Consider the following 144,179-nt stretch of genomic DNA (forward strand, 5'->3'; position numbering starts at 1 on the left):
AACTGAAGACTGGAGAGATTAAGGAATTTGTCCAAGTTTAAAGTCAATAAAAATTAAAGCAAGAGCTAAATATTAGTTTATATTTAACCAAAGCCTTTTTTTTTTTTTAAAGAGATTGTATTTTCTTTATTGGACTTTCTGAGTCTGAAAGGCAAGGATATGATTAGCAGGTGGTGAATTCTAAGAAAGAATCTATCAATGTGTTTTATTTGTGGAAAGAATGGGAACTCTGTGCTGTATTTTGTTCTCAGTGTACTTTGAGACATTAGGTTATAAACTCATGAACAATCTGTAACTCATTTTGATGAAATATGAAAGTTAATTTAGATCTTTTCTTTGGAAGATTCATTGTAACCATAGATAAATTATTTCATTTACCTTTGTCTTAATTAAAGGACAAATGAATCTAGGTCAAAAGCTATAAGAAAGTAGGGCTAGGAACAGTTTATTTATTTATTTATTTATTTATTTTTAGATGAAGTCTCCCTGTCACCCAGGCTGGAGTGCAGTGGTACTATCTCTGCTCACTGCAACCTCCGCTTCCCGGGTTCAAGCAATTCCCATGCCTCAGCCTCCTGAGTAGCTGGGATTACAGGTACACTTGTCACCATCCCCAGCTAATTTTTATATTATTAATAGAGATGGGTTTCACCATGCTGGCCAGGCTGGTCTTGAACTCCTGACCTCAAGTGATTCACCCGCCTTGGCTTCCAAAAGTTCTGGGATTATAGGCATGAGCCACTGCTCTCAGCTTTAGAAACAGTTTTAAATTGCTTTAGGATGCTTTTGAGTATTAATGCCAGTAAAGCAATGAGGAAGACATTTGTCACTTAGTCTACACAGCATTTGAGCTATTTTCCACGGAAAGAGGTTTCTCCTTTTGAGTGGTATAGAGATTATCTCTCTAACAAAAGCTGAGATTGCTAAATATTCATTTTCCCTTGTAGCTCTACTATGTGAAAGACTTTGAAAGAGCCAAAAGAAGTAATAATGAATTCTTTCTCATCACAGTTACAGTAGATGTGCTTGTAACGTCAAGTTCACGGTACAGAATGGGTGTCAAGTCTGGTGGCGTTCACAGCTGCAATAAAATTTTATTCCTGGTAGAGAATTTGCAGCACTGAAAGTTGTAGTATTTAGTGTTTGGTGGTGAGGGTGATGGTATTCTTACCAGTCCAGGCCTGGTAAGGATATCAAATTAAATACATAATATGCTTTACCAGGGAGAATATTTTTATAATACAGATTCCTGACTTATAATGGTTTGACTCAAAATTTTTCAACTTTACAATATGTTTATCTTGATATAACCCCATTGTAAGTGGAGAAACATCTGTATAAATAAAAAATAATTGCTTTCTGGACTACATAAATGATTTCTATATGTCAAGAGGAAAAATACTAACAGCCCACCAGCAAAATGGGCAAACAATGTATACATGTAATTTTCAGTAGATGAAACCTGAGTAACACATAAGCCTATTAAAATTATAACAATAATGACAGTATCTTTCATATCCTTCATATTAGCAAATATTGTATAGTGTCAAGTATCTAAATTTTGTAACATTGTAGGAAATGAATTCAGTGAAACATCACCCTTGAGAGTATAAATTGTCATAACACAATTGGAGAGCCATTAATGAATACCTCATAAAACTGAAGGTGGGCACTTCCTACATTCATTGAGTGCATCTACTCTAATTTTGTTTATCCAAGAGGGTCTCAGATATTGCAAAAGGAGACATCCACAAGAATGTTTAGGTGCTTTTGCAATAGTAATAAACGGAAAGCGTCTAGCTATCCATTAGTCTACGAACGTATTAACTGTGGTTCGTCTTCACAATGGAAAACTTTACATAAAATAAAACAAATTAAATCAATCTATGTGCATTCAGCATGGATACATACCCAAACATATTGTTTTATTTTTAAGCAAGTTGCAAAAGGTTTGGTGCAACACATTTATATACACAGATATATGCATAATTTAAAAATATTCCAAACAATAGTATAAGTTGTTTATAGATTGATTTATATCCAGTTAACAACACTCCAATTTCAGAATACTGGCTACTTTTGGGGAGGGAAGGAGGGAATCATGGGGGAAATATGGATTTATTCTTAAAAATGAACAGAGAAGAAATTGAAGAAATATGAAAAATGTTCATATCTGTTTAAACGTGATTGTAGGTGCACAGATGTCTGTTATAGTACTTTTGATGTTTAAAACATTTCAAAATTGAAAATTAAGGAAAAACTGTTTTAAGTACTTGAGCTAAAATGAATCTGTGATGTTAAACTCATTATCAACATGACTCGAAAGGCCTTCTATTCCTAGACAGTTAGAAACTAATTCTGATGTTTTTATTTTTATCATTATTCTCTACTTAAAAAAGCACATTTATTATATATATGGTGATTAAAAATATATTTAAGTTTATTATGTATAAAAATAAATATGTAGAGGTAACATCCATATGACATATACACACATATATATTTACTGTTTCTGATGTTTGCTTGTTTTAGATAGTAGACAGAGTTAAGAATTTTTTAAAGACATTTGGGTTTGGATTTTGGTACTTAATCTCTTTAAGACTTAGCTCTACTTTATTCCTCCCAAATTTTTTTCCAACCTAATTTAAGATACACTTTTTAGCTGTTGCTTAAGTCACTGGAGGCTTAGTGTAAATAGTATAAAATTTGAATACCATTAACTATTTATTTAGAAGTTTATAAGAATTAAATAATATCATATATGTAAAAATTCTTTGTAAACTTTAAAAAGCTATATTTAAGATAGATATTGGCATTTCTTTAATTTCTGCTTTCAGTGCCCCAGACTAACAACCAAGAGATTAATACATATTTCTGTATTATTCAATGAGTGCCTAATGTACAAAGTACAAAATTCATTGCTGTCATTTTATCAAGATGAAATAAAGTAGACATTACTCAATATTTTTGTCTGTGGAAAGTCATGCTTGTGATCCCAAATGGGGAACTGGCTTGTGTGATTCTTTTTGTTTTTTTGCCCTCTAGAAAGAACCCATGGACTTTTTGAAGGCAAAATAAACCTCAGATTCTGCTTTGGTAACATACATTCCTAAAATGGACTGATTTCCTAGCAAACTCCAGGATTGAGAAAAAAAGTTATTTGACATTTCTGAATCGTATAATAGTATCATAGTAGTATTTCTTTTAGTGTGGGTCTTTTGGTGACAAATTCTCTTAGTTTTATTTTGCTTTCATTTTTGGAGGATCATTTTGCTAAATAATAAATTCTAGGTTAGCATGTTTTTCTTTCAGCATTAATGATGCCATTTCATTATCTTCAACATTCAGTAGTGTCATTGAAAAGTTAGCTGCTAGTCTTACTGTTGCTCCTCTGGAGATAGAGTGTCTTTTTTTCTCTGATTGATTTAAAGATGTTTATCTGTCTTAAGGTTTTCAGCAATTTGGCTATCATTGGCTTAGTTTGTTTTTCTTTGTACTTATAGTGCCAGAGGCTTGCTGAGCTTCTTGAATTTGTGTGTTGCTGTCTTTTACTGGCTTTGGAAAATGTCTTGGCTATTATCTCTTCAAATACAGGTTGTCTAAATTTATTTATTTCCGCTCCTTCTTGATTTTAGTTTACTTTAGTTTTAGTATATTAGCTTTTGACCGTGTTTCACGTGTCTTACACACTCTTTCTACCCGCACTCCGCCATGCTTCAGGTTGCATATTTTCTATTGATCTGTCTTTGAATTTATTAAACTGTCTTTTTCTGTGTTTAATTTTCTGTTAAGCACTTCTGCTCAGTTCTTGATTTCAAATAGTATATTTTTCAAATCCTGAACGTCCATTTGATGTTATTCTGTTAGAGATGGTTCTTCCCTTACTTTGTTAGGCGGATAATGGGAGAAACTGATTATCTCAATCTAATCCACTATTCATCTGGGTTGGGTTTGGGTTGCAATTTTAGGAAGATTCAGCCAACTTGTGGTTTGACTGTGTTCCTTGGGATGTTTCCCTCCCAGGATTGTGACTGATAGCCTGGTGAGTCTCCATCTTTTCAGCCCTGAAAACCTAGGAGATTGAGTTCTACCTTTCAGGGTTTTTTGGGTGTAATTCATTCCCAGTCACTTCAAAATCAGGCAAAGGTATTGAGGGGGAAACCAATGGAGTGTTTCAAGCAGGGCCCCTCTCCCTAGTGGACTTGTCTTCTCAGTACCATGAGACTGTGGGAAGCTTTGTTTCCAGCCTAGAACACCAGGCTCCTCTGCCACTCCAGAACTAAAGAATATCCCTTAAGGAAAATCATATGAATTCTGAGTTATTCTAGTTTCTAATACATCATTCCAGTCCATGTGAACTTCAGAGACTCCACTGATGTCCTTTCCTCAGTAGAATCCCTTCTACCCAATTGAAGCTGGATTCTCAGCACGCTCTGATTATCAGCAGACCCCATCCCCCCAGAAACAAAACATCTGAAGATTATCAGTTTACCTAGAAAGCACTAGCATTTTAATCTTCATAGTCCTCTTTACTCCCATAGCTCTCTAATGTGTTTAATAACAGAATTATTGCAATTTATCCATTTTTTTTCTACCTGCTACAGTGGGACCTACCGCAGTGGGACTGGCACCACCTACTACATTCTCCTCAGAAGTGGACATCCCATGGCGTAGTTTTGGATTATGTTTCTGGAAGCTTAGACTCAAGTCTGGTTCCATAGCCTTCTTGGTGTGTCTTTAAGCCACACACAAAATCTTTTTGTAATTCTCACCCCGACCTTATTTAGGTAAAAGGAGCTTCTATTGTTTATAACAAAGAAACTTGACTATGCAGTAGAGGTTGAGGATGGTGAAAAAAATTGCTGAGCAAATCATTGGTTCATAGGAAGACTGAGGTTGGGATAAAAAGGACACAGTGTGTGGAGGCATTTCAGGGCTAGAGGCAAAGAAAATTTCCATGATTATCAGCAGCACATATGAGCTTAGCTGTAAACAGACCAAGTGGGAGAAGTCACATCTCTGTGGACACTATGTTAGGTTATGCAGTGACCAGGCAGACGTATTTGCCACAGCATCAGTATCTGCAGATGCAGCGAGAAAAGAGGTCAATGCTGTAACCAAATGGGATGAGTCACCACAACCAGAGGAAATCATTAGGGCCAGACACTTCCTGCCCTTTGCTATTTGGAAATTTAGGTTTATCTTGTACCCAGAGGCCATGTTGGGAAGGAGTTGGAGAGAAAGTGAAAATCTGAAAGTGAGTAATTATTCTAAGTAGACTCTTTCCAAATAAAGCCACTAGGATACATTTAGTTGGCGAACTTGAGAGCCAAGATGAGGTAAGTAATTTAAAACACAGAAAATCACATTTCTGCATGTCTGAGTATATAGACGGTAGATTTCAACCCCTTGACAATACATGGTGAGACAGTCCAATGTTCATGTAGAAAATAATTTTTTCCTTTGGCTGTGGTTGATGAAAACTGAAAATCCAGCTCAAAGTCATCAAAAATGTATGTAATCTTATACATTTTATTAATAAAAATTTCTCTCTCTCTCTTTTTTTTTTTTTTTGCCAAGTTGCATTTTCTTCTGGATAATAGTGTACACAAAATATTTGTTTACTGTGAATTAAAGGATTACAAAAGGCATTCTAAAGCCTACAGTTTGAATACTTGCTGCTTTCTGTCATTAAAAAAATGAGCTTGGAATTTCTTTTTCTGTCCCACCTTCAAATATAGCTGATGTAGAAGGGAGAAGATAATCTCAATGCTTTAGATTTGAATTTGAATTTAAAAACAAAGAAGACAGATAAGAGAAAGCAATAACAAAATGTTACTTACCTATTTATCAAAAAAGATGTCTACATAATAGACTAAATAAAAATATCAAAGCTCTTTGATTTGAGCTCTTAAAGTTCCAGAGAATAGAGAAACTTAGTTTCCCTCAGAGAATGCAGGTTTATTCTAAATGTAACTTGTTTATTGAATGGCTTGGACCCAGTGGTGTACAGTAGTAAAGGACTCCCTCACCCTCCTCGCCCTCAGCTGACTTCAAAAATGCTCTACCACTCTCTCCTCCCTGCCCTAGGTTGACAGCTCAGGAAGATCCCAGAACCTTTTAGTATTTTTCAGCTCTGAGAATTTTATTTTCAAGTAATATACTGGAAGTCCAGTAGACTACACTGAACTTTTAATCTCATACCTAATTCAAAGATACTTCCTCTCTGCACAACGCTCCAACTCCTACTCTTGCCCACTCAGATCTGTGGCTCAACGACAGGCAGTAAATGGTTTCTTCATGTGCCCCTTCTTCCTCCCACTCCATCTTGTGGTTTGTCCAGGGTGTAGGAAAGGAGAATGGAGATTAGGGGGGAAAGGATGACGCCTGGTATTTTGCTGGAGCTCTTTCTTTGGTTTGCACTGGCTGAACATCAAGCCTTTCTTTGTGGCAGTGAAATGGCGTTGCTGTCTGGCATAATACCTGGGATTCATTGCCTCATGCCGGGAAAATCAAGGACAGGGATACATGTGGAGTGAGGTTAAAAGTGGAGGTTTAATAGGCAAAAGAGAGAAAGAACAGTTCTCTTTCCTGCTAGAAAGAGGGGCCTCTGAGTGGGACTTCTGGTCATCAGTGGAGTGCACAAGGTTTTATAGACAAGCTTGAGGAGGTGGTGTCTGATTTACATAGGGCTCAAAGATTGGTTGGACCAGGTGTGATGTTTACATAGGGGGTGGGTAAGCTGGCCGCCCCACCCTTATTATGCAAGTGAAGTCTTTGCCTGACTGGAGGCCATGTTGTTTGTTCCCCACTGCACTTGGGGTTGGCAAGAAAAAGGGAAGATGAAGCTACCATTTTGAACATGCCTAGTTCCTTTCCCTCTTGTCCCAGATGCTGGCATTCACCCGTGCAAGCTTCCAGTTTGCTTATCTATGTTTGCAGCTCGATTTTGCAGGCAGCTTAGTGTTAGAAAGAAATTATGTTGGGTCTACTATTTATTAAAAGGGAAACCTTACCAAGGACTTCCTTACCCTCACTCTCTGCCTAAATGATTTCTTTTTAACTCCTGTATCAGCAGGTGCTTCTTAGATACCTGTTTCCACACTCATCTCCACACTCTACCAGTCCGTGACGCAGATAGTGCCACTTACAACTAAAATATTGTAATGTCTTTTCAGAATCTGTCACATTCAATATCTCTTTAGTGTTTTGCAGTGGAATTCTGTCTTGACAGTTCACCTTTCTTCAACAAGGTCCCTCACAAAGATACTTGGGTTACCTTGGGAGGTATCCACTTGCTTTTCATCTTTGAGGAAGAAGGAGCTATTTAGAAATCTGGGGAGGCACTTTAGCATAATAGGGGTTTTTGAAGTAGATTTAAATAAGAACACATCAAGATTCCACATTAATTTTTGTGGGAATGAGAAACAAGTCCCCTTTAGGTCTTCCCACTTACTTTTCAGTTCTAAGATAAAATGATTTCTGTCACTCTATGTCTTTAGTTTAAAAACATATATATTCCTAAAGGGATACAAGAGAATAACAGAAAATTTCTCTAAAATCTAAAAGTATGACAGGTAGCCTGAGTTTTTTTGGAGTTGTGGAAGGAGTAAGTCTCAAGTCTCAACCCAAGAAATATTTGACATATGTACATAAATTTAAAGTATTCCCACTTAATATTTTTGTTTCTCCATTCATTTTTAGACCCTGAAAAATGATAATAGGTAATACATGGGTTTTAAGTAAAGTTAAATTTACTAAATGAGAGTTACACTCCAGTCACTTTTGTTTCCTTTGGAAAATGTTTTCTTTTTACCATTTTTTTTCCTTCATTCCATATATTTTGCCACAAAGCACTTTTGCACATTTCTTTCCTAGAAAATGATGCTGTATAGGTTAAATCTGAAAGAGTAGAGTCTATTATTCTCAGCTTTGAACAAATTCCATGGATCAGACTTTCCTGTGGTAAAGCCAGATAGAAGTACAGAGCAATTAAATGAGAGAAACGAGAAACACAGAACTCGACCATGTGCGTGGTGTTTCTGCTTCCTTGCAGGAATTTATTTAAGTGGTTGATAACTGGGTTTTGGAAAGAAAGTCTTCTGCAGCATAAAATGCACTTATCATTCATGTCTCACGGGGCATATTTACTTGGGTGAAAAATTCTTTTGAGTAATTCTGACTTTCTAGACTAAAACAATTAAAATTAAAATAAATGCATCAACATCTCTCTTGATTTTAAAAACCTATGCTCAGTTTTACAGGTTTTGGAAGCATATGTGTGTGTGTGTTTACAGATGTATCTACATATGCACATATAGTACATATTTTTATGTATGCTATACTTCATCATTCAATATGTTTGCATGTGAACATTTATGTGTGTAATAAACTCAAACTAGAAGGATATTTTGATATCTGTGAAAAGAAACAGTAATTTACAATATTTTATAGCCTTATTTTCTTGAAAGAAAATATTGTATAGCCTTATTTCTTTAAATTAAAGCTTTCTTATTACTAAACCTAGTATCTCCCCTACTTTGAATACCTAATCAAGGCTATTTTCATTATGAAAATACTAATTATAGTTCAGATTATTGAATACTTTCTATATGCTAGGAATTGTTCATAGCAATTTATGTATATAGTAATTTAATCTTGACAATAACATTATAAAATAGACACTAATATTATCTGCTTTCTCAGATGAGGAAAATGAGGCATAGAGAAAATTTCACAGGGTCACAGAGTTAATATGTGACTGAGCCTAGATTGGAACCAGGCCACAGGTCTCTTAATTCAGTGTCCTTAACTAGTGCAATACACTGAAGTTGTAAAATGGGAAATGGACAGCAAAAACATCTTGATCAATCAGAGTCAACAAAAATGGACAGATTCACATTAGGTTTTTAGTATTGATTTCTACTCATTTTCATTGGAATTGGCATTTTGATTGCTTCTTGTTATGATGACTTTGAAAGGAGCACACAACATAAAATGAAAAACTGAAAGGTCACTGTCTAGAGCAGGGATTGACAAAGGCTTGTTCTGGGACTGCTAGCACCCTAGCACCACTTATTAAAAACAGTTTTTTTTTTTTTTTGAGTCTTGCACTGTCACCCAGGCTGGAGTGCAGTGGCATGATCTCAACTCACTGCAACCTCTGCCTCCTAGGTGAAAGCAATTCTGCCTCAGCCTCCCAAGTAGCTAGGATTACAGGCATGTGCCATCATGTTGGCTAGTTTTTGTATTTTTAGTTGAGATGGGGTTTCACCATGTTGGCCAGGCTGGTATCAAATGCCTTGGCCCCCCAAAGTGCTGGGAATATAGGTGTGAGCCACCATGCCTGGCGTAAAAACATTTCTTATCTGTACCCATAAAGATTCTGTTTCAGTGGGTTTGGGATGGAATTTAGAAATCTATGTTTAAAATCTCCCTTGGAGGTCTGGGTGTGATTTAGATAAGAGAATTCCAATCCAACCCTTTTTAGAGCTGTTACATTGTTATTGTTTTAGTTTACTGAACTCTATGTTATTAAATTGTAATCTAAAGTCTTTAATTTTAATCCATCTCTTTATATGAATTTCAAGTTTAACTAAAGAGATTAATGCTTGAATATTTTCTATGAAGCGACCAATATAGCGTTTCCCCAGCCAAATCTATGGTTTAATGTGAATGTACTACTGTATTTCCTTCATTCAATGCTGCGTTTGTTTTCTTTGCATTCTTATGTTTCTGAAAGTACATAGCTGATGGAGTTGAAGGTTATACATAAATCTCCCTCTATTTTCATTATTATTAGATTGATCGTGCTTTTGACCTGAGGAAATGGAATCCTTCTACCTCTTTGTGCCCTGCATTTTCTCCAGTGAAATATAGAAACTCTGCATGAGACTTGGGTTGTGGGGCAGAGTCACAGGAACTGGGGTTGGTGTGGTTACAGGGATTACAGGGACTCTTGAAGCCTTCAAAGACCATGGTCTAAGAGGCTGAATCTGCCAGACAACGACAGCTCACACCTGTAATCTCGGCACTTTGGGAGACTGAGGTAGGATCACCTGAGGTCAGGAGTTTGAGACCAGCCTGACCAATATGGTAAAACCCCTTCTCTACTAAAAATACAAAAATTAGGTTGAGCATGGTGGCTCACGCCTGTAATCCCAGCACTTTGGGAGGCTGAGGTGGGCAGATCACTTGAGGTCAGGTGTTCAAGACCAGCCCGCCCAAAATGGTGAAACCCTGTCTCCACCTAAAGACACAATTAGCCAGGTGTGGTGGTGGGCGCCTGTAATCCCAGCTATTAGGGAGGCTGAGGCAGGAGAATCACTTGAACCTGGGAGGTGGAGGTTGCAGTGAGCCAAGATCGCACCACTTCACTCTAGCCTGGGCAACAGTGCCAGACTCTATCTAAAAAAAAAAAAAAATTAGCTGAGCATGGTGGTGTGCTACTGGGGAGGCTGAGACAGGAGAATCACTTGAACTTGGAAGGTGAAGGTTGCAGTGAGTCGAGATCGCGCCACTGCACTCCAGGCTGGGTGACAAAGACTCTGTCTCAAAAAAGAAACAAAAGAAAAGAAAAAAAAAGAAGCTGAATCTAGGGGGCAGGAGTGAATTCCAAGGCAGGTAGATAACCAACTAAGTCATCACTCCAAATGGAAAATCTAGGTAAGAGGGAATAGGAAGGAAACGGGTAGAAAATACCAAGTGTAGAGAAGAGCCTGAGATTACAATAATTTGCTGAGTAGTTTACGATCATTGAAGGTACATTTTACTGGTACTCACAGCCTTAGCTCTAGATGAAAAGAGGGTCCTGATGTGCTTCAGAACTCCATCTAGAAGGTTGTATTTACATAGATGGAAGCAATGAATTGAGATAAACTGTACTGATACGAATTACTCATCTCCTCTTTATCTGCTGCATATAGAAATCATCCATTTACTGTTAAAAGTATAATTGAACATGATAGCTCAACTTCATGTATGCATACATATTTATACATTGCTCCTGCTTCCCAGCAATAGAGGAGTCAAAAGGTAGATGATGATAAGTGAATTCTGAGCCACAGAAATGTGTTTTCTTTGTCTACTATTATTCTATTGTTGCAAGTAATTTTCAAATTGCAAGTTGCTGGGCATGGCCCCTGGAATAGACAGTATTTAGTGTTTCCAAGTTGAGAGAGAGGACAAATTCTCTCTCCATCATCTCATTTTCTTTTCTTTTTTTGTAGAACTTGGCTACACACATCAGTGCTGCCTGACCTTTTATAGAATATTTAGCAGATTACATAGCATTTGAGAATTGTGCTTACTCTGAGAGAATAAAAGTGATTTGGAACTAATTCACTGATCTAAAGTGAACACATATGGAGGAAGACCCAGCTGATATTTATGCCTGCAATGGGAGAAACATATAATTTTTACAAGCCTAGATAAATAAATTGTAGCAAGATTTTGATTTTTACACAGGAGACTTAAGAAATAGGATGACCTATTCTATTGAATCGTATATCAGGATTGTTTTTTACTTCTTTGACTGTAATTCATTAGAATTTTAGGGAAAAATTTGAGACTAAAATAAGTAATTAAAAGTCTTGAATTTCCTTAAGACTCTGTTAAAGAAAAACTAATATTTTTGTCCAATTTTTGTATTTTGTGTATTTGCATTTGTGCTTATTTTTTATTCAGTACAGAAGGAAATAACATATTTTTTATTAGTTATGGTTATTGAAAGACCTGACATTTCTATGTAACATTTCAGTTATAATAATTGTTAATGTCACTAATGAACTCAAATATTATTTTTAAAACAACCACTTAAACCATGTATATGTTTAGAAGTTTCCCAGACATAAAACATATAGGAATGCAATGCTTTTTGTATCAACTTTTCTTAAAGTTTGTTAACTCCGTCTCTTTAGAACATAAAGTGGCTCACTAAATACATTTAAAATCAAATTTATCATCACCTGGTATGAACAGAGTAGACAAAAAGAGTTGCTAAATTTGTTAACTGTGTCAATCAATAAGACATTTGACTTTAACATACATGGGATTACAGAATACATTCTTTAGTGAAGTTATTCAGATTTCAATAACTTATTTGACTGTTTTCTATGAAGAATATTTGAATACTGAGTAAAGGCTGTAAGTGGTAGCTATAGCTCCTTAAAAACTAAGTATACTTCTCTTTATTAGATTTATTGATTTTATTTTTAATAGACTTTTTAAAAGGGCTTTTTTTGTTGTTTGTTTGTTTTTGAGGTGGAGTCTTGCTCTATTGTCCAGGCTGGTATGCAGTGACACAATCTCAGCTCACTGTAACCTCCACTTCCTGGGTTCAAGCGATTCTCCTGCCTCAGTCTCCCAAGTAGCTGGGATTACAGGCACGCACTACCATGCCTGACTGATTTTTTTTGTGTTTTTAGTAAAGACGAGTTTTCACCATATTGGCCAGGCTGGTCTTGAACTCCTGACCTTGTGATCTGCCCACCTCAGCCTCCCAAAGTGATGAGATTACAGGCATGAGCCACCATGCCCGGCCTAAAAGGACTGTTTTTAAAGAATGATTTTAGGTTCACAGCAAAACTGAGAGTAAGATGCAAAGGTTTTCCATGTACTCCTTTCCCCAACGCATGCATAGCCTTCCCCATCATCATCACTCCCCACCAGAGTGGTACGTTTGTTACAAGTGATGAGCCTATATTGACGCATCATCATCCACAGTGCATAGCTTACATTAGGGTTCATTCTTAGTATTGTACTTTCTATGGATTTGGGTAAATGTATAATGACATGTATCTAACATTATAGTATCATATAGAGTAGTTTCATTGCCCTAAAACTCCTCTGTGCTCTGCCTATTCATCTTTCCTTCTCTCCTAATCCCTGGCTACCACTGGCTTTTCACTGATTTCATAGTTTTGCCTTTTTCACAGTTATATATTTAGAATCACACAATATATAGCCTTTTCAGATTGACTTCTTTCACTTAGTAATATGCATTTAAGATTCTTCCATGTTTTTTCATGGCTTGATAGCTCATTTCTTTTTAGCGTTTAGCAGTATTTCATTGTCTAGATGTACCACAGTTTATTTATCCATTCACCTACTAAAGACATCTTGGTTGCTTATAAGTTTGGCAGTTATGAATAATGCTACTGTAAACATCCATGTTCTGGTTTTAGTTTGGGGAAAGGTGTTTAACTTTTTGGATAAACATTGAAGGGTTCAATTGCTGTTTTGCATAATTAAGTGTATGTTTAGTTTTATAAGAAAACACCAGCTAGGTGTGGTGGCTCACCCCTGTAATCCTAGCACTTTGGGAAGCCAAGTCAGGTGGATTGCCAGAGCTCTAAAGTTTGAGACCAGACTGGGCAACATGGTGAAATCCTGTATCTACTAAAATACAAAAAATTAGCCAGGTGTGGTGACATGCACCTATAGTCCCAGCTACTTGGAAAACTGAGGCAGGAGAATTGCTTGAACCTGGGAGGCAGAGTTTGCAGTGAGCCAAGATCACACCACTGCACTCCAACCTGGGAGACAGAGCAAGACTCCATCTCAAAAAAAAAAAAGAAAAAGAAAACACTAAACTATCTTTCAAAATGGCTGTATCATTTTGCATTCCCACCAGCAATGGAGGAGAGTTCCTGCTGATCCACATTCTTGTTAGCATTTTGATGATGTCAGTGTTCTGGATTTTGGTTATTCTAATAGGTGTGAATTGATATCCCATAGTTGTTTTAATTTGCATTTCCCTGATAGTATGGAGCATCTTTTCATATGCCGATTTGCCATCTGTGTATGTTTTTTGGTGAGTCTGTCAAAATCTTTGGCCAATTTTAAATTCAGGTTTGTTTTCTAATTGTTAAGCTTTAAAAGTTCTTTGTGGAGTTTTGATAACATCCCCTTATCAGATGCATCTTTTGCAAGTATTTTCTCCCAGTTTGTGACTTGTCTTCTCATTCTCTTGACATTATCTTTTACAAAGCAGAAAATTAATTTTAAGGAAGTACAGTTTTTTTTTTTTTTTTTATTGCATTTTAGGTTTTGGGGTACATGTGAAAAACATGCAAGGTTGTTGCATAGGTGCATACGTGGCAGTGTGATTTGCTGCCTTCCTCCCCTTCACCTATATCTGGCATTTCTCCCCATGCTATCCCTCCCCAACTCCCCACCCCCCCCCCGCTGTCCTCCCCACTCCCCCACAACAGACCCCCGTGTATAGTGCTCCCCTCCCTGTGTCCATGTGTTCTCCTTGTTCAACACCCGCCTATGAGTGAGAACATGTGGTGTTTGATTTTGTGTTCTTGTGTCAGTTTGCTGAGAATGATGGTTTCCAGGTTCATCCATGTCCCTACAAAGGACGTGAACTCCTCGTTTTTAATGGCTGCATAGTATTCCATGGTGTATATGTGCCACATTTTTCCTGTCCAGTCTATCATCGATGGGCATTTGGGTTGGTTCCAGGTCTTTGCTATTGTAAACTGTGCTGCTATGAACATTCGTGTGCATGTGTCCTTATAGTAGAACGATTTATAATCCTTTGGATATATGCCCAGTAATGGGATTGCTGGGTCAAATGGAATTTCTATTTCTAGGTCCTTGAGGAATCGCCACACTGTTTTCCACAATGGTTTATCAATTATTTCTTGCATAGGCCATGCCTTTGGTGTATCTAGACCCAAGGTCATATAGCCTTCTCCTATTATTTTCTGGAAGTTTTATAGTTTTGTAGTTTTGTAATTTACACTTAGATCTATAATTGATTTGGAGTTAATTTTGTGAAGGATGTAATATCTATGCCTTTTTTTCAGTTTTTTTTTTTTTGCATGTTGTTGTCTAGCTGTTTCAGCATCATTTGTGGAAAAGATGATCTTTGTTGAATTCTATATTCTTTGCTCTTTTGTGAAAGATCAATTGACTGTATTTATGAGAGTCTATTTCTGGGCTGTTGATTCTGCTCCATTGATTTATTTGTCTGTTCTTCTGCCATTACCACACCATTTTGATTACTGTCACTTTATAATGAATTTCAAAGTTGGGTAGTGTCAGACTTTCAACTTTGTTCTTCTCATTCAATAATGTGTTAGCTATTTGGGTCTTTGCCTTTCCTTGTAAACTTTAGAATCATGTCAATATCCACAAAATAACTACTGATATTTTGATTGGGATTAACTGTGACATCTTGCCAATAGTGAATCTTCCTATCCATGAACATGAAATATTGCTCCCTTTATTCTTTTGATTTTTTTCCATCAGTTTTGTAATTTTCCTCACATTGATCTTATACATATTTTGTTATATTTATGCATATATATTTCATTTTTGGGCTGCTAATGTAAATGGTATTGTGTTTTTAATTTCAAATTCCACTTGCTCATTGCCGGTATATGTAAAAACAACTGATTCTTGTATATTAATTTTGTATCCTGTAAGTTTGTTATAATTTATTAGTTACAGGAGATTTACATTGATTCATTCAGATTTTTAAATCATTTATGAACAAAGACAGTTTTTTTTTCCTTTTCCATCTGTATACTTTTTATTTCCTTTTTATGTTTTATTGCATTAGCTAGGACTTACAATATAATGTTGAGTAGCGGTGATGAGAAGGTACATTTTTGCCTGTTCATAATCTTTTGTGGGAAAGATTTTAGTTTCTCACTGTTCAGCATCATGTTAGCTGTAGAATTTTGTAGATGTTCTTTATCAAGTCAAGAAAGTTCCCCTCTATACCTAGTTTACTGAAAATTTATATCATGAATGGATGCTGGATTTTTTCAAATGCTTTTTTTTTTTGCATCTATTGTTACAGGTATGTGATTTTTATTCTTCAGCTTGTGAAGTGAGGGATTACATTAATTTATTTTTGATTGTTGAGCCAGCTCTGCATACGTGGGATAAATTCCACTTTGTTATAGTATGTAATTCTTTGTGCACATTGTTGGATACTATTTGCTAAAATTCTGCTAAGGACTTTTGCACCTAAGTTCATATGAGATATTGGTCTATAGTTTTCTTTTCTTGTAATGTCTTTGGTTTTGGTAATAGGATAATGCTGATCACATGGAAAAAGTTAGGAAGAAATTCCTCTGCTTCTATCTTCTGAAAAGAGATTGCGTTTTCCTTAAATGTTTGGTAGATTTTAGCAGTGAGCCCATCTAGTCCTCCTAGTTTCTGTTTAGAAAGGATATTAATTATTGTTTTAATTTCTTTAATAGATATAGGCCTATTCAGATTATCTATTTCTTTTTGTGTGAGTTTTGTAAGATTGTGTCTTTCAAGGAATTGCTGCATTTTGTTTAAGTTGTACATTTTGTGGGCATAGAATTGTTCATAGTCTTTTTGTTAACTGTGAGCCAAAGCTTTCTTTGTCCATTTCTTGGATCTGAAGTACTTTTCAATATCATCCTTGGCCTGAGCTTCTTTGCCATAGTCCTTAAATACTACACAACTGCAACCAATCACTTTCCAGGTGTTCTCCCTGTCAGTTTTGCAGAGGACAACCCATGTTCTTAGTTTCTTGTCATCAGCCTTAATTAGGTTGATTTGGTGTTCAGCAGAAAGGACATCCACCAACTTGACATACATAGGCTCATTGCAGTTGGATGCAAGCACACAAAGAGAGGCTTGATGCTTGACTAAGGCTTTGGCAGCTTTGTGAATTCCATGTTCTTGGCTCCTGTAGATGAAGACAGTCTTCATCACTTTTTGTAAAGCAGTATGAATGTCCATTATACCGTTAGCAACAATGCCTTCCTCAACCATGGTAGTGGGTTATGGATGAAGCCAAACACCGAATGCACCTGAGCCTCCACTTCTGCAAAATTTAGCTATGGCAGGTAAAGATCTATAGTATTTCTTGATGATCCTTTTTAATGTTAATAAAATATGTGGAGATGTCCCTTCTTTCATTTAGGATATTAGTAATTTATCCTTTTTTAAAATATTTGTTATGGTAGCTGGAACTTAATGATTTTTTTGATCATTTTAGAGAATCAGCTTTAGATTTTGTTGAGTTTTTCTATTGATTTCTTTTTCTAAATTTTATTGATTTCTACTCTAATTTTTGTTATTTTGTTTCTTGTGCACACAGTTTTAGTTTAATTTTTCTAGTTTCCTAGGTTGGAAGCTTAGATGACTGCTTTTAGATTTTTTCTTCTTTTCTAATATATGCATTCAGTGATATACATTTCTCTCTAAGCTCTGCTTTTGCAGCATCCCACAAATTTTGATAAGTGGTTTCTTCATTTGGTGCCAAATTTTTTAAAAGTTTGTTTTGAAATTTCTTTTTCACTTATGTATTATTTAGAAGTGTGTTGTTTAATCTACACATATTCTGGGACTTTTCAGCTATCTTTCTGTTAGTGATTTGTAGTTTAGTTCCATTATGGTCTGAGAGCAGACATTGTAGTATTTATATTATTTTACATTTGCTAAGGTTTGTTTTTTGGACCAGAATTTGGTCTATCTTGGTGAATAGTTCATGTGAGCTTGAGAAGAGTATATATTCTGCTATTGCTTCAAGTAGTCTGTGAAAGTCCTTTTTTATCCAGTTGATTGATGGTGGTGTTGAATTCAACTATGCCCTTACTAATTTTCTGCCTGCTGGATCTGTCTATTTCTAAAATAAATGTTGAAGTCTCTACTATAATAAATTTATTAATTTTTCTTCGCAGCTCTATCAATTTTTGACTCCTTTATTTTGACACTTTATTGTTAGATGCACACATATTAAAGATTGTTTTATCTTCTTGGAGAATTGACACCTTTACATTGTGCAGTGCTCCTCTTTAACCCTGATAACTTTCCTTGCTCTGCAGTTCTATCTAAAATTAACAAAGGTACTCCTGCCTTCTTTTGATTGTGTTTGCATGGTATATCTTTTCCCATCCATTTACTTTCTATCTATGTTTGCATTTATATTTAAGGTGGTTTCTTGTAGACAACATATAATTGAGTCTTGTTTTTTGATCTACTCTGACAATCTCTGTCTTTTAATGGGTGCATTTAGAACAATGACATTCAAAGTGATTACTGATATAGTTAGATTAATATCTACTGTATCTGTTACTATTTTCTATTTATTGCTCTTGTCCTTTGTTCCTATTTTGCCTTCCATTCTTTTTCTGCATTTTAAAGTTTTAATTATTTCATATGATTTTTTTTCCTCCTTTTTTAGTATATGAGTTTTACTACTTAAAAAAAAAATATGTTTGGCCAGGCGCGGTGGCTTGTGCCTGTAATCCCAGCAGTTTGGAAGGCCGAGGCAGGTGGATCACCTGAGATTGGGAGTTTGAGACCAGCCTGACTGACCTGGAGAAACCCTGTATCTACTAAAAATACAATATTAGCCGGGCGTGGTGGTACATGCCTGTAATCCCAGCTACTTGGGAGGCATAGGCAGGAGAATTGCTTGAACCTGGGAGGCTGAGGTTATGGTGAGCCAAGATCACGCCATTGCACTCCAGCCTGGGCAACAAGAGTGAAATTCTGTCTCAAAATATATACATATATATATTTATTGATTCTTCTAGATTTTGCAATATAAATTTACAAATAATCCAATTCTACTTTCAAATAACACTATACTATGAGCATATGAGTGTTATACCTTATAATAGTGATACTCACATTCTCACAGGTAGTGAAAATACCAAATAATAACAAAATAATTTTAATTCCTCCCTGTCTTTTTTCATGTCATTGTTGTTATTAGTTTTGCTTATATGTAAGCATATGTTGCACATAATGGTTGTAGAAGTCAAGGGAGAGCTTTCCCCTTAGCCCTCTGAGAAATATACTCACAAAAGGCAGATAAATTGGAGAAAAGGCATATACGTTTATTTAACATGTATACATGGGGAAAATCACAGAGTGATTACTTACCCCTCAATAAGATGAAAGAAGCTTATATAGCATCCTGGCAAAACAATTATGGGAGGAGGGAGAACTGTCTGTTGAGGGACAATATTGTCTGTTGAAGGACAATAAAGGAATAAGAGAGAGAATGAATGGATCCAGGAACAGAGATTAACTTGTAAAGGGTCTATTCAGATGTGGCTACATTTTTGGTATTACAGGGAGGGGAAGAAAAAGCAATTTTTGTTTGGGTCGGTCTGGATCTTAGGCACATAAAGGTTTTGAGAGACAGTACTAGGGAGAAGGTCAGAGGGACTTTGAGGCTTATTCTTCAGTTTAGCCTGTTAATGTGCCATATTTAGGGGTATCAGCTGCTGAGCCCCAACAGCATATATAACTAAATATATTGTTGCTGTTGTTATTTTGAACAAATTGTTATGTTAGACCAATTGAGTAAGAAAAGAGAGAAATTTTAATTTTATCTTCATTTATATTTTTTTCTCCAGTGCTCTTCCTTTCTTTATGTAGGTTCAAGTTTCTGACCTATGTTATTTCCCTTCTCTCTGAAGGACTTTTAGCATTTCTTGCAGGGCAGGTCTACTGGCAGCAAATTTCCTCAACTTTTTGTTTGAGAAAGTTTTTATTTCTCTTTCACTTTTGAAGGACATTTTTACAGGTACAGAATTTTAGTTTGGTGTTCTATTTCTCTCAACACTGTAAGCATGTCACTGTACTCTCTTCTTGCTTGCATGGGTACTAAGGGAGAAAGATAAAATTTTTTGTTCCTTGCTAGGAAAGATACATATTTTTTCCTCTGGGTTCTTTCAAGTTTTTTTTCTTTATCTTTGATTTTCAGTAGTGTGAAAATAATATTCCTAAGTGTATTTTTTTAATGGAGGTGGAGGTCATTTATTCTGCTTGGTGTTCTCTCAGCTTCCTGGATCTGTGGTTTGATGTCTCACATTAATCTGGCAGAAATTTCCAGTCATTATTACTTCAAATATTTATTTTGTCTCTTTCTCTGTTCTCCCTCTGGTATTCCCATTACACATATGTTATACCTTTTTTAGTTGCCCTACCATTCTTCTATTGTCTGTTGTTTTTTTCCTGTATTTAAATTATTTATTTTCTTTTCAGTTTTAAGATTTCTATTGCTTTATCCTCAAGCTCAGAGAGTCTCAACAATGACTAGTCTACTAATAAGCCCACCAAAAACACTCTTCATTTCTTTCACGGTGTTTGTTATTTCTAGAATTTTTTTGTTTATTATTGGAATTTCTCTCTGCATACATTACCCATCTTTATTTGCGTGTGGTCTACTTTATCCGTTAGAGCTCTTTGCACATTAGTAATAGTTGTTTCAAATTCTCCATTTGATAGTTTCTGCCATATCTGAGTTCTGATGCTTTTTCTGTTTTTCTTGTTGTGGTTTTTGCCTTTTAGTATCTTTTGTAATTTTTTTCTTCATAGCAGAACCTGGTATACTGGGTAAAAGTAACTGCTGTACACATGTCTTTAGTAATGTGGCAGTGAGGTATTTAGGGGGTGATGGGCAGGAAGCATTCTATGGCTCTATGATTATGTCTCTGTCATTCAGAGAGCATGTGCCTTTGGAAAATGAAGTTCACATGTGCCTCTCACTGGCCCCCTTCCCGCTTAGGTAGGACAGAATGGCTTAAATGAGTTGGAGTTGGGTATTTCCTTATGCCCAGGTCAGTCAGGCTCTGATAAAATCCTAGCAGGTTAGGCTCTGTTTAACTAGTTTCTCCTGAGGGTTTCATTAAGAATGGCAGAATACTCTGGGATATTTCAAAATGGTTTATTTCCCTTCCTCCGGCCAGAAGCATGATGGAAGTTTTCTCCAATATTTACTGTAAGAACCAAGTGAAGCTTCTGGAGGTAAAAAGTCAGAAAAATGTGGGGCCTCCCTCTCATTGGATCTCCTGGAGGTTTTTTTTTAACCCTCAGACTTGCCTACACTGAGCCTTCAACAATTTGTCAGTAACAATTCAGATATTCCTACCCTGGCATAATTTCCCATGAAGGTTTCATCTTGTGGGTTTCTGTTCTGGCAAGTTGTGATTCTCTGTATTAAGTCTGTTGATTTCTCCAATTGGAGGGAAGCAGTTTGTTCTGTGACCTTAGTTGTCTTGTGGATCTAAGAAAAGTCGTTTTTCAGTTTGTTCATCTTTTTACTTGTTGAAAGAATGGAGTGGAGACAGTCAAGCTTCTTACAAGGCTGACCAGAAACTGGAAGTGAATTTATTTAGTTCATTCTAATGTTTGGCATTTCAAATAATACTCTTAGTTTCCATAAATGTGGAGAGATAGTAGCCTATGACTCAGAGGTTTGTGAGAATTTGGAAGGGAAAAGCCAGTAAATTTTTTTGGAATCGATTAACTGTGTCCACAGAAGTAGTAGCAGCTCTCTTAGCAGGCTGATTTTGTAATGTGATTCTGGGAGTTATTTCTAAGATGCAGAACTGTAATGATTCTACTTCTTGTATCATGGAAGAAGAGATCAAAATGCATTAGGATGTGGACTATAGTTATCCTGATTATCAGTATGATACAGGAATGCTGCTTCTGAATGTGGATGGCTAGGGATGTGCCAAAAACCCAGAAGGTCTGTAGAGTTACTAGAGTGTACCACCATGTCTAGTTATAAAAGCAAGTGAGCAATTATTAGACAGGATTACCAAAAATTAATAGTTCTCAGAAAATAAAATTTGCATCACCTCATAAGCAAGGAATACTAGCTGACTGTAGTGTCCTCAGGTTTTAGAATTATTTTCTATAATTAGATTTTTAAAAATATCCTGTGAGAGGATATTCCTATTAATAAATGGATTTAGTACTTTAAATATTAATTATATTATGTGATATTTGATTTTGCTTTATTGACCTTATTTCAATTTATAATCAATAACCTTATTTGATTTTCTTGTTCGTATCTTATTTTCCTTTCTTTTTCTCCTTTCCTAACATCTATTTGCTTCATTAAATTTTCTTTATTTTCCCTATATCTTTGCTAAGTTTTGAAATTGCTCATTCCATTTCTTTTTTTTAAATTGGTCGCCTAGAACATTTTAGTGCATGAGGTTGACTTTACATATTTTTATGATTTTACCTAATAGAAAAGACTTTAGCATGCCCTAAGTTTCTCCAGACTTCACATTTTGTGTTATTTTTGTACAGTATTTTAGTTCCAAAATGTTAAAAGAAATGTATCAGTTTTCTTGAGTTTTAGTTTTGAAATCTAGTTTGTAATTTTTTTTTTTTTTTGGAAATAGTCTTCCTCTGTCACACAGGCTGGAGTGCAGTGGTGTGATCTCAACTTACTGCAACCTCTGTCTCCCGGATTCAAGCAATTGTCCTGCCTCAGCCTCCTGAGTAGCTAGGATTACAGGTGTGTGCCACCATGCCCAGCTAATTTTTTGTATTTTTAGCAGAGACAGTGTTTCACCATGTTGGCTAGGCTGGTCTTGATCTCCTGACCTCAGAAGATCCGTCCACCTCAGACTCCCAAAGTGCTGGGATTACAGGCATGAGCCACCATGCCTGGCCCACTAAGAACTATATGTTGAGATGAATTCTGCATCAACCTAGATTCCTGTAATATTTTATTAGCAAATTTCCCCTACTGACTCATACTGAATGTATAATGTTGGTAAAAGACAAATTTTTATTTGGTTAGCTGTTAAGATTTGGGGGCTGTTTGTTATTGCACATTACCTTGTCTATCCATCTGATACTAAAATTAATTCCTGAGAGTGTGCTGTTACTGCATCAAAAAAAATTGGGCAACATCGTCATAGTAGTCAGTTATTGGGCAGCAAGAAAACTGTTATTGGAGGCTGGGAAAATAGTAATCTATGTTTTACTGATGTGAAAAATTTGACAAAACTGTACTTTGGTAATTGTAGCTCTAGGAAAAGAGGGAGAAAAATGAAATGTTGGTTCTTTGTGTTGTTTGATATTGGCTGCTTTTGTCAAGAAATAACGTATGTTAAAAAATGAATCAGCTAATATTTGAGCAGAAGCAAAGGGGGATTGAGAGAGTCCATAAATTCATGGCTTATTTTTGATTTTTATATAAGTGAAATTATACAGTATGTATTTTGTGTTTGTCTTCCTTTGTTCAATATTATGTTTGAGATTCATTTATCTTGTTCTGTGTAACTGCACTGATTTAGTTTTACTAACATATATCATTTAATTATATGAGTATATCTCAATGTTTTATCCACTCTACTCTCAATGGACATTTATGCTGTTTTATAGTTTTGACTACTGTAAATAATGTCATTAAGAACCTTTCTGTCCATGTCTTGTAGTGCGTATATGCACACATTTCTATGGGACAGCTATCTAGGAATAGAATTATTGGGTCACAAAATGTGTGCATTTGCAATGCCAATCTATTTTCCAAAATGTTTATATCAGTCTATACTTCCATTAGCATTGTATGTAAGTTCTACTTACTTTACATCTTTGTCAACATTGACTTGTTAGCCTTTTAAATATCTTTGTGTTTAGTGGATGTGTGAAGGCTTATGGCTTAGTTTGAATTTTCTTGATTAATAATAAAATTGACCCCCTCTTCCCATGTTTGCTGGCTTGAATTATGTCTGTTGTGAAGTACCTGATCAATACTTTTTTTTTCCTAGAATCTTCTTGCATTCTTTGGCTTGTGGTGCCACATTATTTTGGCCTCTGCTTCTGTTGTTGTATCTCTGATACTGACCTTCCTGTCTACTTCTTATACCTCTTTTGATAACAACATTGGCCCACCTGGATAATTCAGGATAATCTACCCATGTCAAGATGTTTAACTTAATTCCATTGGTGAAGTTTCTCTTGCTATAGAAGGTATAATAGTTACAGAATCTGGGGATTTGAACATCTTTGGGGGGCACTATTCAGCTATATTCTTCATGGCTTATTCACCTTGCTATATGCTCAAGAAAGCTAGATTCTTGCCACTAACAGTGAATAAAATTAAAAGTCTATTGTCAATAATTAAAAAATATTTTTTTCTGTATTATCCTTAAAACTAACATTTGCTTAAATTGTATTGCCAAAATATTTTTTATTATCTCTCTGAACAATGATCAGTGAGTGATCTTAATTTCTGGACCATCTAGGTCAATAAAACTTAAGAGGTAATGGAAATTTTAGTCTGTTTGGAATAATCTGCACTTTTACAGGTTTCTGTTCATTGTTCAAAATGTTCTGGGTGTAGTACCATTATAATAATCATTATAATTATTTCCTGGAACCTTTAGTACTTTTGTGTCGAAAGCAATTGATTGCTAATAAATGAGGCTCCACAGTATTATCAATCCATTTTGTCCTTTCATTTGAGCATCAAAACACGACTGCATTTCATATGCTTCCTAATGGTTAAAAAGAGAACTCTTACCTTTTTGGTTTAGGAGTATGTCTTAATTCATTCAGACTGCTGTAATAAAATACCTTAGATTGGATAAATAAAAACAGAAATTTACTTCTCACATTTCTTAAGGCTAAAAGGGGAGTTTATTGGCTCACATGACTTCACTAAATATTCCAGAGAAGCAAGTGCTTCAGGAGCAGTTTGATCAAGGGGTTGACATGCTATCAGCAGGACTGACTTCTATCTCTTTAGTCTGTTTTTCTTCATAGTGGTTTCATTCTACCTTCATATGGTGTCAGTATGACTTTCTGCAGCTTTAAACCTATGGTCACCTATGTTTACTCCAAAGGAAAAGAGTATATCTCTTTCAGGTAGTTTCTGTACAAACCCTAGGATTTACTGTAAATTGAACCAATTTGGATGACATGTTCATGCCTATCTTTGACATGCCCTGACTTGATCATGAGGCTAGAGGGACTGCCCCAACTTGGATTACATGATCCATCCCCAGAGCCTGGGTAAGACCCTTGAACCACAAGTACCAGAAGTGGTAAAGGATTTAGGATATTATAAGCTAAAGAAGGGAGCTGGGTTCTGAGTGATACAAAAATGTCCATTCTTGAGTCACGTATGTTTTTGAGACAATGTCATCTTATCCTTAGTTTACCCTATTCAACAGAGATAGCTTGTATGGAAGAAACTTTGTCCTTTTGTTTTAAAATATTCTTCTACCTCCCTTTGTTTATCTGAAGCTCATAATTATAACATGATGTATGTCTTTCCTTTCTTTCTGGCAACAGTTTTGTCTCCATCTGTTTTTTATTGAATGATGTATGGGAAAGCCACATTTTCCTAGCTAGGAAAGCTTGGTAAGCTATTCTCAATGTCTCTGTGCATTCCGTTTAACACATACCTATTTTTAGCTTTCTGGGAAGATTTAGGCATGTGATTGTAGCCAGTATTAGCTTTTTAAATTTTTTCTTAGATAATTTAAAGCTGCATTTATCCCTGAACACTTTTCCATGGCTACTTAGGATATTGTTCTAAGTATGTAAAACTTTAGCTCATGTAGATGTGCTTTTAAACATTTTATGGACATTAACATGGGTGCATATGTATTTTTCTCTAGCTAAATTCATTTGTATTTACTTATTTTGATACTCACATTAAATGCAGAGAAGGAAAACTTAAATAACATGTTTTCTTTTCTGAATAAGGTTGAAAGCCAATCATAGATAACCTCCTAAGTTTCAAAGTATCAGTACTACCAGAGAAAAAGAAAAAAAAAATTCTCTTTTAAAGCTTATTAAAAGTATTATATGGCATACCATTATACTCTACAGTTTGAAGTGATAAAGCTGAATAATTCTATTTTAGAAGAAAGCACTAGAATCTTTAATCTTCATCACAGTTCATTGTTACTCTTTGCAAACTTCACTGGAAGAGAATAAGATAATTAGATAATCACTGGTGTATGGTTTTTCTGTTAGATTTTAAAATCCTTATAGAAGAAAGTTTTGTCATTTTGTTTTTGGATAGGTTTGTATTTTGATTTGGTAGTCTCACTCAGTAATTGATGCTTTTGTGTTTACATTAAGTATTTGTGAATAAATGCATAAATAGCTCAACTGACCACAATAATCTCCTTTTTAATAAAAATATAACCTTTTTTTTGCTTTTTTACTTCATTGAGTTGCTTTCACTCAATTGTCTTTCCAAGATCCAAAACTAATAAAGAAGGTCCTTTGATTCACTTTGCTTTTGCTATCCTATGGTTGCAAAACAGCAATAAGTAAGTGGCATCTGCCTGGGTAATGTATGATGTGGATAGGAGACAGCAGCTGAGATAAAAACTCTCCTTAGTCCCCCTTCCACTACTCTGTGAGATTCTTTAGCAATTTGGTAAGAAAAAACAATTGGAAAGCTTCTCATGAACCTTCCTTACCTAAACTCACTATGTATAAAAATCAGGTGTTGAAATGTGCTTCTGTACTACTAGATTTTATATATTTTCCTTAAAGCCTGGATCCATCAATTACTATCATGAAGCCTTGCAGAATTATATAATTTTTTTGTCTTAATTTTTCTCATCTCTAATATTGGGATTAAAATATTGTACCTATTAGGGCTCTGGTTGGGATTAAAGGAGTTATACATGTATGATATTTAGAAGAGTGTTTGGTACATAGTAAGCACTCTGTAAAGGTTAATTATTATTATGGAATGGAGTACACCTTGGCAGTTAAGAGCTAAGGCTCTGAAGTCAAACTTGCTTGATTTCAGACTATTTCTGCCCTTAAGCAAACTAGTTAATCTCCCTGAGCCATAATTCCCTCAATTGGAAAATTGGTATAATAATGGTATCAAAGCCATAAGGTTGTTTATGAGAATTTAAATAAGATAATATACACAAGACTCTTAGAATAGTACTTGACACATGCAATCACTGCACAAATGTAAGCTATTATTATCATTAACAGCATCTGTGTTGGATTATAAACTCCACAAGAGCGCATGCAAGACATTTACTTAATTTAATTGGTGTAGATTCTAAAAGAGAAACTCCTATGAATACATTCTTCCAAATAATTAGATTTAAAATTTGGATTAGCTGTACTTTTCTTTTTTACTTCACTACCCACTATTATGTTAGTGGTTGAATACCACTAACAAATATAAGTAAACACACATATACTAAATATGAAACAGTTAAATAACAAAGCCCTGTGTTAAACAGAAGGCTCAACTCCTAGAGAAAATGGATCCAGAGACATTAAGCATTTCTTTCAAGAGATAGTTTATTCACTTAAGAATCACTCCTTCTGCATAGCATACCCCAGAAGATGTTCACAAACATTCAGAGTTTCTGTTGGGCAGCCCCAACTACTATAGTTTCTAGGTTGTGCATATTGGTGCAAAAGTATCTAGAAAAATAAAAAGAAATGTTACTTTAAAAGTGGTAGAAATACATTGATAAACTATGTATAGATGAGGCACTAAACCCTTACTCTGTTCATTAAACTTTGAGCAATTACAGACAATAATATTTATTATTTGTTACTATTATTTTTTGCAATTGTTGTATCAGCACTAGCATCAGGAAAATGACCTGCATGGTGGGAATTAGCCTAAAGAAAACAAAACCCCCCAGCACCAAAAAGTTAATGCAGGCTGGAACCCCCTGGAATTACCTAAGGAGAACAAGATCAAGACCGGGGGAGTAATATGACCCAAGTCATTCATGACCAAAAGCTTCATAATCTCCAGTGGGTACTTACCAATCCCAGGTGCTGTGCCAAGTGCTTTAGATATATTATTTTATGTAATCTTCCCTGCAACCCTTTAGATGCTATTGCTGGCAGTCCCATTTTGTAGCTGAATAATTTTTTTTAAGGTTAGGAATGGTAGAACTGGGGTGAAAATCCAGGCATTCTGAGTCCAGGGTCCATTTTTTAACCATTGCTACATATTCCACATCATTCCATTATAGAAAAGAACTTTACATTATTTTTAAAAAACATTCTGTAGTTACAGTCTCGTGCTATTGTTTGAATATTTGTCCCCTCCAAAACACGTGTTGAAACTTAATCCCCAATGTGGAGTATGGAAAAGTGGGGTCTTAAGAGATTCCGAGTTCATGAATAAATTATTTATTAATTTATGTATTAATGGATGAATGAGTTATTATGTGAGTGGGACTGGTGAAGAAGAAGAGAAAGAGAGATCTGAGCCAGCACGCTCAGCCTCCTCACTATGTGATGCCTTGCACCGCTTTGGGACTGCAGCGTCTTCACCATAAAGAAGGCCCTACAAGAAGTGGCCTCTCAACCTTTGACTTCTCAGCCTCCATCACTGTAAGAAATAAGTTCCTTTCTTTATAAATTACACAGTTTCAAGTATTATATAATAAGCAACAGACAACAAACTAAGACACTTTGCTTAAGTTTTTAATCAACCACTTTGAATTAACTTTACAACGTAGGTTAAATTCTTAAATCCTTCTGTGGTTGTTATAAAATGCTGAGTTAAAAACATTGATACCCAAGTGAAGAGGGAGGACCAGCAACACTGTCAGCTTGAGGTTGTGGTCCTGTTTAGGGTAAACAATGGACTGATGAACTAGCTGGGGATTTAACAAGGATTTGCAGTGAGTGAAACAGTCATAGTGGGCATGATAAGCTCTTCACATATCCCAGATTGACTAAAGGCTGTGTGGATGTGCAGCAGAGACAGAAATGGGCTCAAGCCACCCATAAATTCCTGGCTGACAGGCCTTAAACACACACATAGAGAAGACTCAAAAGATTTTGATGGGAAGTAAAAGCTGAGGAAGACTTGAAAATGGCATGTACTTTGAATCTGTTCTCCAGGCCACACACAGATCCATCAGCAGAGTGGAAGCCTTGCTGGCCTGAGGTTTTTGAGCACAACCTGTGAAAAATCTTTGCATGAACACTAAGCTATATAAATATATCAGTGATTTCTGGAAAACAAGGGTTGGCCATAAAAGCAAAAAAAAAAAAAAAAAAATGAGCAGAGACGTTATGACTGAGACATATTTCCCAGATTTAGTCCAAATTAGTTATTAAACAATCAGCAACATAACAATAACCTTCAGAGAATAAATAAAAATCTAGAGTTTCTACAATATATTATTTAAAATGTCCATTATTAAATTAAAAATTACCAGATATGCAAGAAAACAAGTGTGACCTATCCCCAGGAAAAAAGCAGTTAATTGAAAATCTCTGGATTTCTCCAGATTTTAGCTAAGGAAGACTTTAAAGCAAGTATGATGACAATATTCAAATATGTAAACAAAATCATGCTTATAGAATGAAATTAATGTATGATGATGATGACTCAATAAACAAAAAATATGAGGACATAGAAATTATGTTAAAGAATAGAAATCTTGGAGATGAGAAGTACAATAGGTGAAATGAAAATTTTACTAAAGGCAGTTCATAGAAGATTTAACACGTCAGAAGATAATTTAATTGAAGTTATCCAATCTGAAAAACAGAGAAAGAAATAATTGAAGAAAGTGAACAGAGCCTAAGAAAACAGTGGGGCAACATAAAGTACACATATGAAGAGAATCATAGAGAGGTGATAAAGAGACAGTAATAATATTTCAAAAAACAATAGCAGAAGAAGGAAATGAAAAATAAAAAATGATGGAGATAATTGTCCACAGAAATGTCTCATAAAAAATACTAAATAAATTTTTTTCTTTTTATTTTACTTTTCAGCTCCACGATTTCCTTTTTATAATTAAAGAAAATCTTTTAGTCTGAAAGAAAGTGACACCAAACAGTGACCACCAGAGAAATCCACCAGGAAAATTAGAAGTGAATGGTAGTTATATGGATAAATATAAAAGCTTCTAATAATATTCTATTAATATTTTTACTCATTTCTTTTTTGAATTCCTTTAAAAACATGATTGCACAAACACTAATTATAACACTGTATTACTTAATAGAGTTTATAACATATATGGAGATAATATATATAAAAATATTAGCACAAAGGCGGGGAGAAGAAAAGGAGATCTATTGGAGCAAAGGTTCTATATTTTACCAGAATTAAGTCAGTATTATTTTGAAGGAAATTATGATAAGTTAAAATGCATTTTGTAATTGCTGGAGCAACCACTAAGAAAATAGCTAAAAATATAGTTAAAATAAAGCAGAGGAATTAAAATGGTTATACATACACAAGCACACACATATACACATATATACATGTGTATATACATTTAATTTTGTGAAATTTGTCTAATTTTGTGAAAGTGTGTGTGTGTGTTTATATATATGTATACTCTCTATAAATTAGGCACTAAATGAACAATATTGAATAAAAAAGACACAAGACATATAGAAATCAAATAGAAAAATGCAGGCATAAATCCAAACACACTAATAATTATATTAAATGTTAATGGACCAAACACATTACTTAAGAAACAAAGATTGTCGGGTTGTATAAAAATACAAGACACAAGCTGTATGTAAGAGACACATCTTGGATTCAAAGACATGAATATATTGGAAGTAAAAGGATGAAAAAAGATATATCAGGCATAAAGTAATCATAAGAGAGATGGTGGTTATATCAATGTCAGATAAAACAGACTTTACAATAAGAAATTTTACTGAAGACAAGGAAGGACATTGTGTAATTATGAAAGGCAAAATACAATTATGAAGGTATAACCATTATAAATGTATATATAACTAATAACACAGCCATGCTTGAAACAAAATGTGAGAAAATTAAGAAGAGAAAAAGGTAATTTAAGAACAATGATTGGAGATTTAATTACTTTTTGTCCTCAAAAACTAATAGACCAACTAGACAGAAAATTAGCAAGGTTAAAAAAGGCTTGAACAACATTTTCAAGCAACTCAATCTAACTGATGTACATACTGAGTAACTACAGAATACACATTCTTTTCAGGTGTACATATAAAATTCTTCAGGATTGGCCATATTCTGGGCCACAAAAAAAGGCTCAATTTAAAAACTATTGAAATCATAAGTATGTTCTCTGACCACTGCAGAATTTGATTACACCTCTACAACAACAACAAAAATCAGGGAAACTCATACACATATTTCAAAATTAAACACTCCACTTCTATTTAACCCTTTGGGTGAAAGAAGAAATAAAAATGGAAATTCAAAAGTATTTTTAAGTGAATGGAAACAAAAATTTAAAATATCAAAGTTTAATTAAAGCAATGTTTAGACCAAGAGGGCTTAACACAGTTTATAAAATCTGCAGTCACAATCTGAAAGCTTTCAGCTTGTTCATGAAGTGTGTGTGGTTTAAACATTAGTGGCAGGATTTTCTGTTTAAATCACGACTTTATAATGCTTTGAGTGGGTGAATGCATTGGTGTCATAACATTTAAATAGATTGTCTATGCTAGTATCATCCTTTAAAGACAAAAATCTAAGAAACGTGTGCTTTCCCCAAAATATCTTTAAACTTCAGTGTTTAATCCCAAGTTTCAACAGGCAAATATTTTAAAAACTATGAGGTATTGAAATAAAACCAGAAATTCTGCAGTATTAATGAGTTATGATGAATGTAAGATTGATTGCTGTATAATAATTAATTTGTAAATTAATTTATTAACAATTATTGCTCTATAACAATTAATTTATAAATTTTTTTCGACAGTTCAGTCTGAAGGTAACACATCTTTGCAGATGTTGTTTTCAGAAAAAGATTAAATAGAAGACACTGCTGAATGTTTATTTGATCTATTTTTTTTTTTTTTTTTTGAGACAGAGTCTCACTCTGTCGCCAGGCTGGAGTGCAGTGGCTCCATCTCGGCTCACTGCAACCTCTGCCTCCTGGGTTCAAGCAATTCTCCTGCCTCAGCCTCCCAAGTAGCTGCACGCGCTACCATGCCCAGCTAATTTTTTGTATTTTTTTTTAGTAGAGACGGGGTTTTACCATGTTGGCCAGGATGGTCTCGATCTCTTGACCTCATAATTCGCCCACCTTGGCCTCCCAAAGTGTTGGGATTACAGGCGTCGGCCACAGCGCCCGGCCTATTTGATCTATTTATTTGGAATGTTTCAGAATTTAAATGTTAAGTGCTTAGAAAAGAGGTTATAAATTAGGAAGTCACCTATAAATTAGAGAGTAGTCTTGGCCAAATGCCTAGTTTTTGCTTAAATATATTTCTTTTTAGTCAGTTTCTTCTATGAATAATTTCTTCTTTATATAATTGTAATCATGTTACACAAGTGTTAAATAGCTTTCTTCAATTAATGATGATTTATTTTATGTTATTACATAGACTTCTTAAGCCATTGTGTAAAATAGTGGTATAATGATTGGGAGTAGGTTCCATAGTTTACTTAACTATTCCTGTACTGCTGATCATTTAGACAGTTTTCAGACTTCTACAGATATATACATTAGCCTTTGCTGGTATTAACATTATTTCATCAAGTTAAACTTTAGTTGTGGATACTTTATCACTTTGATACACGTTGCCAAACTTTCCACAAGTTAGTATTTTACATCAGCTTATTTTGTTGTTTGTTGTTTATGTCCTGTGACTGTTGAATGTTTCTTGTCTTAACATTTCTCTCATTAATTTGTAGATCACTAACATGAATAAACTGTTAAAGCCTTGGTATAAAAACATTTCATAATCTGTTCTTTAGCAGATAATTTTTATTTTGCTGATACAGGCTCACTTTTTTGTCTAGTCAAATCTTTAAATTATTTTTATTTTTCTAGGTTTTAAATATCAATTTTGTGAAAACTCCTTATAAAGAGTTGATAACTATTGTATCCTCTTTTAAATTTTCTATGTTTTGTTTTGGAACTTATTCTATTTTATTGGATGACATTGAGTTGAAGAAATAAATTGTTTTTTCATAAAATTACTCATAAATCATTCCAAGGCCATTTGCTTCATAATTTTTTCTTCTCTGTGAATTCTGATCACACTTCTATCATTTGCAAAGCGTTTACATGTAACAAAACTTGTTTCTGATCTATTTATAATTTTGTATTAACATGTCTGTTTATTCTTGCATTAGTACAAAAATATTTCTGAAGTCCATTTGGGAAAACAAATAGGTAAAAACAGCAGGGGGACAAAAACCCCTAGAAGCTGTGTTTACGTGACTTTCCACTCATTTTCTGTCCATGCCTAGAACACTGCTCTGCATTTGACAGACACTGAGTAAAGATTAGTTGCTAACTGAAAGAATGAAAAATAAGTTCAATAGTTGAGACCAACTTAGCATGCTTTTGAACTTTTAAGAATGGATATTCTTCAGTAATATTTTCTCAATATTTCTCTCATTTGCTTTATTAATAACCTAAAACTAGAGATTGAATATTGATGAGGATCTGGATGATGACTGTATAAGTTCATATTCATATTGCTATAAAGTACTACCTGAGACTGGGTAATTTATCAAGAAAAGAGGATTAATTGACTCACAGTTCTGCAGTCTTAACAGGAAGCATGACTGTGAGGCCTCAGGAAACTTATAATCATGGTAGAAGGCAAAGAGGAAGCAAGTATGTCTTACTGTGGTGGAGGAGGAGGATAAAGAGAGAGAGAGAGAGAGAGAAGGGGGAGGTGCCACAAACTTTTAAATGGTGAGATCTTTTGAGAACTCACTCACTATTATATGAACAGCAAGAAGAAAACCTGCTGCCATGATCCTATCACCTTCCACCAGGCCCCTCCTCCAATTCAATATGAGATTTGGGTGGGGACACAAATCCAAACCATATCAATGGCAATCTGGGATTACTGGCTGACAGTGGATTTCTGGTGGACAGGGACAAATTGTTCACCTTGTTGCATGACTTGAGTTTAACCTGGATTCTTACCTAATGGAAAGCCTTTTGGTGAAAGGCCATTTTAGCTTTACAAAGAGGTATGGATGGTAGGAATAGCAGAAATTATGGTATACTCATCTGCAAAAGTTTTTATGAACTTTCCCAAATAATGTTTTATAGAACACTACCAGTGGTATATATTCCATTTCCAGTAGCATTTGTGGTATCTAAAAATGGGACAAATGCATAGTTATATTAAGAAATTTAAACAGCAGAAAATATGGGTCAAGGCCATGCACAGTGGCTCATGCTTGTAATCTCAGCACTTTGGAAGGCTGAGGAGGATGAATCATCTGAGGTCAAGAGTTCAAGACTAGCTTGCTAACATGGTGGAACCCTGTCTCTATTAAAAAAAAAGTACAAAAATTAACTGAGCCTGGTGGCATGCACCTGTAATCCCAGCTACTTGGGCGGTGGAGGCACGAGAATCACTTGAACCTGGGAGGTGGAGGTTGCAGTGAGCTGAGATTGCACCACTGCATTCCAGTCTGGGTGACAGAGCAAGACTCCATCTCAAAAGAAAAAAAAAGAAAATATGGGTCAAATATAAATCTATGCTAAGAACCGTAAATGAAAATCACATACTACAAAATTATCTCATATTAAGTAGATAGGCAAATTTATGGATAACTTTCAGCAGCTGTAAACAAATAATAATTCCTTTTAGCAATATATAAAATTTGTAATTGTTTCTGGTTGTAACTATGACCTCACATTTTTCATTTTTGGGAATGTCTTTGTCTGTTTGTGTTGCTATAAAAGAATACCAGAGGCTGGGTAATTTATTAAGAAAAGAAGTTTATTTGGCTCATGGTTCTGCAGGTTGTACAGGAAGCATGCTGCTGGTATCTGTGTCTGGTGAGGGCCCAGGAAGCTTCCACTCATGGCAGAGGCTGAAGGGGAGCCCTTCAGATCACATGATGAGAGAGGAGGCATGAGAGAGAGGAGGAGGCACCAGGCTCTTTTCAGCAATCAGTTCTCAGTGGAGGTAAGAGTGAGAACTCACTCACTCCCTGGAGAATGGCACCAAGCCATTTATCAGGGATCTACTCCCATGATCCAAACACCTCTCACCAGGCCCCACCTCTAATATTGGGGATCAACTTATAACATGCAACTTGAAAGGGTCAAACAAACCTCATCCAAACTATAGCAGTCCTCCTTATGCTATTCCTCATAAAACTGGTAATTGTTTCTTCTGCTGGTCTATCTAGAACTTATGTTTTCTATCTTCAAAATAAACTTGATATTATGGTAAGGTCATGAGATACTCATCTGGTGAAGCATTATGTCTTTAGGATCTGCTGCTCTCTTAGGATCAGCTGTATATACATTTGAAATGGGTAAAGAAGGCCAGTGAGCAATAATACCATTCTGAACATAGGAACTGGAAAAGATTTTATGACGAAGACATCAAAAGCAATTGCAACAAAAGCAAAAATTTACAAATGGTATCTAATTACACTTAAGAGCTTCTGCACAGCAAAGAAACTATTAACAGAGCAAACAGACAACGTATGGAAGGGGGAAATATTTACAAACTATGCATCTGACAAAGGTCTAATATCCAGCATCTGCAGGGAACTTAAACAAATTTACAAGAAAAGAACCAAACAACCCCATTAAAAAGAGGGCAAAAGACATGAACAGACACTTATCAAAAGAAGACATACGTGCAGCCAATAAGCACATGAAAAAATGTTCAACATGGCTAATCATTAGAGAAACACAAATCAAAACTGCAATAAGATACCATCTTATACCAGTCAGAAAGGCTATTATGAGAAAGCCAATAATAATAATAATAATAACAACAACAACAACAACAACATGCTGGTGATGTTGTGAAGAAAAGGGAACCCTGTTGGTTGCAGTGTAAATTAATTCAGCCATTGTGAAAAGCAGTGTGATTATTATTAAAAGAGCTAAAAATAGAACCACCATTTGACCCAGCAATCCTGTTACTGGCTATATACCCAAAATAATATAAATCATTCTACCGCAAGGACACATGCATGCATATGTTCACTGCAGCACTATTTACACTAGCCAAGACATGGAATCAACCTAAATGTCCATCATCGGTAGACTGGATAAAGAAAAGTGGTACATATAAGCCATGGAATACTATGCAGCCATAAAAAAGAATGAGATCATGTTCTTTGTAGGAATGGAACTGGAGGCCATTAACCTTAACAAACTAATGCAGGAAGAGAAAACCAAATACTACATGTTTTCACTTATAAGAGGGAGCTAAATGAAGAGAACACTTAAACACAAAGGACAACAGACACTGGGACCTGCCTGAGGGTGGAAGGTGGCGTGAGGGAGATGATCAGAAAATAATAACTAATTAATTCTAGGCTTAATACCTGGATGATGTAATAATCTGTACAACAAACCCCTGTGACACAATTTACCTATATAACAAACCTGCAGATATACCCTGAACCTAAAACAAAAGTTTATAAAAAAAAAGAAGGCCAATGAGTTTGAAGTTAAAGGTGTTGACTTTAGTAACTATAAAGGAGTCTCTAATACGAAACTCATTTTAGTTTTAGAAGGTAATCATTTAGAAGGTAATTACTGTTCCTGTTATCTCATATCTGTTTTAGGAGATGAAGCAGTAAGGCCCAAACTTGAAATGAACACAGAGAGGCAAATTAGAGTAAACTGAGGAGGTTTTATTTATCAAGAGACTATTTCCAAAGGTTTGGACAGAGTGTAGGGAAACCACATGGATAACAAATAACCAGGAATAGGAATGGTAGGGGAGTTTTATTACTTTTCATGTGGAAGGAATTAGGGGAGGAATCCAGCAGGAGACTTATGTAGAGGTGGCAGTCTTGAGCCATATTGTAAACTTGAGGGGATAAAGCCAGAGCAATAAATAACCAGACTTACCATCTTCCCTCCTCCCCATTGGCTGAATTTAACAAGAAGCCAGAGGACATGGAAACCTGTTGATCTTGTCCATAGCAGTCAGCCTCCTGGGGCCAGAGAGCTGTATAGAGAAAGATTTAAAGGAGGAAATGGAAGATATTCAGCACAGTGGAGGGGTGGAGTGGGAGTAAGGTGCAGAATTAAGTGATTTTCATCATGTTATGCTGCATGTTCCACTGAAAGGAACCTCAACTGTGATAATGTTATAAACTGAGAGATTCTCACAAGTTATGACCACCATTCTGTAAATGATTCCCATTAAACATATGAATATAATAAATTACTTTATTTGAAAAATTTGTCATGAGCATCATGTTTCTTTTAGAAGGATCCAGACCAGTTGCATGGGTTGGGTTTTCCATTGATGGAAAGAAGATATGAGGAGATAAAAAGAAAAATGAGAAAACACTGCTCTATTTTGCCTTTACGCTTCAGAAAAAAAGGCATGAAAAGAAAGTAAGGCCACAAGTATGCATAAGATGATAAAACGACTTTTCCTTGATTTTTTTATGATTAAAAAATCTATGTTTTGTATAGAAAGAGGCATTTCACTAAAGAAGAGAAGCAAATTGATGATAGCTATATTAAAAAGTTAACTTCACTAATAAACAAATGCAAATTACAGACATGGTAGAATTTACTTTTTGAACACTGGATAAAGATCAGTTTTCCCAGTGTTGATGAGCTTGTGGTGAAACAAGCCTTTACAGGGTCTGATGGGAATTTATATTAATACCATATTTTTGGACATAATTTTGGTAATACAAATTAGTAACATCAAAGCAGTTCATACACATTGACTCATTTCATTTAGGTTCACCAGAGAGAACCTATATGTTTAATATTATAGATATGCTTGAGGGTTTTAAATATTAACCATAATATATGGACTAGTATAAAACATTTATTATGGTTTTTGAAACCATATGGAAAACGTTTATAATATAATGCTAGTTTTAAAAAGATATAAATAGATAAAAATGTCAATGGTGACCATCTAATGGTAATGGAAGAACAGGTAATTTCTGCTATTTCTCTCTACTTGTATGTCTTATATGTATATATTTTGCAGAGAGCATGCTTAACCTTTAAAACATGAAACTAATAATAAACATATTTTTGAAAAGTTGTTTCTGTTGCCTGTTCTCTAAGCAACTATAAAATGTTTGACAATCAGCTGGAGACATTGGTTTGCTTAACTCTCTGTAAAGAATAAAAAGAGTAGAGTAAGTGTAAACTTCTTTGGGAGTCATGTGGAATTTGAAAACTTCAGAAATATTTATATTTATACTTTCTTTATATAGATATGGTTTGAAAAAAGTGATTTTAATATTTTGTTTTTTGTGTTTAATGTGTTTTCCAAAATGACTATAATGACATTGTTACTTTAAAAAAACTTTTTAAAGAGTAGTTTTAGGTTCACAGCATGTTACTTTTTATAATAACTACTTTTATATATAAATTGGTCACAGTGGGAATTAAGGAATTAGGTACTTGAAAGTTTATTTCTTTTGTGTACTTTGAAAATAATTTAAAAATATATCATAATTATACTTACTGTGCTTGGTTGTTTTAATAAGAAAACATTTTATGGAAGCAAACTCATGATTAGCTAATCTCAAGTTGATTTATCACTCAGGTGGACACCACATGATTGAGAGTTTCTTTTGCTTCTTGAAGGCCTCATACAGGGAAGAGAGATGGAAAGTGACAGAAAAAGGCTTTCCGACCATCCCCTGCTCTTACTGTCGTAATACAGAGTTCATATCAATACGTAAATAGTCAACATGTGCTTCAGAGAATTAAAATGGAGCAGAAGACCTTAGATGCATTAATAAAGTTTGTTAAGAAAACAAGTATTACCCATTTCTACTGAGAGGCATGAGAAGAGAAAAGGGGGGAGGAAAAGATGTTACTCCTTGTTTTCTCTGCTGATTTCTTCAAAGAGCTTGTGAGAATGCCTAATGAACTCCTGATCCTCATTCCTTTTTCCTCCCTCTTCCCAATTCATTTCCATCTTCTTTGTTCATTATCTAACACTGTGTCTCAATCTCTCTCTCTTTGTCATTAATTTACCTCTATCTCTATCTTCTCTGTTCCTGGAACTTTTTTTAATATAGGAGTTTTAGTTTCCTAGTGCTGTTGTAAAAAATTACTACAAACTGGGTGGTTATAAAACAACAGAAATGTATTCTTTTACAGTTCTGGAGGTTAGAAGTTCGAAATTAAGGTGTCTACAGGGTTGGTTCACTCTGGAGGCTTGGAAGGAGAATCTATTCATGTTTCTCTCCTGAATTCCAGTGGCTGTCAGCAATCCTTGGTGTTCCCTGGTTTATAAACTCATCCCTCCAATTTCCACCTCAGGCTGCCCTCTTTTTTTTTGTATTCTCCATTTCTCTTTTCTTATAAAGACACTTGTCACTGGATGTAGAGCCCACACTAATCCAGAATGACCTCATCTTGAGATCCTCAACTTAGTCACATCCTGCAAAGACTCTGATTTCCAAATAAAGTCATACTCATATGTTCTGGGTAGACATGTTATTCAAGAGGCTACCATACAACCCACTATAATAGGAAACTTTTCCTAGTAATGTTTCCCTCTACTTTATAACTCCTCCCTTTCCCTAATTCCTAACTTCCTTCTTGCTGTTCTTCATTCTGCTGTCTAGAACTTGGAACTTATATCTCTGCTGCAGACTTTCCCAGAGCCCTGCTCTGCTAGATGTACTTTCTAGAGGATTCTAAGGCCTAACCAGTGTAGGTTACTGTATTCTGTATCTTCCTGTTGGATATTCATAACACGTTACCATATTAATGGCCTGAGAAATCCTTCTGTCTCATCTCCTAAACCATGAAACGCTTTACAGAAAAATATTCAATAGAATTTTGTGAAACTCTGCTTTGTGGCACACTTTTTAGGGACTACCGTGGAACAGATTTTTTTTCCTACTAACTGCAATGCTATGTTGGTAGTTTGTTTTTAAAAATTCATTTCTTGCCTATCTCTTGACAGGTCTCACTTTTTGTTTTTCAGCTCCTTCTTGTTTGCAAAAATTATTATATTATCTTCAAAATTTCTACCCCACGTTTATGTAGGTAACTGCTAAATTCATTTCTTTGGGTTTGACCTGTAATCAGCTTAAATTCTCAACATTTTCTATCTGGTATTAGTTGAGAATGAGCAATTTCTTTATTTTCAGGTTGTTCTAGTGATGTTTAAAATTTTTGCTTTTTAAAAATTATATTTCAAAATAACAGTCTTGAAGCCTACTAAAAGAATTTTTGCTTCAAATGGGAGAGAAAGTAGAAAGTAATGAGTGTAGAAACTTTGGTATCTATTTGCAAACCCGTAACTCTTCACAATGTTTTAGGAAGGCTCCAAGAACAAATTATACTATATCAGATAAGCCACAGAAAGAAGATGGCTGCATATTTTAATACTGGTTCTGGCATTTAGGCTACTCCTATTACTCAAGGGATTTCCTGCACATTGTGAGTTGATGTTGGAATTTTAAAAGGTATGAGGCATCAGCCACACTGATATTTCAAAGTCTCACTCATCTTTATGAATTTCATGTTTTATTGTTATTTTTTCATATAACGATGATAACTTTCCTATCTACAGGGCTACAGCAAATGGAAGTTTAACTTTTTAGAATACTTTTAAAATGAAATTTAAAATAAACTTTTAAAAACATAAACATATTTCTCTTTGCAGATTAATGTGCTTCAGTGTTGTCCTGAACTATTAAAACTCAAGGACTACTTAGTAGCTGTATTTTCTAGATAATCTTAAAACTTTTAATACACTGAAACCCTGACATGTTAATTAGAGTACCATATAACTCTCCACTTTTCAAGAGTTTTTATTTTCATAGATGACACATATAATTGGTTTTCTTTACATAGACCATTACTCCATTTATTCCATTGTACTTGAATCTATCTAATGAGCTTCTGATTCTACCCATGAGCAGTGCTTTCAGTGGCTTGCCAAATTTTTACTGTAGGTTTAGGTGTTTGTTGAGCCCAGTCTGACAGCTGCTGTTTCTCATTTAAAGATTTTGCAAGGAACTCAGTAACTTACTTGGCCAATGGCTTAAGTTTGCAAGTATTCTCACTTCTTCCATTTATAAGTATGGAAAAAAGGCCCTCTTCTCCCTGGTTAAACCAAATGAAGAGAAACTTTACCCTAGAGAAGTTAGAAAATAATGCACATAGAATTTTGCCAAAACTGTTGGTATATCTGTGAAGTATAAGGATCTTTAGAGATGGGAGTTAATTTAAAAAGAGACTATCAAAATGGTATTTGAGTAGTGATAAAGCTTAAATTTGAATTTAATTTCATTTTCTCTCTCATAATTTGATTATTTTACAGAAGTTGATTGAAAGATAGGTGACTGGATTCCAGGGCATTTCTTTATGGAGATAAAACCTTAATTTTTTTTTTTATAAACCACCTGGGTATAGACTGAGTAGATTGTTCTGGATCCCTCCAAAGTAGGTATGGTAGACAATCAAATAATTATTTGCTTTTAAGACTGCTTAGAAGTAGTTCTCTATGGGTGTCTCTGGCATCTGCACATGTTATGAGCAGAGGCATTAACTATCCTTTTGTTCTGCACTGTGTTTCAAAAGTGTTTGTATAGATAATATCTTTGGAAGATTAAAATAGTGTTCCCCCTCCCCACCTCCCCCATCAACAGACAGATTTATTTACTTTTCAGCATAATACAGACAACTTCTTTCATAGCAGAGGTCAACAGGTTTGATTACTGCCCATTATAAAATATTTTGGTTACCTAAGCTCAGGTTTCCTCATCTGTGACACTAACCCACTGTGTGTGATGTACCCACCTGGCTCACTCCACATTGCCCTCGTGGGACCAGGTGGGCAAGAGGAAGAGACACAGGTCAGAAGCCTAGAAAGCTCAATTGCCATGAATAAGTATGTTCTATGTTTCTGACCCAGGGGTCTTTACTCAGATTTATTAAGTGTTAATTATTTAGATTAATTTTCAGAGGTTATTTTATTTTCTCCTATTTTCAAGGTTTTGGGGGCTGTTCATAATAGCCATCTTTATTGTTTTATAGGACTTAACACAGATGACTAATAGGGCTTTAAAATTGAAAGGTACCAATATTATTCTTTTTTCATTTTAATAGTCAGAATAGGCTAGTAAAACAAATAGGCTGTGATAACAAATCAACCCCTGAATCTTAGTAGATGACACAACTCACAACTAGTTTATTTGTAGTTTACACAGTGTTCATTGAGAGTTGGGTGACTCTCTAGGGCAGTATTATCTTTCATCCTCCACATAATGATTGATTCAGGCTGTTCCTATTGTGGGTGTTGCCATCTGAGTCTGTGTACCCATCATGGTAAAGTGAGGGAAAGAGAGTAAGTGCACAACTCACGCTCACCCTTGTACGCCTTGACTCTCATCACTTAGTAACATGGCCCTACCCAGTTGTGAGGTGGCTGAGGATTGTAGGGGAAACTGCAGACATTAAGTAAACAATGAATGTCTGTCACTTTCATGGATATCCTTGCAAACATTTTTTAAAAGTAGGTTGAACTTCATATGGAACCAAAAGAGAGCCCACATAGCCAAGTCAATTCTAAGCAAAAAGAACAAAGCAGGAGGCATCACACTACCGGACATCAAACTATACTACAAGGCTACAGTAATCAAAACAGCATGGTATTGGTACCAAAACAGAGATATAGACCAATGGAACAGAACAGAGGCGTCGGAGGCGACACAACATATCTACAACCACCCGATCTTTGACAAACCCGACAAAAACAAGCAATGGGGAAAGGAATCCCTGTTCAATAAGTGGTGTTGGGAAAACTGGCTAGCCATATGCAGAAAGCAGAAACTCGACCCCTTCCTGACACCTTACACTAAAATTGACTCCAGATGGATTAAAGACTTAAACATAAGACCTAACACCATGAAAACCCTAGAAGAAAACCTAGGCAAAACCATTCAGGACATAGGTGTAGGCAAGGACTTTATGACCAAAACACCAAAAGCATTGGCAACAAAAGCCAAAATAGACAAATGGGACCTGATCAAACTCCACAGCTTTTGCATGGCAAAAGAAACAGTCAATAGAGTGAATCGGCAACCAACAGAATGGCAAAAAATTTTTGCAGCCTACCCGTCTGACAAAGGGCTGATATCCAGAATTTACAACGAGCTAAAACAGATTTACAAGACAAAAACAAACAAGCCCATTCAAAAATGGGCGAAGGATATGAACGGGTACTTTACAAAAGAAGACATACATGAGGCCAACAAGCATATGAAAATATGCTCATCATCACTGGTCATTAGGGAAATGCAAATCAAAACTACATTGAGATACCATCTCACGCCAGTTAGAATGGCGATCATTAAAAAATCTGGAGAAAACAGATGCTGGAGAGGATGTGGAGAAATAGGAACACTTTTACACTGTTGGTGGGAGTGTAAATTAGTTCAACCATTGTGAAAGACAGTGTGGCAATTCCTCAAGGACCTAGAAATAGAAATTCCATTTGGCCCAGCAATCCCACTACTGGGTATATATCCAAAGGATTATAAATCGTTCTCCTATAAGGACACATGCACATGAATGTTCATTGCAGCACAGTTTACAATAGCAAAGACCTAGAACCAACCCAAATGCCCATTGATGATAGACTGGACAGGAAAAATGTGGCACATATACACCATGGAACATTATGCAGCCATCAAAAACGATGAGTTTGCATCCTTTGTAGGGACATGGATGAACCTGGAAACCATCATTCTCAGCAAACTGACACAAGAATGCAAAATCAAACACCACATGTTCTCACTCATAGGTGGGTGTTGAACAATGAGAACACATGGACACAGGGAGGGGAGCACTATACACTGGGGTCTGTTGGGGGGGAGTGGGGGAGACGGGGGGGTGGGGAATTGGGGAGGGATAGCATGGGGAGAAATGCCAGATATAGGTGAAGGGGAGGAAGGCAGCAAATCACACTGCCACGTATGCACCTATGCAACAACCTTGCATGATTTTCACATGTACCCCAAAACCTAAAATGCAATAAAAAAAAAAAAGAAGAAGAGAAAGCTAATTATCACAAGCTGGGGGTATCTCCTTTTTTTTTTTGAGGAGTTTCACTCTTCTTTCCAGAAAAAAAAAAAAAAAAAAAGTAGGTTGACTTGACTACTTATTCTCATGGTAACAATGCATTTAAAAATATTTTAGTCTCTTAATAAATTTAAGTAACTGCTATGTGCAAATCCCTCTCTCCTTTAGAAAAAGTGTCTTTGCTATTTTTGTCTGATTATTCTTCCAGATAAAACTCAAAATAGTTTTTGGGTAAAGTTATTTCAAAAACATTTTTTGACATTCTTATTGGAATCAAATTAAAGCTATAAAGTAATTTAGGAAGAATTGATATTTTTATAATATTAGTGTTTCAATGCAGAAACAGGACTAATTCTAATTTCTATAGTAATAAAGATTTATGTTTCCTTCATAAGATACAACTACATTTGTAAAATAATTCATAAGCATTTTAGGTTTTTAATTGCTTCTTGTGAATGGAATTCCTTTTATCTTATTACCTCTTACATTTGATTATGAGAACTAACATATGTGTCTTTGAAAAAAGTTGACAAGATAGGTAAACCTGTGGAAAAGCCTATTGAGATAATGTAGAATAAAGAAAACAAAATGTGAAAAATGAAATGTAACTATCTATGCACATTTATAAAAATGATTTTAAAAATCATGAAAAATATGAATAATCACATACTAATTTGAAAATCAAAATGACATTACTACATTTCTGGAAAAAATTAAAATGCTGCAGTAGGTTCCTAATGAAATAGAAATAAACAAAATACTTGAAAATATAATGACTATGAAATAATTTGAAATAGCATATAAAACTATCCCTTCTATAAAAGTACTATTTTGTCTTTTTCTTTTTCTTTTTTTTTGAGATGGAGTTTCGCTCTTGTTACCCAGGCTGGAGTGCAATGGCGTGTTCTCAGCTCACCGCAACTTCCGCCTCCTGGTTTCAGGCAATTCTTCTGTCTCAGCCTCCTGAGTAGTTGGGATTACAGGCACGTGCCACTGTGCCCAGCTAATTTTTTGTATTTTTAGTAGAGACGGGATTTCACCATGTTGACTGGGTTGGTCTCGATCTCTTGACCTCGTGATCCACCCGCCTCGGCCTCCCAAAGTGCTGGTAAAAGTACTATTTTAGATGATTTTTAAGCTAGTTCTACTTTCAAGTGTGAAAGTTGATTATACAAACTGTGTCATTCTTGTCATACCCAACTAAATCAGAGTCAAGGGGCCAATGGAAAAAGTACTCAGGTCACATAGTGCCTGCTTCAAGAACTGAATTTTCTGCAAGCCCAGTGGCTGAAATGGCCTGCTGTAATCCTAAAAGCAGTTTTATCTAGTAGCTGCTGAAACAACCTGCTGTGATAGCAGCATCACTCACCAATTAGAGCTTGCCAGCTCCCAGGAAGCTCTCTAGTGTCAATGAGCCTGCTTTCAACATAGTATGTAGCATTTTTCTTTCTAACAAAACCCCAACCTTTCCTTTGTGCTTTGAACACACTGAAAATCACCCTGGTCTATGTGTATGACCCTAATTGCAATTCTGTGATTCTCAAATAAAACTTTAAATTTAGAGATTTGTCCCTGTATTTTATTTTTACTTCAATGCTAAATACTTCCCTAAGTTAGATTGTCCGTGAAAAGAGTGAAAAAGGCAAAAAAAAAAAAAAAAGAAAGAAAGAAAACCTTGATGAATTTTTTTTTTTTTTTTTTTTTTGAGGCAGGGTCTTACTCTGTCACCCAGACTGGAGTGCAGTGATGTGATCGTAGGTTACTGAAGCCTTGAACTCCAGGGCTTAAACTATCTTCCTGCCTTAGCCTCCTGAGTAACAAGGACTACAGTACTACAGGTGCATACCACCATGCTGAGCTGATTTTTAAAATTTTTAGTAGAGACAGGGTCTCGCTATGTTTCCCAGGCGGGTCTTGAACTCCTGGTTTTAGACTCCTGCATCAGCACCCCAAAGTGCTTAGATTACAGGCATGAGCCACCATGCTAGGCCAAACTCAATTCTTTTTGAGGCTAATATAACATAGATACCAAAAATTCAAAGACAGAAAGAGAAAAGAAAGTTATAGACCAGTTACATTATGATTAGAGGTGAAAAATCTGCAATAAAAACATGCAATAGTAATTAAAAGGCTAAACCTGCAGATTTGATGTTTTGATAAATAATTTAAAGAATATTTTAAGGTTGTTAAAATAATAAAAGTGTATTGGAATTAATAATATCTTGATTCCTTAACTCTTTTTTCATATGTAGAGTTAAATAGGTGCTTCTAAATGAAAGATTAATGGGTATAACTAATATTAATGTAGCAGGTAATTTGTCAGGTATTAACCTGACAAAGCTATTTTGATATACCCCTCATAAAATGAGAATATGAATGACTTTATTAATTCAGTTAATTGCACAGCAAATCCTTTGCAATCAGTTGGTTTCCAGTGCTTTGTTTTCAACAGTACTGGGGAAAGACCTAATTGAGTTTTCAGCTAGTTGATCAGAAAGAGTAATTTTTTATTTTAAGTCACTGTATTTTGGTGAAGGAGTACAAAAAACTGCATGACAGTTGCTAAACAAACAAAATTTCTCGCATTATCATCTGTCTTTTTATGTGACTAGCTTCTTTGTAGTTAGGTCAATAAAAATGAAAAATACAAGGATAATCAGTGCTGCACATTATTTCATGCTAGCCATGAGTAATATTCTACTATGGATACGTTACTTAATGGAAAAACTAAAAAATACCTTTAATCAACAGATGCATTTCTAATGAAATTTACTTTTATGTTTTAAAGTTACTTATGAAAATTTATAATGTTGTTTTAATGAACTGTGTGTTAACAACATTAGCAAATCTATTCCAAAGAATGCTTTTAATCCAGTTTAGTTCTCCAGTAAGCTCCCACTTGTTAACAATGCTCTTGGTCTAGGACCATGTTTTGAGAAGCGAGGTTCTAATACATGCTTGAGAAGCTTGTAACTGGCCTGAAAACACCAACCCACTGAGGGAAAGCAAAAAAGGTGCCCTGGCCTATGTGTTCCAATTAGGTGAGGCACCAGAGAGCCACTCGCAAGAAGGCAAAACTGTGAAAACTAACGAAAGGCTAAGCCAGCCTCTGTTGTGCAGTTCGGATGACTTAAAGTTGACACAATTAGAAACAGAAGTCAGTGCTCTGGAATCAGTAATACTTCATGAATGAAACCATGAAATTAGGGAAATTGTACTACATTTGAACAGCCAAATAACTCTTCTTTTCTAAAGAAGTACAGTCTTACTGTCTGCTCTTAAAAGTGAACCAGAAACTTGCCTTATGCAATGATGCTCTTAATCTAAGATTATTAAGTGGTTTGACTCAAAATAATGTCTTTTCATGAGTGTAAAATTGAGGCAGAATGTGAGTATACCTGTATTACTTTGATTTGAGTTTGAATTGAGGGCTTTTAACTATGATGAGAGTCTGAGTACACATTTAATAACTGAATTACTCAGTAAAAAATTCACTATATGCATGTTATATCGAATTATTAGGTTTATAATAATGAATTAGGAAAAATTCATTAAAAATGAACTGTACTGTAGTTATTAAAAAATAAAACATAATTGCTAAGTTATGTCAGGGATATTCTCCAGCTGCCTGGGTATTTTGAAAATACTAAGTTGTGATGTCCCTAGATTGGAAGCCTATTCTTGACTTTAGGCAATGGTATACTTTAGCTCCCATGGGATATTTAGTATTTGTCGATTTCCTTGTGAGGCAATTTAAGCTTTTGCCATTTTTACTCCTATGCTGGAACTGTGGCTAAAGAAGTATATCTTGCAGAAATTTGTTTTACCTGCTTTATGAAGATAGTTTCATCCTGAATTGTGTAATACCAGTTTGAAAACTAATGATTCATTCATGACGTGGTTAATAGAGCAGTTTTCAAAGTCAGACTGATTTTGTTTAAATCCTAACTCTATTATTTAATAGTTGCTTAATGTTAGATAATTTTTTTAACTTCTCACAGCTTCTGTTTTTCTCCTCTGTAAATGGAAAATAATAATTAAATAAAATAACACATGTAAAACAGCCTAGAGGGTGGCACAGAGAAATGATAAATATTAGCTATTATGGTTATCATATTTAGTTGTCTATTCATTTGTTCATTCAACTTATTTTGTATTGCATGCTCACAGGTTAGGTGCATGGAAATCAGAGATAGACTCTGCTCTAGTCATTGGTGCACTGATGAACTCACTGTCCAGTTGGAGATAGAGACAAGTAAAGAAATGAATACTATTCAGTGTTATAAGTAGTAAAACAGAGGATCTAATGAGCCAACCAACATGGGTGGTAGTGGATGTTATAGAAGATTAGCTGGAGGAGGTGATATCTGGATTGAGGTTAAAGAATGAGTGAGATTTGCTAGGGCAGTAAGTAACAGTGTTCCAGGCAGAAGGAATAGGATTTAGGACTGATATTATATCTGAATATGATTCATCCATGTAAAATCACCTTTTAAAGTTTTTGATAGCAGTTGTAGGATTGTTTGATTTTTTTTTTTTTTTTTTGAAAGAAAGAAAGAGAAAGAGAAAGGGGGAGAGAGAACCAAGAGTCTTGCTCTATTGCCCAGGCTGGAATGCAACCTAAATATAGGTATTAAAAACCTCTTTTATGCCGATAATTGTGCTTAATAGCAGAGACGGGAAGGAATAAAGGAAGAAAATAACAAACAGCCAACCAATATTTCATTTAAGTCTGTGAAATGCTATGCAAATGCTGAAGAGCGATTTACTTCCAATTATGTGGTCACTTTCAAAATAGGTGTAATGTGATACTGAGAAAAATGTATGTTCTATGGACCTGGGGTGAAGAATTCTATAAATATTCACTGAGTTTACTTGTTCCAGGTCTGAGTTCAAATCATAGATGTCTCTGTTAATTTTCTATCTCGTCGATCTGTCGAATATTAACAATGTGGTGTCAAAGTCTCCCGCTATTATTGTGCGGGAGTCCAAGTTTCTTTATAAGTCATTAAGAACTTGTCTTATGCATCTGGGTGTTCCTATATTGGGTGCATATATATTTATGATCATTGACTCCTGTTGTTGCATTGATCCTTTTACCATTATGTAATGTCCTGCTTTGTTTCTTTTAGTCTTTGTTACTATTAAAGTCTATTTGGTGAGAGACGAAAGTTGCAACTCCTGTTTTTTTTTTTCTTTGCTCTCCATTTGATTGGTAAGTCTTCCACCAACCCTTGGTTTTGAGTCTTTGTGTGTCCTTGCTTATGAGATGGATCTGGATACAGCGTACCGATGGGTTTTGACTTTTTATTCAATTTGCCTGTCTGTGTCTTTGATTGGGGCATTTAATCCATTTAAATTTAGGATTAATATTGATATTTGTGAGTTTAATATTGTCTTTTAATGCTAGCTGGCTATTTTGCCCATTAGTTGATATAGATTCTTCATTATGAAGATACTCTTTACCTTTTGGTAAGTTTTTGGGATGACTGATACTGGTTGTTTCTTTCTGTGTGTAGTGCTTCTTTCAGAAGCTCTTGTAAAGCAGGCCTGGTGGTGATGAAATCTCTGAGTGCTTGCTTGTTCGTGAAAAATTTTATTTTTCCTTCATTTATGAAGCTTAGTTTGGCTAGATATGAGATTCTGGGTTGAAAATTCTTTTCTTTGAGGATATTGAATATTGACCCACACTCTCTTCTAGTTTGTAGGGTTTCTGCTGAGAGATCTGCTGTGAGTCTGATAGGCTTCCCTTTATGGGTAACCTGACCTTTCTCTCTAGCTGCCCTTAGAATTTTCTCCTTTATTTCAACCCTGGTGAATCTAATGATTGTGTGTCTTGGAGTTGCTCTACTTGAGGAATATCTTTGTGTTGTTCTCTGTATTACCTAGAGTTAAGTATTGTCCTGCCTTACTAGGTTAGGAAAGTTTTCCTGAATAATATCCTGAAGAATATTTTCCAGCTTGGATTCATTCTCTTCATGACATTCAGGTACACCTATCAAACGTAAATTAGGTCTTTTCACACAGTCCCATATTTCTTGGAGACTTTGCTCATTCCTTTTTACTCTTTCTTCTCTAATCTTGTCTTCTCGTTTCATTTCATTAAGTTGGTCTTCGACCTCTGATATCCTTTCTTCTGCTTGATCAATTCAACTGTTAAAACCTGTGCATACTTTGCGGAGTTCTCATATTGTGTTCTTCAGTTCCATTAATTTACTTATATTCCTCTCTAAGTTGTCTATTCTTGTTAGGATTTCATCAAACCTTTTTTCTAGGTTCTTAGTTTCTTTACATTGGGCTAGAACATGTTCTTTTAACTCACAGAAGTTTCTTATTATCCACCTTCTGAAGCCTAATTCTGTTAATGGAACACACTCATTCTCCATCAGGCCTTGTTCTCTTGTTGATGAAGAATTGTGATCCCCTGTAGAGGGCGAGGCATTCTGATTTTGGGTATTCTCAACCTTTTTATGCTGGTTTCTTCCCATCATTGTAAATTTATCCACCTGTCATCTTTGTAATTACCACTTTCAAATTAGGTCTCTAATTTAGGACTGTCCAACTTGTTGATTCCCAGCGCCAGAATCTGAGCATCCCACTGTGCCAGCTAAAACAGCGGTGTTAAGACTCATGGTGCTTTTCTGCCTGGGAATCTCCAGTCTGGCTTCCTTCTTGAGTCCCTTCTTCAATCAGCTGAATAGGCGACTCTGCCTTCCTGAAGTTCCAAAGGTCGACCAAAATGGGACCCAGTCCCATTTACTCTGCACCTAGAACTGCTGCGCTGGCCACAAGAGTCACACTGGCAACCCGTGGGGCTCCTCTGCTGGGAATCTCCTGGTCCGTGAGCAACAAAAATTCATCTGAAAGTGTGGCATCCTCTCGTTCTCTGTGCTTTCACTGGGAGCTACAATCCTGAGCTGCTAGTGATCGGCCATCTTGGATCTCTCTCCCCTCCTCTGATTGTTTGATTGTTGACTTGTCAATTTTTATTTCTCACTCTCTATTTTGAATTTGAATCCTACTGAATCATGAGCTGGATCCTACTGGATTATGGCACCTCGGTGATAAATCGAATGGCTGGCACATAGCAGGAGCTAAAAAGTGCTCATTAAATTGAATAGAATGAAATTAAATCTCAGGAGGAAAAATCTTTTAGGGTTAGACATATAAATCAATATATCTACTCCAAAGAAGGTTTAGCAATGAAGAGATTAATCACAAATATATCATGGGTTGCAGTGGGGAAGTAAATCAAATTCAGGTTGAATGAGCCAGAAACTCAATTACTCTTTGTGAGGCAAGTCAATCAAAATACATTTTTGTAATATCAGATAACTTTAAATACAAGTCTGAAGAGAATTCTAAAAATAATTCAAAATATTTTTATTATTTCACTTGCTCCTGTTTAGTAGTATAAACAATTGAGAAATATGTATAGTCTAATATATTTGAGATTCAAAATAAATATAAGATGAAAACATAGTTTAAAACATGTAAAAGGATGTCTAATTTCTTGAGCATTAAAAAGATGTTTAGGAATGACAACCTGAGAAGGCTTATAAACCCTTTGCTATAGAGCAAAACTACTTTATCACTGAGGAACAATTTTCAATTGTTTGCATATTTTCTGTGTAGCATATAGTCTAAATAGGTAGATCACAAGTGAGAATATGGGGACATTTGGCAGTATTGAAATAATGATCTGAAGCAGTAAATTGATTTTCAAAGGACATTTTTGGACTTTGATGTTCTTGCTTCACAGAATTTGTCCTTATCATTTTCTCCACCCTTTGGTGTTATCTACACATGCTGTATAATTGTGCCAACAACTATTTTATGACTATTTTATTATTTTCATGCCTTTAAGGTTATTCAGTTGTGTATCAAATCATACAAATCAAACTAAGGAAGGAGAACAGGATAGGAAATTGGGGACTTGCATTTCGTATGCTTTTATAGTTGATGCCAAATGAAATAATTAAGTCAGCTTTAATGTTACTTTAAGATTGACTAGATTTTAGACAGCCTTCTTCCCAAGTCTGGGCTCCTTAAGAAATGGGGTTCCTCTTTTCTTAAAGCATTTACTTAACTTGTAACTATAAATTCTTTCTCCACTCCTTTGAGATGTATATAAATCTTTTATAAAACATCTTCCCAGTTTTACAACCCAGGAATGTCTTTCTTAAGGACCTAGGATCCATCATCTATGGCCTATTAAGATCAGAATCAATGACTTCCTATTTAAGATAGTAAAGAAGAGCCAGATTTTTAACATTCTCCCCAAATCTAAAAGTACATGTAAAAATTATTAGAAAAAAAGAGAATCTGGCAGAAAAATGCCAGCACACATTAAACAATGCAAAGGAAGGGCTTGTGGCCTATAAAAGAATAAGCAGAGTTTCCAAGAGTTAGCAAGGCATTGCCTGGGGCCACTCAGGGCAGCTCCTAAGTTTTTCAAAGAGGAAATTTGGCATATAGGTTAGGGTGGAGATGGAAGTATGGGGAGAGGGCTGTGAATAAACACAATTTTAAAACATCTAATTCATCAGGAGGTAGATGGAGAGAGAAGAGGAGGGCAGCCATGGGAGAAGTAGAAATGTGCTTGAAAAATAAAAATTCTATTTTTCCTTTTCCTTTACACTTCAGTGTCAGGGAAAATAAGAGTTTTTCATATTGAAAGCCTTCTGGTTGGAATGAAAGAGGAGCCAAAAAGACATGATGATCCCAAAATAACAAATACTAAATACAGGAATAACCAGAAATCAGGTGAAACAACAGGTGAAAGAGGGGATCTAAGATGAGATCTTCTGAGAGAGACAGAAAAGGAGGTGTGTGGGAATCTGGTCAATTTCCTCCACTGAGCTGTGGCCTCAATGAAGGGTGAAACAAAACTAACAAACAAAAAGAAACAAAAAAACCCACAAAGGCAAAATTTTCTTCTTCTTTTGTGGAATAGAAGTGGCTGGTGAGAAAGGAAAGGCAAAATGTGATTAGGAAAAATCCAGGCTGAACTTCATAGAACTCTCTAGGGACTTATGCTGAATTGAGGAATTATTTAAATTTCAAATTATCTTGCACTGGATTAAGACAAACTCAAGATTAAGTAGAGAGAACTGGGACACAGGCCATTTAACAAAATCCCTGAAGACAGAGAAGAGCTCAGTTTTGCTAAGCAAGACTGCTCACAGCCTAAGTAATAAGGTCTGAGGCTACTAGAAATGGAACTATAAAACCACAGCATGGAAAGGGAGTCAAGGAAGTCCATTCAGAGCCCATCAGATCAAGTAGCAGATCCTGACTTAGTCAATCACCCACTTTGTATGAACAATATACAAATGGGGTCTATTTAGCTAAATTGTAATAAATATATTAGGGAAAAAGTAACAGGCATGGGAAGAAAGAAAAAAAATTGCTGCAGGAAAAATAAAGATTTAAAAATTTTTAAAAAGTCAACCCAGGAAATAGAAGCATCTCTCTAAAAGCCTTTCATTAGTTAAGAATTTATAAAAAATATGAATTAAAAAACCCATGAAAAATAGAACAGAAAAATCAGACTGAGAATGAAAGAGTAAAATATAGCACAGAATGAGAAACAAATTGAAGACAAAGAATTACAGTTACAGAACCAATAAAAAATTATAAACAAAAGATATGGGTGAAGGCTTCTTGTCATGATAAAAGACTTAAAGTATTTAAGATAAAAGTAGAAGAAAAATACATGAAGTTTAAAACAATTAAAGAGAGTTTAATAGAGACACAGAAGAGCTAAGGATGGTCCAACAAAGGATAAATGATGTCCCTGATGCAGAGAATTCAAGGAAAAAGTGAAACATTAGGAAATGGATGGACTCTAAATTAATAAGCCCTTATAATGGTTAAATCTTATTTTGAACATGTATCTTCTTTCCTGCCATTTCATTGCTGATACATTTAACTTAAAGCATAACAAGATCCCCCAAAACATGTTTATAATTAATATTTTAGGCTAATCTGGATTTTCTCAAAATATTATAATTTGAGCTTATTAATTACTGAGGGAAGAAATGTTAAATGATCAGCTAATATTTAGTGACTATTTTCTGGACCCAAACTTGAGACACATGGTCTGACAAATGTATTTACTTTTTAAAAACTGTTCTTGCTGGTCTTTAAGCATTGTTAACAAACTTTTTTATCTAGAAGTTGAGAAACCATGGGATTTAGAAATGCAAAGACAGGTAAATTATTACAGATTCACTCATTTAAAAATCTTTTGCTTGATGCTTACTACATACAAGTGTCTGCATCAGAATCTCTTCCACTAGGGATCTTATAATTCAAAATAGGAGGCAAATCAGCCAAGGCAGCTACATTGCTGTGTGGTTGGGTAGCAATGGTGTGCTATGACAGCATAGCTCTCAAGGTATGCTTTTTTCTAGAGAAGCTGACTGCTAAGGAGGATCTTATTCAGGAGGCTCTTTCCATTATGCCATATCTACTCTTTTAAAAACTGCTTGTAAGAGGATATCTACTAGGTTGGAATTTAACTGAGGGGTTGACTTTTTAAAACCTTCTGTATACAGCATACAAAAAAAAATAACAGAATTCAACTTATTTTACAGATAATCTCTATTTTAGATTTCTCCATATGTAAGGCAAGCCTTCTTCTTCTTCATCCCAAGGGAGCATATAGTTGAATATAATGCAGTTATGGGGAAATTACTGAAGACAGCCCTACTACTCCCTGAGAATGAATTCCTCCTTCCCCAGTGCTCCTACAGCAAATGATTGATTCTCCTTCTGTAGCACTTAGAGATTGAACTTAATTATTTATGTACAACCTTGACCCATCTTTCCAATACCTTCATCTTCTAACGACTGAGTAAAATTTTGGAAAATTTCAAGAAAAGGAAGGAACCATGCTTAATTTTATATCACCTAGTAGAGAGCTGGGCACATAATTAGCTCTCAATAAATATTTGTTAAATTAACTATTGGAAGATTGAATGAACATCTAACAGCATGTTAAAACAAATTTCAGCTGAGGCAGATACCAAAGTGAATGTAAGCCATATGACTGTGAAGGAATCTTCAAAGTAGATGATTGAAGAACTACGTTTGTGACTCTTAAATCCCTTTTTCACTTTGAAAATATAAAAGAGCAGAGTGAGAGAGTGATCTAACTACACTACTACCAACAGCCAGGCAAAAAGGCAGCCTCCCCTAGATGATCATTCCATGCTTGAGTATCAATGGGGAAAGTGGCCAGTGGAGGAGCAGCATAGCACATGTCCGGGGAGCTGTGGTCAGAAGAAGCCACAGTAGGGGCCACAAGAGTCTAAAGTTGAGCTTATGGTAGACATAATAAATTTTTGATGCATGATGGGGCCAAAGAGTCCAGATTCAATCCCAGGACCACCCATTCACTAATTAAAACTTTTTCCATCTGGTTTTCTTGCCTTTCTTTCCTCTCCTTGACTAAGTGGAAACTAATGCTAGAGAATCAGGAGGAGGTGAGAAGAGAAGACAACCACATCATCCCATTCCCTAAATCAGACACTCTGCCAATGCAAGCCTTAGGCAGCCAGGAGGTTGTCCTACATTTCAATAAACATTCGAGTGTTGGTTAATACCTTGGACTGAACAGATTACATTTCTATGATACATCCAAGGGCCTGTAGAATTATTTTATATACAAAGTGAAAAGAAAATCAGGAGTGATTTCTGCTGAGATTTTATCCAGTGGCTGAGAACATGCTTCCCCCATTGAAATGGAAGACCAAAAGAGCTGCATTTTCATGATGCCGCTAGTTGTTCTGTTCAAGGTAATATAATAATTGTTACTTGTCTTTTAGGACATTTTCTGTCTTTCAAATCTGGGAAATGTCTCAGTGAATAGGCTGTGTGGATCTGATCTTGTTTCTGTTGAGAAGGAAAATTATAGCTTGTGTTCAGTTGTGTTGCTTTGAGTGTGTAGGAAACCCAGTGGGATAACTGGATGATTACAGTTGGTAACAGGCCAACTCTCCTTCAGGCAGGACAGAGGAAGAAGGCAGAGACTGATATGCATCTAGTGTGTACCTCTTAGAGTTCTCTGAGTCCTGGACAGACTCTGCAGCAAACACCCCATCTCAGGTTTGGCGCACAGCTTCAGCAATACTTTTGAAATTAAGATGAAAGACTAGGTGGCTGGGGTGCTGGCCAATCATGTTTTCCCTCAGGCCATTCTTTTGCATCTTTAATTTGAAGACAAACTGCCGTTTCAAAACTGAAACAGCAAAATCTCTGTGGAAAAGGCATGTATGGCCGAGCCCACGGGAAGGCAGAGCACGTGTTGCCCAGGTAATGCCAGCAGTATTATCTTGGTGATTTTTGTCTCATGCCAACTTCTGACTTTTATCTTTTGGAATTAGAAATACGACTGTGGCAGCACCAAGATCAGATCCATTTCATGGGAGGAAATCTCAGAAACCAAGATAAAAAGACTCATATATAAAACTAAAATGACAATATAATAATTCAATTATTAAGAGAGAAAAGGCCGGGCACAGTGGCTCACGCCTGCAATCCCAGCACTTTGAGTGGCTGATGCGGGCGGATCACTTGAAGTCAGGAGTTCGAGAACAGCCTGGCCAACATGGCGAAAACCCATCTCTACTAAAAATACAAATATTAGCTGGGCATTTTGATGCATGCCTGTAATCCCAGCTACTTGGGAGTCTGAGGCAGGGGAATCTCTTGAGACTGGGAGAGGCAGAGGTTGTAGCGAGCTGAAATCATGCCACTGCACTGCAGCCTGGATGACAGAGCGAGACTCTGTCTCAAGGAAAAAAAAAAGAGAGAGAGAGAGAAGAGAAAAAGAATTTCACGAAGGATGGAATACTTGTTCTGACATCAAGGCTCTTTTCTTCTTGTAGTCAAACAACCTGGGCAATAAAATGCCAAGCCAGAGTTGCTTTGTATGAAAGCCTCAACATGAAGGAATACTGACTGTGGGCTCCTGCAGCCCAGCAGTGCTTCAACAGAGTGGTGGTTGTGAGGATTTCCCTTTTATGTTTTAGCTGCACAATTGTTTCATGCAATCTTCTATATGTCCGATAGATCATAAAAACGGAGGTTAAAAAAGGAATAGAATATACAGTATCTCAAATTATAAAAGATACTGCTTAGGTATTTTTAAAAAGTAAGGAAATATATTAACTTAGCAACACCAATGCTCTCTACTGACATAACTGTTACCTTCTTTATAATTTTTGACAGAGTATTTAAAATTATTGGATATGTGTTTTGTTACCATGTTGAGATATGTTCAGTTCATTTGTTTCTATCTGAAAAGTTGCAAGGAAAGAAAGGGAATTCTATGAATATTTATTTGTGTCTTACATACATAAATGTATATAAAATGTACAGAAAACCCCCCAAATGTTTAGAAGATTCAGTGGGAATATGAAGAAAGATAAAGAATGTGTGAAAGCTTTATGCTATCCCTCATTGCATATCAACAGTGTGCTAATTTTTGTTCTGTGTTTACCCAAATCATTTTTTTACATTCATTAAATTACTTGTTAAAGGCTCACACTATGTCCAAAATCATGAAACTATAATGAAATGAAAGAAAATAATGGAATACGGTGTAGCATTCTAACATCCTTTAAAATGCCAAGGCTTTTATTTTCAGCTATTGCAAATTTCCTTAATATCTCAGCTCCAAGGGTAGAAGTGGAATTCGCAAATGAAAACAAATGAAGCCTCCTGACTGGCAGCCAACCTCTTTGCCTGGTGTGCTTTCCATTTCTTCCTGGCTTATAGAACACCAATTTATGTATACTTTTTCCTTCAAATAGCACAGCTCCAAACCTGCAGTTCTAAAAGTGGAAAGATAAACAAAAGCTAGGAGAGAGATTATTCCAAGTAGCCTTTGTGTTAGGTTGTGCTCCTGCTCCTAGGGAGCACGTCCCTGCTGACACTTCAGTTTCAGACTTCAGGCCTCCAGGACTGTGGGACAATATGTGTCCGTTACTTTAATTCATCCAGTTTGCTGTACTGCATCCCTGGAAAATGAATACAGATGACTACAGGTAGTTTTCTGATACTGGAGGACAAGAAATGCAGGGTCAAAATCAGTCTTGATCCTTGAATACCATGCTAAGGAAATTATATTTTATTAGCCAGGCAAAAACTGGATGGAGAAAAAGCTAAAGCAAATATTGATCTATCAAAGGTATTAAAGAGAAAAATAGTATGATCAGAAGTGTCCAGAGAGGGCCAAGCGCAGTGACTCACACTTGTAATTCCAGCACTTTGGGAGGCCTAGGTGGGCGGATCACCTGAGGCTGGGAGTTCAAGTCCAGCCTGACCAACATGGAGAAACCCTATCTCTACTAAAAATACAAAATTAGCCGGGCGTGGTGGTGTATGTCTGTAATCCTAGCTACTCGGGAGGCTGAGGCAGAAGAATTGCTTGAACCCGGGAGGTGGAGGTTACAGTGAGCTGAGATCACACCATTGCACTCCAGCCTAGGCAACAAGAGTGAAACTCCACCTCAAAAAAAAAAAAAAAGAAAAGAAAAAAAGAAAAAGGAGTGTCCAGAGAGGTATATCTAAAGATGCTCTGGAAACAGTAAGCTTCTATAAAATCAAAGTTATCATTAGTACAGACACTCTGGATTCTGGAAACAGAGGGTGAGTTAGAAGAGGTTTATAATTGTGGAACGGAGTAGGAAGCTTTTGTAGTAATCCAGGCAGTGAGGAAGTGGCTTTGTACTAAGGCAGTGTCCCTCAAGATGAATAGAAAAATGCAATTTTCAGAGACATAGGATGATCTAGAGAATTTTGTGATTGATGGATGTTTGGTTTTGAAAGACATATGAGTTGAAAATGCCTCAGTGATTCAAAATTTTTGGTTACAGGATAGTAATTAGCCAGAAAAATGGTTAAAGAAGAAAGAATGTGTTTGGAGAGAAGAGGATGAATTCTACCTTGGCCACATTTCAGTTTGAGGTGCCTTTAGACACCTTGATATTTAGCCTGCCATTAAAAACCTGAATTTGGAAGAGACTGGAACCCAGACATTTTTGTTACTAGTCTATCAGTTTATCACGGTGGCTGTGAAAGGAGCCACAGAAGTGACTGGACTTCCACTGTACAATGGCAAGCAGGGAGGACTGACATCTAAAAGCAATAATAAAATAATGGGGAAATTTATTACACCGAAAATCAATAAAATGATCTTTTCTATCCAACAAACACTTTCTTTAAGGCTCCAATATTATGATGATAGTTTTAGTACATTTTGTAATCCTGTGGCTATTTAAAACACATGAAAGTAATCTGTCATGAGATTAGACTAAAAAAAAAAGTGCATGAATTGCTCTTAAACATGCATTGCTTTTGGATGTACATTTCGGGCTATTTATGCACATTTTAAAGTTCTTTGTTATTTAAATGTATCTCAGATATGTGGTAAATAAGGCTGAGGAACTAGAAGTAACTGTTTTTGTGAAACCAGAACTAAAGCAAATAATAGGCCAATAGAGGGGTTTTGAAGTAAGAGAAATTTTTGAACTAGAAAATTGTGAAGATCTATATAAGAACAAGAAAAAATATTTCTAGGCAAATTCTCAAGGACATTGAATTTATAGAATATTTGAAATTAGAAGAGGAGACCTGTTGATAGTGGATGCTTTGCTTAAATTCTTATCTATAAAATAAATTCATATCATTTAACCTCTATTATTCATTTAAAACCTAAATTATCAAGGCAGTTTAGCAAGTTGAAGTTGTCTGGGATATCATATAGATTAATGGTATTCCTTAGAAAATCACTAAAAGAATGATAATATTTTACTCTTCATATAAATATAAATAAATAAGCAGGCTGTGTGTGATGGCTCACGCCTGTAATTCCAGCACTTTGGTAGGCCGAGGTGAGCGGATGACTTGAGGTCAGGAGTTTGAGTCCAGCCTTGCCAACATGGTGAAACCCTGTCTTTAATAAAAATAAAAAGAAATTAGCCAGGCATGGTGGTGCATGCTTGTAATTCCATCAACTTGGGAGGCTGAGGCAGGAGGATCACTTGAACCTGGGAGGTGGAGGTTGCAGTGAGCTGAGAGCGCCACTGCACTCACTACAGCCTGGGTGACAAGAGTGGAAACAACTCTGTCTCAAAAAAAAAAAAAGCAAATAATATGATAAAATTTATAACAACTTAGAACATGGTTTTCTCTTTTGCCTTTTGTCCTTGTTGGCCTGAGGTACCCTTCTACCTGAAGGATGACTGGGGGAATAGGCAGCCTCTGACATCCAAAATAGGATATTTCGATGAGCATCCAGTCTTGCAAACCAGATTACTCTCTTGAGGCAGGTTTTAAAAAATTCTATCTTCTGTCCCTTTATATGGTCAGTAACAAAGCCTGGAGAATATAGGCTCCCAGAGTTCCACTTGCATATAGAGGTGATATCCCTTTGCCTATGACAGTAAGTCCATAAAGCCTCCATTCAGGGAGGATGTGACTTAGGGGAGGTGAAACCAAAGGCAACCTTCTTTCCACCATGTGGGAATTGTGGGGTGGAGAAAGAGGGGGCACAAGGCAGGGGTGTGTGTGTGTGTGTGTGTGTGTGTGTGTGTGTGTGTATGTGTGTGCTGATTTCCTACTCTCCAAACTTTGGCCCCAAGAGAAGTACATTAGTTGAGTATGGGTAATGTGGAGAGTGTAGGGAGGTCTCCTCACCCTCCACTCTTTGACCCTTTTCTCTCCCCTCACCTTTCTTTACCCCCACCATAATGTCCATTTAGTATTTTGGAAAGTGATCACCTTTCTGTAGAGCCAAGCTGACTGGTTGGTAACATACAAAAGCAGAGGGAATCCCCTGAGGTTGAGCTTTGCTCATCTACCTGTGGTTCCCTTAAGGCATGGATGGGTCTGGCTGCTGAGCTTGCCAGAGAGGGCCACCCTAGCTGGGGCAAGATGGATGGCTACAGAGCAGAGAGAGTGGACTGCCCAGACAGGGACAGAGGAGAGTTTTAGGTGAAAAGGGTTTTTAGCATCCGTGGGAGCTGAGGTGAGGCTGAGTCAGCCAGGAAGTAGCCATAGAGCTTACTAAGCCAATGGAGAGATCAGAAGCAGCCCCACAAATGAACCTCTGACATGAACCTCAGCAAGGTAAGTGACACCAGGTGAAAAAGCACATTGCCCTGAGGCAGGGGGGCCAGAAGACCACTGTAGGTGACACAAGCCACAGCCCTCCCTCATGCACCCCCACAGTATCTTAGGGAACCAAGCTGGGGCAAGGAAAGTGCTCTGAGAGGCTAACTAGGCATTCATGAGATATTGAGAGGGACAGTTTAAATGATCAGATGGGACTGAGGTTTAAACTACATTGAACACTATTATTCCATTATATTCCATCCTCACCATATCTCAGAAATAATTGTAATAATAGATGCTAAAGGTTTAGAGACAACTGGTCCCTTACTCAATAGGTAAGATCGGTTCTTTGGTTTTTCAAAATATTACTGGATTTACTAGGTTATGGAATAGTGCTAGCAATTCTGGAATACTGGTGATGATTCTCAACTTTAATCCAGATACTAGATGGCATCAATATCATTTACTGAGTGTTTCCTATGTGGCAGGCATGGCTTTAAATTCCTTACACATATAAATTTTTGGAATCCTGATATTGATCCTGTAAAGTTGGCATTGTTTATTTTATCCCCATTTTATAGGTTTAGAAACTGAGATATGAAGAGATTGTGCAACTGCTCATGTTCACACAGCTAGCAAGTGGCTGATGTGGACAAGTACCCAGGCAAGTCTATTTCTACAGCTTAGGCTCAAACTCTCAGCTCTGTTGCCTCCCTGACTGTAGCATCTTAGTATTCATGCCCATTTGGGCCCTCAGGGATTAGGGGTGTTGATTCCATCTCATGGGGTGCCTAGGCATGCTCGTTTTGACTTTCAAGTTCAGAGGACAGAACCTCTCTCCACCAATCCATTAGGTATTCAGGCGGTGTCCTCAATGGGTTGCAGAAGCTCAGCCTGCATGTGGCTCTGACTTCCACAGTAATAGGGTGAGGTACTCTTTCAAGGTAAAGGGAAGTTCCTTTACTCAGATGCAGACAGTGGAGCTAGCTGGGTAGGACTGTTCAACCACAGAGCCTCTAGACTTAAGCAGAGGCCACAGCAGCAGTTCTTGCCTGGGTCGCTTGCCAGAACCTCCCAAAACAACACCCTGCCCTTGCAAGTCTCTTAGCTTGATGGCCCTTGGCAATTAGGTTCCTTCCTCCATCTGTCTTCCTTCCAATCCTTCCCAAGCTCCCCACTTTCTACTCTTCTCTGGTTTTATTTCCCTGTGCAAGAAACCTATTCTTTTTCTTTTCTCTCATAACATTGACCTTGATATCTGATCTGGAAGGTCTGTAATCTCCACTTTAAAATTGCTTCCAAAAACAAATGTAGAAAAACAGAAAACCCAGCTTCCTCTCCCTTTAGGTAGAAGGGTTTCCTCTTTAGAAACACAGTGTCTGGTTCTTATTCCTTACATCTGAGAACAAAGGTTCAAATTCCATTGAGGGGAAGGTTGTCCTCCTAAGCCAAAACAATAAATTTGTGGAATACAATTGAGATTTCATATTAAAAATAGGTTAAATATTTGTGTCTTGTTACAACTTGGTTGAGAGAAGGAATCCTAAAATCTCTTATGGCTCTTTATGGGACAGAAATTGGAGCAGTTCCGTTTCATTCTATAATGCTTTAAGAAAAAGATGAAACAATCCCGGTAGTAGAAAAAAGGTGGGAGTCAGATGCTTTGGATTTCAAATCTTGATTCTAACACTTGCTATTTACTGGTCTTGAGTAAGTAACTTAAAGTTTTTGGAGGCTTAGCTCAAGGAGCTAATTATGAGCAAGTAGTGGTAAGTTTTGAAGGACTTGGGGAGGACAGCACATATTCCTTGCTCTGTAAATTCTTTTCAGTGAAATAGGGCTTTAGTTTTATTAGCAGATGACCTCATTCTGCCAGTAGCATCTCTCCGGGGAAGGTGTGGCTTTTTGATGGTAGATTAGGGAGAGAAACTAAGCATGCTTAGCTCAAGCCTTTCTTCTCTGTCCTCTTGGGCCCACTCCTGTCCCTGTCTATACTTTATGCTATGGTATTAGATTGTACAGATAAGGATCCTGGACTGGTCACTGGTCCAGTTGGGCTAACCTGACTAATTCCAGAACTCAACACACCTGGCCATGTTCTCTCCTGTAGACTTCATCAGTGATGAAGGGGATATTTCCATCTCTTTCTTGCTAAACTGTTTTGCTTTTTAATTGGTTCTGATCTTTGGCTAGGAAAAGGGAAACTATTTATGGAGTTCCTCAAATTGTAAAGGAGAGTCAATATGTTTAGAAGTGATCAGCTCTTAAAAGTGCTTTATAAATTTAGTTCTCCCTCTCTCTCTTTTGTTCTCTTTCCCTTTCAGTTGACTGTTGTTCTCTTTAACAAGTCTTACTATCGCAGTCTGAACCAATCTTTTCTACCACGGCCTGTTTCCTCTTGTTTGCTTTTCAGAGAAAAAAAATTGATGGTGGAAGAACAGCTGGTTACAATTTCTTTGGGTTTTTAATCAGAAAATTCCCCAGTTTATTTTATTTGGCTGCTTTTTAGAGTATTATTGTTTAGATTGAACATTTAAATAGCTTTCTTGAAACTTCCATCAGAGATATGGAACCTAAAGGGAACAAATGTTTAAACTAGAAATGTTAGTGAAGATGAAAAGTAAAGCTTAAAAATAACTAAATTAAAGATCCTATAAAATATTTAGATTCAGGCTTTTTTTTATACAGACTTAGGAAACTTTATATATTTGTCCTTGGGGATTATTGTACTAAAGATATATGCCTGCATTCCAATTCATTACTCTGAAGGGGGAAAGAAAGTAAATGACAATTATTACTGTATCACCGGGGCCATTGTTTCTTGAGTTATTCCAATGCCATAGTTGAAAGTCTCTTTATTACTCACACTGCTTTGTTTCAAATTTCTCTTAGTTTTAATGTTTCTTATCTTTATACTTTAATTCATGCATAGTCTGACTGTGTCTGTTTAGGACAAGTGGTAATAAAGAAGCAATGAAAAAAGCCCTATGATTGAGCATAAAACCAATTTCTTTTCTGGATTTATGAAGGTTATTGCAATTGCTCACATTTATGCTGTAACTACTAGTACTCAGTTGGCTTCTCACAGATACAAACTCAGTGAGAAAAGAGCAGAAAAAATGACATCACATAGGGACACCAAGCATTAAAATTCCTCTATTCTAGTGTCTCTCCCTCCATCTAGTTTTAGTCCCTCTAACTCCATCTCTCTATACAGCTTGTAAAGTGATTTTTCTGAGAGTCCAGTTCTAGTTTGTTAGTTTTTTACAAAAACCTGTGCAGGAACTGACAGGCTGACATCACTGCATCTTCCCACAAACTTCAGACTGCAACAATGTCAAAGGATTTGTGGTTCCCTGTGTCAGTTCTAAGGAAGACAAACAACCTTGGTTTCTTTAGTTCATAGGGTTTTATGGTAAGAAGATGTAGGGAGGTATAGGAAACCTTGACAGTCCCTTAGACAGCCATGTGGGGAGCAGGAACTGTGTCATTCCAGGTCAGCCCCATTCATTCAATGGCCACCCAAAATTCATCTCCTTGGACAAGGGCAACCGTGGCCTCTCTTCTAGGGCCTGCAGTCTGGTCTCAGCTTCCTGTTTTTGTTTTTCTTTCTAGTTACTTCTTCCTACTCTCTTCATGATTCCTTTTCCATGGTCTCTGCCTTCCATTCACTATCTCCACGTGACCAGGAGCAGGAGTACTATAAGAGTAGAAACAGGGCATCCTCTCCTAGGTAACCTGGGGAAGGGCCTTCTTAAAAATATCTCTGATTTGATCACTTGACAATGGGACTTAATGGAAAAGATTTATGAGTTTCTTACCAAGGAACTCAGGACCAGCTACTGGGCCTTTGTGGGTTCTGATGGTCAGCTTTGCTAGGATCCATGTGAGGACAGCCCCTGTGACAAGAGCTATTCCTTTCTTTCCTCCCAGTGAGTTGGATGAGCCAGAGACCACATCAGTCCTTACCCAGACCTCCAAACTTCGAAAAAGAAAGAGGACTAGGGGGTCAAGCTGAGAACCCATCCCTGGGGGGAGCAGAATTTCTATGCCAAGATCAGGTCAATGGGTGAGGGCCCATTGCACTTCTTGGATCTTTCAGATGCTAGTGCACAGGTGACTGTGATCTCCACAACCTTTGATACTAGAGTGTGGGTGAAGCAGATAATGCTCTCTGGTTTTAAGTGCTGTTTAGGTTTTAGATGCTAAGGCTAGCATCACTGAGACTCTTTCCTGGGTACTTTTGGGCTCCTGCAAACCTCCATTGTTATGGCCTCCACCACAGAGTATTAATAGTATAGATGTATTGTCTATGTGCATTCATGACCGAGTTCATCCTCAACCTCTGATGGAAATTGCTGCAACTAAGATTGTGTTAATAGGGTATGTAGAAGACCATGGGGTATTTGACTACAGGTGCCTCTCTTCAAAACACTGACTTTATTTTCTTTTGGCATATATACAAGAGAGTAATTGCTGGATCACATGATAGTTTTATTTTAAATTTTTTGAGGAACTTGTACTATTTTTCATAATGGCAGTACTAGTTTATCATCCCATCAATAGTATGTGTCTCCTTTTCTCCACATCCTAATACTTGTTTTCTTTTGTTTATTTGATAATAGCCATTATAACTAAAGTTAGGTGATATCTCGTGCTTTTGATTTGCATTTCCCTGATGGTTAGTGATGAGCATTTCTTAATATGCCTGTTGGCCATGTGTATGTCTTCTTTTGAGAAATGTCTATTAAGGTCTTTCACCTTTCTTTTTTTTTTTTAGTTGGTTACTTTTTTTGTTGTTGTTGTTAAGTTTTCTATATGTCTGGATATTTACCTCTTAACAGCTGTATAGTTTGCAACTATTTTCTCCCATTCTGTAGGTTGTCTCTTTACATGCAGAAGCTTTTTACATTGATTTAATTTCATTTGTCTGTTTTTACTTTTGTTGTCTTTGCTTTTGAGGTCTTATTTTAAAAAATCTTTGCCCAGCCTGATGTCATGAAGAGATTCCCCACTATTTTCTTTTAGTAGTTTTAAGTTTTACATTTAAGTCTGTGGTTTATTTTGAGTTGATTTTTGTATATGGTGAGAGGTAGGGGTCTAGTTTTATTCTTCTGCATGTACATATCTAATTTCCCCAGCATCATTTACTAAAGAGGATGCCTTTCCCCCAATGTGCATTCTTGGTACTTTTGTCAAATGTCAATTGGTTGTAGGTGCATGAATTTATTTCTAGGCTCTATTCTATTCTATCAGTCTATGTGTCTGTAATTTATGTCTGTATCATGCTGTTTTGGTTACTACTGCTTTGTAGTATACTTTGAAGCCAGGTAGTAAAATGCCTCTAGTTTTTTTGTTGTTGTTGTTCAGGATTGTTTTAGATATTTAGACCTTTTTGGAATCCCATATAAATTTTAGGATTGTTTTTTCTACTTCTGCAAAGTATGCTTTTGGTATTTTGATATAAATTTCATTAAAACTGCAGATTGCTTTGGGTGGTATGGGTATTTTAACAATAGTAGTTATTCCAATACATGAGCATGAGGTATCTTCTCATTTATATATGTCAGTTTCTTTCATCAAAGTTTTATAGTTTTCAGGGTAGAGATTTTTTTTTCCTACTTGTTAACATTTATTTCTAGGTATATTATTACCTTTTGTAACTATTGTAAATAAAATTGATTTATTAATTTTTTTCCAGATAGTTCACTGTTAGCAATATAGAAATGCTACTGATTTTTGTATATTAACTTTGTATCCTGCAACTTTACTGAATTTGTTTATTAGTTCTAACAGTATTTTCATGAGGTCTTTAAGGTTTTCTACATAATGTAATCATGTAGTCTGCAAGCAAGGACAATTTGGTTTCCTCTTTTCCAGTTTGGATGCCTATTATTTCCGTCTCTTATCTAACTGCTCTGGCTAGGACTTCCAATACTATGTTGAATAGAAATGGTAAAAGTAGGCCTTTTTGGCTTGTTCCTGATCTTAAAGGGAAAGTTTTCAGCTTTTACCTATTCAGCATGATGTTAGCTGTGGATTTGTCATATATGGCCTTTATCGTGTTGAGGTACATACCTCTATAACTTTCTTGAGAGTTTTTATTATTAAGAGATGTTAAATGCTTTTTCTGTGTTTATTAAAATCATCACACGATATTTGTCTTTCTTTTTGTTAACATAATGTAACATATTTATTGATTTGTGTATGTTAAATTATACTTGCATGCCTGGGATGAATTCCACTTCATAATAGTGAATGATATTTTTAATGTGCTGTTGGATCCAGTTTGCTATTATCTTGTTAATAACTTTTGCATCTATATTCATCCAGATATTGGTCTGTAGTTTTCTTTTTTTGTTGTGTCCCTGTATGATTTTGGAATCAATGTAATGCTGGCTTCATAAAATGAGTACAGAAGTATTTCTTTCTCTTTAATTTTCCAAAATAGTTTGAGGAGAATTAGTACTATTTCTTCTTTAAATACTTGGTAGAATTCCACAATCAAGCTATTGAGTCCTAGGCTTTCCTTTAATGGAACACTTCTTATTACTGATTTAATCTCCTTACTTGCTATTGGTCTGCTTAGATTTTCTATGAATTCATAATTACGTTTGATACATTGTATGTGTCCGATAGTTTGTCATTTCTTCTGTGTCATCAATTCACTGGCATGTAGCTGATCATAGTAGTTCATTATGATCCATTGTATTTCTGTGGTTATCAGTTGTAATGTCTTTCTTCATTTCTGATTTTGTCTTTTTTTTTCTTAGACTAGCTAAATGATTTTTGATTTTACCTTTTGAAAAAATAATCTCTTCATTTTGTTGAGCTTTTGAATTGGTTTTTTAGTCTCTGTGGTTTGTTTCTGCTCTGATTTTTAGTATTTCTTTTCTTTTACCAATTTTTGCATTAGTTCGTCCTTGTTTTCCTAGTTCCTTGAGATGCATCATTAGGTTATTTATTATAAAATATTCTTATTTTTTTCATGTAAGTTTTATTACTATAAACTTTCCTCTTAAAACAACTTTTGCTGTGTCCCATAGGTTTTGATTTGACGTGTTTTCATTCTTGTTTATCTAAAGGAAATTTTTAATTTCTCTTTTAATTTTTTGAGTGACTTGTTGTTTAGGAGCATATTGCTTCATTTCCATGTATTTGTAATGTTTCCAGAGTTCTTCTTGTAGTTGACTTCTAGTTTTATACCATGTAGTCAGAAAAGAGACTTAATATAATCTCTATCTTCTTAAGTTTGTTAAGACTCATGTGGTCATCTAACATCTAATTTAAACTGGAGGCTGTTCTATGTTCAGTTACAAAGAATATTTATTCTGCAATTATTTGATGGAATGTTCTATAAATTGTTTTGAGTTGCAATGTAATTGTTTTGAATTGTTCCTGAACTAAATGTCTGTTCAGTTGACTTGGTCTATGGTACAAATTAAGTCTATGATGTTTCTTTGTTAATTTTTGGTCAAGATGATTTGGCCATTGTTGAAAGTGGGGTTTTGGAGCCTCTACTTTTATTGTATTGCAGGCTATCTACATCCTTAGGTCCAATAATGTTTGTTTTATTTATTTGGGTGCTCTGGTGTTTGGTGCATGTATATTTACAATTGTTATATTTTCTTGTGAAATTGGTTACTTTATTATCATATGACTTTCTTTGTCTTTTTTTTACAATTTTTAACCCAATGTCTATTTTATCTGGTTTCTGTTTGCATGAGATGTCTTTTTCCATTGCTTCACTTTTATTCTGTTTGTTTTTAGCAGCAAGATGAGTCTCTTGTTGGCAGCACACATTTGGGTCTTAACAAAAATCCATTTGGCTACTGTATGTCTTTTAGTTGAAGAATTTAATCAATTTACATTCAAGGTTATTATTGATAGGCAAAGACTTGCTCCTGTCATTTTGTTAATTATTTCTGGCTTATTTGCAGAGCCTTTGGTTTTTTCTTCCTGCCTTATTGTTTACTTCTGTGGTTTGGTGGCTTTCTGTGGTGATAACTTTGTTTTCTTTCTTTTTCTTATTTCTATATCTGCTATAATTTCTTCCTTATGGTTACCATGCAGCTAGAATTAAGAGTTTGTAGTTATAATAGACTATTGTAAGCTGATAGCAACTTAATTTTGATTGCATAAAAATACTCTAGACTTTTCCCCTCTACTCATAATTTATATTTTGCTGTTATAATTTACTTCTTTGTCTATTGCATGTTCCTTAGCCACTAATTGTACCTGTTGTTGTTTTTTACTATTTTGATTTTCAACCCTTCATGCCAGAAAATTAAGTAATGCTCTGATTGCTGTGCCACAGGTGGATGTTTCCCTATCCATAGACTTTTCTGGTACCTCAAGTACCTAATCTTATTAATCTAGACTTGATGCATTTCTGCAACTGGACTCTGACACTGCAGGAGCAAAATGTCTCCCTAAATGTAAACTCCTCTTGTTAAAACTAAAACATCTGTAGGAGAGGGTGCAGGATTCACCATTGAGGCTATTTAGGTTATAATGTTAGTGGCCTTCTCCTCCTGTACACTCACTCTTGCTATTACTTGGAGAAGTTGCCAGATGGTGTTACTAACGTTTTGCTCATGTGTGTGCTCTGGGTGGTCATTCCTACCACTGGAATCATCTAATTAGAAAAGGTTATGCACAACTTGTGCTTGGTTTCTCTGATTTTCTCTATTATTTTCTGTTCTCTATTTAATTTATTTCTACTGTTATCTAATTATTTCCTTCCTAGGTTTAGTTTGTCCTTCTGTTTCTACTTTCTTAAGGAGAAAAGTTGGGTTATCTTTTTTTATAATTAGATTTTTACTTTAAAAATAACATAATACTCTTAAAGCTATAATTTGCATTCTATAGGTTTGGTTTGTTTTATTTTCATTTATCTTAAAAAGTGTTTTCTAATTTCAGACCAGATTTTTAATTTCCTCTTTGTGATTTATTCCCTGGTAATTTCTTCTTTAACCCGTTGTTTATTTAACAGTGTATTGTTTAATTTTTAACATGTTGGTGAATTTTCCAAATTTATATTATTGATTTATAATTTAATTCCATTGTGGTTGGAGAACATATGTTGTGTAATTTAAATTATTTAAAATGAATTCTTTTGAATCATTTTAAATTTATTAAAGCTGTTCTGTAGCCCAAAAAAAGGCATATCCTGGATGATGTTCTATGTGCACTTGAGAAAAAGTGTGTTCTGATGTTTTCATGGAGTGCCTTACAGATATCTGTTAGATCTAGAAATAGTTATTTTTAGGGAATTTTTCTGAAGGCGACAGTCTTATTTATACCAATTTAGTTCAAAAATAACATCAACTAGTTTTAATAGTATACAAAACTTTGTTCCTGACCATGGCTTATACCTGTAATCCCAGAATTTTGGGAAGCTGAGGTGGGAAGATCACAAGCTCAGGAGATTGAGACCATCCTGGCCAACATGGTGAAACCCCATCTCTACTAAAAATACAAAAATTAGCAGGGCATGGTGGCACACACTTGTAGTGCTAGCTACTCTGGAGGCTGAGGCAGGAGATTTGCTTGAACCCAGGAGGCGGAGTTTGCAGTGAGTGGAGAACACAGCACTGCACTCCATCCTGGTGACAGAACGAGATTCCATCTCAAAAACAAAACAAAACTAAAGAAAACAAAAACAAAACAAAACAAACAAACAAAAAACTTCGCTTCTGTATAAAGCTCCAGGTCCTTCCCACTTGTGCTATTGTCATAAAATACATCTTTAAACATTACAAGTCCACTCAAACAATTTTATAAATATTGCTTTATGCAATTTTCTTTTAAATTACTCAGAAAAAGAAAATAGTTACAAATGAAAAATATATCTATATTGTATTTTATGTTTACCTACATAGTTAACATTACTGATGTTTTTTATTTCTTTGTATAGATTCAAGTTTCTGTCTAGTGTCCTTTCATTTCAGCCTGCTGGATTTCCTTATTGTTTCTTATAGGGCTGCAAGTTCTCTCAGTGTTTTGTTTACCTGGGAATGCCTTAATTTCATCTTTGTTTTTGAAGGGTTGTTTTGCTGGCTATTGTCACTCTGGGTTAGCTGTCTTTTTGTTTCATCACTTTGAATATGCAATTCCATTGTTATCTGGCCTCCATTGTTTCTGATAAACATTTGGCTATAAATCTTATTGATGATCATTTTTAAATGTTGACTCACCTCTCTTACTGCTTTGAAAGTTCTCTGTCTGCCTTTTGACAGTTTGATTATTTTGTATCTATGTAATCTCTTTCAGTTTATCCTACTTGTAGTTTGTTGAGCTATTTATATGTACAGGTTGATGTTTGTTATCAAATATGGGATGTTTTCAGTTATTGTTTCCCTCACAGATTCTTTCTGTCAGTTTTCTTTTTTTTTCTCCATGAGACTCCTATTATGTGTTTGTTGCTATGTTTGATGGTGTACTACTGGTCTCTGGGGTCTTTTCATGCTTCTTTTTTTTTTCCTGCTACTCACACAGGATAAGCTCAATTTGCCTATCTTTAAGTTCATTGATTATTTCTTCTGCCAGTTCAAATCTGCTGTGGAGCCCTTCTAGTGAATTTATAAATTATTATTCTTTTCAACTCCAGAATTTCTATTTGGCTAATTTAAAAATAATTTATACCTTTTAATTTATATTCTCTATTTGGTAAAATATCATTTTTATGCCTTCATTTAGTTCTTTAGACATGGTTTCCATTATTTCTTTATCATGGGGAATTAAAAATCTTTGTCTAGTAAGTCTACGACATGCGCTTCTTAAGGGATTCTGTTTTCCCTGCATATGACTTGTACTTTCCTGTCTTTTGCATGTCTCGTATTTTTGTTGTTGTTGTTGAAAACTGAATATTTATGAGGCAACTCTGGAACTCATATCTCCTCTCCAAGGTTTTTGTTTTTTTTTTTTTTCTGAGATGGAGTTTCGCTTTTGTTACCCAGGCTGGAGTGCAATGGCACGATCTCGGCTCACCTCAACCTCCGCCTCCTGGGTTCAAGCAATTCTCCTGCCTGACAGCCTCCCGAGTAGCTGGGACTACAGGTGTGTGCCAACATGCCCAGCTAATTTTTGTATTTTTAGTAGAGACGGGGTTTCACCATGTTGGCCAGGATGGTCTCGATCTCTTGACCTCATGATCCACCCACCTTGGCCTTCCAAAGTGCTGGGATTATAGGCGTGAACCACCGTGCCGGGCCTAAGATTTGTTTTTATTGCTCTTTTTTTCTTGTAGCTGTTCCTTTGGTTTTGTTTGTTTAGTGACTTTCCTGAACTGATTTTGTAAAGTCTCTATTCTTTCTCTTGTGTGACCACTGATGTCTCTACTTTGTTAAGTTTGTGGTAAGCCAAAGCTTGGACAGCAATATTCTTATTACCTTACTCAATTTGTCTCCCAACCTTTGTTGAGTGACTCTGTGTAAAACTTGGGACATGCCTTCACTGTCCTGGTAGTTTACAACTCTGTTTAGCTTTTATTTTGCTTGTACAGAGACTCATGGTCAACCTAAGTAGGAAATTAGGAATTTTTCAAGTTGTTCCTGGCTGTGTCCATAGTCCTCCTGTTTCTTCTATGTGATTATCAAAAAGGTGTTTCCACAAGAGGGGACATAGGACAAACTCAAAAAACCCCACAAAGTTTAATATACTCACAAGTCTTAGGAACAAGAGGCATGGCATACCTACAATAACTTACAAAGTAATAGGCTTGGCATGTTTTCTCTAATTTAGTGCACTCTACATATGTTCCCCTCAATCTCTGATCCTAAAGATGAAAAATTTTCAGCCTTATAAAGAAATTTGCCCTGATCTCTCAATGCAGTATAGAATCTTCTTGCACATAATCTTTCTGCATTTATTTCTTTTTATGTAACATGTGTTTTAATAGCCTTTCAGAGATAATTTGTTTTATTTTTATTTATTTATTTATTTTTATTGCATTTTAGGTTTTGGGGTACATGTGAAAAACATGCAAGGTTGTTGCATAGGTGCATACGTGGCAGTGTGATTTGCTGCCTCCCTCCCCTTCACCTATATCTGGCATTTCTCCCCATGCTATCCCTGCCCAACTCCCCACCCCCCCGCTGTCCCCCCCAACAGACCCCCGTGTATAGTGCTCCCCTCCCTGTGTCCATGTGTTCTCCTTGTTCAACACCCGCCTATGAGTGAGAACATGTGGTGTTTGATTTTGTGTTCTTGTGTCAGTTTGCTGAGAATGATGTTTTCCAGGTTCATCCATGTCCCTACAAAGGACGTGAACTCCTCATTTTTAATGGCTGCATAATATTCCATGGTGTATATGTGCCACATTTTTCCTGTCCAGTCTATCATCAATGGGCATTTGGGTTTGTTCCAGGTCTTTGCTATTGTAAACTGTGCTGCAATGAACATTCGTGTGCATATGTCCTTATAGTAGAACAATTTATAATCCTTTGGATATATGCCCAGTAATGGGATTGCTGGGTCAAATGGAATTTCTATTTCTAGGTCCTTGAGGAATCGCCACACTGTTTTCCACAGTGGTTGAACTAATTTACACTCCCACCAACAGTGTAAAAGTGTTCCTATTTCTCCACATCCTCTCCAGCATCTGTTTTCTCCAGATTTTTTAATGATCGCCATTCTAACTGGCGTGAGATGGTATCTCAATGTAGTTTTGATTTGCATTTCTCTTTTTTTTTTTTTTTTGAGACGGAGTTTCGCTCGTTACCCAGGCTGGAGTGCAATGGCGCGATCTCGGCTCACCGCAACCTCCGCCTCCTGGGTTCAGGCAATTCTCCTGCCTCAGCCTCCTGAGTAGCTGGGATTACAGGCACGCGCCACCGTGCCCAGCTAATTTTTTGTATTAGTAGAGACGGGGTTTCACCATGTTGACCAGGATGATCTCGATCTCTTGACCTCATGATCCACCCGTCTCGGCCTCCCAAAGTGCTGGGATTACAGGCTTGAGCCACCGCGCCCGGCCTGATTTGCATTTCTCTAATGACCAGTGATGATGAGCATTTTTTCATATGTTTGTTGGCCTCATGTATGTCTTCTTTTGTAAAGTATCTGTTCATATCCTTTGCCCATTTTTGAATGGGCTTGTTTGTTTTTTTCTTGTAAATCTTTTTTAGCTCGTTGTAAATCTTTTTTAGCTCGTTGTAAATCTGGATATCAGCCCTTTGTCAGACGGGTAGGCTGCAAAAATTTTTTCCCATTCTGTTGGTTGCCGATTCACTCTATTGACTGTTTCTTTTGCCGTGCAGAAGCTGTGGAGTTTGATTAGGTCCCATTTGTCTATTTTGGCTTTTGTTGCCAATGCTTTTGGTGTTTTGGTCATAAAGTCCTTGCCTACGCCTATGTCCTGAATGGTTTTGCCTAGGTTTCCTTCTAGTGTTTTTATGGTGTTAGGTCTTATGCTTAAGTCTTTAATCCATCTGGAGTCAATTTTAGTGTAAGGTGTCAGGAAGGGGTCGAGTTTCTGCTTTCTGCATATGGCTAGCCAGTTTTCCCAACACCACTTATTGAACAGGGAATCCTTTCCCCATTGCTTGTTTTTATCAGGTTTGTCAAAGATCGGGTGGTTGTAGATATGTTGTGTTGCCTCCGACACCTCTGTTCTGTTCCATTGGTCTATATCTCTGTTTTGGTACCAGTACCATGGTGTTTTGATTACTGTAGCCTTGTAGTAGAGTTTGATGTCCGGTAGTGTGATGCCTCCCGCTTTGTTCTTTTTGCTTAGAATTGACTTGGCTATGCGGGCTCTCTTTTGGTTCCATATGAAGTTTAAGGTGGCTTTTTCCAGTTCTGTGAGGAAGGTCATTGGTAGCTTGATGGGGATAGCGTTGAATCTGTAAATTACTTTGGGCAGTATGGCCATTTTCACGATATTAATTCTTCCTAACCATGAACATGGAATGTTTCTCCATCTGTTTGTATCCTCTCTTATTTCGTTGAGCAGTGATTTGTAGTTCTCCTTGAAGAGGTCCTTTACGTTCCTTGTTAGTTGTATTCCTAGGTATTTTATTCTCTTTGTAGCAATTGTGAATGGCAGTTCGTTCTTGATTTGGCTCTCTTTAAGTCTGTTATTGGTGTATAGGAATGCTTGTGATTTTTGCACATTGATTTTGTATCCTGAGACTTTGCTGCAGTTGCTTATCAGTTTCAGGAGATTTTGGGCTGAGATGATGGGGTCTTCTAGATATACAATCATGTCGTCTGCAAATAGAGACAATTTGACTTCCTCCTTTCCTAATCGAATACCCTTTATTTCTTTTTCTTGCCTGATTGCTCTGGCTAGAACTTCCAGTACTATATTGAATAGGAGTGGTGAGAGAGGGCATCCTTGTCTAGTGCCAGATTTCAAAGGGAATGCTTCCAGTTTTTGGCCATTCAGTATGATATTGGCTGTCGGTTTGTCATAAATAGCTTTTATTATTTTGAGATACGTTCCGTCGATACCTAGTTTATTGAGAGTTTTTAGCATAAAGGGCTGTTGAATTTTGTCGAAGGCCTTCTCTGCATCAATTGAGATAATCATGTGGTTTTTGTTTTTGGTTCTGTTTATGTGGTGAATTACATTTATAGACTTGCGTATATTGAACCAGCCTTGCGTCCCGGGGATGAATCCTACTTGATCATGGTGGATAAGCTTTTTGATGTGCTGTTGCAATCGGCTTGCCAGTATTTTATTGAAGATTTTTGCATCTATGTTCATCATGGATATTGGCCTGTAGTTTTCTTTTCTTGTTGAGTCTCTGCTGGGTTTTGGTATTAGGATGATGTTGGTCTCATAAAATGATTTGGGAAGGATTCCCTCTTTTTGGATTATTTGGAATAGTTTCAGTAGGAATGGTACCAGTTCCTCTTTGTATGTCTGGTAGAATTCGGCTGTGATACCATCTGGGCCTGGGCTTTTTTTGGGTGGTAGGCTCTTAATTGCTGCCTCGACTTCAGACCTTGTTATTGGTCTATTCAGGGTTTCGACTTCTTCCTGGTTTAGGCATGGGAGGAGGCTACTGTCCAGGAATTTATCCACTTCTTCCAGGTTTTTTAATTTATGTGCATAGAGTTGTTTGTAATAATCTCTGATGATGGTTTGAATTTCTGTGGCATCTGTGGTGATATCCCCTTTATCATTTTTTATTGCATCTATTTGCTTATTCTCTCTTTTCTTTTTTATTAGTTTGGCTAGTGGTCTGTCTATTTTGTTGATCTTTTCAAAAAACCAGCTCCTGGATTTATTGATTTTTTGTAGGGTTTTTCGTGTCTCTATCTCCTTCATTTCTGCTTTGATCTTAGTTATTTCTTGTCTTCTGCTAGGTTTTGAGTTTTTTTGATCTTGCTCCTCTAGCTCTTTCAATTTTGATGATAGGGTGTCAATTTTAGATCTCTCCTTTCTTCTCATGTGGGCACTTATTGCTATATATTTTCCTCTAGAGACTGCTTTAAATGTGTCCCAGAGATTCTGGTATGTGGTGTCTTCATTCTCGTTGGTTTCGAAGAACATCTTTATTTCTGCCTTCATTTCAGTGTTTATCCAGTCAACATTCAGGAGAAAGTTGTTCAATTTCCATGAGGATGTGCGGTTCTGGGTTGGCGTCTGAATTCTGAGTTCTAACTTGATTGCACTGTGGTCTGAGAGACTGTTTGTTATGGTTTCTGTTCTTTTGCATTTGCTGAGGAGTGATTTACTTCCAATTATGTGGTCAATTTTAGAGTAGGTGTGATGTGGTGCTGAGAAGAATGTATATTCTGTGGATTTGGGCTGGAGAGTTCTGTAAATGTCTATTAGGTTTGCTTGTTCCAGGTCTGAGTTCAAGTCCTGGATATCCTTATTAATTTTCTGTCTCGTTGATATGTCTAATATTGACAATGGTGTGTTGAAGTCTCCCACTATTAATGTGTGGGAGTCTATGTCTCTTTGTAAGTCTTTAAGAACTTGCCTTATGTATCTGGGTGCTCCTGTATTAGGTGCATATATATTTAGGATCGTTAGCTCTTCTTGTTGTATTGATCCTTTTACCATTATGTAATGTCCTTCTTTGTCTCTCTTGATCTTTGTTGCTTTAAAGTCTATTTTATCAGAGATGAGAATTGCAACTCCTGCTTTTTTTTGCTCTCCATTTGCTTGGTAAATCTTCCTCCATCCCTTTATTTTGAGCCTTTGTGTATCCTTGCATGTGAGGTGGGTTTCCTGGATACAGCACACTGATGGGTTTTGGCTTTTTATCCAATTTGCCAGTCTGTGTCTTTTGATTGGGGCATTTAGTCCATTTACATTTAGGGTTAATATTGTTATGTGTGAGTTTGGTCCTGTCATTTTGATGCTAGCTGGCTGTTTTGTCCATTGGTTGATGCAGATTCTTCATTGTGTTGCTGCTCTTTACCATTTCGTGCGTTTTTGGAGTGGCTGGTGCTGGTTGTTTTTTTCTATGTGTAGTGTCTCCTTCAGGAGCTCTTGTAAAGCTGGTCTGGTGGTGATGAAATCTGTGAGTACTTGCTTGTTCACAAAGGATTTTATTTTTCCTTCACTTATGAAGCTTAGTTTGGCTGGATATGAAATTCTGGGTTGAAAGTTCTTTTCTTTAAGGATGTTGAATATCGGCCCCCACTCTCTTCTGGCCTGTAGGGTTTCTGCTGGGAGATCTGCTGTGAGTCTGATGGGTTTCCCTTTGTGGGTAACCCGACCTTTCTCTCTGGCTGCCCTTAGTATTTTCTCCTTCATTTCAACCCTGGTGAATCTGAAGATTATGTGCCTTGGGGTTGCTCTTCTAGAGGAATATCTTTGTGGTTTTCTCTGTATTTCCTGGACTTGAATATTGGCCTGCCTTGCTAGGTTGGGGAAGTTTTCCTGGATAATATCCTGAAGAGTATTTTCCAGCTTGGATGCATTCTCTTCGTCACATTCAGGTACACCTATCAAACGTAGATTAGGTCTTTTCACGTAGTCCCATATTTCTTGTTGACTCTGTTCATTCCTTTTTACCTTGCTTTCTCTAATCTTCCCTTCTCGTTTTATTTCATTGAGTTGATCTTCAACTTCTGATATCCTTTCTTCTGCTTGGTCAATTCTGCTGTTGAAACTTGTACATGCTTCGTGAAGTTCTCGTGTTGTGTTTTTCAGCTCCATCAATTCACTCATATTCCTCTCTAAGTTGTCCATTCTCGTTAGCATTTCATCAAGTCTTTTTTCAAGGTTCTTAGTTTCTTTGCATTGGGTTAGAACATGTTCTTTTAGCTCATGGAAGTTTCTTATTATCCATTTTCTGAAAGCTGATTCTGTCATTTCATCACACTCATTCTCCGTCCAGTCTTGTTCCCGTGCTGGTGAGGAGTTATGCTGCCTTGTAGGGGGAGAGGTGTTCTGGTTTTGGGTGTTTTCATCCTTTTTGCGCTGGTTTCTTCCCATCTTTGTGGATTTATCCGCCTATTGACTTTGTAGTTGCTGTCTTTCTGATTTTGGTAATTTTAAGTCTGCAGCAGCTGAACTCATAAACCCCCTTTTCTTCTCCCCAGGTGTTCTGGCCCAGGGGGTTAGCGCTTTATGCTTTTCAGCTGTGTTGCTACCGTTTTCCCTGCCCACAAGGTGGCAGTCTAGTCACACTCAGCCTGCAGAGGCTTCGCTGGACTGCTGTGGGCTCTGCCCAGCTTCCGTGTGAGCTTCCCTGCAGTCCTGTGGGTGTAGTTAGAACTGCTTCTGCTATGCTGGCCCGCCCCTGTAGTGACGGAGTCTCTGTAGTGGCGGGTTGTCTTGGTTACGGAAAATTGCCCTGGGAACTGCAGGGTGTTTCCCGATGGAGGACGCCCCTCCCCCACAGAGCTGGACCATCCTGGGTTCAGCCATGTTTCCAGTGGGGCCCTCTTTGCCCGGGAATCTCTTGGCTTGCCTCCTTGCCTCAGCTCCCCTTGCTGGCCCAGAGGGGACACAGTCTCGTTCACTTTGCTCAAGGAGCTGCTGCTCCCTGCCCCCGGTGCAGGCCGAGCGGCTGCTCCGGTCCAACCAGCGGCGCTGGGAACCCGTGGAGCTTCTCTGCCTGTGAATCTCCTGGTCTGTGGGCAGTTAAAATCCGCTGCCCTGTATGCCACTGCATCAGCCGAAGCAGCGGCTCTGAGATTCGTGGCGCGCCCTTGCTCTGGGTCTCTTGGCTTGGCTCCCTGCTTCAGCTCCCCTTGCTGGCTCAGAGGGAACTCTGTCTCTCTCGCTCTGCATAAGAAGCCGCTGCCCCCCGCCCCAGGGCGTAGGCTGAGCTGCCACGCCGCTCAAACCAGCGGCGCTGGCGACCCGTGGGGCTTCTCCTCCTGTGAATCTCCTGGTCTGTGGGCAGTAAAAATCCGTCTGGAAATGCAGCGTCCACCACCCTCTGCGCCTTCTCTCGGAGCTGCAATCACGACTTCCTCCTAAGCGGCCATCTTGGATCGTCCTCTCAATTTGTTTTATTTTTTAAACTCAAATGAGATACTCTAGGAATGAATATTTATATATCAAGTAAAGTGGATAAAAAAGGTGAGAAATGTCAAGACAATTAAGAAGGGCAAAATTATTTAGACAATTTAGACTTCTGTGAATAGCTCTCAAATAATACTCTTCAGATTACTACTTATTCCATTTATGTTTAAGGCTAGCACTATGTAAAACCTCTGTCTCTTAACCCAAAGTATAACTTGCTCTTTCCAAATAGGAAACTAGAAATCATTTTGAAAATGAATCAATAAAAATTTCAAATTATTGCATTAGCTGAACTCAAATTAAAATCTCTCTAGTAAGCTACGTTATGCAGTTGCCAATGAAAGCAGCAGGAAGTGCCAGCTGTTTGAGAGGATCTGAGGCGTACTTGGACCTGCTTGGCATTGTTATTTGCTTCTAATCACTCTGGGAAGTGTTGTGGTGGAAAATTAGTCTATGAGGAAATGTGCAGAACAGCCAAGGGAGCCTCTGGGAACAATCAAAGCAGGCTAAGCCAAAAGGTTCCTGATATTCCTTCAGGACACTCCGTACTGCTCCCCTGAGCTATCACTTCACAAAACAGCGTCTCTGCTTTCTTCTACTTCAGATTTTATGTTGGTTTGCATTCATAGATTATCTCCACCTGTGTTTAAAACGTCTCTTGTGAAATGCCTGCAAGGGAGTGATTATTGCTGGGTTATCCTGCATCTGAGCAGTGTAAAGGAAAATTTCTCTAATTTTGGTAACTGTCTAAGTTTGGGGTTTGAGGAAGAACATATACAGAATAATCTAAAGGGAAATAAAGACTATTTATTGATATATTGGCCATATAGCTATTGGTCTTTTAAATTTTTTAAAAATATGCATTGAGGATTTAAAAATCATTTAAAACTGATTTTAGAAGAACTGGTATAATATTAAGTAGATTAATTTAACTTACCTCATAGTAGGATTCAAAGTAGTACAAGTTTTTTCTTTTTTTTTTTTGCTTTTCCCACAAAATACCTTTTAAAAAAACTCTGATTGTCTTTATATCTGTACACTGATGTTGTGTGCAATACAGTGTAATGAAACGAATACGGGTCATACTTAGTTCAAAATATTATTCTACCTCTTCTTTTTTATGACTCCTTGAATAAGTTACTTAACACTCTTGAGTCTCAGTTTTTCTTCTTGTGATGTGATTGAGTATTTACCTGTAAAAAATGCAATCATTTGTGAAAGTGTTAGCTTAGTGCTTGCCACAGTGGGCACTTGATGAAAGTTACTTTGAATCTAAATATAGTCTCTATTGCTTCTTTTTCCTTACTTTCATGGATCATCTAACTAGCAGGTAGAATTGTTTTTCACAGGCTGGGCTTAGTGGCTCACACCTATAATCCCAGCACTTTGGGATGCTGAGGTGGGCAGGTCACAAGGTCAAGAGATCAAGACCATCTGCCCAACATGGTCAAACCCTGTCTCTACTAAAAAATACAAAAACTAGCCAGCCATGGTGGTGCACTCCTGTAGTCCTAGCTGTTCAGGAGTCTGAGGCAGAAAAATCACTTGAACCCTGGAGGCGGAGGTTGCAGTGAGCCAAGATGACACCACTGCACTCCAGCCTGGTGACAGAACGAGACTCCATCTCAAAAAAAAGAAAAAAAGGAAAAAAAAGAAATGTTTTTCACATCATCTTTGTAATTGTAGAGTTGCTAAATTGCCTGTTTACTACCAATTGTTACTTTTAAGGGTATATTTCTTCTAGCCCTTTGAGAAAGGAGGAAGAGTAGAATTCAGCATAGGTCCAGTATATATACTATGTTTTGGGAGTAAGGAAGACAAATATTTCTTGGTATCCTTTTGTTAGCAAGCAAGTGCCTGCAGCATGGTAGGTTGTTTTGTAGTCTGCTACATGATAGGCCCTGTGCCAGGCTCTTTGCACATTGCTGGCCATGGAGAAAGCTCCTATCCACAGACTTTGTCTTTCCATGTGGAAGGAATTTCATATGAATAACTCTTAATCGCTTATCCAACTCTCTCCTTCAGTGCTCCCAAGATGACTCCTGAGTTTGGAAAGAGGAATTTTGCATATGTAGCCTAATTTTTTTTTTTAATCTCCTCAGGGTCTGCCTGCAGGGAGAACATACTCTTCTCTGTCCTTCCTTCTGTTCCAGTGGAGAGATCTACAGCCTTCAATATTGCCTGTGACTGGATGGTAACTGTTTAATTTGAGGATCCAGTATTAGAAAGCTCATGGTTACTGAACACTTAAGCCACATGACTGAACACTGAATCCAATAGTAATAAAAGCTATTTTTGTTTTTCTTCTGCCTAAACCCTGCTTCAATCTTGCAAACATTTCTGAAGTTAGGAGGGAAAAGAATGTTTTCATTTATGAGCTTTAAAAAATCCCATTATACATTTAACCCGCATATCTGCTGACTTGTTAGCCTCTATCTGCATAATAGAAGGATCTGAATACCACCCAATTATTTCCACATATTTCCAGGATGATGTCTCAAAATGTCCACACTCTAGATCTAGTTGTCCTTTGTTGCCCAGACTTTTTATTCTTATGTTTTAGCTCTCAAGTGTATAGAATTATTACCTGAGAAGGTTCATTATTGTCACTGCACATCATGATTTACTAATTTAAGAAAAATGTCTCCCCCCAAAATCTTTTGCATCAAGTTATAGCCCTTGAGTTGCCAAAATGTTGTAGGGTTCCAGGCAGAAGTAGGAAGAATGGCCTTTCCCCAGTTCTATCCCTCAACTTAAAATAAAATTAAAGTCCCAGACAACCTCTTCTTGGGCCTAATATCTTACAGAATCTTTCATACAGAAGAGTTTAATAATTTTTGACCTCATCCCACTAATTATTTGGGCTGAAACATAGAACAGTAGTTCTGTTTGGAACAGATGTGATAACATCCCTACCATTCATCTTTTTTCATAGTATAAGACTCCAGTCACAAATTCCCTTTTCTTATTCTACTTGCAAAATACAAGCTCCTATGTATATCACTTGCTGCAAATGGTTATCTTGGATATAGGTGTAAGAGTGGAGGTTGATGGATGGTGGCCTGGTGATGGGCCCTGGCTTAGTCTGCCTTAGACCATAGATTGTGCAACTTTTGTTGTTACTTCTTTTCAGTGTTACTCAAAATGCTCTTGGGTGTTTACTACTATTGTAGAAGACAGGCTGTATATGTATCTCCATAATCTGATATATATTTATATTCATGAGAAGAGAGGCATGATATGTGAATAATTGGACTTTATGAATTTACCATTGCTTACCCAAGTACATTTCCATGAAAATTATCCTGTGGAAATGACAATATTCATTTCATTAAGAGGTGGTTGGATAGAGAGTCACAAAACATATTTTCGCTTTCCTAGTTAGGTGCAGGTGTTTGGAAGCAACCCAGACCTCAGATTCTGTGGACCAAAATGAATCAAAGACCTGAAATTGCCTCTTCTTTTCCCCTTTAATTCATGAAATTGATCTGTGAGTCTGAGAATTCATTTTAAGGTCGAGTATGTGTGTAGATGAGGATAAGAATAAGAGATATAAGTAGCGCAATGAAGAGGTAACACAACATAAGCATTTAGAAAGTAGTTTTGTTAATCCTTGACTTTCTAATTGCCAGGAAAATTAGCTAAAATGGCCATTAAAAATTAATCCTACTCCAACCCCGGCTACTACAAATAAAGTAATTTTCAAGGAAAATGAAAATCACAAGGGAAAAATCTCATCCTAAAGTATGTCCACATTTTCCAAGAGATTTCAAAATGGAATCAAAAAGTATTTATTCTCAATTGTTTCCATATTTTGTATTGAAAATATGTTGGCTGACAAAATTACTAGAAAACAAAAATACAGACATGCGTTCTTTACCATTGGTATAGATGCATCTTCATGAATCTAATATTTATTTAGCCTTCTTTCTTTAATTTTGTAGGGGAGGAGGGCTGAAATTTCAACAGGGACAGTGAAAAGCCCATGGAAATAGAAATTAGAATGTCTCCAGAAATAAAGAGGGAGTAAAAGGCAAGTACTATTTGGTTAATATCATTTGAGGTGATTTCAGATAAGGCCATAAACCAGGTTAGAAATATATCAAAACAGAATTGGCATTATTATATCAGACACTAATAAATATTAATTAGATCCCTATTTTGGGCAAGGTACTGTGTTGAGCACTATGGCAGATACAAAAATGTTAAAATGAACTCAATGTATTTAAGAGGATTATAATCTAGAACAGGTAGTTGTATATATACTATTGAATACAGCTATGCATGTAAGATCTAGTCTATTATAGTAGAGATGTATAAGTTATTTCAAAGTAGCAAATTAATAATTGACAAGTAGTAAAACTAGTAGGTGCTCAACAGGAGAAGTAAGACAGAAAGACACCACTGCCTTCTGGAGTGAGTTAAGACAATTCTAGTATCAGCCAACATTTATTCAACCCTTACTATGGGCTAGGCAATGTTCTATGGACTTCACATATATTAACTAATTTTTATCCATTTGATAATCCTGTGAGGTAGAAACAATTATTATCATTCTGGTATACGTGGTAACTGAGGTCAGAGAAGTTGCATGCGTGGTAACTGAGGTCAGAGAAGTTGAGTAACTTTCCTAAGAATTCTGGAGAGTCAGCCGGGCGCAGTGGCTCACGCCTGTAATTCCAGCACTTTGGGAAACTGAGGCAGGCAGATCATGAGGTCCAGAGATCGAGACCATCCAGGCCAACACAGTGAAATCCCTTCTCTACTAAAAAATACAAAAAATTAGTTGGGCGTGGTGGTGCGCACCTGTAGTTCCAGCTACTCGGGAGGCAGGAGAATTGCTTCAACCTGGGAGGCGGAGGTTGCAGTGAGCTGAGATTGCGCCACTGCACTCCAGCCTGACGCCTGGTGACAGAGTGAGATTCTGTTTCAAAAAAAAAGAATTCTGGAGAGTCAGAGTTTGCATCTCAGCTGTCATGCTTCAGATTCGGCTGTCATGAGGAACCTTGGTTGCTGGTCCTTCAAATGGTTGTGATCCAGATATGTCCAAGCAATTTGCTTCTAAAACAACTATGAATACTAGATGCAAAATACAAATCATACATTATCTAAATCAATTGTCAAATGTACGTTTTTTGGAAATTAATGGCCAGCCAGGGTCATTTTGTCATTTATGACTCTGCCCCATTTCCTGTTCCCTTTACTATTGTTAAGAGCTATTTTTGGAGAAAAATGCTTGGGAAATCTCATGAATTGGATGGTGAGACCTTGTGAACATTTCAACAATGAAAAACAATCATCAAATTATTAAGCCATAGAGCAGAAAAAATTTTCATTTCCTAAGATGGAGGGGGAAGAGAAGAAGAAGAAAAAGGGTCCTTCGGAAGTAAGAGCAGTTAGGAAGATGTGAGGTTGGGAGACCAGACGAGGTGCAAGCTGGAGAAGGGGTAAAGAAAGAACTTCCAAATCCCATGTTTGTCAGGGAAATTTTGAGAAAAGGGGTGTCTGAAAGATGGAATTTAAAATTTGAACTATGCCACATCCTTCTCTTCTGAAATCTTGAATACAGTCTCCATTGCTCATAAAGGTTAGTGTGAGTATAATTTTTAAAATAAGTTAATGTTTGTTTTATGTTTTTGAAATCAGTGAAAGGTATGCTTTCACAATTCAGTTGCCACCATCAAACACTGAGACAGACAGTCCACGGGGTAGCAGAGGATGAGGCAGAAGGAGATCATGGGAAGGCTTAACACTGCCGCAGCTGTGAAATTGTGGGCTGAAGTCTCATTCATATTTAGTGGGACAGGATATCCACCAGTAACTTCAACTGACACAGCTGGCATAGTTACAAGACATGATCAGTTAAAGGTGGTTAGTGATTTTCTTTTCAGTTACAGTCAACTTCCAGACCGTGAGTTTTCCTTTCGCCTGATATTACTGTAATTTTCCTTACAAGCCCTTTTAAAATTATCATGTCTTTTGGGAATTTTACCATTACAATCAACTTCTATTAAACTCTGTTTTTTACTTGACAATGGTGGAGATATTAATTACCAGTTACAAGTAGCTTTCACCCACAGCTATCCTGCCATGGCTGAAATCATGGTGTTCTAATCCCAGAGTCTTTTTTCTTCTTCTTCTTTTTTTTATATAGCACCTGTTAGGACTTCTGCATTAGTGTCAGTCATTCTAATCTAAAGTGGTTCTCATTTTTTAGTGAATTCCTTAGAGGTTGAAATTATTACTTTCGATCTCAGTTCTCCATCCTCTATCAAAAATCTTCTGTTAGAGACCTAGTCAGAATTGCTAAGCGTTTTTTGAGACTCTATTAGTCTCTCTTCCCTTTATATCATGTGTTTTCTTTTTGCATATTACCCAGTAGAAGGGAATTCTAAGAAGTCTCATCTCTTTCACATCTTCAGAGCAGTTGCAGAAAATGCTTTGTGCTGAGGGTCAGAGGCTTAGAATCACGCTCTGGCTTTTATTTCTGCATCTACAAAACAGTGCTCAGAATATTTGCTTTTTCTGGTTGCAAGGCAGCACTTTGTGAACTATAAATGCCTGTAAACATTTTTGGGTATTATTATAAAAGAAAAGGATATAAAAATTTCAGTCAAAATATTTTCTGGGTTGAAGAAAATAATCTCTTTTTCCTCTTAAACTCTTTGACATTAGAAAATGGGTGCACAGGAAATCTTAGCTACTTTGGCAAGGGAACTCACCCAGACCGAAGTCTTTCATCCTTGGTTGCCACTTGTGAGAAGAGTCATAGTTCTGAATTTTTATGGAGACAGCAATGAAAAATAGAGTTGCAAAGCAGAGCGTTGCAGAGTCCCAGGATGGCATGAAGAACCACAGCAGAGGGTGGAGCTGACCTTTTTGTTTGAATTAACAGCTCATGATAATTTTTGGATTTCCTTTATTCTTTGCATGATAAGACATAGATCAGATAGGATTTTATTTTATTTAATGTATTGTACAGAACCTCAATACATTTATTTGGAAAGAATATGTTGTTTCTGTAACAAGATTTTTTTTGGTCAGAAAATATGTATCTTTTTGTAAATTGAATTGAATGTTAGACATAGAAATGTTAGTACATGTGACATGACTAATCTTATTTGTATAGCTTCCCAAATCTTTGAAGTTCCCAGAATTTTAATAATTAACCTTTCTTTCCACAATTAAGATCTTTTGGCATGTTCAGGTGCTCCGTGAAGTCTACTGTAATATACTATATGTAAAGTGATTTCCTGTCTGTTTCAAGACAGTATCTTGCTATGCATTTGCCCATGTACAGGCATGCTCACGTTTTCCAGTTTTAGACATAATGAGTAAATGCCACATAGTGGCGTTTGAAATAAATTAACCAAAGAAGATTTAAAGACTGTACAAATAAATATTCAAGAATTGGCTAAGAATCAGGTACTTGCCACTATGCAAGGTGCATGGAAACTGTTTCTAACTACTGAATTTACAGTGGAAGAAGAAGAAGGGCAAGGATAGATGGTGGATATGGTAGGATACATTTAGTGAGTTAAGTTTTCTCTTTTTAATTTTTTCCCCACTTTGTAGAGATGTGAAGACAAAGTGTCTTCTCTTCTCATCTAAAAGGGAAAATATTTAGACATATGGGTCACAAAAGCCATTTATACTTAAAATATTTCCTTAAAGCCATGATTAAAATATCTCTGGCATTACGAGGTTCTGGAAAAATGCAAAGTGTACTCTTCTGATTAGGCCTGGGATGGTGTCCCAGCCATCTTGTCATCCTTGCCTCCACCTGGCTGAGGCACATCCTCTGTACAGTATGTGCAGTACTATTGGGTTGCTGTTTCGTTAGTTAGGTTGCACATGTGGGCTGGCCACAGAGGGCCTGCGCCCATGGTACACTACTGTCTGAGTGGAGTTTTCCACTCAGTGTTTGCTTTGGCCTGATCTGTGCGACGTCTTGCCAAACCTGCAACTCCTGCCAGAATTCACTCATCCCTGCATGGGAAATATTCCTCATGCTGTTGTTAGAAAACTCTGATCTTTCACCATAAACCTGGCGGGATGTCTTTTTGGCCAAACCAAAGTATCAAGAAGACAGGTTTTTCTCTGTGAAGAACGTGTCTGCAGTGGATAGTACTTGTACTAGTAAAAGTATTTAGGACTGTGGTGTTGGACAGCTTTATCCACATAAAAAAATGAGAAACTCATAAATGTAGCACTGAAAAGCCTTCCACTTAAAAATAAGAGAGGCAATGACTATTCCAGTTCAGTTGCCAAAGTAAAGCATAAGGTATGGTACAGGATGTTATCTTAGAAACAGAATTTTGTGTTTGGGTCTGTAGCCTCAGAGAGCAAATTTTTTTCCTACAGAGTGATCGTGAGTTCTTCAACAAAGTGGCACATGGGCATATACACAGCTGTGCCAAGGGTGTAGTGACTTTGACACAAACATTAGGGTCTGACTTTCCACAGAGGAGAGAAGAATGTACTGTTTTTTATATTCTATTTCTGTGCCTAGATCTCCCATTCTTTCGATACACACTGTAGATATGACAAGTGAAATCCACAAATTAAATCAACAGATACATGTCTAGTATTGTACTGGGTATGCAACTTAATAATTTTTTAAAGTTAAGCACACAGATTGTATATGTACTGCTCAATAAATGTTCACAGAGTAAACACCCTTGTATTCCTACTATCCATGTCAAGAAATGGGACATTTGTCAGCACCCCAGGATTCTTTCTGTGCCTCTCATGGTCATTAACTGCTGCTCCTTTTCCTGAATAATCTCCATGCATACTTTGAAGTTTATATTAATGGAATTATACAGTCTGTACTTTTTGAGGGTCTGGGCTATTTGGTGATTTTCTTTTTTTGAGACAGGGTCTCACTCTGTTGCCCAGGCTGGAGTGCAGTGGCATGATCTCAGCTCACTGAAACCTCTGCCTCCTGGGTTTAAGCGATTCTCCTGCCTCAGCCTTCTGAGTAGCTGGGATTGCAGGTGCCCACCATCATGCCCGGGTAATTTTTGTATTTTTAGTAGAGATGGATTTTCACCATGTTGGCCAGGCTGGTCTTGAACTCCTGATCTCATGTGATCCGTCTGCCTTGGCCTCCCAAAGTGTTGAAACGTGAGGCACCCACTCAGCCTTTTGGTGTTTTTCGATGATCATCACAGGTAGGGTCCTTCAGAAACCGCTAAGAAAAGGTTTGGTGAACAGGCTATTTATAAGGGGTCAACACCTGTGGAAGGAAGGAAAAGGAAGCAGGACTGGGAAGATGAAGAAGTCAAACTGCAATATAAATGTGAGAAAGCCTCAGCCAACCCAATGAGGTGCTCTAGGGCAAATATAGCTCTTCAGAGAAGAGCCCTGATAGGCTGAAATGGTCAGACCTTTATGCTCCTGCAGCAACAGTCATTGGGCATGGACTGCCTTGGAAAAGTACACACTCATGTGAGGTGGCTCTTTGCAGCTGACACCTTTAAGGAGCTCCCAGCACCTCGGACAATAAGGCCTTCTTTGGAGTGAGATCTACGTGGTGTATCTCTATATTCACTACAGTCTACCCCCTGTGGTATATCCATCACAGAAGACCTCTTAAGCTGCTCAAATCCACTTCATATAATTCAAGCAGCAGCTCCCTAAGGACTCTGGTGGACCTGAACTTAGAAGAGGAAGTTAGGAGGAAGAACTGTATCCCCCAACAGTGCAGATGGTGTTAGGCTGGAACTGGTATTCATTGTCTGTGTTAGTCCATTTTTGCATTGCTGTAAAGAAATATCTGAGGATGGGTAATTTATGAAAAAAAGAGGTTTAATTGGCTCGCAGTTCTGCAGGTTAGACAGGATTGTTGTACTGGCACCTGCTTCTGGTGAGGGCTCAGGAAGCTTACAATCATGGCAGAAGGCAAAGGGGGAACAGGTGCATCAAATGGTGAGAACTGGAGCAAGACAAAGAGTTGGGGGAGATGCCATGTGTTTTTAAACAACCAGATCTTGCATGAACTATCAGAGCTAGAACTCACTCATTACTGTAGGGACAGCACCAAGACATTCATAAGGGATCCATCCCCATGACCCAAACAGCTCCCACTAAGCCTTACCTCCGGCACTGGGAATTGCACTTCAACGTGAGATTTGGAGGGAACACACATCTAAACCATACCATTGTCTCTTTTACCTCCACTTCCAGCCCCAACTCTCTATTCCAGATTTCCTTCAGTCTCAGCTTATCTTTATAGCTAATCCTGAGGGGTCTGAGATCCGAAATTCCATGCTGTTTTCACACCCAGATTTCTATGCCTGTCACAATGTGGTCCCCTGGGGTTGACCACAAAGCCTTGGTCAATCCCAGGGGAACCTCTAAGCAAATAATTCTTATCAGAGTTGCTGTAATCACCTGATAGGTTCTTGGAGACTGCTCAGATAGAGCAGATTGACTGAGACAGTGGAACTGCAATAGTAAAAGAATTTAATAAAATAGTTAAAGAGTTTAATAAACTCATCAGAAGACCACAGTTTGTTATTCAAATCAGTTTCTGCAGATTTGGAGATTGGGGCTTTTACAGGATAATTTGATGGGGAGAGACCTATGGAATGGAGAATGCTGATTGATTGGGTCAAGGATAAATCATAGGGGCTCAAAATGGGATCTTCTTTCTGTCTTCAGTTCCTAGGTGGGATCACAGAACTGGTGGAGCCAGTTTATTGGTCTGGGTGGCACTGACTGGTCCAACACAATGCAGAATCTTAAGAATGTCTTGAACACCAACCTTAGGTTTAACCATAGTGATGTTATCCATAGGAGCAATTGTGGAGGTTACAAATCTTGTGGCTTCTGGCTGCATGACTCCTGAGCCATAATTTCTAATCTTGTGGTCAATTTGTTAGTTTTACAAAGGCAGTTTTGGTCCCCAAACAAGGACAGGATTTGTTTTAGGAAGGGGCTGTTACAATCTTTGTTTTGAAGTTAAACTATAAATTCTTCTTATAGTTTGCTTGGCCTATGCCTAGGAATGAACCAGGGCCACTTGGAGGTTAGAAGCAAGATGAAGTTGATTAGGTCAGATTTGTTTCACTGTCATAATTTTCCTATGTCAGATTTTTCTTACTGTCATAATTTTTGCAAAGGCAGTTTCATTGCCTTCCAGGATGATCAGTTATTGTATGTGAACTGCCTCAGGAAGGGCATGCTCTTGAGCAAGATGGCTCTTGGATATTGAGGAAAATCACAAAGGGACTGAGAGACGGGAAGCTGTCTGCTGACAGCACTCCTTGTAGCTGGAACAACAGAACTTTCATTAAGAGGGATCTTATTGACTCATCTTTTTGTCTACTATTTTCTTGCTTTTATAGATGGCACCACTTAAAAACTTCATTTTTGAATTGTCTGTTGTATATACAATATAGGAATACCATTGATTTTTAAATATATTATTTGTATCTAACAACTTTACTAAATCTACTTGTTTATTCTAACAGTTTATATATATATATAGATTCTTCAGGGATTTCTGTATGTATTTCAAGTGTGAAGAAATATTTATCAAAATTGACTGTACAGTGGGTCACTGGATACACTTTAAACCATTGAATGTACACAATACATTTTAAACCATTGAAATAGCCCAAAGTTTGCTCTATGGTAACAATGAAATTCAGCTAGAAACAATAAAAATAATTCCCAACTGTTAGGAAATTAAGAGATATTCTTACATATAATACCTGAATCAAATAAGAAGTTAAATGGAAATTAGAAAATATTTTGAAGTGAACAATAGTGAAACTAGGACACACTAAGCTGAGCAAGGTGGCTCGTGCCTATAATCCTAGTACTTTGAGAGGATGGGACCAGAAGACTGCTTGAGTCCAGCAGTTTGAGAGCAGTCTGGGCAACATAGTGAGACTTCATCTCTATAAGAAATAAAAAAAATGTAGCCAGGCCTGGTGGCACATGCCTGTAGTCTCAACTACTTAGGAGGCTGAGCAGGGAGGGTCACTTGAGCCACGGCTGAGGTTGCAGTGAGCTGAGATCACATGGCTTTACTCCAGTCTGGATGACAGAGTAAGTAAGACCCAGTCTCAAAAAGAAAAAGAAAAACAATAATAAAAGAAAAAATAGGACATATTGAAACTTGTGAGAAACAGCTAAAGAGGCAAATGTATAGCTCTAACTGCATATGTTAGAAAGGAATAAAATTAATGATCTAAATATTCATCTCAACAAATCAGAAAAAATTAGCAAAGTAAATCCAATAAAAATAGAAAAAATAGTAAATACAACAGAATTTCTACCCTAGTTGCTAAGAGATTATGCATGTTTTTTACATATTAGATCTACTCCAAAATAGTATTTTTATTACTTTCTAGATCATGTTAGAACAGTGTATTTCCATCTTTTTATGACTTTATGACATACATTTTTAAATTCAAAGAAGTTATTTTATATAATAATTTTCATTCAGATTTACTCATATATTTTTCCTCTTTATTGTTGGTCATTTGTCTCTCAATTTCCATGCTTTCATCTATGGTATTTTTCCTTTTGCTGGAAGAAATCTCTTTAATATACTTTTTTGGTGCAGTTCTCCTGGAGATAGATTTTTCTTAATGTTTGTTTGTCTGAAAACATCTTTATTTTATTTTCCGTTCTGAAAAATATTTTATCGCCATGTAGAACTCTAAGTTAGCTGTTTCTTTTCAGCACCTCAGTTGCATCTTTCTATCATCTCATGGCTTCCATTCTTGCTTTCTTATTTGGAGGAGAGTGGGACAGAGTCTCACTCTATCACCCAGGCTGTAGTGCAGTGGTGCAATCCTGGGTCACTGCAGCCTCTGCCTCCCAGGTTCAAGCTATTCTCCTGCCTCAGCCTCCGGAGTAGTTGGGATTACATCCGCCATCACATCCAGCTAATTTTTGTATTTTTTAGTAGAAATGGGGCTTTACCATGTTGGCCAGGCTGGTCTTGAACTCCTGACCTCAGGTGATCTGCCCGTCTCAGCCTCCCAAAGCGGTGAGATTACAAGTGTGAGCTGCCGCACCCGGCTAGCTTCCATTATTTCTGTTGAAAGTCATCCTTATTCTTTGGAGCTACTATTTTTCCCCCCTCTGGCTAAGCATGTTTCTTTTTGAATTTGGTTTTTGACGTTTTTACTATGATGCAAAACTGGATATGTTGTTTTGCATTTATCTTTCTTGGGGTTTATAGAGCTTTTTGAATTTGTGGATTGATGCCTTTGTTGTTTTGGAATATTCTCAAGTTACATCATCTAAGATATTCGTTGTGCCCTACCAGCTCCTCTCTTTCTAGGGTTTCAGTAACTTGTCTGTTAGTATTTTTATTTCTTTGAATCATGTCTCATAAGTTTCTTATCACCTTTTCTTTATTTTCCATGTTTTTTCTCCTTCTCTTTTAGTTAGCGTGTATACTTCAAATTGACCTATTGACCTATTTTACAGTTCTAATACTCTCTTCTCTTATTTAATCTGGAAATTCTATTCTATTTAATACAGTTCTTACTTTTAATATTTGCCTTTTTTTGGTTTAGAATTTTTAAATGATTATAGCTTTTGGTCAGTTTCTCTATCTTGCCGTCTATTTTTTTAAAATGTTAATTACATTTATTTTAACATTCTTCTGTGAGAACTTAAAAGTCTACACTGCCTGGAGTCTGCTCCATATTATATTTTTAAACTTTTTCTTGATTTCTGAATATTTAACTCTCTCCCTCCTGGTATACCTAATAATTTTGTAAATTAAATGCCAGGACTGAAAAAATATAGAGATAATTTGTAGAGTTTACCTCTATCTCCAGGGAGGACTTAATGTTAATCTGCCTGGCAGTTACAGCAGGAGTAGATTACCTTTACCAAATCTAGGCTTGAGTTTGTTCAACACTGGATATTTGTAAGAGCTTTGTTCTTAATCTTACGGTCTGGCCCTTTCAGTCTTCCAGACGTCTGGGTTGTTTATCAGGGCTGTCTTTTTCGGGACCCCCCTGAATGCCAGTGTTTTCCTCCTCAGGCTCATTAGGCTGTTGAAAACTCAACTCAACTCGTATTTTTAGGGTTTTGGTCACTGTCTTCTGCTTTGCTTCTTGGCCTCTTGACCTGGCTCTTCTTATAGCCTGACAAATGCCTGGAGGGGAAAAGCACTATGCTACACTTCCCTTCTCTTCAGGGTCTTGAATTCTCAAATTATTATTTTCAAACAAACACATGTTGTGTTTTCTCCAACTTTTCTAATTGTTTCAGACTAAGCCTTTGAAAGAATTGTTCTGCAATTCACACTAACATCAAGAACAGGAAATCTTGTAGGCTTTTTAAATGAGAGAAAGTTGTTCGGTTTCTTGTTATATTCCCAATGCCTTTCACAACCCTTGATGCCTCAAAGTGCTCAGAAATGTTTTCAATGAATAAAAATGTGCAAGAGAAGAATGAAACCTAGCTCATATTCGGGGGCAGTTTTTGATGTGATGAAACAACCAAGACTTAGTCAAGAATTCTTTACTGCTTAGTTTAATACCAAAATATTTCATGGACTCTTTCTCCACAACTTGAATTCTCTTATCCTTTTCTGCTCTGGAAAAGTATTTGAAATTCCTCAAATACAATTTATCCTTTAATCTTATTTTGTATTAAGAGTGCATTTGATGTTATAAGCTGGGAAATACATTGGATGTATTAGCATAAGGCGACTTCTGGAAGATAGGCTCCATCATATGTCTGCTACATTCTTCAAGATATCTCAAGCAATGCTAAACACATCGATGGTGTGTGATACTTCCTTTAAGATATAATACAGTCAATATTAAAGTTTTAAATTCTAAGTTTGAAGGCTTCAAAAAATGTGTATTGTGTGCATATTTTAATAAAAATCATTTGAAGAGTTTTAAGAGCTAGACTACATACAAAGCATTATGTTCATAAGTAAGCATCCAAATATACCATCAGTGTCATTCATGGCTGCCATCATGGCCTGGTGAGAGGATGGCAAAATCGTAGTGACAAAAAGCAAGAGCTGTTTATTGCATGCTTGATATACACCCAATACTGTGGTAATCATTTTATAGAGATGCTCTCATTTGTCCTTATAGTAACTCAATTCAGAGGTGCTTTGGTAGTCCCAATTTTTAGATGTGGACACTGAAGCAGAGAAAGATTAAGTCACTATCCAAGGTTATAGAGCTAGCAAGTGGAGGAACTAGGTCAGTGATTGTGGTTGGATATGACCCTAGGAAAACATGTTATTCTGTTCAACTCTCCATTTAAAATTCTCCAGTCAATTTCTGGTCCTGGTAATGAAGGAGGAGAGATGTATGACTTAGTTTACCGTTTCATTGCCATCAGCATAGAAACACTGAGAGAGAGGGGTGGAGTGCTTATTTCAAAGTTTGCTTTCACCTTAGGTGTATGTAATTATCTGTAGGAAAAGAAATCTCCTCCCCTACAGCAAGCATCAGTTGGTTTTTCCTACAGTAGGCGTCATTTGGCTGAACAATTTGTTTCTTTCATATTATGGTTTCCCTTGTTTCTTCATTTTCCACTGGAAAATTCTGTTAAACTCAAGAAATATGCAACCTAATGTTGAACGTGCCAGAGAAGAAAACTAAAAGTACTGAATGAGATAAAAGTGTTGTTCTATAGAAACACACTGAAACATTAGGCTGTTATTTTTCCCAACTTTTAGTTGGGAAGAATAAGTTTTAAGAGGATATCCTCAAAGTCTAGAAAATCACAAAGATTATTTTTTGGATGAACAAAGATATGTGAAAGTGCCATAGAAGAGCACTAAAAGTATTAAGTGAAGAACACTGAAAGTATTAAAATACTGTATAAGGAGTTGCAGAAAAGTGCTGCAACATGAATGAACCAAACTACAGGATGAAAGACCAGGAGAGAGGGTCTCCTGAATGGATCTTTGGCTAATGGTGAAAATGGACTATCATGTGTGCCCCATGCCAAGGAGAGAGAAGAAAAAAAAATGATGATGGGATAATGTAATTTTTCTCTCATTAATATCTCTTTTGATCTATAAATAATACATTCCTCCACATTCTATATTAAATCCAGAAATAAAATCACAATGCTGATTAAGGGGAAAGTGAGGAGAATAATTTGTAATATGTTGAAGGTACAGAATAAACTTTAGAGAATAATAGTTTTTCATGAGTTTTTCTCTCTTTCTACCAGAAGGCATCCCCAGAATTATGTGTCCCAGAAAAATGACTGCTTCTGTTTCTGAGATTCAGATTTTATATTAAAATCTGGTGATTGTGGAGCATAAAATATTTCAAATTGTTCAATCTGCGATGTTAACTATATTAAGCATGTACTTTATAAATTAAAATATACAAATCACTGAATCAAGAGGCTCATTAAACATATAGAAAAATGATTTATTGAAAAATATTTGAATAAATAAAATGAAGTATATGGCTATAGTAAATACTAGATCATATTCTAAAGGTGGTAAAATACTAAAAAAAGTTTTATATTAATACCAAATTTTTCATTTGACATAATTGTTTCAATGATGAGTACCGAAATGACAGTAACTTAAAAAAGTTAGAAAGCAAGCTCCCTCTAATGCAGGTATGTAGATCAGCCCTGTTGTGGCGGCTTTGCTTCACTAAGCTTCAAGGACTTAAGATTTTTTCTAGCTTCCTGTTTTTCTGTGATGTCCTCCATTTCTGAAGTCACCTCGTGGCCCATAATGGCAGCTTTCTTTTTAGCCATCATATTTATATTCTAGCTAGCAAGTAAACGCAAAGAATAAAGGGAAGATCATGTATCACATGTATCAACTGCCTTTTAAGGAAAGATTTTCTCCCTCCCTCCCTCCCTCCCTCCCTCCCTCCCTCCCTTCCTTCCTTCCTTCCTTCCTTCTCTCTTTCTCTCTTTCTTTCGGGGTTTCGCTGTGTCAGCCAGGCCGGAACGCAGTGGTGTGATCATGGCTCACTGCAGTCTTGACCTCCCCAGGCTCAGGTGATCCTCCCACCTGAGTTTCTGTATTTTTAGTAGAGATGGATTTCACCATGTTGCCCAGACTGGTCTCAAACTCTTGGGCTCAAGTGATCCACCTGCCTCGGCCTCCCAAATTGCACCTGGGATTACAGGTGAACCACCATGCTTGTCCTACTTTATTTATTTATTTATTTTTATTGTACTTTGGGCTCTGGAGTACATGTGCACATCCTGCATCCTGCAGGACTGTTGCATAAGTACATACATGCCACATCTCCCGTCCCCCCGCCCCCCGCCTACATCAGGCATTTCTCCCGGTGTTACCTTTTAAGAAAAGTTTTCTAAAGGTGCCTCAAGAAACTTCTGCTTGCATCTTATTGACCCGAAGGACCAGGTCACTTGGCCAAATCTACTTGTAAAGGAGTCTTTATTGTGGCTAGCTAAATGCCCAGATGAAATGAGGTGTTCTGTCAACATGACAGAAGAGTAAAATAATTTTTGGAGAACAATTAGCATTCTCAAACATGCAGGGTTTCTAGACCCATGTTGTCTGTTCTCTGCAGGCTTGTGTTTAGAAGACAGAACTGGACTAGTTGGTAGAATTTACTCTTGAATGAAGGATGGAACTGGTAAGTTCACTCTCCCCTACTCTTACAAGGCATTGCAGTTCTTAACATTTTGGGTTTATTAGATATGGTAGTTTTTGATTTAGCCCTAAAGAAGTTTTCTTTTGAATGTGATCTTTGGACCACTAGCATCTGAATCATCTAAGGTGCTCATTTAAAGGATAGGATCTTAGCCTCCTTCCAAGGTTGCCCTTTCAGAGATGAATTTTAGTTTTTAATTGTTTTATCCTAATGAACACAGTACTCTGGGATGTATAAACATGTTAGATGTTTTGATGTTCAGCGTCACTGAAGATAGCAGCTGTTTTACAATCCACATCTTCACTATGGATTATAGTTAAGAATTGGGAAAAAAACTGTTCTCTGCCATTCTGACCTCCTTATTTGGTGACACACAAGAAGTACACAGCATGCTTTTAGGTCACCTAACACATTTTAAAATAAAATCTGAAACCATTTGAGTGGATTCCTCTAAGATTTATTTCATCAACATCATCATTATACTTTCCTGCTATGTTATAGTCACTGTGCTAAGTGCTTTACACACAATATATCTATTAATACTCTCAATAATCCTGTAAGGTAGCTATTTTTGTGCCCATGTTAGAGCTGTGAATATTGAGCAACTTACCCCAATCTCAAAAATGGTAGCAGCGTTGAGATTTAAATTAAATTCAAAATCTGCTTTTAATTACTAGCTGTATTGATTCTAGCCCTCTGCTGCTGCTTCTAAAATTAACATTGATTAAAAAAAGTGTGTGTACACATGTTCTCACTCATAGGTGGGTGTTGAACAATGAGAACACATGGACACAGGGAGGGGAGCACTATACACTGGGGTCTGTTGGGGGGGAGAGGGGGGGATAGAGGGGGGTGGGGAGTTGGGGAGGGATAGCATGGGGAGAAATGCCAGATATAGGTGAAGGGGAGGAAGGCAGCAAATCACACTGCCACATATGTACCTATGCAACAACCTTGAATGTTTTTCACATGTACCCCAAAACCTAAAATGCAATAAAAAAAAAAAAAGAAAAAAAAAGTGTGTGTGTGTGTATATATATATATGCTGAATATATACATACATTACTTTACTGCTTATACACACACTATATCTCATCACAGTATAAAATATTTTTTTCTGGATATCTAAATTATTGTTAAAACTGTCTTTGAATATGTTTGTAAGGCCATGTTATAAGTTTCAGAGATAAAATCTTTTAGATTTTTAGTTATTATCCATGGATTTTTGGGCTTTGTGAAAATATATAGTACAGAAAATTTCTGCAGGTTCAGCAGAAATAAACTTTATGGGGATAGACTGGGTCTAAAAATTAATGGAGAGTATAAAGCCACTGCGGACTTGGATTACCAGTAGATTAGAAAATGAACAGATATTTGCATGAGCAGTAGTTTGACTGCTTATTATACTTTGCTCTTTTCTCTGGTCACATTACATGATGTAACCCGATGAATCAGAAATTGGATCTGCATGGGGAGATGTGGATGACCACAATTTCCTACTAGTCACTGCTTCTACAGACATTCCCAAATCCCCTCAAGTCATTTTGGAAATCAACTAAAGCTCAAAATTTGTTAGGAACATTTGCTAAAATGCTTACAGGTAGAGCAGATAGTGCTGATCTGATGCCTGTTCCACAAACATCTGTACCTGACCTTCAAGTAATCTTTCTACATTTAAACTCTTTGTCTTACGTAGTCCTGTTCACTGTCTTCACCTCAGAAATGCATCATGTCCCCACCATGTTAGTGTTTATTTTCATGAGTCTCTGTGCTCATTATAAATTCTGCTCTTTGTACGTCTCTAGGAACTGGTCTTCATCCATGTTGTCTGTTCTCTGCGGGCTTGTATTTATAAACAGAACTGGACGAGTTGGTAGCATTTACTCTTGAATGAAGGTTGGAACTGGTAAGTTCACTCTCCTCTTCTCTTACAACACATTGCAGTTCTTCTTAAAATTTTGGATTTATTAGATATGGAAGTTTTTGATTTAGCCCTAAAGAAGTTTTCTTTTGAGTGTGATCTTTGGACCACTAGCATCTGAATCACCTAAGGTGCTCATTTAAAGGATAGGATCTTAGCCTCCTTCCAAACATCCAGAATCAGAATGCCTGGGAGTGGGGCTCAAAAATCTGCATTTTAAATGTTTCCCTGGTGACCTGATGTACATTAATATTTATAAACTTGGAGGACTAAGCGCCTTGTGTCAAGATGTTTGAATTTCTTCCTTTTCCTTTTGTATAATTTTTTTCCCTTTTTCTTATCTTCTTCTTCCCTCTCCCCAAATGTAAAATAAATTTTGGGCCAAATTTGTGATCCATGGGGAATTTTAAGTTCTATTCTGTCTTTTGGCATTCACTGTGTCTGGGTTCTGGAGCTGATCATATAAATCAGGGACCCTTAAATTATTTGACAGGGCACTGCCAAGTTTCTCTTGTCCCAAAGAATCTCCCATTTTAGGCTTCCCAATCCTTTCTCTCAGACGGATATTAAAAAAACAAATGTTATATGTTTGGGTTACATGATGGCTTTTACACTTGTCCAATTATAGAGTATGTGGCAGTCATAGGTTCTAGAAATGTTTAATACCATAAAATATAAAAAACTTTTAATTAAGTGATACTTAATATTAAATACCATCTGCTATGGTGAAGGACCTGATTACTTGGATTATGGTATTTTGATAGTGGAATGCTTCATTTAGATTCTTGTGGTTTGAAGTGCAAAGGTGATAAAAAGGGGAAAAACAGTAATTGTCAATATATTTCTGTTAAGATGAGTCCTTATTACATAGGAAAGAAGAAAGGGTTCAGGAAGTTTTTCTCAAAGTAAGGTGCTTACAATGCTTAGTAACAACACTGACACATTGATGTCTAAATCTAGGCTTACACAAATAATGGTGAGTGTTTTGGCTGGATCTGACATAATGTGGTATCTGTGTCCATGAGACAATTGCTGTAAATATTGGCCTATTAGTCAATAACATTATTATGATTGTTGGCTCAGAATGCATATATTAATGAGATCAAAGCAGATACAATCAGAGTGAATCTCAGAGCTCTTGAGGGACCTATTGGAAAAGTGACTCCCTTGTGCTGTTCCTGAAATTTTGAAGATCTGAGGCAACAGCTACTATAGCTATCTCGTCTCCATGAGGTGAGAGCTAGTTGGATAATGCCACCATTTCAGAGAAGGAGAAACAAGTTTGGAGTGACATCATTTAAACTTCTCTATCAAACGTCACTTGGCATTAAATGTATGTCTAAATTTTTTTCAGTTATATGAGCCATTACATTCCCTCCCTCCCCACTCTTTTTTTTTTTTTTTTTGGCTTAAGCCAAATTGTGTGTGTGTGTTTAACTTACAGCTAAAACAGTGTCTTAACCAATATGCCTTCTTACAATGCTCATCATCCTTCATTATTTTTGCTTATGTAAGAGCTGACTCCCTTGCTGGACTGTAATCTCCATGAGAGCCATGTCTGTCTTGCCTGCTGCTGTTGTAGATAAAGATCTACCACAATGTTAGCACAGAGTAGGCATGCAATAAACATTTTTAAATGAATAAATATATAATTTAATATTTCAGCATTTTTGTTATAAACTATTTATTTCCATATTTTTTAAAGAAAAACCATTCTACATTCCAGATCCACTTTCCTTATTTCCTTTGCTGATCTTAAGATACATCTTGCCACCTACATCATTTTCTTCTCTGCCTCACTCTGGCATTAAAATGAATCAAAACAATTTTTTTGTCTGCTGATTTTTACCAGTTACTCCTGTTTTTTTTAGCCATTCTTTTGTCTGTGTTCACATATTATTTTATTGGCACTTCAATTACAGCAGATTTTACGGTGCATTATACCTAATGGCCCATGATTTTCTCTGTTTCTTAAACTGTATTCTTTGAAAACAACCAAGTTTCGTTTTACATTTATATTGCGAAATGACTATTACTGTGTTTTAAAAATGGAAAGGCTTGCAGACACTTTTCCTTAATTTTTTGTTTTACTCTTGCCAGTGTTTTATGCTATCATAAACATAACTGAATCTTCTGATGTTTTTCTTATTCTCATTTGAGAGTTATTATTTATACTTATATGCCACCAGTTGGCATATTTTGTATGCACTCCAAAAAGCACTTCATGGATGGCCAAAATACTGTGGAGGGAGGCTTGAAAAAATTATATTTTGGCAATAATCATTCATAAGCACTGATTTTGAGAATTACCCGGAAATGAACATTATTCCAGGTAAAAATGGAAGTAGAAAATTCAAGAACTAAACTGTGAAAGCAGAGACCCAGGGAGAATGTTCACAGTGAGGAGGAGCAATTGTGTTGTTATGGATTATCTGGACTTTCATAAAGAATTTATGGACAGTGAAGTGTTAGTGGCAGTCACCATTGCCTATTGAATGCACATTCCCCAATCCTTCTTTCTTGACAGAACCTACCTTTGTTTAGGTATTGGGCAGGTAGCAATGTTCTCAGGAAGGTAGTTTCCTTTTTCATCATTAAAGGATGTTATTTTTCCCTGTCAATGATGTTCTAATTGCCAATAACATTCTAATGATGAGCATTTTACCAATTCCTATTAATGATATGTAAGCCTATCTGGGTATCTGGGGATTATGGGAAACATTTTCTATATAATACACACACACACACACACACACACATACACACACACAGAGTGCTATGAAAGGAGAGCACTCTGGATACTTCTTGCTTTTTGCTTCTGGATGCAGTCATAACATCTGGCTCAAACCTAAGAATAAGGAGTCAAAATATTCAGGATGGTGAAGCAAAGTACAGAAGGAGCCTAAGTTTACTGATGGCATTGTTCAGTGGTTGAGTCAACACTGATACTGCCTACTTCTAGGCTTGTCAAATGTCTGCGTTAAGTCATTAAGATTTCTGTCACTTGTAAATGCACTCTAATAGGTACACTGTCATAGTTAAGGCAAAGAGTGAAAAGGTGGGGATATCTTCTTCAAGTGTCTGCCTCACTTTGTGGTGTGCAATTGTGTGAGATTCTGGATTACAGAGATTTGTTACAACAGATAATATGCAATTCTAGAATTTTGTAGAAAAGTAATGAGGCATACACATTGGTTTTGATGCTTCATTTTATGTTAAGCACTTCTACCAAGTTTAGTAAAATATGAGGCATTTAAAAGTTGTCTGTAGGCTACCAGAATTTGAATGAGTACTTTTCTAGTAAAATATGATGGCTGCCTAAACCCAACATTTTGAAGTATGTAAACTGAAAAAGAAAAAGAAAGCCATGCTTTGTGGTAATCATACCTGCTTTGCCCGATACTATTTTTTTATCCCTGTGGTTCAAGAGATTAAAACTCCTTGACTTCTAGTGATTTGTCATTGGGAGGATGGGCATATGATCTCCCTGAATTAACACCATCCTGCTTAATATGGAGCCACCTATTCAGAATAATAAGTATTGTTTACATTTTGACTAATTTGCCTCATAATACCTTTGTCAGCAAGATATCACACAATGACACCTGCAATGAATTCAGAAAATATATATGCACTTTGGAGAAAGATTATGGTGACTATGTATGTAAAAAAAATTAAATTGTTTGTAAATTTGAAATGTGAGAACACGGAATATGTAAATATCCAACAATATTGGAGTTTTATAAAGGCTATTTGAAGTTTTAGTGATATAATACATTTCTGATCAGATTGGAGATTTCCCTGCTTCCTTTCTTTAGAATATATAAATACTTGTCACCTGTTGTGTTCTGGGGCCTGTGATGGTTGATTATATGTGACAACATGGCTAAGTTATGGTGACCAGTTGTTTGGTCAAGTACCAGTCTAGATATTACTGTGAAGGTATATATTTTAGCCATGATTAACATTTAAATCAACAGGCTTTGACTAAAGCAGATTATGCTCCATAATGAGGGTGGGCCTTAATTAGCTGAAGGCCTTAAGAGCAGGAATGGTGATTTCCTGAAGAAAGAGGAATTCTTCTCAAGACTATAACATGGAAATCCGACCTAATTTTTCAGCCTCTTGGCCTGCTGAATTCAGACTCAAGACTGGAACAACAACTCTTATCTGAATTTTCAACATGCTTGAAATCTAGATTTCAGATTTGTCAGCTTCCCACATTGTCTGAGCCAATTCTTTATAACTAATCTCTATCTCTATATAAGCGACATACGTATACATCCTATTTGTTCTGTTTCTTTGGAGAATCCTAATACAAGAGACCTCAGTTCAAATTCCAGGACAATAGAATAAGTTCCTTTTAATTACCTATTAAATTAAAATCAAGTTTTATTAGTTATAAAAATTTTTAATACCTCTCAGGATTTGTTTCCTGTAACATGTAGTCACACACACACATGCACACACACACGTTTAAAGAGAGAGAACTCTCCAATCCCCTGCAATATGTCACCGCAGATTACAAGATGAACATTAAATATTAGGGAAAAAGAGAAATAGGCAAATATTAGAAGATAAGCTAAATAAAAGGATTTTTACAAATTTGGAAACCATTCCCTAGTGACAACTGGCTATAGCCATAGAAAATAATAGACTGGCTCTACACATAATCAGAAAGTCCTCACCCTGAAATGCTACCAATCTAAGAGAATTTATAAAGTTAGATGTCGGTAATAACTGTATAAGATTATAGAAAAAGAAAGATGTTGTAATAGTAAGTATAAGCAGATGGGATATGACCCTTGTGTATAAGAACGTAAAGTAAAAACATATTATTGTGACTTCAGTATTACACAGGAGGAGATAACTTGACCCACTGACATGAGGATCCTGGTTGGTTTGTTATTTATACTCTTTTGAGTGAGAAAAGGGAGAATCGAAAGATTACTATAGTTTGATAAAAATATTCACTTGTTTGCCCTGAGTAGGTTAGCATTAAGCAGAAGTCTGATTATGAATTAGATTTCCCAAATAACTTCATTCTAGGAAAAAGAAACTTTGATTATCTGACTGATACATATGGCTAGTCCAGCGGCTATCAATATTGCCTAAGTTATCACAAATCCATTTCTTCAAGTCTAGTTCCCTTTATGTGAATTTGATATCTGGACCTGTGTGTCCTCGGAATATAGAGAAGGTAGCCAACCTGAAAGACTATGCCAGCCTTGCATGAAACATTAACTTAGCCATCTTGTAGATGACCAGCCTTGCACCAAGAAGAACGAGGCTGCAGCTGTATCTTGAGGAGATAGGCAACTCAGTCACCTAAAGACACCCCTTTGAACCAAGGGAGTTTCCTGATTGAATGGAGCTACAGAATGATGCCTTCCTGTTGGGCTGTTTGGGGCTTCCTTCGGTTCTCTTCCACTGATCTCAGAAGGTCCAGGACAAGCTGCGGGGAAGCGCCCAGGTGCATGATGCTGGCTTTCAGAAAAAGTTGGAACAATCTAATTGCCTCTCAGCACAATTTAAATTCTAAGCCTGCAGGGTAGGCTCCTATCCATCTTTTTCGTTCGGCACATTAGGCGTACTCCATTCCATTGTTTGGAATGCAATATTTAGCCCTTTATTCCACATACAAATGTCTTGCTAGATGTAGGAGAAATATTAATGTGTCTGCAGATCTGGTTAAAACTTGCTTTCTGAAGTGAAATTCCACAGCAGCTTAGTCTCCTTTACAAAACAACCAACCACATGACTGCCAGAAATCAGTGCACATTGATTCTATCCAAATGTTTTCAGTGAGTCAGTGCTAGCATTCTTGCCATTAGGTTTGTTGTGTTTTTTGGATAGCTTCTTATGCATTACCAAGTGTTCTGATGAGGGTAATATATTTTATTTAATGTTTCTTCTCAATGAAAAATAAAGCAAATATGTATGTGGTTTACCTAAATTTGACTTTCTACTAGCAAATCAGGACTATAGCTTGTCTTTTATTGGTGAAAATTGACATTGCAATTCTGCCAATACCACTATTTTTTATTTGTCTCTCAAGTTTCTTCTCTATCCCAAAGCATCTTTGAAGAAAACATATTCATGATGTTAAAAATAAAAATTGAAATTTGTTGTCTACATTATTGAGTTTTAGTAAAAGCCCAGTTTCGCACATCACCTGTTATAGCCTTTTATGGTAGCAAACTCATTATAAAAACTTCCCCAGGAAAAACAACCTGGGAGAGGGAGCCAAGATGGCTGACTAGATACAGCCATAAAGAGTCTTCCAGCAAGAGACCAGACCATCAAGAAGACTGGCACACCACTCTGAGCAGATCTTCAGAAGGAAGGCATTGAGAGTGGTCAAAGGAAGGAGGCAGACCCCTGGCTGAAAGAGGGAGGAACCTAGCAACCCTGCATAGGACTGCTAAGCATCAGAACTTGTACTTGACCCCCAGAAGCTCCTGGAGAAGGGGTGAGTTAAATAGGTGAGAAGTGGCCCACTCTTGCCATAGACCTATGGAATCCTAGCAGCAGGGAATGCTATGTCCCCCACAGACATTTGAGCTGACAGGGAGAGCTACTGGAAAAGGTGGCAGGGACAGAACTCCAGCCTGTACAGAGCCAATGGGATTTAGCACAAGAATGACTGCAGTGGGACATGGTCAGGAATGCCCATCCCCCAAAGCTCACCAAGCTCCTCTAGGTGGCTTGGGCCCTTGTTGACAGTCAGACCTGGACAGAGCATGGTGGTCTTGCCTGTGGAATGGGGTCAGTCTGATCTGAGTGCTGCCTTTTCTGTTGGTTTCTCCTAAGGCAGCTGCCTGGCTGTGCCCACTAGCATTGCAGTGTGGAGTGGCCAACTTGGGTATTTCCCAGCAGCTGCCACCATAGCCCCTTTGGTGGCAGACTGCACCTGACCATTGGGTGATTCTAGTAGACAAGCCCCCACTGACAGGGACCCACCCACCTGCAGCTTTCCCCACTACAGCCTCCCCCAACTGCTTTGCTGATGTACACTCACCTGTAGCCCCTCTCCCCACTGCTTTACTGCCATACACTCATTCACTGTGTCCCCACCACTGCTTTGCCAGTGCTCATGAGTGAGTGGACCTTACTGACCTCCCCTGATGGCACATACATATGCACCCCACCACACAGCTGTTGTCAGTATAAATGTACACACCCTGCCAGGCACTGGTGATGCACGCACACCTACACTGCTGTCCTGCCCCTGTGCAGATGCCACCATCCTGCCTTGCTGGCACCCTGCCCCTGCTGATGTGAGTGTGCCCTGCTGCAAAGCCTCTGTTGTCAACACATTCGGTTAGACACCACCCTGCCCCCACATGGATGTCACTACCCAATCCCCACCAGTGCTCTGCTTCCACCAATGCATGTCCCCACCACATGTCACTGCAGTTGGCATGCACATGTGAGTGCAGACCCCGCTGCCATCACCCCAGTGAAGCATTTTATCTGGCATCTCCCACAGAGTGTTATCATCAGCAGACCAAGAACACACTGGCCCTTTCAGCACAGCAGGTGCTTAACCGTGAGGGGCCAGAGAACAAAGCCTTGGGCTTGCTACCTGCCCTGCATGGTTAAAGCATGAAGCTCAGAAGTGCTAATCTGAGCCTTGGCCCCCTAGAATCTTCCAGAAATGAAGTAAGTTGACAGAACTCACTTTATACTATAGTCAAACCATTAAGGACATCAAAGAATATAAAGGCAAAAAAAAAAAAAAAAAAAAACCCAAAATACTCATCCAAAAAACAGCAACTTCAAACAATAAAGGAACATCAACTCACACATATGAAAAAGAGCCAGTACAAGAACTGTGACAAGTCAAAAAGCCAGAGTGTCTTCTTACCTCCAAATGACTGCACTAACTCCCTGGCAATGGTTCTCAACTGGCTGAAATGGCTTAAATGACAGACATTGAATACAGAATCTGAATAGGAATGAAGATTATCAAGATTAAGGAGAAAGTCAAAACCCAATCCAAAAATTTTAAGGATTCCAATAAATGATACAAAGGCTGAAAGACAAAATAACCATTTTAAGAAAGAACCAAACTGAACTGATAGAGATGAAAAATGCAGTATAAGAATTTCATAGCATGATCAGAAGTATTAACAGCAAAATAAACCAAAATAAGGAAATAACCCCAGAGCTGAAAGACTTGTTCTTGGAATCAATTCAGTCAGGCAAAATTAAAGAAAAGAGGATACGAAAGAATGAACAAAACTTCCGAGAAATAAGTCATTATGTATAGAGACTAAACCTATGACACATTTGGTATCCTTGAAAGACAGAGAGAAAGAGCAAGCAACTTGAAAAACACTGTCAGAGGATATGGTCCATGAAACTTTCCTTAACTTTGCTAGAGAGGTTGAGATTGAAATTCAAGAAATGCAGAGAACCCCTGTGAGATACTATTCAAGTCAACCATTCAAAGACACATAGTTATCAGCTTCTCCAAGGTCAATGAGAAAGGAAAAAAAAATCAAAGGCACCTAACAGTGTACCTCTAAGAAGGAACCCTACAAGCCAGAAGAGATGAAGGGACCTATATCAAAAATTCTTAAATTCCAATTAATAATTTTATGTCCAGCCAAACTAAGCTTTATAAGCAAATGAGAAATGAGGTCCTTTTCAGACAAGATGATGCTAAGGGAATTCATTACCACCAGACCCACCTTAAAAGTGGTCTTTAAGGGACTGCTAAGCATGGAAATTAAATACTGTTGCTGGTCACCACAAAAACACACTTAAGTACATAGACCATTCACACTATAAAGCAACTACACAATTAAGTCTGTATAATAACTAGTTAACAACATGATGATAGGATATAATCATGTACACATCAGTATTAACATTGAATGAAAATAGGCCAAATGCCCCACTTAAAAGGCACAGAGTGGTAAGTTGGATAGAGAAGCAAGACCCAATTGTATATTGTCTTCGAGAGAGCCATCTCACATGAAATGACACCTATATGCTCAAAGTAAAGGGAAGGAGAAAAATCTACTAAGCCAAGAGAAAACAAAAAGGGCAGGGGTTGCTATTTTAATTTCAGACAAAACAGACTTTAAAGTAAGTATCAAAAAAGACAAAGAACAACATTATATGATAATTGTTTCAATTAAACGAGAAGACTTAACTATCCTACATATATATGCACCCAACACAGGAACACTCAGATTCATAAAACAAGTTGTGAGATGCCTGAAAAGGGCTTAGATAGCCCTGCAATAATAGTAAGACACTTCAATACACCATTGAGTATACTAGACAGATCATCGAGACAGAAAATTAACAAAGATATTTGGGACCTAAAGTTGACGTTTCACCAAATAGACTTGACAGACATCTATAGAACACTCCACCCAGCAACAACAGAATATACATTCTTCTCATCTGCACTTGACACATACTCTAAAATAGATGACATGATTGGTCATAAAACAATTCTCAACAAATTCAAAAAACAGAAATCATACCAATGACAGTGTTGGACCACAGCAAAATAAAAATAGAAATCAATACTAAGAAGATTTCTCAAAAACAATACAATTACATGGTAAGCAATCTGCTCTTGAATGACTTTTGAATAAACAATGTATTAAGGCAGAAATCAAGAAATTCTTTGGAATGAATGAAAACAAAGAGGGAACATGCCAGCATCTCTGGGACACTGCTAAAGCAGTTTTAAGAGGGAAATTTTTACTGCTAAATGCCCACATCAAAAAATAAGAGACATTTCAAATTAATAACCTAACATCATACCTAGAGGAACTAGAAAACAAAGAGCAAATGAATCCCAAAGTTAGCAGAAGAAACAAAATAACCAAAATCAGAGCTGAACTGAAAGAAATTGAGATTCAATAAACCATCCAAAAGACTGATGAAACTAAAACTTTGTTTTTTGAAATAATAAATACGATTGATAGGCTTCTACCTAGAGTAATAAAGAAAAAAAGAGAAAAGATCCAAATAAACATAATTAGATATGACAAAGGGAATATTACCATTGACATCCCACAGAAATACAAAAAACCCTTAAGAGACTATTACAAACACCTCTATGCACACAAACTAGAAAACCCAGAAGAAACAGATAAATTCCTGAAAACATACAAACTCCCAAGATTGAACCAGAAGGAAATGGAAACCCTGAACAGACCAATAATGAGTACTGAAATTGAATCAAAAAGTCTACAAACCAAAAAAATTCCTGGACCAGTTGGATTCACAGATGGATTCACCCAGACATATAAAGAAGAGCTTAGTACCAACACTACTGAAACTATTCCAAAAATCTGTGGAGGAGGAATTCCTCCTTAGTTGATTCTGTAAGGCCAGTATAATTCTGTTACCAAAACCTGGCAGAGACCTAACAACAAAAAAAATTTTAGGCCAATATCTCTGCTGAACATAGATGTAAAAATCCTCAACAAAACACTAGAAAACCAAATCCAGCAACACATCGACAAGCTAATCCACCATAATTAAGTAGTCTTTATTCCTGGAATGCAAGGTTGGTTCAATTTATACAATTAAATCAATGTGATTCATCACATAAACAAGAACTACATGATTATCTCAGTCGATGCAGAAGAGGCTTTTGAGAAAAGTCAACATACCTTCATGTTAAAAACTCTGAACCAAGTAGGCATTGAGGGAACATACTTCAAAATAATAAGAGCCATCTATGAAAAACCCACAGCTAACATCATAACAAATGGGCAAATGCTGGAAGCATTTCCCTTGAGAACTGAAACAAGACAAGAATTCCCACTCTCACCACTCCTGGTCAACATAGTACTGGAAGCACTTGCAGAGCAATCAGGCAAGAGAAAGAAATAAAAGTCATCCAAATAAGAAGTGAGGAAGTCAAACTATCTCTGTTTGTAGAAAATATGATCTTATACCTGGAAAACTGCATTGTGTCTGTCCAAAATCTCCTAGGTATGATAAACAACTTCAGTATCTGTGTACAAAAATCAGTAGCATTTCTACACCAACAATGTCCTAGCTGAGAGCCAAATCAGAAACATAATCCCATTCACAATAGCTGGAAAAAGAATAAAATAGCTAGGAATAAAAATAACTAGGGAGATGAAAGATCTCTACAACAAGAATTACAGATCACTGCTGAAAGAAATCAGTGATAACACAAAGAAATGGAAAAACATTCCGTGCTCTTGGATAGGAATAATCAATATTGTTAAAATGGTCATACTGCCCAAAACAATGTATAGATTTAATGCTATTCATATCAAACTACCAATGACATTTCTCACAAAATTAGAGAAAGTTATTTTAAAATTTATATTGAACCCAGAAAAAGCCTGAAGAGCAAAGGTAACTGAAGGCAAAAAGAACAAAGTTGGAGACATCACATTACTCAACTTCAAACTATTGTACAAGACTGCAGTAACCCAAACAGCATGGTTCTCATACAAAAACAGACACATAAAATGATGGGATAAAACAGAGGACCCAGAAATAAAGCTGCACACTACAACCAACTGATATTTGACAAAGTCAACAAAAGCAAGCAATGGGGAAAGGACTTTCTAGTCAAGGAATTATGCTGGGATAACTGGTTAGCCGTGTGCAGAAGATTGAAACGGGATCCCTTCCTTTTACCATTCACAAAAATCAATTCAGGATGGAATAAAGACTTAAATGTAAAGCCTAAAAGTATGAAAATCCTGAAAGAAAATGGAAATAGCATTATCAACATAGTTCCTGGCAAATATTTTATGACAAAGACTACAAAAGTAATTGCAACAAAAACAAAAATTGTCAATGAGATCTAGTTAAACTGAAGAGCCTCTGCATAGCAAAAGAAACTGTCAGTAAAGAGAGAACGTACAGAATGGAAGAAAATATTTGCAAACTATGCATCTGACAAAGTTCTAATATCCAGAGTCATAAGAAACTTAAATCAACAAGTTGAAAACAACCCCATTAAAAACAGGGCAAAGGCATGAACAGACACTTCTCAAAAGAAGACATAGATGCAAACAACAAACATATGAAAAAATGTTCAATATGACTGATGATTAGAGAAATGCAAGTCAAAACCACATGAGATACCATCTCAAACCAGTCAGAATGGCTATTAATGAAAAGTAAAAAAAATAAAAGACGCTGGTGAGGTTGTGGAGAAGAGGGAATGCTTATACTTTGCTGGTGAGAATGCAAGTTAATTCAGTTACTGTGGAAAGCTGTTTGAAGATTTCTTGTAGAACTTAAAGCAGAGCTGCCATTTGGTCCAGAGCTACCATTCAGCCAAGCAATCTCATACTGGGTATATACCCAAAAGAATGTAATTCATTCTATCATAAAGGCACATGCATGGACATGTTCATTGCAGAAGTACTCACAAAAGCAAACACATGGAATCAATCCAAATGCTTATCAATGGTGGACTGGATAAAGATTATGTGGGTACATATATACCACGGAATACTATACAGCAATAAAAACGAATGAGGTCATGTCTTTTGCAGCAACTTGGTTGGCGCTAGAGGTCATTATCCTATGTGAATTAATGCAACTATGGGAAAACCAAGTACTTCATGTTCTCACTTATAAGTGGGAGCTAAACATTGAGTACACAAGGACACAAAGGAAGGAACAATAGACACCAGAGCCTGCTTGAGAGTGGAGAAATGGAGAAGGGTAGAGATAAAAGCCTACTTCTTAGGTACTATACTTATTACCTGGGTGATGAAATAATCTGTGCATTAAACCCCTGTGGCATGCAATTTACTAAAATCCACACATGTACCCCTTGAACCTAAAGTAAAAGTTGGAAGGAAAAAAACTCAAAATATTTCCCAACTATAATCTCTGAATCAGGTTGTTTTTTCCTACATATTTTTCTTTTGTTAATAGAAAATAAATCTCTATTATTTTATGATGTGGTATAATTATTTCTCTCTTTTTGTCATTACTTAAGTTCTATATTTGTAGGACAAGTATTAACTTCACCTTCTCTCCCCCACATCTCTGATACATCTTCTTTTCAATATTGGAGATTATTTCCCTACTTTTTATGCACACCATCAGGTACTCAGACAGTGGCTCTTATTTTGTTTCCTTTTGGTCTCGATCAATATGGACAGTTAATTTCCCTTGATGTAGCATTTTGGTTATAAAAAATGTGATAATATGCCTTCTAGAAAGTGTGTATTAGAAAGAAGCACTATGACAGTGCTTCTACTTGAAGCATTGGCACTGTCATATTTTGCCAGTTGTGTGAAGGAATGGGTTTCAAGGTTTCAGTAGAGAATCTTGTGATATTGTTTCTTTATAATGATGATCGTAGCAATGGCAACTTATTGAGTATTTCCTTGATGTTAGAAACAAAACAAAGTGTATCATTTAAATGATTGCATTCAATCTTTACCATTGCCCATGAGTGAATATTATTGTTCCCAAGCTAAGATAAAGTAACTGGAGATCATGAATGGTATGGTCAAGATAGTCTTAGCACTTCCCTTAATTGACTTAATTTCATAGACTTCTTTCTGATTCAGGACCCTGATCTCCTTTTTCCTTAGAACATTTTCTTTAGAAAACTTGTTGTTGTCAATTCTTTATTCGTCCATTTGAGATATAAATCTTTTTAAAAGCCTCTTGCCAGTTTTACAACTCAGGAATCTCTCTGTCAAGGTCCTGGAAGCTATCTCTGTGACATGGCAGCAGGAAAGCTAGATCCCCTGTCTGCCAGTCTCTATGGAAGGGTAGAAGTCTAACTTGGTTGGTGTATGTATTTATTTTGAAAATAAATATTGGAATCATAAATATATAAATATGGTTTTCCTTGCAATATAAATGAGTGTATAAATGAAGAATAGGTAAAAGGACTGTAGAGTTAGGAATACACATTAATTTGTAGATTAAAACCATTCACAACTACAAATTAAACACAAAATGCTTACTGGTTGGTTTATGCATTTCATCTTATACTGTGGATTTTGATGATTAAATAGCAAACTTTTTAAGCACATATTCGGTATATAAATAAATGATGATAGAACTTTATAAAGGACTTTCTGTCTGAAACCTCTCCAATTAGTGTTTAATGAACTAAGTGAAGATCATCTTGCTTATGGTTGTCATCTTAGACTTCATGTTTCTTATTAAATATGATTATTGTGTGTCTGTGTTTTATTAAAGCAATGAGAGACAATAGAACCGGTATTTGAGATATGGAGTCTTATTCTTGATGCCCAGGCTGGAGTGCAATGGCATGATCTCAGCTCACCAAAACCTCTGTCTCCCAGATTCAAGCGATTCTCCTCAGCCCCCTGAGTAGCTGTGATTACAGGTGCCTGCCACCATGCCCAGCTAATTTTTGTATTTTTAATAGAGACAGGGTTTCACCATGTTGGTCAGCCTGGTCTCAAACTCCTGACCTCAGGTGATCTGCTCACCTCAGTCTCCCAAAGTGCTTGGATTACAGGTGTGAACCACTGCGTCCAGCAAGTTTAAAATATATTTCTGATCAATGATAACTGGAAGTTTTAAGTAAATTTAAATTATATTGATATTGACCTTAAACTTCAACAAAATAAATGCTCAACAACAAGAACAAATGGTTACTCAACAAAAGTAAGAGCAAAACAACACACAGGCACTGACAGATGGTGAGGAGTCATTATCCTAAATTAACACCTGGTCAGCACATGTTACTTTTTCCCCAAGTGGTTTCCAAATATAACTTGAATTAACAGATAGGTATTTGAATAAAAAGATGCTGGCTAAATATCTTTTAAATAATACATTTATGGTTATGTTAATTCACAGGATCTGGTTTTATTAGGGAACTAAAATATGTCAAAAAAACGAGAAAACTTTTTGCCTTTATTGTACTAGTGGTATTAATAAACCTCTTGTGAAAGACTTGAAAGAGAGCAGTTTTTCAATAAAAACTTGAAATAGAGCAAAAAGTTTACTGAATGTCTTCAACAGAACAGTAGGTCTTGTCTAAGCACATCCCTCAGGGTTAATTGATTCTATGATCTCTCTGAATCTTTCACTGCAAATTATTCTTGCTCATAGATATGCAAATGAATATCATCTGGGTGTGGTGCAATTGATTCCCTATTCTCACCTTTTGGAATAAGCTAATTTTTCATTTGTGTAAGTTAATTTCAGCAGTTATAGCATCTTACTTGTTTCTTCATTAACTCACAAGTTAAATAAGATATTTGACATGTATTTATTTTATATTTGTATGAGAGTCATGATTCTATCTGTTAAAATTATTTAACGCTATGCTTAGCTATGTTGTTAGAATATCTTTTGTTTATTACTTAGAGGTATTGAAGTATGTCTGAAATTTTATTCTTAAAATACTCTTTTAGAAGATGGAGAAATAACACCCTAATAAATGACATGCATGGTATAATATACGATATGCTTATATGGCTATTTAAAGTTTTCCACAAATATTAAATATTTATAAGATTGATACTGAGAATTGCTAATAACTCAATGGCAATGTTAAAAGTGTGGTTCAGTTCTAGTGTTTAATTACTCATGTCTTTATTAAATAATACAATGGCTGGGTGCAGTGGTGCATGCCTATAATCCCAGCACTTTGGGAGGCCAAGGCAGGTGGATCACCTGAGGTCAGGAGTTCGTGACCAGCCTGACTAACATGGTAAAACGCCATCGCTACAAAAAAAATTAGACAGGCGTGGTGGCACATGCCTGTAATCCGAGCTACTTGGGAGGCTGAAACAGGAGAATTGCTTGTACCTGGGAAGTGGAGATTGCAGTGAGCCGTTGCACTCCAGCCTGGGCAACAAGAGCGAAACTCCTTCATAAAATAATAATAATACAACCATTATGGTCCATTCTCCAAAATTATGTCTTTGAACTTAAAAATTGTGCTGAAATTCTGTCTCAATAAAAGGCTTATTTCTTAGCTTCTAATCAAAATAATTTTGTAATGATTGACTTTGAAAGTTTTATAATTGAATAAGTAGTTTTCATTTTCTTGATAATTTTGTTTTTGAGCCTCATGTAATAATGTAAAATACAGAAGTGAGACTTAAACCTTCTAATAAAAATGCTATTTTGTCAGTTGTCTTGACTCATTTTTTTTAAGATAGCAAAAATAAGAAAAATTTTACAATAACTCAGAATATTTAGTTATCATCGTATTAAAAGTTGAAATGTGAAAAAACAAGTGGCGTTACTTCCAAGAATCACATCAATGGGATTAGATAGATGATCTTTACCTGCCAAATCTACCTACCTAGATAGAAACAACGTAATGTCTGTGGAAATAACAAATGTCATCTATCATTTGTCTACCGTTTGTAGGAATTCATTTTTGTACATAAAAATTTGTGTGGGCATTTTACAGAAGAGAAAATTCAAATGGCCAAGGAATAAAACAAAGCCACTCAACTTCACTGATTGTCTTCAAAATGCAAATTAAAGACATAATAAGCTATATTTCTTATCCATTAAATTGACAAAAGGATGATAACATCTAGTATCTATGAATATATGGTATATCTCATACATTGCTATAATAATTTTATTTTATTTTATTTTTATTTTTTGAGATAGAATTTTGCTTTTGTTTCCCATGCTGGAGTGAAATGGTGCAATCTCAGCTCATGGCAACCTCTGCTTCCTGGTAAACAATTCCCATATAGATAATTTCAGTAGGGTGTGGTTTTATGTGCATATGTGCATGCCTAGGCAAACACCATCAGCATTTTCAGTATAAACGTTTCCTGAAATCGTTACTTAAAATTTGCATTAGATAATGAATAATGCTGCTTTTGATTGTGAATGTAAGAAAAAATTTTGTGAAATGTTCCATTCAACAACTAATCTTCAATGAAATCTTATAATTTGATTTTTATGGCTAATGTGAAGAAAGGAAGACCCAAAATGTGAAAATAAGGGAAATGCTTTTTGCAAAACTTTATTATAATCCATAAAAAGTGAAGACAGTAGGGTTTTTGTGTATTAATGCATAACTTTCCAAATTCTATGGAAAATATTTCTTGTTATTGTATCTGAGTCTTCATTTAGGAAGATGCAGTTTATAATTTTGCAGATGACAAGGTTTAGGAAAACCTAGTTTTCTAAGCTGAGCTATAGCATTGCTAGATAAGACCTTCTGTTCCTAGAACAAGAGGCCTAGCCCCAGGGCTCATTGCCAAAAGGTATTATTTGTATACATAGTCAACCTTCTGGTATGCTGAGGAATTGGTTCCAGGACTTCTACAGATATCAAAATCCCCAAATGATCAAGTCCCTTATATAAAATGGCATAGTATTTGCATACTGTGTAACCTACACAATCCTCCCCTGTAGATTAAATCATCTCAAAATTACTTATAATACCCAGTACCCTGTAAATACTATGTAAATAGTAGTCACACTGTATTGTTTTTAGACTTGTATTATTAAAACTTTTGCATTTTCTTTCCCAATGCTTTTAATCTGCTGTTGGTTGAATCTGCAGATGTGGAACCAGTAGATACAAGGGGCTTACTATATTTTGGTGTATGATACAAAGTAATAAATGTATGTATAATATAATTATTTCTATTATTATTATTGTTTAGAAGAGTGGAATTATGAATAACAATCGGCCTGAGTCTCCAAGCCTTCAATAAGGGTGAAATGTCGGGATAAATTACAATGTGGACCAAAGCACTGGATAGGACTCAAAGGATAGAAAAGTACTTAACTGAGAGAGATTTCTAAATTCATCATTTATTCATAAAGCAATTCTTATGTTCTTTCTTTAGCTAAAATATTTTCCCATCTTCATACATATTTCTACATGTATTATATAAATTATGGTATAATTATTGTATTGTTTGTAGGTAATATGATGTATGGACTAAAAATAAGTAGTTAAAGCCTACAATTCTGTGCCAAAGCAAGACAAAAAGTAATTTTCAGTGAAGGGTGGGTAGGGGATTTTAACACAGTTCGTATGTCAGCAACCTTCTGTGCAATGCATAATTTCCTATAGGTCTGGACAAATTATTTAAGTTTATAAAACCCTAAGACTAGGGAAGATGGTGGTGGGGAAGTGGCTGGCTGCAGTTCAAACAGCATTGAATGTTAGTCTTGCCAAATTTCCATAGCTTGTAGCTAAGGAAGGTACAGTCTACAGTCTGATTGATATAAATCCCTGTTTCCTTCCATGTAGCAAACACATACTTTCCACAGCAGCATAGTAACATGATTTATAATTCCTTCAAGTATTAAGTGGAAAAACATCTGTTCACTCGATTACATTTATAGATACACACAGATATTATAATGGCTAATTTGGAATAGATCATTTGCTTATCAGTTATAAGTAATATTAATATATATAAATTCTGTATATGTGGAGTTGTGATCTTAAAAAGATCTAGAGGCAAAATCTACTCTCATTTTTTTCTTTACATGTGTTGTACACGTGAGCAACTCAGCTAATAGGATAGGTTATAAATAGTGGATGCTCAACTTGCATTTTAAGTTTTTACTGAGCTGGGAGAGAACCATTAATATTATTACATGATTGGCCAGTATCCTTAAGGAACTTTGAATTTTTAAATTTGAAGGACGACTTGAGGGAAGATTAACTGACATTTGTTAAACCTATGGATTTAATCAATTTATGGCTAGCTAGCAAAACTGTGAGTAAGAGAAATCTGCCTCTAGGGAGATAATCTATTGGCTTTCTTTTCCTTTTATGATCTCCTTGCTCTGCTCCACCTATTTCAACATATCACCTCCTTATTTCCTGGGTAGCTTCCATCACCAATCTCCGCGTTAAAAATCTGCTCTTAGCAATTGTCAGATCTGTAATATATTAATATTAACTATAGTCACCATGTTGTACAAAAAATCTCTTAAATTTATTCCTCTTGTCTAACTAAAAGTTTGTGCCTTTTGACCAACATCTCCCCATCTGCCACTCCCCAGCCTCTGGTAACCACCACTCTCCTTTGTTTATATGAGTTTGATTTTTTTAGCGTTCACACATAAGAGTAGATTTTAAGTGTTCTAACTACAGATAAGTATATGAGGCAATGCATACATTAATTAGCTTGATTTAGCCATTCCACATCATATACACATTTTAAAACATCGTATCATGCCCCATGAAATATATATACTTTTTATATTAAAAAATAAACCTGCCTTCAGTCACACATTAAGATGTGACACACTTATATCATTCTAGAGCATATTTTCTGCTATAATAACCCCACAGTAATAAGATTGGCCAAAATTGTAAAGCTCTTTTAAGAATTTTTTTATGAGGTATGGACTAAAAATAAGTAGTTAAAGCCTACAATTCTGAAAGAATGTTCAGGGAACCCAAGTCCTAAGTAACTTTTTTAAAGAAGATTCCATGGTCAAATGTTTAGTAAAGGTTATTTATCCCTATACTGGGATTTCAGTATTTACTTTAGGGCAGTAAAGACTCAGTTTGTGAAAAAATTTTTTAAGTTCTGTTTAACATGGCATTTAGCAATTGTATTTGACCATGAAAAGCAATTACAGCTGGCCTTCTCTGTCTGTGGATTATGCATTGACAGATTCAATTAACCACAGATCAAAAATATTGGATAAAAAGTTGTGCTTGGACTGAGCATGGTGGCTTATGCCTGTCATCCAGCACTTTGTGAAGCCAAAGTGGGTGGATCACTTGAAGTCAGGAGTTTGAGACCAGCCTGGCCAACATGGTGAAACCCCATGTCTACTAAAATTACAAAAATTAGGTGGACATGGTGGTGGGTGCTTGTAATCCCAGGTACTCAGGAGGCTGAGGCAAGAGAACTGCTTAAACTCCTAGGAGGCAGAGATTGCAGTAAGCCGAGATCACACTATTGCAATCCAGCCTGGGCGACAGAGTTAGACTCCATCGCAAAAAAAAAAAAAAAAAAAAAGAGTTGTGCCTGTACTAAACATGTACAGACTTTTTTCCTTGTCATTATTCCCTAAACAATGCAGTAAAACAACTACTTACAAGCATTGACATGGGTTATACACAAATAACCATTTTATATCTGACACTTCAGCAGCATTAGATTTTGATATCCATAGAGATCCTGGAAGCAACTACCCAAAGATATCAAGGAATTATTATTGATGGCAGCAGTAGCTTATCTGGGGCAGCTGCTGCCATGATGGCAGCTGCAATGGGGGAGATGCAGCTGGGGTTGCATGCTCCATGGAGCCCAGTAGCCAGGAACAGGCAGAAGCCTTGCCCCCTTCCAAGCTGGAGGGGTAAGAGCTCCACCTCCTCAGGTGGCAGCCACCCAACTGTGGCTGTGGGTCTGGACATCTTGGCACTCTTGGGAGCTCAGGAAGCCCCTCTTCCCCTGCGGGCTTGGAAGTGCCTGCTCCTGCTGCCTGGCCTTTTCCTGCTCCAAGCACCTGCTTCAATTTTGGAGCAAAGTTGTGGCCAAGCCTGGGTTCTGTCATGACCCGGCTGGGTGTGTGCACACCCAGGGCAGTGCTGACATGCCAGTCCCTTGCTGCCTCTACTCTCTCCAGACTTTGGGTACTGATGAGCATGCAGAGAGAGGCTGAGGGGGAATAAGGGCAGCTTGGTGCAGGCCTGCAGGCAACCCTGAGCACAAACAGCCTGGATACCATGAGCACAGTGGATGGCAGGTTAATGGTGGCAGGAGGCAGACAGGCTCCTGGGTGGAAAGGGATGGATTCCAGTGAAACCCTACCTTCAGGCCAGGGATGGCTTGAAGCCTGGAGGTTGGGTTGCCAATTCCATGTATCAGAATGAGAACTTACTGTGCTTTTTCTGGGCCTGCCTATGGCCACCCATGGACAAATCAGCACATACTCCCTCCCCTGTAAAGCCCATAAAAGCCCCAGACTCAGCCAGACTCTGAGAGACATCAGGACAACCTCCCTGCAGAGAGAAGCTACCTACTGTGGATTTTCTCTCTGCTGACAATGGATGAACAGACAATGGATGCCCTGCTGTGAAGAGAAGCTACCCACTGCAGGTCTCCTCTGAGCTGTTGTGTCACTCAATAAAGCATCTCTTCACCTTGCTCATCCTCCACTTGTTGGTATGTCTCATTCTTTCTAGACATGGGACAAGAAGTGGGGACCTGTAAAATGGCGGGGCTGCAAGAGAAGTAACCAGGGTTTTTATGGGCTTCAGAAGGGAGGAGTACATGCTTATTGGTCCATGGGCGGGCCTGGAAAAAAGACTGAAACATGGCCCTTGTCCACCATGTTGTGGGCGATGACCTAGGACCTCCCCAAGCCGGGGCTGTGACACCCTCTTTGGGGGTTTGTGGTGTCACCAAGCTTCTGGGTGACACCACGTCCCCTGGTGCCAGCCATGGAAGCTGCTTGCAGTATGCCTGGTCTAGCGACAGCCTCACTGGGAGCCTCTGCCCATGCTGACACCTGGAGCTACCCACCCCACTGCAGTCAGTGTGCCTGCCTCTGTGCAGTGGCTTGGCCTTATGCTGGCTTGCTCACATAACCCTCACCACTCTGCACCTGGTTCAACCTTCACAGGTGTGGGATCCAGATCAGTAGTGAGTGCTGAGCACAGCCTGCCAGGTGGAGTTGTGGAATGAGCCCAGCAGGTCCAAGCAAAACTTGGGCAAAGGCACCATCGGCCACAGAGGTTTCCGGCCAGAAAAGCAACACCCAAAGTATTCTGTGATAGTATTAATTGTTTCTATATCACCTATTAATATTTATCAGAGTAAGTGTTTCATGAAAAGCTTTTCTGAAAATACTTTGTCCATTGCCTGTGAACTCACACCACATTAGTGGTTTGGCATTATGACATTCTTGGGATAGAGGACTGTGCCCAATGGTCTTTTCCACAAAGGACAGAAGAAATAAACTAAAATTATTTACTGATAAGATTTCTGTGACATTGATCACACTTTATACTTCGCATTATCAGGAGAAGATCTGAGGACTTCAGAATGAAAGATGGTTTCTTAATCTTTTGGGGTTAAGATGTGAGATACTGTATTGTCTTATAACATGAGGCTGGATAAATATAAATGAAATATTTCAAAGTATGTTTCAGAGAGATTTTATTTCACTGGACTTTAAATTCCTGTTTTTTAATTCTCAAATAATACTATCTTCTTCCTTCTGCATTATTTTCATCACAGCATTTACTACCATCTGATACATATTTTTCTTACTTACTTTGTTTACTGTTGCTTTTCCCTTCCTCCACTAGAATGTAATCTCCAAGACGACAAGTGACATAAAAAATTTTTTAGTTGACGCATAATAGATGCACATATCTTTGGAATACATATAGTAGTTTAATACATTCATGTGATTTGTAAAGATTGAATCCATTTAATTGAGATATCTATCACCTTAAATATTTATGTTTATGCTAGCAACATTTAAATTATTCTTTTAAAATTATATGAATATAAATAGATCATATTTTAATATAAAATAGAAGTATAACCAATTATTATAAACTATAGTTACCCTACAGATGTAACGAACACTAGATCTTATTTCTTCAATCAAACTGTATGCTTGTACTTGTTAATGAACTACAAATGCATTTTCCCTCCTCTTTATTTTTTTTAGAATTGATAAGGTGGACTTTATTAGAATTAAAAAAATCTGCTCTGCAGAAGACACTGTCCAGAGAATTAAGAGACACTTCACAGACTGGAAGAAAATATTGGCAAAAGACACATTTGATAAAGGACTATTATCCAAAATGTACAAAGAACTCTTAAAGCACAATGATAAGAAAAGGAATGACCTGATTTAAAAATGGGTCACAGACTTTTATAGACATCTCACAAAGAAGATATACATATGGTAAATAAACATATGAAAAGATGCTCCATAGCATATGTTATCAGGGAAAAGCAAAACAACAATGAGATTCTTATTCATTACTGGTGCAAAATGTCACATCCACTTTGGAAGATAAATTGGGAGTTTCTTCAGTTTCTTACAAAACTAAACAGGAATACATGATCCAGCAATTATGCTCTTTGGCATCTATCCAAGGAATTTAAAACTTATCTTCATAGAAAAACCTGCACACAGATGTTTATAACAGCTTTATTAATAATTGCCAAAGCTTGAAAGCAACCAAGATGTCCTTCAATAGCTGAATATCAGATAAAAACTTTGGTTCATCCAGTGAATTATTATTTCGCACTAAGGAGAAATGAGCTATCAAGCCATGAAACGACAAGGAGCAATCTTAAATGTGTGTTACTAAGTGAAAGGAGCCAACCTGAAAAGAATACATATGTATGATGCCAACAATTTGATGTCTGGAAAAAGCAAAACAAGGCAGAAAGTAAAGAGATCAGAGGTTGCCAGGGGTTAAAGCAGTAGGGCAGAGGGATGAATAAGCAGAGCCTCAAGGATTTTTATGGGAGTGAAACTACTCTGTATGATATGCTAATTCTGACTACATATCATTATACATTTGTCCAAACCCACAGAATGTACAATACCAAGAATGAGACCTAATATGGGTTTTGGATAGTTATAATGTGTGTGTGTGTGTGTGTGTGTGTGTGTGTGTGTGTCTTATTATATTGCTGGATTTTGTGTATGTGGTGTTTGTCAGCATCTTAACATATATAGTTTATCTTGACTTATTTTCTCATTCGACATTAATATACATTTAAATCTAATTTTGTATTCATAATTATGTACTTTTCTAACAGATCGCCCCATATATATATATGTCTATTTTACAAACCTAACCACATCCTTGAATCTCTGCATAGTATTTTCTTTCTTTTTTATTATACTTTAGATTCTAGGGTACATGTGCAGATCATGCAGGTTTGTTACATAGGTATACACGTGCCATGATGGTAGTTTGCTGCATCCATCATCCCGTCATCTATGTTAGGTATTTCTCCTAATGCTATCCCTTCCCAATCCCCCCATCCCCTGCTCCCAACCCCTCAGGCCTTGGTGTATGGTGTTCCCCTCCCTGTGTCCATGTATTCTCATTGTTGATCACCCACTTATCAGTGAGAACATGTGGTGTTTGGTTTTCTGTTCTTGTGTCAGTTTGCTCAGAATGATGGTTTCCAGTTTTATCCATGTCCCTGCAAAGGACATGAACTCATCCCTTTTTATGGCTGCATAGTATTCCATGGTGTATATGTGCCACATTTTCTTTATCCAGTCTATCATTGATGGGCATTTGGGTTGCTTCCAAGTCTTTGCTATTGTGAACAGTGCCACAATAAACATATGTGTGCATGTGTCTTTATAATAAAATAATTATCATCCTTTGGGTATATAACCAGTAATGGGATTGCTGGGTCAAATGGTATTTCTATTTCTAGATCCTTGAGCGATCACCACACTGTCTTCCACAGTGGTTGAATTAATTTACACTCTCACCAACAGTGTAAAAATGTCCCTTTTTCTCCACATCCTCTCCAGCATCTGTTGTCTCCTAATTTTTTAATGATCACCATTCTAACTGGTGTGAGGTCATATCTCAATGTGGTTTTGATTTGCATTTCTCTAATGACCAGTGATGATAAGTGTTTTCTTTTTTCCATATATTTGTTGGCTGCATAAATGTCTTCTTTGGAAAGTGTCTGTTCATATACCTTGCCCACTTTTTGAGGGGGTTGTTTTTTTCTTGTAAGTAAGTTTATTTAAGTTCTCTGTAGATTCTGGATATTAGCCCTTTGTCAGATGGGTAGATTGCAAAAATTCTTTCCTATTCTGTTGGTTGCTGGTTCACTCTATTAATAGTTTCTTTTGCTGTGCAGAAGGTAGATTGCAAAAATTCTTTCCTATTCTGTTGGTTGCTGGTTCACTCTATTAATAGTTTCTTTTGCTGTGCAGAAGGTCTTTAGTTTAATAATATCTCATTTGTCTATTTTGGCTTTTGTTGCCATTGCTTTTGGTGTTTTAGTCATAAAGTACTTGCCCATGCCTGTGTCCTTAATGGTACTGCTTAAGTTTTCTTCTAGTGTTTTTATGGCATTAGGCCTAATGTTTAAATCTTCAATCCATCTAGAGTTAATTGTTGTATAATGTGTAAGGAAGGGGTCCAGTTTCAGCTTTCTGCACATGGCTAGCCAGTTTTCCCAACATCATTTATTAAATAGGGAATCCTTTCCCCATTGCTTGTTTTTGTCAGGTTTGTCAAAAATCAGATGGTTGTAGATGTGTGGGGCATTATTTCTGATGCCTCTGTTCTGTTCCATTGGTGTATATCTCTGTTTCGGTACCACTACCATGCTGTTTTGATTACTGTAGACTTATGATATAGTTTGAAGTCAGGTAGTGTGATGCTTCCACCTTTGTTTTTTTTTTTTTGTTTCTTAGGATTGTCTTGGCTATGCGGGCTCTTTTTAAGTTACATATGAAGTTTAAGGTGGTTTTTTTCCAATTCTGTGAAGAAAGTCATTGGTAGCTTGAGGGGGATAGCACTGAATCTACAAATTACCTGAGGCAGTATGGCCATTTTCACAATATTGATTCTTACTAACTATGAGCATGGAATGTTTTTCCATCTGTTTGTGACCTCTCTTATTTCCTTGAGCAGTAGTTTGTAGTTCTCCTTGAAGAGGTCCTTCACATGTTGTATACCTAGGTATTTTATTCTATTTGTAGCAATTGTGAATGGGAGTTCAATCATGATTTGACTGTTTGTCCATTATTGGTGTATAGGAATGTTTGCGATTTTTGCACATTGATTTTGTATCCTGAGACTTGGCTGAAGTTGCTTATCAGCTTAAGGAGACTTTGGGCTGAGATGATGTGGTCTTCTAAATATACAATCATGTCATCTGCAAACAGGGACAATTTGATGTCCTCTCTTCCTATTCGAATATGCTTTATTTCTTTCTCTTGCCTAATGGCCCTAGCCAGAACTTCCAACACTATGCAGAATAGGAGTGGTGAGAGAGTGTCCTTGTCTTGTGCCAGTTTTCAAAGGGAATGTTTACAGTTTTTGCCCATTCAGTATGCTATTGGGTGTGGATTTGTCATAAATAGCTTTTTTTTATTTTGAGATACAATCCATTGATACCTAGCTTATTGGGAGTTTTTAGCATAAAGGGCTGTTGGATTTTGTCAAAGGCCTTCTCTGCATCTATTGAGATAATCATGTGATTTTTGTCTTTGATTCTGTTTATGTGATAGTTTACATTTGTAGATTTGCAGATATTGAACCAGCCTTGCATCCCTGGGATGAAGCCGACTTGATTGTGTTGGATAAGCTTTTTGATGTGCTGTTGCATTCAGTTTGCCAGTATTTTATTGAAGATTTTTGCATCAGTGTTCATCATGAATATTGGCCTGAAATTTTCCTTTAGTTGCATCTCTGCCAGGTTTTGGTATCAGGAAGATGTTGGTCTCACAAAATAAGTTAGGGAGGATTCCCTCTTTTTGTATTGTTTGGAATAGTTTCAGAAGGAATGGTGCCAGCTCCCCTTTGTACCTTTGGTAGAATTCAGCTGTGAACCCATCTGGTCCTGGACTTTTTTTGGTTGGTAGGGTATTAATTGCTGCCTCAACCTCAGACCTTGTTATTGGTCTAGTCAGGAGTTCAACTTATTCCTGGTTTAGTCTTGGGAAGGTGTAAGTGTCCATGATTTTATCCATTTCATCTAGATTTACACGTTTATTTTCATAGAGGTGTTTGTAGTAATATCTGATGGTAGTTTGTATTTCTGTGGGATTGGTGGTGATAACCCTTTATCATTTTTTATTGCATCTATTGAATTTTCTCTCTTTTCTTTTTTTTATTAGTCTGGCTAGCAGTCTATCTATTTTTTTGGTCTTTTAAAAAACAGTTCCTGGATTTATAGATTTTTTGAAGGGCTTTTTGTGTGTCTATGTCCTTCAGTGCTGCTTTGATCTTAGTTATTTCTTGCCTTCTGCTGGCTTTTGAGTTTGTTTGATCTTGCTCCTCTAGTTCTTTTAGTTGTGCATTAGGGTGTTGATTTTACATATTTCCTCACTTCTCTGGTGGGCGTTTCATGCTATAAGCTTCCCTCTAGACACTGCTTTAAATGTGTCCCAGAGATTCTAGTACTGTGTCTTCATTCTCATTGGTTTTGAAGAACATCTTTATTTCTGTCTTCATTTCATTATTCATACAGTAGTCATTCAGAAGCAGGTTGTTCAGTTTCCATGTAGTTGTGCAGTTTGAGTGAGTTTCTTAATCCTCAGTTCTAATTTGATTGCACTGTGGTCTGAGAGACTGTTTGCTCTGATTTCCTTTCTTTTGCATTTGCTGAGGAGTGTTTTACTTCCAATTATGTGGTCAATTTTAGAATAATTGTGATGTGGTGCTGAGAAGAATGTATATTCTGTGATTTTGGAGTGGAGAGTTCTGTAGATGTCTATTAGGTCCTCTTGGTCTAGATCTGAGTTCAAGTCCTGGATATCCTTGTTAATTTTCTGCCTCGTTGATTTGTCTAGTAATGACAGTGGGGTGTTAAAGTCTCCCACTATTATTGTGTGGGAGTCTAAGTCTCTTTGTAGGTTATTAACAACTTGCTTTATGTATCTGGGTGCTCCTGTATTGGGTACATATATATTTAGGATAGTTAGCTCTTTCTATTGCATTAATCCCTTTACCATTATGTAATGCCCCTCCTTGTCTCTTTTGATCTTTGTTGGTTTAAAATGTGTTTTATCAGAGACTAGGATTGCAATGCTTGCTTTTTTTTTGCTCTCCATTTTCTTGATAAATCTTTCTGCATTCCTTTATTTTGAGCCTATGTGTATCTTTGCACATGAGATGGGTCTCCTGAGTACAGCACACCAATGGGTCTTGACTTTTTATCCAATTTGCCAGTCTGTGTCTTTTGAATGGGGCATTTAGCCCATTTACATTTAAGGTTAATATTGTTACGTGTGAATTTGATCCTGCCATTTTTGATGCTATCTGGTTGTTTTGCCTGTTAATTGATGCAGTTTCTTCATAATGTCGATGGTCTTTACAGTTTGGTATGTTTTTGCAGTGGCTGGTACTTGTTTCCATCGATGTTTAGTGCTTCCTTCAAGAGCTTTTGTAGGGTAGGCCTGATGGTGACAAAATCGCTCAGCAGTTGCTTGTCCATAAAGGATTTTATTTCTCCTTCACTTATGAAGCTTAGTTTGGCAGGATATGAAATTCTGGGTTGAAAATTCTTTTTTTTTTATGATATTGAATATTGCCCCCCACTCTCTTCTGGCATGTAGGGTTTCTGCCGAGAGATCCTCTGTGAGTCAGATGGGCTTCCCTTTGTGGGTAACCCAACCTTTCTCTCTGGCTGCCCTTAGCATTGTTTTCCTCATTTCAACCCTGGTGAATCTGATGATTATGTGCCTTGGGGTTGCTCTTCTTGAGGAATACCTTTGTGATGTTCTCTGTATTTCCTGTATTTGAGTGTTGGCCTGCCTTGCTAGGTTGGGGAAGTTCTGGATGATATCCTGAAGAGTGTTTTCTGATTTGATTTAGTTCTCCCTGTCACTTTCAGGTGCACCAATCAAATATAGATTTGGTCTTTTCACATAATCCCATATTTCTTGGAGGCGTTGTTCATTTCTTTTCACTCTTTTTTCTCTAATCTTGCCTTCTTGCTTTATTTCATTGAGTTGATCATCAATCTCTGATATCCTTTCTTCTGCTTGATATGTTTGGCTATTGAAACTTGTATATGCTTCATGAAGTTCTCATGCAGTGTTTTTCTCCAGTCTGGTTATTCTCATTAGCATTTTGTCTAACCTTTTTTCATGGTTCTTACTTTCCTTGCATTGGGTTAGAACACGCACCTTTAGCTTGGAGAAGTTTGTTATTACCTACCTTCTGAAACCTGCTTCTGTCAATTTGTCACACTCATTCTCCATCCAGTTTTGTTCCCTTGCTGGTAAGGGGTTGTGATCTCTTGGAAGAGAAGAGGCATTTTGGCTTTTGGTGATTTCAGCGTTTTTGTGCTGGTTCCTTCCCATCTTCATGAATTTATCTACCTTTGGTCTTTGAAGTTGGTGACTTTGGGTGGGGTTTCTGAGTGGACGTCCTTTCTGTTGATGTTGAAGCTATTTTTTTCTGTTTGTTAGTTTTTATTCTAATAGGCCCCTCTGCTTATTAGAGGGGCCTATGAGAATAAAATAGGAGTCTGCTGGAGTTTGCTGGAGGTCCACTCTAGACCCTGCTTACCTGGGAATCACCTGTGGGGGCTACAGAACAGCAAAGATTGCTGCCTGTTTCTTCCTTTGGTAGCTTCGTCCCAAAACGGTACCTGCCAGATGTCAGCCAAAGCTCTCCTGTATGTGTCTCCCAGTTAGGAAACATGGGGGGTCAGGGAGTCACTTGAGGAGGTAGCCTGTCCCTTAGTGGAGCTCAAGCACTGTGCTGGGGGATTCGTTGCTCCCTTCAGGGCTGCCAGGCAAGGATGTTTAAGTCTGCTGAAGCAGAACCCACAACGGCCCCTTTTCCCAGGTGCTCTGTCCCAGGAAGGTGGGGAGTTTGTAAGTCCCTGATGTGCTATTGTCTTTTATTCCGAGATGCCCTGCCCAGCAAGAAGAGAATCTAGTTGACTGTCTACCTGCAGAGGCCTCACTGAGCTGCCGTGCTGGGCTCCACCCAGTTGCTGTGTAAACTTCCCAGCAGCTTTGTTTACACAGGCAATGTTGAAACTGCCTACTGGAGCCTCAGCAATGGCTGACACCCCTGCCTCCACCAAGCTCAAACATCCCAGGTTGAGCTTAGGCTGCTGTGCTGGCTGCAAGAGTTTCAAGCCAGTGGATTTTAGCTTGGCATTGCAGGCGCCAGAGGGAGTCTCCTGGTCTGCAGGTTGTGTAGACCATGGGAAGAGCACAGTTTCTGAGCCGGACTGCTGGAGTGTCAGGAAAAGTCCCTAATGGATTCCCTTGGCTCAGAGAGCAAGTTCTCTGGCCCCTTGTGCCTTCTGGGTGAGGCAGTGCCCCACCCTGCTTTGGCTTGCCCATCTTGGGCTATTTCCACTGTTTAATCTGTCCCAATGAGATGAACCTGGGACCTCAGTTGGCAATTCGGAGATCACTCATCTTCTGGTGTGCTCTTGTTGGGAACTGCAGACCAGAGCTATTCCTATTCACTTCCCTCCTGTTTCATTTATTGTTGTACCTCCAGAGTCTAGAATAGTGCTCAGCACATGAAAAGTATTCAAAATGCTATAATTTTTAAATAAATGAAGTAGGCCCTGAATTGAATGTGTATTAATATTTAGCAGTCTCATCAGCATATAGGTAATAAGATATATCCACAAAAATAGATGAACCCATCAAAAGAGGATATATAAAATGAGATCATAAAAATCTTTGAGTTGAAACAGTGAGCATCACCAACATCTCTAGGGAGGCAGAGGAAGACAAACTCAAGTGGGCACTGAGAAGGAGAAAGGAGGAGAGAAGGAGAGAACCAAGAGAGAATGGTGACTTAGAGATAATTGGAGAAGAAACCACAGAGAGGGAAAACCTGCCAAGACTTCAGAAAGATTGGATATGACAAACATCTCTCCTCTCTAAAGGCCCACTTTTAATTATCATACTGTATTTTATAAGAGGTATTCCTAATTTTATGCAATTTCTACCAGGGAAATTTTTTTTGCAGCTTTTACACCATGGTAGTTTTTTTTTGTTTTGTTTTGTTTTGTTTTTTTTATTGCATTTTAGGTTTTGGGGTACATGTGAAGAACATGCAAGGTTGTTGCACAGGTGCACACCTGGCAGTATGATTTGCTGCCTCCCTCCCCTTCACCTATATCTGGCATTTCTCCCCATGCTATCCCTCCCCAACTCCCCACCCCCCCACTATCCCCCCTCCCCCCAACAGACCCCCGTGTATAGTGCTCCCCTCCCTGTGTCCATGTGTTCTCCTTGTTCAACACCCGCCTATGAGTGAGAACATGTGGTGTTTGATTTTGTGTTCTTGTGTCAGTTTGCTGAGAATGATGTTTTCCAGGTTCATCCATGTCCCTACGAAGGATGTGAACTCCTCCTTTTTAATGGCTGCATAATATTCCATGGTGTATATGTGCCACATTTTTCCTGTCCAGTCTATCATCGATGGGCATTTGGGCTGGTTCCAGGTCTTTGCTATTGTAAACTGTGCTGCAATGAACATTCGTGTGCATGTGTCCTTATAGTAGAACGATTTATAATCCTTTGGATATATGCCCAGTAATGGGATTGCTGGGTCAAATGGAATTTCTATTTCTAGGTCCTTGAGGAATCGCCACACTGTTTTCCACAGTGGTTGAACTAATTTACACTCCCACCAACAGTGTAAAAGTGTTCCTATTTCTCCACATCCTCTCCAGCATCTGTTTTCTCCAGATTTTTTAATGATCACCATTCTAACTGGCGTGAGATGGTATCTCAATGTAGTTTTGATTTGCATTTCTCTAATGACCAGTGATGATGAGCATTTTTTCATATGTTTGTTGGCCTCATGTATGTCTTCTTTTGTAAAGTATCTGTTCATATCCTTCGCCCATTTTTGAATGGGCTTGTTTGTTTTTTTCTTGTAAATCTTTTTTAGTTCATTGTAAATTCTGGATATCAGCCCTTTGTCAGACGGGTAGGCTGCAAAAATTTTTTCCCATTCTGTTGGTTGCCGATTCACTCTATTGACTGTTTCTTTTGCCGTGCAAAAGCTGTGGAGTTTGATTAGGTCCCATTTGTCTATTTTGGCTTTTGTTGCCAATGCTTTTGGTGTTTTGGTCATAAAGTCCTTGCCTACGCCTATGTCCTGAATGGTTTTGCCTAGGTTTCCTTCTAGGGTTTTTATGGTGTTACGTCTTATGTTTAAGTCTTTAATCCAACTGGAGTCAATTTTAGTGTAAGGTGTCAGGAAGGGGTCCAGTTTCTGCTTTCTGCATATGGCTAGCCAGTTTTCCCAACACCACTTATTGAACATGGAATCCTTTCCCCATTGATTGTTTTTTTCAGGTTTGTCAAAGATCAGGTGGTTGTAGATATGTTGTGTCGCCTCCGACGTCTCTGTTCTGTTCCATTGGTCTATATCTCTGTTTTGGTACCAGTACCATGCTGTTTTGATTACTGTAGCCTTGTAGTAGAGTTTGAAGTCCGGTAGTGTGATGCCTCCTGCTTTGTTCTTTTTGCTTAGAATTGACTTGGCTATGCGGGCTCTCTTTTGGTTCCATATGAAGTTTAAGGTGGTTTTTTCCAGTTCTGTGAAGAAGGTCATTGGTAGCTTGATGGGGATAGCGTTGAATCTGTAAATTACTTTGGGCAGTATGGCCATTTTCACGATATTAATTCTTCCTAACCATGAACATGGAATGTTTCTCCATCTGTTTGTGTCCTCTCTTATTTCGTTGAGCAGTGGTTTGTAGTTCTCCTTGAAGAGGTCCTTTACGTTCCTTGTTAGTTGTATTCCTAGGTATTTTATTCTCTTTGTAGCAATTGTGAATGGCAGTTCGTTCTTGATTTGGCTCTCTTTAAGTCTGTTATTGGTGTATAGGAATGCTTGTGATTTTTGCACATTGATTTTGTATCCTGAGACTTTGCTGCAGTTGCTTATCAGTTTCAGGAGATTTTGGGCTGAGATGATGGGGTCTTCTAGATATACAATCATGTTGTCTGCAAATAGAGACAATTTGACTTCCTCCTTTCCTAATTGAATACCCTTTATTTCTTTTTCTTGCCTGATTGCTCTGGCTAGAACTTCCAGTACTATATTGAATAGGAGTGGTGAGAGAGGGCATCCTTGTCTAGTGCCGGATTTCAAAGGGAATGCTTCCAGTTTTTGCCCATTCAGTATGATATTGGCTGTCGGTTTGTCATAAATAGCTTTTATTATTTTGAGATACGTTCCATCGATACCTAGTTTATTGAGGGTTTTTAGCATAAAGGGCTGTTGAATTTTGTCGAAGGCCTTCTCTGCATCAATTGAGATAATCATGTGGTTTTTGTCTTTGGTTCTGTTTATGTGGTGAATTACATTTATAGACTTGCGTATATTGAACCAGCCTTGCATCCCCGGGATGAATCCTACTTGATCATGGTGGATAAGCTTTTTGATGTGTTGTTGTAATCGGCTTGCCAGTATTTTATTGAAGATTTTTGCATCTATGTTCATCAAGGATATTGGCCTGTAGTTTTCTTTTCTTGTTGAGTCTCTGCCGGGTTTTGGTATTAGGATGATGTTGGTCTCATAAAATGATTTGGGAAGGATTCCCTCTTTTTGGATTATTTGGAATAGTTTCAGTAGGAATGGTACCAGTTCCTCTTTGTATGTCTGTTAGAATTCGGCTGTGAGACCATCTGGGCCTGGGCTTTTTTTGGGTGGTAGGCTCTTAATTGCTGCCTCGACTTCAGACCTTGTTATTGGTCTATTCAGGGTTTCGACTTCTTCCTGGTTTAGGCATGGGAGGAGACTACTGTCCAGGAATTTATCCATTTCTTCCAGATTTTCTAATTTATGTGCATAGAGTTGTTTGTAATAATCTCTGATGATGGTTTGAATTTCTGTGGCATCTGTGGTGATGTCCCCTTTATCATTTTTTATTGCATCTATTTGGTTATTCTCTCTTTTCTTTTTTATTAGTTTGGCTAGTGGTCTGTCTATTTTGTTGATCTTTTCAAAAAACCAGCTCCTGGATTTATTGATTTTTTTGTAGGGTTTTTCGTGTCTCTATCTCCTTCATTTCTGCTTTGATCTTAGTTATTTCTTGTCTTCTGCTAGGTTTTGAGTTTTTTTGATCTTGCTCCTCTAGCTCTTTCAATTTTGATGATAGGGTGTCAATTTTAGTTCTCTCCTTTCTTCTCATGTGGGCACTTATTGCTATATATTTTCCTCTAGAGACTGCTTTAAATGTGTCCCAGAGATTCTGGAATGTGGTGTCTTCATTCTCGTTGGTTTCGAAGAACATCTTTATTTCTGCCTTCATTTCAGTGTTTATCCAGTCAACATTCAGGAGAAAGTTGTTCAATTTCCATGAGGCTGTGCGGTTCTGGGTTGGCTTCTGAATTCTGAGTTCTAACTTGATTGCACTGTGGTCTGAGAGACTGTTTGTTATGGTTTCTGTTCTTTTGCATTTGCTGAGGAGTGATTTACTTCCAATTATGTGGTCAATTTTAGAGTAGGTGTGATGTGGTGCTGAGAAGAATGTATATTCTCTGGATTTGGGCTGGAGAGTTCTGTAAATATCTATTAGGTTTGCTTGTTCCAGGTCTGAGTTCAAGTCCTGGATATCCTTATTAATTTTCTGTCTCGTTGATCTGTCTAATATTGACAATGCTGTGTTGAAGTCTCCCAGTATTAATGTGTGGGAGTCTATGTCTCTTTGTAAGTCTTTAAGAACTTGCCTTATGTATCTGGGTGCTCCTGTATTAGGTGCATATATATTTAGGATCGTTAGCTCTTCTTGTTGTATTGATCCTTTTACCATTATGTAATGTCCTTCTTTGTCTCTCTTGATCTTTGTTGCTTTAAAGTCTATTTTATCAGAGATGAGAATTGCAACTCCTGCTTTTTTTTGCTCTCCATTTGCTTGGTAAATCTTCCTCCATCCCTTTATTTTGAGCCTTTGTGTATCCTTGCATGTGAGGTGGGTTTCCTGGATACAGCACACTGATGGGTTTTGGCTTTTTATCCAATTTGCCAGTCTGTGTCTTTTGATTGGGGCATTTAGTCCATTTACATTTAGGGTTAATATTGTTATGTGTGAGTTTGGTCCTGTCATTTTGATGCTAGCTGGCTGTTTTGCCCATTGGTTGATGGAGATTCTTCATTGTGTTGCTGCTCTTTACCATTTCGTGCGTTTTTGGAGTGGCTGGTACTGGTTGTTTTTTTCTATGTGTAGTGTCTCCTTCAGGAGCTCTTGTAAAGCTGGTCTGGTGGTGATGAAATCTGTGAGTACTTGCTTGTTCACAAAGGATTTTATTTTTCCTTCACTTATGAAGCTTAGTTTGGCTGGATATGAAATTCTGGGTTGAAAGTTCTTTTCTTTAAGGATGTTGAATATCGGCCCCCACTCTCTTCTGGCCTGTAGAGTTTCTGCTGAGAGATCTGCTGTGAGTCTGATGGGTTTCCCTTTGTGGGTAACCCGACCTTTCTCTCTGGCTGCCCTTAGTATTTTCTCCTTCATTTCAACCTTGGTGAATCTGATGATTATGTGCCTTGGGGTTGCTCTTCTAGAGGAATATCTTTGTGGTGTTCTCTGTATTTCTTGGACTTGAATCTTGGCCTGCCTTGCTAGGTTGGGGAAGTTTTCCTGGATAATATCCTGAAGAGTATTTTCCAGCTAGGATGCATTCTCTTCGTCACATTCAGGTACACCTATCAAACGTAGATTAGGTCTTTTCACGTAGTCCCATATTTCTTGTTGACTCTGTTCATTCCTTTTTACCTTGTTTTCTCTAATCTTCCCTTCTCGTTTTATTTCATTGAGTTGATCTTCAACTTCTGATATCCTTTCTTCTGCTTGGTCAATTCTGCTGTTGAAACTTGTACATGCTTCGCGAAGTTCTCGTGTTGTGTTTTTCAGCTCCATCAATTCTTTAATATTCCTCTCTAAGTTGTCCATTCTCGTTAGCATTTCGTCAAGTCTTTTTTCAAGGTTCTTAGTTTCTTTGCATTGGGTTAGAACATGTTCTTTTAGCTCACAGAAGTTTCTTATTATCCATTTTCTGAAAGCTGATTCTGTCATTTCATCACACTCATTCTCCGTCCAGTCTTGTTCCCGTGCTGGTGAGGAGTTATGCTGCCTTGTAGGGGGAGAGGTGTTCTGGTTTTGGGTGTTTTCATCCTTTTTGCACTGGTTTCTTCCCATCTTTGTGGATTTATCTGCCTATTGACTTTGTAGTTGCTGTCTTTCTGATTTTGGTAATTTTAAGTCTGCAGCAGCTGAACTCATAAACCCCCTTTTCTTCTCCCCAGGTGTTCTGGCCCAGGGGTTTAGCACTTTATGTTTTTCAGCTGTGTTGCTACCGTTTTCCCTGCCCACAAGGTGGCAGTCTAGTCACACTCAGCCTGCAGAGGCTTCGCTGAGCTGCTGTGGGCTCCGCCCAGCTTCCGTGTGAGCTTCCCAGCAGTCCTGTGGGTGTAGTTAGAACTGCTTCCGCTATGCTGGCCCGCCCCTGTAGTGACGGAGTCTCTGTAGTGGCGGGTTGTCTTGGTTATGGAAAATTGCCCCGGGAACTGCAGGGTGTTTCCCGATGGAGGTAGTTTTAAAGAACTTTTAATACTCATGCTGTATGTATGTATATATGTATGTATGTATTTAATGTGCCCTTGATTTGGAAAAAAATCAACATGAAATCAGATTCACCTTTGGAAATGACTTTGGAAGTGAAAGAGTTAATTTTTTAGCATCCTGTGTAGCTCTAGGGGAAGTGTGTAGAGTAAATGAAAAATGGAGCAGTAGTCCCAACTCTGTATAATCTCAAACCATGTGATATTCTCCTGAGGCTGACTCTAATCAAGTTTGCTGTACAAAAGGTCATTTCCATTATCCTGTGAGGCAGGTCCTAAATAGAATAATGACAGACATTAGCTTTTAATAATGCAATAGAAGTTGAATTCTCTTGACTATAGGCAGATGTCAAACCTCTTTGTGGTGGCTTTTGTACCCATTTGTATGTAATTTGTAATATGTTGGTGAATTGGTATAGTATGAATGTGTTATGAGTATTTTTCTTTCTGGATAAGCCTGTGTATACATCCAGACTTCCCTAGTTGTTTGAATAGTGGCAATGAAATTATTTATGCTCTACATTATATTTAGATTCAAAGTGTGGTGGCCTTTTAAGTTTAATAAGAAGAAGTCTAGGAATGTATGTATTTCTGGTGATTTGTAAAAATATTAAATCACCATCTCTATAACCAATAGCAGCATGCATGTTTGGGAAGCTGACTTCTACTATTCTCTTAATGATTGAATGCAGGGAAGTTTTCATTTACTACATTGTACTTCAGAATTATACATGAGAAAAAATTTATACATAAGAAAGATTTTATGTGTATATTCTTTAACATCAACAGCTTTTGGTCCCATTTAATATTTTGGTAGCTGTATAAATGTGCTACAGCAATTATAATTATCAACATTAATTGATAAGTGATTATAGTATTAGCCTATTTTAAAAAACACATATCAGAATGACATAAAAATCTGTCACCCACTAATGTTATACTTTTTAAAGAGTGAGCCACACTTTAATTCTAAAAAAAGAAAATGCTTTTGACAGAAATAGGTGTTTTTAATAATTGTTAATATATTAATATGAAATTTGACACAATCAGTGTCTTGATGTAATGGAAAGAAAATTAGATCCTCAATTAGGAATCTTGGTTTCCAGCCCTAGTTCTATCACTGTGTTTGCCTTTGATGATCTCTAGGCCTCTGTTTCTTATTATGATTCCTTTCTTATCCCACTCTGTCTGTAGTATCTTATGATTATGAGTTATATTGATTGAATGAAAAAAAAACCATGTACAAATTTGGGTTATGTCCACATTTGGATAATCTATTGAAATTGCATCAGGTTTTTAAGTACAATAAGATGATGGATGCAGGATTTTGCTTTTCTTTTAATGCCAGAATCCTCATAGAACAAGAGATGTTCAAATCTTGTGGTAGAGAGTTTTGTAAATTTTGTTCTACCAACAGTTCAATTCTCCTGATGTGTTTTATTTTTGCTGTTGAGGGGTCTTTGAAGTTTCTTGGAAGAAACCCTCAGTGCTCTATGGAGAGACAAACCAGGATAAGCCAAGTTAATATGAGGAATGCGGCTCATGAGCTTGAGGTTGCTGGTGCTATTTGTCATTTCTTGCCAAGGACTTTAGGTGCAGCTTTAGTTGCTGAGAGTGGGAGCCTGGAGTTATCTCTTTACTAAAGCATTAAGCCTGGGCTAAAGAATTGCTGTCATCTTAGCTAGTACCTTGTTTTGCATTCAAAATATGAACTGTCCTTTTCTTAACTTTTTTATAATGATTTTTTATGTTGGTGGTCTGTGTTGAAAAATGTTGGGGAAAATAAGAATAATCTGAACTCTAGGTCACTGCTACAGTTGTAAATTTCTAGGTGTGTGTTTGACATGTTTTAAAAATTTAATTGGAAAGCAGAGCAGGAGAAAATATGCTTTAAAAACACTTTCAGATCTTGATATATGAGCCAGAAATGGGAATGGTAAGGGATATGTTTGTTTGATGTGCAAAAATCCATTTAACATTACATAAAACACCCCCCTCCTCCCCGCACGCCAAACTCTTTGATGTGAAATATTAGGAGTCTCCTAACTGTTTTCTGTTGAAGTAGATAAAACAATTACAGGCTCTGGGTTGTTGTTCTTTGGCAATTTTGTGTGTGGGTATAATCATACTCTTTTTCTTCTGAAATTTTAGAGAATACTTTCCAGATGTGGTCTTTTTTTTTTTTTTTTATTGCATTTTAGGTTTTGGGGTACATGTGAAAAACATGCAAAGTTGTTGCATAGGTGCATTCATGGCAGTGTGATTTGCTGCCTCCCTCCCCCTCACCCATATCTGGCATTTCTCCCCATGCTATCCCTCCCCAACTCCCCCCCCGCTGTCCCCCCCACTCCCCCGCAACAGACCCCCGTGTATAGTGCTCCCCTCCCTGTGTCCATGTGTTCTCCTTGTTCAACACCCTCCTATGAGTGAGAACATGTGGTATTTGGTTTTGTGTTCTTGTGTCAGTTTGCTGAGAATGATGGTTTCCAGGTTCATCCATGTCCCTACAAAGGACGCGAACTCCTCATTTTTAATGGCTGCATAATATTCCATGGTGTATATGTGCCACATTTTTCCTGTCCAGTCTATCATCGATGGGCATTTGGGTGGGTTCCAGGTCTTTGCTATTGTAAACTGTGCTGCGATGAACATTCGTGTGCATGTGTCCTTATAGTAGAACGATTTATAATCCTTTGGATATATGCCCAGTAATGGGATTGCTGGGTCAAATGGAATTTCTATTTCTAGGTCCTTGAGGAATCGCCACACTGTTTTCCACAGTGGTTGAACTAATTTACACTCCCACCAACAGTGTAAAAGTGTTCCTATTTCTCCACATCCTCTCCAGCATCTATTTTCTCCAGATTTTTTAATGATCGCCATTCTAACTGGCGTGAGATGGTATCTCAATGTAGTTTTGATTTGCATTTCTCTAATGACCAGTGATGATGAGCATTTTTTCATATGTTTGTTGGCCTCTTGTATGTCTTCTTTTGTAAAGTATCTCTTCATATCCTTCGCCCATTTTTGAATGGGCTTGTTTGTTTTTTTCTTGTAAATCTTTTTTAGCTTGTTGTAAATTCTGGATATCAGCCCTTTGTCAGATGGGTAGGCTGCAAAAATTTTTTCCCATTCTGTTGGTTGCTGATTCACTTTAATGATTGTTTCTTTTGCTGTGCAGAAGCTCTGAAGTTTAATTAGGTCCCATTTGTCTATTTTGGCTTTTGTTGCCAATGCTTTTGGTGTTTTAGTCATGAAGTCCTTGCCTATGCCTATGTACTGAATGGTTTTACCTAGATTTTCTTCTAGAGTTTTTATGGTGTTAGATCTTATGTTTAAGTCTTTAATCCATCTGGAGTTAATTTTAGTGTAAGGTGTCAGGAAGGGGTCCAGTTTCTGCTTTCTGCACATGGCTAGCCAGTTTTCCCAACACCATTTATTAAACAGGGAATCATTTCCCCATTACTTGTTTTTGTCAGGTTTGTCAAAGATCAGATGGTTTTATATGTGTGGCGTTGCCTCTGAGGCCTCTGTTTTGTTCCATTGGTCTATATTTCTGTTTTGCTACCAGTACCATGCTGTTTTGATTACTGTAGGCTTGTAGTATAGTTTGAAGTCAGGTACTGTGATGCCTCCAGCTTTGTTCTTTTTGTTTAGAATTGACTTGGCATGTGGGCTCTCTTTTGGTTCCATATGAAATTTAAGGTGGTTTTTTCCAGTTCCATGAAGAAGGTCATTGGTAGCTTTATGGGGATAACATTGAATCTGTAAATTACTTTGGGCAGTATGGCCATTTTCACAATATTAATTCTTCCTAACCATGAACATGGAATGTTTCTCCATCTGTTTGTGTCCTCTCTCATTTCGTTGAGCAGTGGTTTGTAGTTCTCCTTGAAGAGGTCCTTTACGTTCCTTGTTAGTTGTATTCCTAGGTATTTTATTCTCTTTGTAGCAATTGTGAATGGCAGTTTGTTCTTGATTTGGCTCTCTTTAAGTCTATTATTGGTGTATAGGAATGCTTGTGATTTTTGCACATTGATTTTGTATCCTGAGACTTTGCTGCAGTTGCTTATCAGTTTCAGGAGATTTTGGGCTGAGATGATGGGGTCTTCTAGATATACAATCATGTCGTCTGCAAATAGAGACAATTTGACTTCCTCCTTTCCTAATTGAATACCCTTTATTTCTTTTTCTTGTCTGATTGCTCTGGCTAGAACTTCCAGTACTATATTGAACAGGAGTGGTGAGAGAGGGCATCCTTGTCTAGTGCCCGATTTCAAAGGGAATGCTCCCAGTTTTTGCCCATTCAGTATGATATTGGCTGTTGGTTTGTCATAAATAGCTTTTATTATTTTGAGGTACGTTCCGTCGATACCTAGTTTATTGAGAGTTTTTAGCATAAAGGGCTGTTGAATTTTGTCGAAGGCCTTCTCTGCATCAATTGAGATAATCATGTGGTTTTTGTCTTTGGTTCTGTTTATGTGATGAATTACATTTATAGACTTGCGTATATTGAACCAGCCTTGCATCCCCGGGATGAATCCTACTTGATCATGGTGGATAAGCTTTTTGATGTGCTGTTGCAATCGGCTTGCCAGTATTTTATTGAAGATTTTTGCATCTATGTTCATCACGGATATTGGCCTGTAATTTTCTTTTCTTGTTGAGTCTCTGCCGGGTTTTGGTATTAGGATGATGTTGGTCTCATAAAATGATTTGGGAAGGATTCCTTCTTTTTGGATTATTTGAAATAGTTTCAGTAGGAATAGTACCAGTTCCTCTTTGTATGTCTGGTAGAATTCGGCTGTGAACCCATCTGGACCTGGGCTTTTTTTGGGTGGTAGGCTCTTAATTGCTGCCTCGACTTCAGACCTTGATCAAAGCAGAATTGAAGGAGATAGAGACACGAAAAACCCTTCAAAAAATCAATAAATCCAGCAGCTGGTTTTTTGAAAAGATCAACAAAATAGACAGACCACTAGCCAGACTAATAAAAAAGAAAAGAGAGAATAACGAAATAGATGCAGTAAAAAATGATAAAGGGGATATCATCACAGATGCCAGAGAAATTCAAACCATCATCAGAGATTATTACAAACAACTCTATGCACATAATCTAGAAAACCTGGAAGAAATGGATAAATTCCTGGACAGTTGCCTCCTCCCAAGCCTAAACCAGGAAGAAGTCGAAACCCAGATGTGGCCTTTTATTCATTTTTGAACATTAAAAATATTGTGTCTTGTATATACCCAGAGCTGTGAGAACAGCCTTGAAGAAGAAAAGAGAACTGCTGAGTAAGATTTCCTTGAAGGAACTCACAGTCTAATTTTGGGGAGATATTAACACAGATAAAGCAAAGAGTATACTGTACAAGATATCATTATATTATGAACTAAGGAAATTCTGAAATACAGTAGTTCACTTAGGTCTCTATTACAATATTTTAAAAAAATTATCTCTATTGTTGGAAGGTGAGATATTCCATTTGGGAATTTTTTCAAATAATTGAAACTTACCACCCTGATATTTTTATGACATATAACATAATCTCTTCCTGATAAAAATATTTCACTTTTATAATGTGATATATCAGGACCACATTGTGGACATTACATTACAGATTATTTGAGGTATAAATAAATTTATAAGTAGTCTTGCCTGATCTTTTTATTAGATGTTTGCAGAAACTGAGCCTAGAGAATGTCCCAAGGAATAACAGGGACTAGAATCTAAACTTTGGTGACTGTTGGAATTTTATTATGGTATCATATTGTGCTTTTGATATTACTTCTGGATTTCTGATGTATGTAGGGCTATTTTTCCACTGTGGTAAATGATCCTAGGCTGTTAGGTTTTTATAATGTTTCTCTGTTACTTATGGTTTTCTCCACGTTTTTCTCCACTGTCAGCCTTACAGCAGTTTCTAGTACTGTCAAGGTACCTGGCTTAAACTGGGAAATGGGTTCTAATTGCTCCTCCCAAAAGTCAGTAAGTACCATGGAGAAAAGGGAAATGCTGATTAAGGGGTTTTGAGAAGAGAAGCATGTGGTTTCCTGTCTTCCCATCTATTCCACATTTTATCTTCATCCTGGTTGACTTCAACAGTTCTAATGATGGTGGATCTAAATGCTGGATTCTCAGTTCTTTGAGGGCCTCATTTCCCATGTTATTTACCTCTATGCCACTTCAGTCACTTATTTTCATGACCATTCCCTTGGCCTTGGCACTACCCAGACACTTTATCATTGAAACTTTAAGGCATTCTTTGTTATTTAGTGTCTTTCACTGCATCAGTGCTAAAATAAAGGGACAAGCCTGGCATGGTGACTTATACCTGTAATCTTAGCACTTTGGGAGGCCAAGGCAAGGGAAGCATTTGATGCCAGGAGTTCTAGATCTGCCTGGGCAACAGAGTAATACCCTAACTCTTCAAAAAAGAAAATTAGCCAGGTGTGGTGGTGTATGCCTGTAGTTCTAGCTACTCGGAGGCTGAGGATCAATCCACTGTACTCCAGCCTCAGTGACAGTGAGACCTTGTCTCTATTAAAATTAAATAAATAAAGAGATACCTAGGCGCTTGAACTGATTTATATTTATTTTTATGTCTCCTCCTGTGTCTGTTTTCTTTCCTGAGCAGTTTGTAGTTCATATCAATCACTTTGATCACTTTCTTGATATTATTCTTAACTCCTTGCAACCCATTGTTAAATTTCTTAGTCTGTGATTAGTAACTTATGTAAAATGTCTCTGTTAAGTTTATACCAGAAAGCTGTTGGAAAGCTGAATAGCTTTGAGATGGGTGCTACCATAAATTCAGTCTCTTATCTCATATGGTATTTTAATACTGTCCAAAATTTTCTCTACGTTTGCCTGGAACAATTCTTTCTCCTATTCTCCACAACTTACAAAGTTCTTCATTTTTTCAAACATGTTTCTGTCTTGCTTTTGCTGTCACTATCATTGAGTGTTCTTACCCGACCAAAAAAGAAAAGAGCACCTCAACTGCCTGCCACCAACCCTAAAACATAGCAGCCTTTGAATGTTTTGTTTCCCTTTTCCCTTTCATTAAAGGGTATATTTTCAGCTAGGGACCAATTTTATTTTACTTTTCCATATGACTAATTAGTTGTCCCAATACCATGTATTGAATAAGTAATTTCCTCACAACGTTTTTTGAAAAAGTTATGACTCTATTTTTTCCTTTCATGCTTGCTCTGTTCATGAGCTCTCTATCTGGTTAATAAGTCTATTTCTCTCTCATGTATCAATTATCACATACTTTAATGACTACAGCTTTTTTTGTAGACCTTGATATCTGAAGGGCAAGTCCTTCTACACATTCTTTTCTTCAAAATGATTTTATCTATTATTGGGGTTCTCTTTTATATGAATTTAGAATCATGTTAAGCTGCATTTAAAAAGTCTTTTGGGGATTTTAACTGGAATAGCACTGAATTTATATGTTAACTTGGTTGAGAACAGAAATCTTTATAACATTGAATCTTCCTATCCATGAATATGGTATATCCCTCCATTTAATTATTCCTTTATCTCCTCTAATAATGCTTTTTATTTTTCTCTATGAAACTGTTTTCCATATTTTTAGGATTTTCTCTGAGTATCTTATAATTTTTGAGGCTATTTTGAATAAGAATTTTTCTACTAGAGTAATCTTTCAAATCACTCAATGATCTTTGAGCATTATTTGCTCAAAGCAAGAGATCTGCCTAAAATCTTTCAAGATATTTTCATTGCCCTGTATTAACATTTAGACTCCGATAGGAGATACATATTTCTCTTAAACTGGTTCTTCTCTCCCCAGCCTCATCTTTCATACTAGTCTTATCATTCTCTTTAAATTCCAGCCACGCAGAACTTGTGTTAACCTTGATTTATTTTTCCCCTTAGCTCCTCAGGCCTATTGAATTCATAGACAAGTGCTGTTAACTCTACCTGCAAAACTCTATATCCAAAATGCAGTCATTTTTGTCATCTCCAGTGCTTATATTCTAGACAAAGTCAGCATTCTCTTTAGCCTGGCTGACTATAGTAGCCTCTGATTGATTTCCTTGCTTCCTTTGTCAGTTCTCTACAATGCATTTTCTACATAATAATCAGAGTGATCTTTAAAAAATCAGACTATATACTTCCTCTGCCTAAAGCCCTTTGGTGGCAAATAAAATAAAAATCTCTTATTCTAAGAAAGCCATATAGGACTTGATTTCTGCCTAGATGCCCACTTTATTGCAGGCTACTGTTCTCCCTGGCCAGTATATTGCAGCCACTCTGGTCCATTCTTTGTTTCTCAAACACATCAGGGCTTTACAGTTTTTACTGTTTCCTCTGTCTTAAATGTATTTTGCCTAACCAAAATGTAAACAGTAAGAGAGCAGAGGCTTTGTCTGTCTTTTTCATGGCTCTATTTCCTGCAATCTAATGGTTCAATAAATATTTGTTGAATAAATGTATGAGTGCATTTTTTTTTTGTTTCCTCAAATGCACTGGGTTCTTGTCTTTAGTTCATCTCACATGTTTCTCTTTGCCTGAAACAGCATCTTTCTTTGTCTCTCACAACCTTTCCCACCTTTGCCCAGAAATATTATCATCTAAATCTTAGTTTGGCTTCAAACTTTGGACAACCTTCTGACAACCTTCCCTGATCCCTACCCTGTCATCTTCCTTTTGGACTTCTGGAGTGTTGGGGACAGGGGTTTCTGATATGTATACCTGTATACTATGTACATCTGCTTTCTTTTTTCTTTTTTTTTTTGAGACAGATACTTACTCTGTCACCCAGGCTGGAGTGCAGTGGTATGATCTTGGCTCATTGCAACCTCCACCTCCTGGGTTTAAGCAATTCTCATGCCTCAGCCTCCTGAGTAGCTGGGATTACAAGCATGCACCATCACACCCAGCTAATTTTTATATTTTTAGTAGAGATGGGTTTTCACCATGTTGGGCAGGCTGGTCTTGAACGCCTTACTTCAATTGATCCCCTTGCCTCGGTCTTCCAAAGTGTTGAAATTACAGGTGTGAGCCACCATGCCCAGCCTACATCTGCTTTTGTATCATATTTTCTACTAGACTATGAAT

The 144,179-nt window shown here is 37.0% G+C and overlaps 1 protein-coding gene across 1 annotated transcript; it reads right to left on the reverse strand.

The window, feature by feature from the left end:
- Positions 1-16,350: 16,350 nt before the first annotated feature.
- On the reverse strand, positions 16,351-16,770 carry LOC105729187 (small ribosomal subunit protein eS12-like). The gene has a single exon (XM_064361705.1). It carries the CDS (start codon positions 16,768-16,770, stop codon positions 16,351-16,353), a length of 420 nt encoding a protein of 139 aa, XP_064217775.1.
- Between the last annotated feature and the right edge of the window lie 127,409 nt (positions 16,771-144,179).

The sequence above is a fragment of the Aotus nancymaae genome, unplaced genomic scaffold (genome assembly GCF_030222135.1).
Source record: "Aotus nancymaae isolate 86718 unplaced genomic scaffold, 86718_ANA_hifiasm-v0.15.2.pri h1tg000043l, whole genome shotgun sequence".
In the NCBI taxonomy this organism is placed as follows: Eukaryota; Metazoa; Chordata; class Mammalia; order Primates; family Aotidae; genus Aotus; species Aotus nancymaae.

Bases quoted from the DNA above. Each gene is read 5' to 3' on its own strand.
- LOC105729187 (XM_064361705.1), bottom strand. From the start codon at position 16,770: ATGGTTGAGGAAGGCATTGTTGCTAACGGTATAATGGACATTCATACT.